Source organism: Microchirus variegatus (assembly GCF_963457635.1).
Source record: "Microchirus variegatus genome assembly, chromosome: 12".
In the NCBI taxonomy this organism is placed as follows: domain Eukaryota; kingdom Metazoa; phylum Chordata; class Actinopteri; order Pleuronectiformes; family Soleidae; genus Microchirus; species Microchirus variegatus.
Window position 1 is genome coordinate 20643977 of NC_139813.1, and position 125575 is coordinate 20769551.

Below are 125575 nucleotides of genomic sequence, written 5' to 3' on the forward strand. Positions count from 1 at the left end.
TTCATAGCTTCATTGTGACAGACCAAATATCTATCAGGATAACAACACGTCGTTTTAACATGTGTACTCTAAACAGTACTACTTGGACAGTGCAACCACAGCGGCGGCACATTCATTCACAGTGAAAAATTAATAAACACACATTTATATACACATATTGACACAGGCGTCGCTCAGTAAGGTTTCTATAGGTTAGAAAGTCCGCCTCGCTAACCTCGCTAATGTCCATGTGAAGTGGCCAGGACAGAATAAAAACACAGACGAAGGCAATCTGCAGGTTCGCTTGATTCTGTGATCTGTGGAAAAGATCCATATATTTGGAATCCTTTCCTTCGTGGTACCAAGCACATGCTGTGAGGAGCTAGAATTGTCGTTTACGTGGATCGTTTAGGGAGGCCGCCTCGAAAACAAAGCTCGTCTAAACAGCCGAAAGAAAGAAAGAAAGAAAGATCACAGAATACTGGATGTCCTCCAGTGTTGCCTTTTGTCTAACCCAATGCTACGCAATTTAAGTACCAACAAGGTGGAAGTACCGTTCCAAACCGCGCCACGGTGAGCTGAACTACCCTGGATACAGTTCTTCAAACATAAGACTCCTTAGCGTAAGAGAATTCCTCAAACACGGGCTGACTGCATCTCCGTGACAGGACCTCCTGACGACCTCTGCACACCGACTCAGACATGGCTCTCTGGCGGAAAGGAACGCTCTTGTTCTGAGGGAAACTGTCAATGCACTGAGTGACTGGACAGGTGGGATGCAGGTCGTAATTCACCGAGGACGGACGGGACCTCCTCACTATGGCGTCTTGGACAGTCATCGACCCGTACTGCGGGGGGAGTCCCGCGTTCTGCACCGCATGCTCATAAGAGGGAGGCCTGCAGGGCAGCCTGCTGTCCACCTGCTTGAACACCTCGATGGCCGACAGAGGTCTTGTCGTGGGCAGAAGCTCGGTGGGCGTGTCCGCTTCACTCTGAGAGTCCTCCTGGAGCGTTTCACAAGGGAAGGAGTTTTCCTTCTGCGAGTCTCTCTTCATGCTGCTCCTACTGAAGGCTCCTAAGCTCCTGGTCCTCATGCGAACTTTACTGGCCACTCTCATGGACTGTGAGTGTCTCTTCTCGTCCGTAACCGGTCTGGTAATGTCCTGTTGAGACTTTGCAGCCACTGAAGGCTGCTTTGTGTTGTTGGCTCTCCTGGGGCAGGCCGGTGACCCCAAAGGGGAGCTGGTGAACACTGAGCCCTCAGATTGGTTTGAGGCAGTGCTCTCCAGTGAAGAGCACGAGCAGTCTTTGATCCGATGACCTGTCGTGTAGGGCAGCGTCTCCATGGCCAAGCAGCTGCTCAGTTTTGGATAGGACAGGACAGACCTGGGTCGCGCTCGTCCTTGGAGCAGGAAGGAGTCATTAGAGATCTGCTTCTTCAGTGGCTGCTCCTCAAAGTACCTCCTCTCCATGGAGAAGTCCTCGTGGCTCCTGGCGTGGCCGCCGTGCAGACCCTCGAGATCAGGCGAGATTAGGATGATGGGCTCAGAGCAGCGGCGGCTGTACGGCAGCTTTGATCTGAAGGAGGGATCGGACGCCCATGAAGCGGTGGTGGCGGTGGTGCAGAGAGAAGACGCGGAGCCACATTCTCCACGGGTAGGAGTGGGACCTTCTCCTGCTTCTCCATCGCCATCGGGGTCAGTGCTGTCGTACGCAGAGTCATGATGCTGGGAGGACACAGAGTCTACAGGGGGAGGAGGAACAGATTAGAAGACCTATTCATGTATACGTCACACAGACTTCCTGTTGGTAGGTGGAACATGATATGAGGAAGGTCCTCAGAGGTTTAGGTAAAGGCAGGTGGAAAACAGTTTGGGGTCCCTTAGAAATGTCCTTATTTCCCAACGAATCCAACATTAAATGAATCAGAAATACACTCTTTACATTGTTAATGTGGTAAACGACTATTCTAGCTGCAAACGCCTGGTTTTTAATGGAATATGTACATAGGTGTATAGAGGCCCATTTCCAGTGTTCTAATGGTACATTGTGTTTGCTAATCGCGTTAGAAGGCTATCGGATGATTAGAAAACCCTTGAAAACCCTATGTGCAATCATTATTTCTAATCTTGTCAATGTCTTGACTATATTTTCTATTCATTTTGCAACTCTTTTGATGAATAAAAGTGTGACTTTTATATATGTGACCTCAAACTTTTGCACGGTGGTGTATGAGGAAGTTTCATGCCCTCTCCTCATGCCAATATTACAATACTGTGTAAATGTACCTTCATCAGTATCCAGCAGGTTGGGGATATTCTCTCCAAGTATCTCACAGTGCTCGATCAGGACCTGCGTCAGCTCTGTGACCTGCAGCGAAACCAGCAACAGAAAATGAGTTGATAAAATAAAATAAAATAAAATAAAATACAAGGACAAATTAACAACAATTAACAGTTGCCTCACTGTCTGACTGAACTAACACACACACTAGAATCATCTCACTTGTGAAACCGTTCTGAGGTTTTCCTGCACTGTGAACCGCAAAAGCTTCTAAGTGATCAAACAACACCTCCTCCTCCTCCTCCTCCTCACCTTCATCATCTTGTCCTTCTGCTCATCCAGCGGAGAGTCGTCCAGCTGCAGCAGCGTGGGGGCGATGCACACCGCCAGGTTGTAGGCGTCCATCTTGTTGACGTCGGCGCTCTCGAGGACGTGATGGAGGACGCAGGCGAGATGCTGGAGGAGGAGCTTGTTGTGCACCGGGAGCTTGTCTACCACCCTGGTTGGTAAGTAGGAAGAAAAAAAAAAGAGGAAGGAAGGAAGAAAAAAGAGAACAAGATGATTAGTTTGGCGCTCTTTTTTTCTTCCTTTTTTGAAACAGGAGACATTTTAAAAAGAGAAGTAGTTTATGCTCAGTCGCTGACTCCAAAATCTATTGAATTGTGACCACAGAACAGTCATGAATATACCAATGGATTGTGACAGATACAGGAAAATTGAATCTCTTTAGCAGCCATTGATGACTTACTTTTTGATTTCCAGAGCTCTCTGCTCTGTGTCCTCGTTGCCCAGAGCTGCGATCCACTTATCATAGAGCTCGGACACAAGCAGGCTGCCGGGAAGTTCCTTCAGGAAACTCTATAATGTGACAAGATAAGGACGACGGTGAGGCAGAGATACTTACATATATACGGCCATTATTAGGCATTATTAAAAAGAGGAATTAAACTTTTGTTTCTCCTTTAAAAACAGCTGATCAAGGCAACTCTTTACATGGACTGTTATAAGGGTTAGGGTTAGGGTTCATTTACATGTATCCTTCCCGTCATCCTCTCAGTCTGCACCGATATAACTTCATCTACAAATCCATCTTTGGACTTCTGCACATTTACCTCAGAGACATACAATTTCAGACAGTTAAATCCTCTCAGTCTGCACTGAAATAGGTTTAAAAAAGAAGAAGCAGTGACTCTCATTCTCTTTTATTCAGAGGCTATTTAAAGACCAAACGTGCAGATCTTTGAGATCACTTGTATAGATAAAGGTTAAATAAAACAAGTGATGGAATGAGATGGATGAGTAATATTCATACGCAAGTTAACCAAAACTTTAAAGATGCCTTTATGTTATAAATTTGACTTCATGTACAAGAAAATGAGCATAAATATAATTTCTCTTTGATTTTGGAGCATCACTAATGATAATCCATGCTATACAATGCATGAAGTAGAGTACTGTTGCTCACTTTTTGGTACTTGTAAGGATATTTCACTGTTAATGCACATTGTTTTTTAAAGTAAAATTGTGAATGGACAACCTCTATACCTTTTAAAAGGTATAGTGGTCATAAAACACACTGTGTAGTGACAGTATGCTGTACTCTAGTAGTGTGGATGTGGCACTTGTGGTGACCAAGGTCAGATGACACGTCACGCTCATTATCAGTGTCACTAATGTTGATATGAACCACAGTGTTCCAACGTGATCACACAGCACAGGTAAGAGAGAGAACGTACTTTGAGAAGCCCGATGAGCAGAACCACAGGCTGGCCCTCCAGGTCCACCTCGGCGCCGCTGTTCAGCTGCTCTCTGACGTCCTTCATGTTCTTGTTGTTGCACGGCTTTCGAAACACGCCCTCCATGGTCGGTGCCCTCTTCCTCAGCAACACCAGCATCTCCTGGTGAGAGGAGGTGAGAGGTTTTCATAGTTAAGACTAAAACAGGCCATGTGTGTGTGTGTGTGTGTGTGTTTCCTGTTTGAAGAGTTTCTTAGAACTCAGTGTCAAACGACAAATGTGAGCTACAAGCAGGTGTGTGTCTTCTCATTTATGCACATAAGAGTTGCAAAGTGCTGCCTAAACTGAGAAGAAAGTCAATTAAATTGGCTGAAAGGCAACTCACTGTGACTGGTTTGGGAAGTGAGCATTCGTCTGGGCAGATCTTGCAGAGGGGCTGACCAAACAACTGAGTCTTTGTGTCTGCTTCTGTTCGACTTGCTTTGCTCTTTCTGAAGCTCCTCAGCACTTGATTCCACCTTTTTCCTAATGCAGACAACAAAATAAAACATTCGTTATTACTTTATTTTGAAACCGTTTTTAAAACAACGTTGTTTCTTCTCTGAAACAACGCTTTCTTCACTTGCTCAGTCTTATCAGTAGTTAAGTTTCCTTTCTCTGTGCCTCTCTCGCTCATCTCTGCACATGGCACAGACATCTCGAACCTCCCAGTGACAGAGCTGTCGTTCAAATTGCTAATTGCCACTCACCAGTGGGATGTGTCAGCCTCTCCTCTTCATTATTCAACTCTTTCGAAAGAGCAGCTAACTTTGCGTCGCCCTGGAAACCAAAAAAAAAGGACATGGAGGTTATGAGTCTGCCAAGGAAACAAGGGTTACTTTGGTGACACACACACACACACACACACACACACACACACACACACACACACACACACACACACACACACACACACACACACACACACACACACACACACACACACACACACACACACACACACACACACACACACACACACACACACACACACACACACACACACACACACACACACACACTTCATGCCTACTGTCACAACATGGAAGAGCTTATATAACCAGACCTAACAGCAGCTGACAATCAACTACATGTGCGTGCGTGTGTGTGTATATATACATATATATATATATGTATATATACACATATATATACACATATATATATACACATATATATATACACATATACATATATATATATATACACATATACATATACACATATATATATATATACACACACATACATATATATATATATATACACATACATATACACACACACACACACACACACATATATATTATAAACACAGCTTATAGCTGCATAATCTTTATCAAAGTAACATCATTGATTATAATGCATTCACCTTTAAAAACCCTTACATTCAGCTCATACGATGAGAGGGTTTTTACTTACATCGAGTGGGAACTCAATGACTTGCTCCATGCCACCTCCTGTTAGAGTTTTAGTCTGGAACATAGTGAAAAAGAGGCAACCATGAGTGAGATCTCTTCACTTCTAATCAATAGTGTGGTTCTCTAAAGGTGGCTGAGAGGGACTTTAAGACACGTACTGCAATGCTGCCACTCAACACCTTCATGAGGACGTCTGGCGGTGAAAAGGCACAGCCAGCTCTCGCGTTTGCGTCTTTTATTTTTCTGTGACGAGAAAATAAGAATGTTTTTCAGCATACACATTTTTTTTTCATCGTCTTTGAGGATGCTATTGTTTTGTTATAAACCCCACAAAAATGTAACAAATGAAGTAATGAATGCAGATTCGTACCTGTGAAGAGTATCTAACCAGCGTTCTTTAACCTCAGGCGAGCTGTGGGCGAAATAACAGCATGGTGTGAGTTACTATTCCACACAGAGAATCAAACACGCCCGGCGATACAGTGGGAGGACTGAGACGAGTGTGAAGCCCAGGGCCTCTTTTAACAACTCTGGTGGAAACTGAAACTCAGTCATGGGAACAGGAAGCAGCGTCACGGCGGGCCCCCGACCAGTCACCTTCCACTTCCTCCTTTAACCCAGGTCTGCTGCGGCTTCGTGTGCATCAGTGGAAACATGAGGACGGAACAAACACATGTGCCTACACGTCGTTCACACACCTGTATGCAGAGTTTAACCTTTCTTTGCAACTTTTGACCTCATTAACAACACGCGCGGCACCGCACGGCTGCACAGGTGGCAGCGGCGTCAACATGTGAGCAGGCGGTCGGTGAAGACAGCTCGCGATCGACGCTTGCTCAGTGAAACTTTTACACGGTGAATCATTGCCAGAGTCTAACAATGAATCAGAAGATTCTGTCTCATTTCCAGACTAAACAAGTCAAAGCTAACCGTCGAGTTCCTCGTCTTCTTGGAATAAAAGAGCGGGATAGAAAGAGACACACAATTTGCCTTTGTGACAAGAAACGTGGGTTTCAATGAATGTGAAGATGAATAACTGACACTCACTGACAGTCATAAGTGAATGCCAATTAAGTGACTTAAATGCCATTTTTTTTACCTTTCCTAACAATTTATCTGTCTAGACAACGATGACACTACGTTTCTCCTGTGCTTGACTTTATTGTAAAAGCCATTATTTCTTGGAAAAGTCGACTGATGTCAGTCCTGTCACATGATGCCCAGTTCAGGCCAGAAACACTTCCTTTTTTTGCAACCTTGTGTCTTGTGATGCAGTAGATGGACAACTTTCTTTTTGCTGCTTCCCCCTTTTTTTCTCCATTGAGGCCATAGACCTCATGACCATTAACGACATTTGTGATTGCTCAGGTTTCACCGATGACGTAAACGACAACAACAACAGGCAGAAAGCCACGGCGTGTGCTCTCCTGTTACTTTAAGCGTTTTACGGGAAATGTCTTTAAGAAATACACCTGTTCCTTACAATCGCTTGTTTGAAAGTTTACAGAGTCCAGTTCAGCTTAGCTTAGCATAAACACAACGAGTTAAGGTTATTTCTGGTCAAAACCCATGGAAACCATGGTGTGAATAAACACAGACTGGGAACTGGTTACTATTTTTACTTCAATCATGTGGTAATGAGAGTCTCTAACATCCAGATACAGAAAATTTTAGAGTCGAGGCTGCACATGCTCTTACTCGTGTCCATTTATTTGCACACTGGAACAAAATTGTGTGTATAAAGTGGAACAAAGTGCGTTGCCATACATAATAATGACAACCTTCCGGGTGGTGCATTCATTTTTTTGTAGTAAACTTTACCCAAAAATCTAAATGATGAAATCTCATCTCATAAATACATACATATATATATGTATATGTGTGTGTATATATATATATATATATATATATATATATATATATATATATATATATATATGTACACATATAGACACATATACATACATATACATGTATATACATATACATATTTACACATGTATGTATGTATGTATGTATATGTATATAAACACATATACACATATATACATGTATATATATAAATATGAGAAAAAATATAAAGGTTGAATTTTGATTTTGAGATAAGAAAGATGTTTGTGCGTCAGCTCACCGAAAACACACGAAACAAAACGAGAGAGGCCAGACGAAAACAACGGTGACCCTCAGGTCAACGTCCCCGATTGTTCCCTCTTCTTCCTCTGCATCATCTTCAAACCCATAGAGCCAGATGTCCTCGAGGTTCACTCGGTGCTTCAAACGATAGCTGGCAGTCGATCTGCAGAAAAGAAACACAGACAAACGGCATTTGTCCTTTAAATAATCGGGTCTTATTCTGCCCTTTGTTGAGGATTAAAAACCAGGGTTCTTTGTCCGAGATCAATTTCTGCACATGACAATACCGACTTTTATTCTGAATACAGATGATTAAAACGTATATATGCAACGCAATTTCAATGCTCAACTCATTAAGGATTTGACAATAGTCAAATGCAACAAAATTCAGTATTTGTGTGCGTAACACAACACCATGAGCAACTCTAAACATAAACTTTCCCGCCCCACCGACACTGATGTATCTTTAGCCCTTATCGATTGGAAAGAACAAATAACAGTCATATAGTGTGAGGATGTGATTAAGAGGTGTTGTTGTTGTTGTTAGTCTTCTCCCTTGTCTTTAAACTTCTTAGCTTTAAATACAGAATGAGAGAGGTGGGTGTGTAGTTTGTTGTATGTCTTTTGTTACTTTTTTATTGTGGTTTTATTGGTTTAAAAAATTTTTTTTTGCCTTTTGGGGGTTGGACTGGTTGTTGAGCTGCTGAATTTTTGGGGGCAAACCCAGGGCGTTACAAACCGTTGAGATGCTCATGCACATCCTGATAGAGTCCATGCAGTGACAAGCATCACACTAACTGTTTCATAACAGAAAAAAAGCACCTAAAAGGACTACAGCAACAGAAGTCATTATAGAAATCCATACATGATGAGTAAACTGCACTTTAATGTATAAAGTATGACTCATTTTGACTCTTTGCAGCACCAGACATTAGAGACTCGTGTCTGGTGATGACAGAACTCGTATATAAGCTATAAAAAGAGTGATTTTACTGTATGGTATGGTAACTCTGGTTGTGTCGTCTACTGGAACAGTGGGCAGGTTGTGGTACACAGATGAGTGTGGCTCTACTCCCACTGAAAAGTCATATTTCAAACATCCACCGTCTTTGATAAACAGCTGCTGAAAACGTGTTTACAGTAATTGCATTTATGCAATTGTGTTGGGTAAAACCTAAAGAATGCGGTTTCCATCGCACAGAAACAACAGAATATGTTCATTTTAGAAACAGGTAAGTTGTCTGTTAGTATGACGATGATGATTTTAACATTGATTCAGAGATCTCACGCCCATGTCTGTTTCGACGGCAGCAAAACGACAGCTGAAGTGTCGAAATAGCGTCTTTTTCTTAGAGAAAACCGTTTGATTTTCCCCCTCATGTGACCCTACTCAAAGGGAAGCACCAGACTTTCGTCCTGTTATTTAAAGTCAGAGACTAAACAGGTACATACACATGTACAGTGAGAAGGGAGATTCCCTTGGAAAATTCCCATACACACAGGCTGCAGTTCAAAAATACACATTTTACTTCTACTTCCTCTTTCGCTCAACCGTGCCAATAATACAAATGTGTGTCATTTTCAGCAGACAGGTTTCAGTTAGTGTTGCCTGGTCTGGTTCAAGAGTTTCCCTGTGGCAACTGTTTGCCCCTTCATGGAAATAACTGATAATCTCCACTTATTCTCAGTATTCTGCAGATTAAAAATCCACGATACTTACTTAAGTTTGGCAAAAACGATGGCGTCGCTGAAGAGGAAGAGGTGTCTCTCGCGGGTCTTTGCGTGATCGGTGACCTGAACACACTCGTCCAGCAGCAGCTCGCCGTTTTCACCGGTGAGGCCGAAGACGAACGGACTCTGCTCCACGGACGGCCAGCAGGACGCCTCCTCCCTGAGCGAGAGGACACACAAAAGAAGGAGTGTGACGGGTGGGTGGTGGGGGGGGGGGACAGCGGTTGGACATCCTGCAGTCCATTTTGTGGTGATTATATTATTTGTCTGATACATGAAAGGGATCATTTTGATTTAATTTTAGCCAAACTGTTTTGTGGAAAATAGAACTTCCTATTATGATGTTACAATCTTGTATACAAGGTGCAAAAACAAAGCTGTTGTGGATGCAACTTATCATTTTACACTGTTTTTTACTCAATGCTTTTACTCCTTTTTAACAAAAACAGCTGCACTGTGTCCACTCATGAGTGCTGTGCTTTATCATCTATTCCCCTTTCAAGAGCTGAAACCATTAACTCCATAGGAAAGTTTTTTTTACTGTCATTATAATTCAAGTAGAAGAATTAGACTGCCATTCAAATTGACCTCTTTGCAACCAGGGAGTGGCTTTATTTTTACTTCCTGTGTGACTTTGTGGCAACGAACTGCAGCATCATAACAATAGCAATAGTTCCATAGCAAATTCCCCCAGCCGTTTCCCAGATGAATAGCTACTTCCTTTTTAATACCCTGCACACATTTTGCATTACGAAAGCATGATTAGCGCGATGTTAAAGATGTTTAAGAACTATATTGATATTCAGGGGACTGCTTTGTCGGTGACACATCGATAATTCCAAATTTCAAACTAACATTCAAAGACATTTGCTCGCAATTAACGTGTTACCGAAGACTTGAGAGAGCATAACTTACTCTTGGCTCAAAGCAATGGAAATTCAGATTATCGCTCACTGAACTGCCTGAGCCCAAACTAATCTAGTATATAATAAAAACATGAAATTCTAAACTATGCTGTTGTGTTACGTCAAGTTCATGCTTTAACTCGTCTTGGTGGGAATCACTGCTGCTCTAGATGAATCCACAGGGTTTCAAAATGGAAAATCTGAGGGGTCGCGAGATGACAGTAATCCACATCAAAAAGTTATGTAATTATGTCATGAGTTTTTTTTTTTAAGTAGATAACGAATCAAGGTTGGTAAACAACATCTGCAATGACACTGCAAACAGCCAACAGAGCTCCTGTCATAAGCCGCGACCGGTTCTGAAAATAGCCAATACGATCAGCTTTAATCAATAGCTTTCATTATGATCCTAAAATGATCATAACTAAAATCCAAATGAGCCTGACATGAAGCTTTAATCTGAAGGAAAAATGTCAGGTCTGTGTATAATATCAAGCTGGTATTAACTGACTTTTGTTTTATTAAATGTAGGTTTACGTGTCTTTCTTTAATCTCTGTGACTCTTTGTCCTTAATAATTCCACATTGATGGGTTTGTTTTCTCTCCCTTTGCTTTATTGGAGAAAAATCATCTCAGTGGATCTTCTACAGTCTCCTGCCTAAAATACTTTTGACGATAAAATGATCTGCGTATGACTATCTCTTTAAAAAGAGTGGTGTAATTATAGACTTGATATTTATCTTCATTTTATTTACTGTATTTATAGAATATCACAATTCATGTCAAAATCCATATTTCTACGGTTTTTCAAGATGTGTTGATGTTGTTTGTCTCTAATGTCAAGGTGTAAATGAGACAAATAGCAGGTGTTGTTGGTTCCAAATGATAATGAAACCAGTTTTGGTCAAATTATGTCTTCCCACTGCCTGTGGGCTCGGGGCTGAAATTCAAATGTGACAGCACAGGTACTTTCCCTGTGGCATGTATGACCTTTTCAAGATGACACAAAATTCACACAGTAAATAAAAAACAACTGGGAAAAAGTCAAGCTGCCATTTGTCAGTTTGTGTATGAAGGACAGGATGATGGACAGGAGATATAAGATGTAAGAGAGGCCCCACGATAAAGGAGTGGGTGGGTATAGTAAATGACATTTACCTCATGGAACAGATTACCTTCTCCCTTCGATTTAAGAAAAACATATTTATTAAGCTGTGGGCCAAATGGGTTAGATGTCTTGAACAGACAGAAGTACTGAATGGTTGACCCTGTAATGTTGTTTTTATGCTTTATTTCTGAATGTTTTATTTGGATTAATGACTAGTTTGTATTGTTTATTTTATTTCAAGGTACTCCCTGGTACACATTTTTATTTTATTTTTTGCTCTTTTTTGTACGTCTTATCTTTCCGGATTTGTTCAAAGTTCTCAAATGTGATCTAATCTGACTTTTATTTTGTTTCTTAAAAGGAAAAAAAAAATAAAAATAATAATTCAATTGTGAGCGGCGGAAATGCTATTGTACTTTTTCCTGAGTGAAAGTAAGCTCTGTATAATTATGCTCTCACAAAACAAAAATAAAATATGTAAAAAAAAAAAAAGGTTGAGATGGTGTGGTCATGTGCAGAGGAGGGATAGTGATTATACTGGACAAGGATGTTGAAGATGGAGCTGCCGAGGAAAGAGGAAGACCACGGAGAAGGTTCATGGGTGTTGTGATTCAAGGACTGGGACACAAAGTTAGGGAATGGCTAAGATTAGCTCCATGCTCTGTCTGAACTTGTAGAGAAGATAAAATGACTCTCACTCTCTGCACCTACAGTGGTCCCACTACATCGAAACTAACGCTCATGAGTCATACACCCACTCAAGGAAAAGCCCCGTAGGTGTTAAGTGTGACAGTGGGGTTTGTCTGACATTTCACATCGTTGCTTTGATGGACTTGCCCATTACGTACTCTGGTGGTCTCTACGCATGTAGCCACTACCACGCTAACAACTCTCAAAGGTTTAAAGGGTTAAACCTGAGAAAAGGGAGGCGGTGCAGAGGAGAATGTGATTATCTGTAGGCGTCTTTTACCGTTTATAACTATTGTTAAAGGCACTTTACATTGTGAGGGCAAGACCCTTGCAATTATTAGGCGGGACAGGAACACAATGAGCAAGTAATTGAACATTGAGTTAGTTTGGTCCCTTGCGGTGTTGAGCTCCGTCGCAACGGCTCTGACCAACCCTCCCTCTGACCTCGAAATTTCATTGGGAAATTTCGCTTCTATAATAACAATAAAGACGATTTCCTTTCCTTTCCTTGGCAACAGTGGAGAGAAAAAAAGATAAAAGCTGTGATTAGAATAGGAAATTATCATGATCATGATACAAATGTACAAATCAGCCAATACTGACAGTTACCATGAGAACTTCTGATAATTATAAGTATTATTATTTAATTAAAGAGGGTTATATCGCGAATCATGTTACAGTTTTGTAGCAGTGGCTCAGTCTCTCAACTGCACTGCCACAAAAACGCAGACCATTTTTTGTATTATTGCTGATCCTTCTATCCGACTGACATTTTGTTTGTCGAATAACGTTCTTGAGGAGACCACTGAATCCCTTCCACCCTGCCTAAGTGCCAACAACATGAATAACAGAGACCATATATAACACAATAGTTATTTGGACGTTGTACTGTTCAATAATGATCTAAATGCAGTTTGAATTATTTCTTATTGCTAGAACGGCTCTGACCAACCCTCCCTCTGACCTCGAAATTTCATTGGGAAATTTCGCTTCTATAATAACAATAAAGACGATTTCCTTTCCTTTCCTTGGCAACAGTGGAGAGAAAAAAAGATAAAAGCTGTGATTAGAATAGGAAATTATCATGATCATGATACAAATGTACAAATCAGCCAATACTGACAGTTACCATGAGAACTTCTGATAATTATAAGTATTATTATTTAATTAAAGAGGGTTATATCGCGAATCATGTTACAGTGTTGTAGCAGTGGCTCAGTCTCTCAACTGCACTGCCACAAAAACGCAGACCATTTTTTGTATTATTGCTGATCCTTCTATCCGACTGACATTTTGTTTGTCGAATAACGTTCTTGAGGAGACCACTGAATCCCTTCCACCCTGCCTAAGTGCCAACAACATGAATAACAGAGACCATATATAACACAATAGTTATTTGGACGTTGTACTGTTCAATAATGATCTAAATGCAGTTTGAATTATTTCTTATTGCTAGAAATGTAAAGTCTGAAATGATATATACAAGTCTAATCAGTAATTGTAAATAAACTTTCCTAATAAAAATGAAGAAGACATCGCACATCATAATATCACTGTTGCTATTTTTACGCCCTCTGCTGGACAACTTGGTAACAGTCTAACCTAACGCTGCTCGGCTGTATATGTTGAACCTGAGCAGGTTTCAATGAGTCAATGAATCGTTTCAGCAATTGACAAATTATCAAACTAGATGGTAGCTGCAGCCCGAGAGGACTGGGAAGCACATTTTACGCACATGTCCTGCATTTTTATGGACAACTAATCAAGTAGTTAATCAACAAATTAATCAGTAATGGGAAATTATTTGCATTCACTTCTCAGAGAAGAAGCCCAGTGAGCTGGCTCAAATATTTTTGAAAGATTCCTACAATATTTATGTGCTCATTTGTTAAGCACTGAATATTAAAAACATAACGTTACTCGAGGTGTACTTTAGATAAAATAAAACGTATAAACATATGAAGGACTCAACTTTATTTAACCTTTATATTTCCACTGAAAGGCATCCTGCGAATGACCATTTTTCTTGTATTTTTCCACAAAGCCTGATCATCATCGTAGAAGTAGAAGTAATTTTAGAGAAACTAGCATCCAATGCGTGGAGCTTTGTGTTCAGTCTTTGCCAATACCTTGTTTGTTACCCTTCGAGACAACCTCAGAGAGGAAATATAAGTGTGGTTGACCTCGTCACCCCGACTGCAAACAAAATGAGCCTGTAGTTATGAAAGGAAAGAGTTGTTTTGTTTGTTTGTTTTTTCCACTTTGCTTTACTGAAATGTTGTCTTCTTAAATCCTTCTTTTTCCACCTTCTATGACGTAAACGTTTGATGTGGAACTTGAAATAATTAAATTCTTCATATTGCGCTGATTGTAGGGATTCACTTTACAGAAATAACAAGTTATCTACAACTCAGCCCATGGGAAAAAAGGTCACATATAAAGGGAAATAATCAGTTTTTCCTGACATCTGGGACCCTTTCATGCTTTTCCTAGAAATAATTGATCTACTCCATGTGGGGGAGGCACCTGGAGATGACTTATAATGTGAACCTCGCTAGTTCATCTAGTTCATCTGGACAAGATGATTGGTAGAAGGTGTATAATGATCCGACATCACTCTAACAGAGTCCTCAAGCATAGACTGTATATAATATTATGCATCATTATTTTTGGATTTGGTATGTATCCATTTGTATTGCACATTTTTTTTATTTTACACATACTGTATGTATTTATGGGAATATGTTGCAGGCATTGTTAAAAATAAATAACGAATACGTTGCTAGGAAGCGGATTGATTTCGCAATAAGTAAACCAAAACCTTGCAAGCACCAGTTGCGTCACACTTTTTGGAATCTCGAGAACACTTGAGAAAATGTGAAGTGCTTCAGGGGAAAACACTTGACAACTCGTCAGTGGAAAATTGTAATATCACTTAATCTGCTGCAGGACACGAATAAAGCACAAGGCAGAAAACAGACACATGTTTGGTGGAGGGGAAAATAGTCAAAAATAACAATGTACACACACCTGATAGGAGACCATGGCATCCCCAGCGCTTTCCCAAAGACCAGCGATGGGGCAGAGCGTCGTCTCTGAGCCAAGTGCTTGAAGTGCTGCAAGACAACAAAGGACAGAATATATCTTCATACTGGATATAAAGGGCCTTTTTTTTAGGCATTTTCTAGTCATCTGTCACATGTGCTTAAACCAGTCCTCTTCTGAGCATTTGTCAAAGAAGGGAAACCGATGGTGCTGGGACTGGGTCCGCTAATAACAGACTCTTTCAAGTCTTTTGAGAACATTTGATGATATTGAAATGTTGTGTAATATTATTGTGTTACTCTGCTTGTCTCTACTGTGATAATAAAATGAGGTTACCCCTATACGTTGTTTTTTTTGTTGATAGTTTCTTAAATTAAATTTAATTAAAAAGAGCCAATATGAGACTTTTACCTTTAAATATCTCTAAAACTGTACAGTAACAATGTCTGATTTTCAATATGCAAGTAGTCATGGACATCCTGAACACAACCTAGCCAGTATTATCCAGAAATTATGAAAACCTTTGTTTTTATTACATCTCAAATTTGATAGTTTTTACGATTAAAATGTGCCAAAATGGGAATTTTAGCTTGACATTGCTCTAAAACTGTGCAGTAAAAATGTCTGGTATCCAGTACACTAGTAGATATCAATGTGCTGAACAAAACTTTTTTCCATTCTTATTCAGAACTTTTAGAGAACTTTCTGTAAACAGTTGCTTAAAGTTCAGTTATTAGGTCTGGGAAACATTGCTGTGAGGACTCGGAGTCAGATATTCAAATGTGACGAAGCAAACGCTTAAAGCTGCTAGCAAGCTAACGAACATTCATCCGAAGCTAGCTAAGCTAGCTAGCAGGACAAATAACAAACAAACCTCCTGAAAACTCGGTGTTAAGTTGCACCAAATTCAACAAAACCTAGTGGAAACATGTCTCCTCAGACTAAGACAAAGAAAAACTGACCTTGACCCAAACAGAAGTCAGTCATTTTGAATTTAGCTCGCATTGGCCATTCGCCACGAAACAGGAAGTGGCCTGTAACTTTGCCACACATTGACGATCCGCTCAAAAGGGCACAGCGCCGCCTGGTGGACCGGCAGCACAATGCTGCTTGCCGGTTTCTTTTTTTTTTTATTCCTATCCTACATGTCATTTTTTTCAGCATATATAATGTATTTAATAATCACATGAGACAGCTACAGGTAAAGACAGATCATTTTAATTCTCCTCAGATAATGCAGCTTTGGGGCCCCCTGGTGGCTGATGGAAGAGAAACGTAAACTTTAGACGCCATTGCATTCAATGTACAAGAAGCATTTTGATTGTGTGAATCGGTCTTCACCAATGAAAACACTGGCACTGAGGCCTTTTCCAAGAGCTCCATTTGTACAGTGTGCTATTAAGGCCTAGTCTGATTCATGATTGTGATGAATCTAACCTGCAAAGGATCCTTTCAGAGGTCAAATGTGCCCTTGAGCATTGCATGGAAGCGCTTCTTTCTAAAATCTCGATGAGAAAACTTTGGTGAATCTCAGAATCTGTGCAAAAGCCGCATCAGTAGATGAATGAGGGTCCTTTTAGTTTTCAATGACAAATAATAATTGGTAATAGAAAGGTTAAAAAGGTCTCTCCTTAGCTACCAAAGTAGAATTAGAATTAGAGAAATTGTGTTCACCCTGAAATGAGCACATATTAAACTCTCCCTTAACGATTATGCTGCTGCTAAGCAACAAGGCTGTGAGATATGACTAAAGCCATAGTATTGAATCAGAAAAGGGCTTAGGTCTAACAGCAGCTGCGCTAAATCCTGTGTGCACCGGGAGGTATTGATCCAACCCGTGTGTGTGTGTGTGTATGTACAGTCGCATTATTGTTCAATTATGAGATCATACAGAGTTTTCTGTGATGAAGAGGCCTTTGGGGATTTTAATTTGAACCTTGATGTTTCTGTGTGTGAACAAATCCACACAAAAACAACTACTATTCAAAGTGAAAAGAAATACTTGACAACAAAACAAACCTCCCGAAGCCTTCTTTATATTAAATCATGAGCCAATGCGATCCTTTTATCTCCCTGCTGGCGATATATTGCTGAAAGGAAGTGGTATTTCTCTGTAGGAGAAGCTTTCATAGTTTCATTAAACACATTCAGGCGGCTTTCGTGGAGTTTTTCCCTCGCTGCAGAAATTAAATTGACTCGACTCGACTCTTTGCTTAAACTCAAAAGCTTGCTGCAAAAAACACCGCATTACCTGCAGTCACCGTCACACTTTACAGTGTGAACACACCATCATTAGAGTGCCTGCAGGTCACTTTTATTAAGATTTTTTACACAATCTTAAGTGATTGTGTGTCTCCGTGTGTGTGTGTGTGTCAGATTCTTTTGCCTGCATCAATTAAAAAAACCTGTGATCTCACACTGACTCATACTCCTGTGCCATCGGATGTCCGATCAATACTTACAGGACGCAGAGAATCATCGTAGCTTCCTCTCCTCGTAATCCCACAATCTGCAGCGTCCATGCCGAGGTCTCCCCCTGGGTTGAGTCGGCCCTTGGCTTTGACCCCTGCCGCCCCCGCGCTGTGTGGTTTCGTGTCGTCGGGTTTGGGCGAAGTTTCACTCTGAGGGGATCAGTGGAGAAGAAAGTTTGCGTCCGACTTTGAGGGCTCGGCTGTGGAGAATGATGCCTCTTCTTCTTCCGAACGCTGCTAATGAGCTTTAGAACAATGGAGGCAAAGGCTGGCACACAAAAGAGGAAATGGGTTTTGTTTTTTTTATGTGCCTGACCTGGGCCTACAGTGTGTTGCTCTGATCACGTCCCCATTTCCAGGCTAACGAGGGTGAGATGCTGTGACAGCGTGACAAACAGGGTCATCAGGACACCCCCAACCCCTTTATGTTCATATGAGGTGAATAGTTGCACACACAGAAGCTCTATTTGTCTTTGTAGGGTTGAGCTTGAAAAATACATTAGATAGACGGATGGACGGACGAGAGAGACGGATGACCTTGCAAGACTGAAAGGGACAAATACATGATAATGTCCACATTGTATTTTGTATTAGTTCAAAAGCACAAAAGGAAACAGAAGGAAAAGTTTCTTCTAGTCTTCGAAAAAGTCGTTGCTGTCACACATCAGTCGAATCATGACAACAGGGACGAGAGAAAAAGCAATTTCACCGGGTAAATACGATCACATTTGACAAAGATGAATACAAAACTGTGACAAAGAGCGCAAAGAATGGAACTCGGTCGCAATCAGTCTTCTTAGATCTGAGCTCCTTCCCTGACTCTTACAGGTATTTTCAATTGGAAAAACATCTTTCATTCCTGTACAACTACAGTGTTTTGTTGTTCTTGTTGTTTCTGACTCTAAACTGTTAATACAAACTGTAAATAACTATCACAAGTGTTCAGAGTGGAAACATGGGCAAAATCACTTGATCACAGAACATTTTCTGGCCCTTTTATGGCAACAATAAGCAAAAAAGAGAGGACATTTTGAGGCTTAGGTGTTAAAGGGTTAAGGTAATAAATGTGTAAGTTAGTTATTTTAATATGGCAGAATTAGAAATAATAAAGCGATAGGGCAATACAACTGTGGAGCTATGTTGACACTGTTGAGACTCTGGAGAATTGAGAAAATTATCCATTTGCACTTTCACAGTGTGTTTGACTTAAAACAACAACAACAACAACAACAAAAAGAAGTATCTTGAAATGACTTGAAACTTTCTATAATTAGAGTCAGCATCACTCTGAACAAGGATCCATTGAAAACCTTAGCAAACCTCTTAAGGAATGATTATAATGAATTTTTGAAATTGAGGAAATTAACAATTTGACCCGATTTTGACAGTGAGCTGACTTTATTAAAATATATATTTTTTTTAAATAAAATATCTTGAAATGACTTAAAACTTTCTATAATAATAGTCAGCAACACCCTGAACAAGGATCCATTGAAAACATTAGCAAACCTTTTAAGGAATAATTTTAATTAATTTTTTAAATTGAGGAAGTGGACAAACAGTCTACAACACACTACAAACTCCAATTTGTCCTGGCAGGAAAAGTTAATGGCTTCGTTGCAGTTGACAAAACCTCAGCATGGAGCCAATTCAGGAGTTCTTCTTTTCCCCCCCACAGATATGTCCATTACCGTCACTACAAATACAATTTTCATCTCGCTTTTTCATTACCAAGACTGTGTTTTCCATTTTGTGAAAGATGTGTTCTGACAGCCACGGGGCTGACATGCTCCTTTGTAAAGCACTGCTTCTTTTTTTTTTCCTCGTCTGATCACTGTAGCAAATTGCTAATGGAACCCTATTTGTACAAGTAAATGAAAGCCATTTTAACAGCAGGAGCTTTGCTCATTGATGGCTGCTGCCTGTCGAGAGGTTACATAATCACCAGGCATGCACTGGAAAACAAAGCCACGCTGAGATTCTCACGGCTGCAGGTCTCTTAAATGTCATTTAATTAGAACGTTTAATGAATTGTTCTATTATTTAACTCCGTGGTATTTAATGTTGTACAAACCCACGCTGCTTTTTTAGTCCAGTCAAATTGCAAAAAAATCTAAATATAGGTATCGTTTTAATTATTAATTATTCTTGCAGTTGCAGGAAATTGTGACACACAAGGGAGGATGAAATTAAACCTTATATATTATACGGTAGGGTCATAATTAAAATAATGTCATATGAAGGCATGACTAGAGTGATTCTTCTTTTATCTTTTAATCCTCATTTCTATGACCAGCCTTTTACAGTAAGTGTGCATGTAACTGCCCCATTATGTCCACTAATGAGGGGTTTTTTTGTGAGCAAAAAGTCAAGTACATGTGTACACACATCTACATCCAGGAAATTATAATTATAATTATCATCATAATAACAACAATAATCTTCTTAAAATGTATGTATGTATGTATGTATGTGTGTGTGGGGGGGGGGTCTCTGAGTAGCATTGAGCTCCTTTGTTCCTTCACTGGTACTTTTTTCATGACTGCATTAGACAAACATGACTAACAGATGTGCACTTAATCATGTGGCGGCAGCCCCCCCCCCCCTCCCCCCTCTCCACGGCTGTTGCTCTCAAATTAGCTGCAAACTGTGGCCGTGCATCACCAAACAGTGCTCAGGGAACGTGATTCTTTGAGGTTGTGACTGATCTAATTCAGGTTTACGTTGACAATGTCCTCCTGAACGTTACCTTCCCCCCATTTGCAAGAGGATTCACCTATGACATGTGTCCTCTGCTTTTGATCCAATAAGGAGAGATGCAGTATAGCCTTTATTCATGACTGCATGGCTAATTTACAGAAATCTATCCCTGGAGACTCTGAGATCTGTCAGGGAGACGGATCTATGGGGGGGTTGTGTCACTAGAACAGTGGGGAACAGCCCATAATCTGCCTCAATATGTGCTTGGAGTAATTCAATCTCAAAGTCTCATAAGTCAAACTTTCTATAAAATATTTCCAGATTTAGACCCTATACCTGAAACCGTTAACCTAGCGTTCCCTAGCACACTCATTCTGGCATTGTCCCAGCTTGTCCACTATTGGCGTGTTGCCACTGGCTAGCCTCGCCTCGACTCGAATTGCCTTGCCCGGACTAGCCTTGCCTTGACATGACTAGCCTCAACTAGCCTCGCCTAGACTTGATTAGCCTCGCCTTGACTCGACTTGCCTTGCCCGGACTAGCCTCGCCTCGCCATGACTAGTCTCGCCTCGACTTGCCTCAACTAGCCTCGTCTAGACTTGACTAGCCTCGCCTCGCCATGAATAGTCTCACCTCAACTAGCCTCGTCTAGACTTGATTAGCCTAGAATTGCCTAGCCTCGCCTAGACTTGACTAGCCTCGCCATGACTAGCCTCGCCTCAACTTGCCTCAACTAGCCTCGTCTAGACTTTATTAGCCTCGCCATGACTAGCCTCGCCTCGACTTGCCTCAACTAGCCTCGTCTAGACTTGATTAGCCTAGAATTGACTAGCCTCGCCTCAACTAGCCTTGCCTGGACTTGATTAGCCTCGCCTCGCCTTGCCTGGACTGGACTAAGTTGATTTTACCAGGTACTATGCTACGCTACTTTTTTAGTACCTGCTTTTAGCCGTGCAGTGATGACTCCGCCCACGTTGAGTAGGTACTACTTTTGTAGTGGAAAACCAACCTAAGCTGTGCCAAACATGAACAACGAGATGTTAATCCCACCAACAACAATACATTTGACATGTATTGTTATTCATTTGCCGTGTTTTGTTGAAACTCGAGTGCGTCAACTTGAGTGCACAATTCAGTTGTGTAAGCTGCGGGAGCCACAGATAAATGGATCTGTTCTCTTTTGAACACGCATAAAGCAATTTATTCGCCGAAAGACCAGGAAATGAGTCATGAGCGCTGTGCTTGTTTCACAAGGTCGTGGCCTGCATAGAAATATCTGGATGTTTTATGGCTATTTTCAGAGCACAAAAACATGAACATGAAAGCGTAGCACGTCGTAGTAAAATATTTTTTTTTACATACATTTTCCAAACGTATTCACAGAAATGTTGAAATATTTGTCAGATATAGAAATGTGGGTACATTTGATCAGAATGTAAAATAAAATAGCATCAGAACACTTATTATGACATAGTATAAATAAGTAAAGGGACTGAAGAAACCACCTGTTTGCATGTTTCACACTGAATTTAACACATTCAAGACATCAGGCATTTAGACATCGTTATTATAGTTAACTAAAACTAACTGAAACTGAATTGCGTGCTAGCAAAAAAAATAATACTTTTTTTCCACTTTTTCCCTCTTTGGCGACAAAGACACCGATTCGCTGGCTTCCTACGGAAATTACCGTAATAGCCACACGACGGCTTTGACGTGCAACTTCTTTGTTACTCGTTACTACCAAATAAAATCAGAAGAAGAAGAGTTGGTATTATGGTCTGTATTTATATAGCACTTTTCTAGTCTTGATCAGCTTAACATGATAGTTTTCACCCATTCATACGCTGTAGTGTTAAGTGTCTTGCTCAAGGACACATACAGACTAGCAGAGCCAGGAATTGAACCCACAAAATACTTTTTTTAAAAGTACTTTTATATCAGAAAAGTACTTTTGATACTTAAAGGTGCATTATGTAATAAATCTAAAGCTGGCCATAAAATCCTCCTAATATGTCACAGAGACTCAGGAATAATGTTCATATAACAAACTGAACTCACCAACAACAACAGTACAGACAAAATATTTGCATTAAAAAAAATATTTTGCAGACTGCAAATCATGTTTATGTTTTGAAATCATGTTTTGGCATGTGGCGCCACCTACCGCCGTCTACCAATCATTGCAGTTAGTAGAGTCTCAGCTGCCGAGCAACCACGGGTTGCCAGTTACGTCAGAAAACAAAACCTAAAAGACCTCGGTATTTTGAATTTGAATGTAGTAACGTGTATGGCACCTTTAAGTACAGTAAATGTCATACTTTAAGACTTTCACTTATGTAATCTTATAAAAAGTGACTACCAAAGTCATGTTGATACTTACTCAAGTAACCCTTTAGGTACTTATACATCCATTTGTGATTCTTCAGCAGCATAAGAACAGGACCAGAGCGGATCATGAGCGTCGCCTTCAAACCAAAGATCCCTCTCCATGTAAATAAGCAGCAGCGTTCATATGGAGACAGGCAGACAGTGTTTGCCAGGTTTAGTGTTCATAACGTTGGACGAGCTCTTGGACGTGGAGCCCCAGCAGGTGTACACCGGCCTGCCCATGACCCCGTGGTCACTGGAGCGCTGACCTTTGCCCTTTCTCTTGGTCTTACTGTGAGTCCTGTCCTGGGTCAGGCTGAGCGCCTGCTTTTTTTTCTTCACGTGGCCCCTCTCATGGAGCTGAATGTGAATGGGGAACGTGGGATGAGGGACGACGGCGACGTGGATGCCCACGCGGTTTCCCCCCAGCTTGGAGCAGAGGGACAGGTGCAGGCAGCGCAGCTCCCGCTGGAACGTCTTGTTGAAGTAGAAGTAGATGAGCGGGTTGTAGATGTGGGAGCTTTTGGCGAAGAGGGCGGGGAACACGAAGCCCTCGGGGGCCATGTACCAGTCGCCCTTGTGGAAAATGAAGAGGAAGGAGACGATGGCGTACGGCGCCCAGGCGATCACAAAACCCAGGCTGATGCAGAAGAACATCTGGAAGAGGAAGTGACAGATGAAGATGTGATACAAAATGTCAAAGTACACTGCCGTTCAAAAGTTTGAGGTCACTTAGAAATGTCCTTATTTTTGAAGAAAAAGCACTTTTTTTCCAATGAATCTAACATTAAAGTTCCCGTAGAGTGGTCCTGTTGCACATATATGTTAGTTATGGAGGTCTACTTACATACATTAACTTGTTTTTATGGTCAAAAACCTCCTAGTTGCTGCAAACCAACCGATCAAAATCTCTCCTCACTGAAGCTCTCGTCAGCCACATCTCACCCCCAGAAGACAGAGCTGTGTTGTGATTGGTTAGCCAACGAGAGCTTTCCCAACTGTCTTGTGATTGGCCAATACCTGGAAGTGACGTAATCAGCACACCAGCTCTCAGAAGCGCAGCTCCCCCCTCTGGAACGGTGGATGCACTGCTACTCATTATCAAAACATTGTTTTAACAATGTTTAAAAGCTGCAGTCCATTTTACAACTTTGACCCAGAGTCAGAAGACACTATCGCTAGTGAAACAACTCCACAGCGGACATTCTTCTTCTTCTTCTGTGGTTCAATGTACGCAACCGGATGTGCCCGGACTAGTGCCTGGAGCAGGAGGATCTGCTGTTCAGGAGACCGGATCCTTACGTCACGATTGCAGGCTTTTTCAGACCGCTTGCAGAGCCCCGAGAATACAATACAACCCAGTGTTCTCAGCAATGGGAGCTTTAATGGCATATGTACATAGGTGTATAGAGGCCCATTTCCAGTGTTCTAATGGTACATTGTGTTTGCTAATCGCGTTAGAAGGCTATTGGATGATTAGAAAACCCTTGAAAACCCTTGTGCAAATATGTTAGCACAGCTGAAAACGTGTGACTTTCAATGGAAAACATAAAGAAATTGTATCGGTGACCCCAAACTTAGCAACGGTAACGTAAATCTGACAGAACACTAACACCGACTCCCACCACCTCACTGACCACAGAGAGACGCTTCTCGGTGTGCCGCAGGTTGTTGCTGATGCCTTTGGCGGACAGCGTGTCAGAGAAGCGGGACACCTTGTAGAGGATCTGACACTGGGACACCACGATGAGAAGGACGGGCACCAGCGTGAAGCAGGCGAAGGAGCAGATGACGTAGAAGGCGTCCTTTGCCGACGTATGATAACCCCTCCAGGCCACGGTGCAGGACAGACCGTAAGGCTCGGGCACGTAATCGCCCCATCCGAAGAGAGGGAAGCTGGACCACAAGGTGGCGACCAGCCAGATGACGCCGCACATGATGCGGAGGTTGACGCCGTCGAGCCAGGCTGTAAAAATGAACAAAAATGCAGTTATTTATAACAAAATAAACCCATTAAAGGCTTCACCAAAGTTGTCTAGGACTAAGGATAACTCAAACTCCACAGTGCTCACTGTAGAAAAAGCTGCTGCAGGTCTTCAGGTATCGCGTGACGCTGATGGCGGCGATGGTGAACATGCCGCACAGGCCGAAGATGTAGCAGCCCAGGCCGTAGTAGACGCACGTGACGTTAGCGCCCAGCCACGCGTGGTTGAAGGAGGACATGATGGAGAGCGGGTAGAAGCAGACGCAGCAGAAGAAGTCCACCACGGCCAGGTTGACGCACAGCAGCTCGGAGCCTGCCATCTTCTTCCTCCGGCGGTAACAGATCACCAGGACCAGCCCGTTGCCCGAGACGGAGAGCACAACTGAGGGAGGTAAGCCAAAAACAAGGTTTATTTTTCATTTTTCTTTCAAAATAAAAGCTGTGGAAAAAGAATATTTCATGGGTTTCACACACAGACGTGTTGAGATGCTCCTTTAAAGCTGTAGTATGTATCTCTGTTATTATTCTGCCTGTTTGGTTTCAATGGCAAATTCAGTTTCTCCGTCTCAGAGCTACAGCCGCTGATCACCCTTTTCCTAACACAGAATGTGTATTGTGTATTGTGTATTGTATATTGTATAATTAGGATGTCTAGACTGAACCTGCACCTTCCAACAACATCCGCAGGGAGTCAGCTCCCCGATAACTACAGAAGACAAAGAGGTGTGAAAACACCGCCTGGAAAGGCAGACTCTTTGTCTATTGCTCAGGTATAAATGTGAAGGGCCCACTTTGCTCTGGGTCTTTCTCTAGCGAGGATCACTCCTGTGAAGATTGAGCTTTTCCTTGCAAAGAAAATAAAACCTTGTTGGCCGGCAGAAGTTCTCTATGTTCCACAACAGTGAACAGCAACAATGTAACAGTGTTTGTGCGGGCTGTCAGGCAAAACTATCAGACGCGACTGAGGGAGCACAGGCGGGAGGGGTTTTTCTTCTGAAACTTTTTTGTGGGCAGCTCTTTTTTCGTTTTCTGTCATAATCCTGACGTAAAACAAATCCCTTCCTGTGAATGTCGCCCGGTGACACGAGCTGCAAACGCTGCTACGGCCGCAAAAGCCGACAGGAAATTTGCTGGGATGTCTTTCTTTTTAATTAACTCGCCTCATACATACATCTCATTCATGTCACTGGATAAAGACCCTCTATGGTGCTAATCTTGTTCTCCCTTCTCAAAGCCTGAAGTGTCGGCTGCATAGTTTGCGCCATAGAATAGCTCCTGTGTGCGGGTTATAAAGACAATGAAGGACATCACGGCATGGCATCTTCACCCCCACATACAGCCGACAACATTCATTAATTATCACCCCCCCACACACAGACCACCCCCCCCCCCCCCCATTTGAAATCGATCCAAACATCCTGCGCTGCTGCTTGGTCATAATTACTCAGGAAAGGTCGCCTGCCACTGCTGACCTTACTTTCTATGGACTAATATTAAATACTATACAAAATTATACTAGTATACTAAAATGATTTTTTCTTTCTAATTAATCAAACATCCAGAATGGAGAGAAGGGAAGAAGAAGAAAAGTCTACTTCTGTTGCAATACGATGACATTTGAATAAAAAATACATTAAAATGGAATTCATTTGCATACATTTTCCTTTTTTTTTTATTAAGCTTCCTCATGTCAGATCATGACAAATCAACTGCGTTACAGCAGAACCATAATACTCGTGGACATATGCGCGCACACGCAACACACACGTAACGTAACACACTTCAAGATAAGCCAGGCATTTCTGTGGAGCCGCATAACCGATTAGACCCACACAATGATAAGTATAAAAACACGTGTATGAAGGTTTTTATACAGAATAAATATATAAACATATAAGTAAAAGAAATACAAATTAATGAATTAACCCGCTTTGAAAATAAATGAAGCAATATTTGGATTGTACGTTGTTCATGCTTGAACATATACACATTTACCTATATACAAGCGTATATATGTGTGTATTTATACACATATGTATATATATAGTATAAACATTTATATGTAGTATAAACTTATATATATAAACATAATAAAGAACTACAAATATAAATAAATGAATTAACCCACTTGGAAATAAATTAACAATATTTGGATTGTACGTTGTTCATGCTTGAACATATACACATATACACACGTATATATATATATAGTATAAACATATATATATGTAGTATAAACATATACATATATATACGTGCATATATATATATATATGTATAATAAAAGAACAAAACCTGCCTGTGGACCCAAAGATGGAAAGGACTCCAAACGTGTACTTCTTCATGTACACATCATTTCACTGAAGTGTTGGTAATGGCTTCACATAATTATTTCAAATATTAAAACACTTTTCTTTATCTCCTTGATCTCTGAATAAGAGGTGTTTTGTTTTCCCCAAAGCTATAGGAGCCGCTGCAGAGGGGCTGAAGAGCCACACATGGCTCTCGAGCCGCAGGTTGCAGACCTCTGGTATAAGCTGACTGAGTCCTTTGTGTAAGCGGTCAATAAACCTTAATGTTGTACGAGGATTCTCCTACAAAAACACCCACAATTTGCAGACACTTTTTTGATTAAATGTTTGTAATGTGAATTTTGTCTGTTAATTAAAAGTGTTCCAAAGAAGAAAAAAGCTGATGCAGAGTGACATAAAGTAGCCCAATTATATTTAAATGTCACATTTTATGTTATAGCCACTGTAATCATCATGCACAGTGTGTGAAGTGAGCAGACAGAAAGAGAGCGAGCGCACATACCCACTGAGAGGATGGCCAGTCCCACACATATGTCAGCAGCTGGGGTCAGCTTAGAGGTGAAGGCAGACTCGGTCCGGTTGTCATCAGAGGATCCCAGAGACATTGGTTGCCGCCGCTCCTGGTTTCCGCTGCAGGCAAACTTGCATGTAGACTTGTCTGACACGGAGAGAGACGCGTGTGCATGCATGCAGGTTCACCCTCCCTTTTATGGAGGCTGGTTTGCGTCGCTATGACAACATAAAAGGACCAGCTGATGAGGTTAGGAGTGTTGGGATGAACGCGACTGAGGCCTCATCAGAGGAGACGCCTGCAGCCTGACCAGAAACAATATTCAAGTTTATTCATTTATTATATTTATTTTTTAGAAATTATAAATAATAGGGTATAATTTAGTATAATTGAATCAAATTAACCAGTGAGTGGTAAAAAAAATAAATAAAAACACACAGCCAGCAGCGATATATAATGGGCCTAATTTTTCAAGTCCACATGATTGTTAAATTATGGCCACTCGCCCATTATCTAACCTCTTATTAACACTGCTGGACTTGGAAATGATCCATAAAAACAACTAGAAAACTAGTGTGGATGTTTTTCCTCTTAAAACTACTAATCATTTCAGATTATTCCATTAATTCCTGGTCTTTTTTCAGTCTATGACTGAGATTAAATATTTCATAAACAGGTCATTTACATATTTAAGAGTAGTCATAGGGACATTAACTTAAACTTTTGATACTTATTTTTTGGATTATAAATGCAGGACTTATTCATGGTGTGATTTTCTACTCAAATAAGGTAAGAGTTTTAAAAAGCAGTAAATAGTATTCATGGTATGTATTCAGATAAGATAACAATTCATATTGCACCACCTACTGACATTAATGACGTACTGCGGCTGAAGGAGAAAGCAAAAAAACTAAAGAAAAAAGAACAGGCTGAAAAGGTATATTTTGAATACAAAGATAAAATAGACTTTATTAAATGGTGAAACCTAAATAAGTGATTAGAAGACTCCACACGCTTTTTTTTTTGTTTGTTTTTTTCTCAAAGTCACAGAGGCTGGAATGCTGTACAGACACAAAGGCATCAGAGGGAGCTAAAATATCAACTAAAAATATCAACAAGAGTCTAGACACCTGGATTCAAGGGGATCACCATCGTTCAATCGAAAAAGAAAACACAAGTCGTTCCTATGATCAGTTGCAGTCGGGTTGAAATCAAAAATCAAAAGTGATTGGAGTCTGGAGTGGAGAGGAGTGAAAAGGCATTGACGTTACCAATTCAATGGGATTTTCCTGTTAGGAATAGAAGATAAAGTTATGATTTTACAAATGCACAAGTTCAGGCGTGCTTATCGAAATCAGAGTGTTTGAAAGGTCATCTTCGCTTTAAGAGTCAAACAATGGTGTTTATATAGCACGGACTGCACTTTCCTAGATCAGGGAAATACTACAACGCTCCATATAAGTATTCAACTGAGTGGCGTTTCCCTTTGGATAGCCTCCAAACACATAATAGACGGGAGTCATCACATACACACCGAAGCACATTTATGCATCATTTTCCATCTGCAAAAACACATTCGCTTTATCAATAACCTAGAAAAATATAGCGCTGTGGGTTCTCAGGTGCACGTTTGTGTTTTTTAGAAACGGCCAAATCACTCAATTGTTTGGGGAAATATTTGCTTAGATAGATGAGGAGATGAAGCACTAGCCAACTCCTACGGGCTCTGGGTTAGCTTAGCATAGCATGAAGACTGGAGAGAGAAAAAAAAGTCTGGAGGGGAAAAATAACGCGTGTTTGTTTACTCTGTACAAAAAACATTAAGTAAATACTACAGTTAAGTTTTTTTTTAACAAGGGGTCAAAACCCAGAGTATTTCTTTGTGAGGACAAGCAGTTTTGCTAAGCTAGCAGTTGTCAGTCTTCGTGCTATGCTACGCTAACTGAACGTAGGCTGCAGTGTCATACTTCTTTAAAAAACGCCGCCAATCAATACTTTTGATAAAAAATAGTTTCTGAAAGCGGCAGTGACAAACAGCCAGACCTCTCTGCTCGTGAAGTCGGGCTATTCACGCTTGAATAAAGTTTCCCATCAAACACGGTCATTAGGGGTCGATGTAAAGATGAGGAGGAAGAATGCTAATGGCAGCAAACGGACAGGAAGTTAGCCAAAAGACGACGTCAATGACAGCAGCTTTAATTCATGTCAAGCTAAAAAAAAAAAAGTGAAAGAAACTAAAACAAAAAAAGAACAAAAATATAGCATCCTTTAGAAGCCCTCTCAATACTTTAGTGTAAATAATCTCATCAACTGAGGTGTTGTGTTCACAACAAAAAGCTTCCTGTTTTTCCCCCAGACAAAAAAAAATATTTACCAACACCTGAAACACAACAAATAATCTCAAAAATGTGACATTTACCATTAATAAATTTGAACCATTCCACTGCACATTCTCCGCTAACCATTCATTCATCTCTGTGATTAGTTTTCCTTTATTAGGTGACGTTTGTTTTGGCCGCGAACGTCTCGTTCATCAAGGACACCAGAGATCCGTCGTCTAGCTTCTTCTGATCCTAACAACAGCCCTTTTCTATACATTAATGACCACTAAATGTCTAATAACTATGGGTCTGGTCCCATTTTTTTTTTTTGCCCCCACATACTCCCAAAGTCTGCAAGTTCTCTTCTTCTTAAAGGTTTGTACACCCATGTGTTGGCAGCGAGTGGGGAGCGCACATTAAAAATAGACTTTAAATAGCTATACAGCTCGTCTAAGTGCAGCACGATTGGAAACATTTAATTCAAGTCATCATTATTTTCTCCCCGTTCCCCCGAATATCATACAACGAATATAACAAATCAGTTAAGAAACTAAATGTGAAAGGATAAATCTTTGATCAGACAGATAAACAATATACTATAGCCACACTGTAACATCCAAAAATAGTCTTAGGTTGAAATATATATATATATATATATATTTCTTTTCTGCCAAAGAAATGCTGGCGTTCTAAGAAGATGTAATACATACTGCTGAGGTGTACTTTGTTTTTTTTTTCCTGTCTCCATCAATCCTCTCCTGGCGGTCGTGAACATGGGGGTCAAACCGTTACAGAAGACAGAGCTGAGGTCCGCTGTCATTTGGCACATGTATTGCTCTCAGTGGCTGATACACTCACATCAGGCTCCTTGTTGTCTGTGGTGACGACGGCGGCGGCAACAGTGGGATCAACACTCTTGTTCTGGTTGTCATTATTACTACTGCTGCTGCTGTTGTTGTTGTTGTTGTTGTTGTTATTCTGGACACTCGTGAGCCCGTGGCTGTTGTTCTGGATCAGAGTGGCTTTGCTGAGCCTGAGCTCGTCGAGCTTCTTCCACAGATCATCCCTCTCCTGCTCCTTTTTCTTCTCCCTGGATCAACAGCAAAAAAAAAGGTGTTCTTTTCTTTTTTTAAAGGAACCCTGTTCAGGCGTTAACATGCTGCGGCACCAGAGTCCAGGCACCGTTTACCAGTTAGCTCCGTTAGCTTCTTTTGCGCTGTTAGCGGGGCTCTGTTTTTAGAGTTTACCGTTACTTTAGAGACTCATTTAACAAATCGGGAGTCACGTAAACATGACGTCACACTTGTCTTTTTCCAGTCAGTCGTCATGAAAATGCATCATGTGCGTTAACGTCGACGCCGTTAATGTGCGTTAACGTACCCAGCACTAGTTGTCTGACTTTTGCCCTTCTTGATATCAAAGTTTGAAATTCCACATCCATTATGTTATAAATCACATCAATATGATGAAAGATGTGGCTTTTATTGACCCGTTATCCTTCTTAAAATAAAAAAAAAGCCCCTTTGTTCAACTATACATATAATATTTTGGCCAAACAGGGACAATCCACTCTCTCTTATGAGAAAATTGAATTCAGTGATTTTTGTGAAGTGAATTTTATTGGCTTTTCTTGCTGTGACTCACCGTTGCCTGTCCACTTTATACGAGGACGTCAGCTCATCGAACAAGGTGCAGTTCATCTCCATCAGCGTCTTCAGCACATTGTAGACCAGAGCTACGATTGTCCTGGCGAACAGAAAGGAGACGCTTTAGAAAATATTCTGAGTAAATGGCAAGAAAGAGGTATAAAAAGGGTTTCATATTCATAAATTAGAAATGTAACCTATCATTGGACACTACATTTTGAAATTTACGTGGCAAGTGGAATTTTTCAAAAGAATTACTCAAGAGGTACAATCAGTCACATTCAGTTGGTGCTTCTTTCCACTTGTGAAAGATTTTCCTGGAAAAAAAAATGCAATAATCTGCTCTATTACAAGTGGCCAGGCGGTGTAAAGGGGACCAGAGAGAGCCATTAAAAGCACAGCGGATGGATAACAAAGAGTGGCCCTGCCTAGAGAGTCCTCTGGAGGGCCCATAATATCATCAAAGATCTCACACACCCCCAGCACCACCTGTTCACACTCCATACAACATACAGGAGTGTGAAATGTAAGACATCTTCTACCCCCACGCCATAAGCCTACTTCACAGCCATTAGACATGGCCCCTCCCAACATACACACAACATATAGACTAAATATAACTGAGGGAAACAAGTGAGATGAATTCATATTACATACTGATTCCAGTGCTCTTTGGAGATTCTGTACAGGTTACCGAACATGATGGGGAGGACTTTGTCGATGTTCTCCTCGATGAGGCTGAGGATGTATTCATTATTCCAGAAGTACAGTGCTCGCTCTGCTACCTGTGAGGTGAGAAGAAAGAAATGTGTGTAAATATAAATGACAAGAGAGGACAAAAAGTCTCTTTGGATGTTGACTGTTTAATGGCAGCAGTGCGCTCAGTAGTTACGCGTCATAAATGACTAATGGCGCTTTTCTAATACATGGTCTCAGTGCGACTGGCCTCGTCACAGTTATTTTGCTTTTCCATTAGCGGTAGTATCTGGTACTGTTTTTAGTACCTACTCTGGAGGTAATATAGAAATGGAAAACCAACCAAACCATGTAGAGCTGAGCTGTGCCATGCTGAGGCCGTACCACATAGTCAGGTAAAGCAGCAAGTATTAAAGTCAAAAACAAACAAATAAAGCTTCTATGAGTAGCTTTGGTTGCTGGTATGCTGCATATTGAAAGTCAAACAGGGGACACAGCATCCCTCTGGACCTGTGTGAGGTCAGGTTGTGTCCAATCATTATTTTAACTTTCAACGATCAGGCATTTACACCAACATCATGCTGCCATTGATCATCTATGAACAGGGTTTCCTTCCAGCTCTCTTTATTCTTGTGTTACACAATTGTTTTCGAAATTGACCCTGGAACAACTGAACATACTACAGCTCTGATTACAACAACATTTCTGATTGTTTTAGCTTCTTAAATGTCAATATGTTCTTCGTTTCTTTGCTCCACATAACAAAGAAATCATTAAAACTGAATTATTTCGGCTTGCGGACAAAACAAGAACATTGGAGAACATCGTCTTTTCCAGGTTTGACAGACACTGATTAACGTTTTTTTTTTAACATTTTCTGACATTTTATGGACCAAATGATTAATGGAGAAAATAATGGATTATGAAAATAATCGTTAGTTGCAGCTCGAGAATATACTACGAAACCCGTCCAGGAGTGACAGTCTGGAAAAGGCGCATTGTTGATTCATCATGTGGTCATTATATCAACACTTCTCCTTTCCTAAAGATGGAGGGATGATCTTTGTGTTTTCAGTCTCACCTGAAAGTGTGGATTGACCACGCATCGAGAGATCTGCTTGAACAACGGCTCCTGGATTTTGCTGAACTGCGTTGGCTCGATGACATCGAGAATCTCTTCAATTTCACCCAGAAACATCACCTAAATTTGAAACGACATGCGGAATATGAAGCGTTAAAGGTTTAAAATGACGTCTGTGGTGTAGAGTGTGGTGCGTGAGTGCAGGTTACCTCTTTCTGGCTGCAGGTTTTAGGCCAAAACTTCAGCAGCCCGCGGATCACCTGCACAGACAATAAGAGAATTTATCTCTAAAAAGCAACGCTAAATACTAAAATGAGTTTGAGTGGGTGGTTGACAACATGTAACAACACTTTTCTCTGTAGTGTGGACTAATTTAGTGCAGGAGGTGCTGTGTTTTGAGTGAGAAGAAAAAGTACCGGCTCAGTCAGCGTAGGATCCTTCTCCAGGAACTGCACCACACAGTAGGCCAGCTGAGTCATAAACAAAAGCACAAAAAACACATTCATATACCGTCTGTAAACAATAACCTCATCCTGATAACACTGCAGTACACCGAAGACACTGAAGACCAGTAGCTAAACTAATTTTGTGTAAAAAATTATGGAAATATTGCTTCTCTTGAAGGTTGTTGAATCGATTTCGTTTGATACTGGAACTGTTGTCTATGTGCGTGTGTTCTTGTATTTGTCTTAAAGGACCCTTGTCTGGCACAAACACTGACCTTTTAATGACCAGTAGTCCTCATTGGAGTAAAAACCTGGTCCATACAGCTCAAGTTTAGGGCTAATATTTGAAGGTTAGGGTAAGGTATAATTATAATAATAATAATAATAATGTGGTTGGGCTGTCCAAATGAATGGAAGTCCTTAAAAAGGTAGCTGCACAAATCTGTGTGTATGAGTGCGAGGCATCTTATTAAAATAATATGATATAAAATACTATTTAATATCTTTATGTTACATGCAGGACAGCCTTGAAAAAGAGAGCTTGTGTCCAGTGTCTCTGTTTAAAACAAAGGATGGTGACAATGAAGTAATAAAAATGTGTAACTGTTCAAATCCTAAATATTAGATATTTGTGTCATTTTAGAAATGTCCACTGTGGTTCTCAGTGAAAACACACTGAAGCAAAGAACCACCAATGAGTCTGCAGTTTCATTTCAACGCCACTAGATAGTGCTATAACACAGATATTACAGGACAACAGTCAATATAAAAATGCATAAAATCAACACCCGAGTTTTGTTCAAATCCACAGCTCAGGAAAACACACACATATACACAGAGTATATTCGTACCTGAGCATGGAAGAGGGCCAGTCCTTTAGCTGTGTGTAAAGGGATCAGCACTTTCATCAGGAACTGCTTGTGCTCTGCTTTCAGAGGTAACGCAAAACCATTGATGATACTGTAAACAGAGCAACAGCAGAGCAGAGATGTCAGTTTACTGTACAGAGCAATAATAAGAACACTAAATACTGCAGGATCAGAGCACAACAAGGCTGTAAAATATGCAGTAAAATAAGCTTAAACTTATTCAAAGTCTAAAAAAATTGACTCATTCCGTCTTTTAACACAATCAACAACCAAAGAGTCAAATATCATGAGTTAACTGTTTAAACACAGTATGACAAAAAAAAATATATTATTGCATTATATTATTATACTTGACGTGACCTGACCACACATCAGTACTGACCTGCCCAGGATTTCGAGCAGCTCAGCGACTCCGTTGAAGTGGTCGGTTTCATAGATAAACCTGGAGAGGCAACGGACACAGTGACGACATGAATTATGAAACGCAGCACAACAGCACACAGAAATAAGAACGGGCTGCTGCTGCCAATACTGTGCTCTGTTAAAACATTCAATTGGGAGGTGGATTGGGACATTTACCCTTTCCCCAACAACGTGCAGAACACTGAAAATCTAATCTTAGGATATTTTACTTGGTGTCGTCTGCTGATTTTTCTCCTCGGGGGGAAAGGTTCACTGAATCAGTGAGTGACCCTAAGGTCCCTTAGACCCATGACCCTTTATTTTGCTCAATTTTATGATTTAAAACCTTTATTCCCATTTACATTGCACTTTTATTCCTCGTTGATTTGTTCATTTTCTTTGTCCACATTTTTTAGCTTGCAGTCTTTTGGCTTCACAATTTCTTCAAAGCACTTTGCAACCTCTGTTTTTACAAAAGGTGCCGTATGAATAAAGATATTATTATAATCAGAATTATTATTATTATTGTTATTATGATTATTATTATTATTATTATTATTATTATTAATAATAATAAAAATGTGAGCTTGCATAGGCATATTTGTTTTTAAAGGTTGGTGTGTCCTGGTTTCTCAGTGAATCTCTGAACTCCCACCCCCCCATTTCCTGTTTTCAGATCCCAAGATCAGCTGATCCTGGCTTTCTCCCAGTCTAGACTTGAGAGTAAGGGTGAAAGTGCAGTGGAGTTTCTTTTCGGTTCTTTCCCTCTCAACACTTGAATGTGATCTATAAATCCACCTGGCATTATTGTGGTAGATGAACATATTCGGCTGAAGTCTAAGAGACATTAAAAGTACGGCTGCTATTACATAACTTAACGATCCATGCATCATTGACCTGCTTTGTTTAGTAACCCATTTCCATGTGTCTGTGCACTCATGGTATGTACCAACAGAGCCTGACAACTGTGGCACTATTTATATTGTCAGTGGCAGATGGTTAAAGTGGGTGCACCCATTTTACCACCTTGCCTGTTGGAAACGACATCAAGTGTCCCCTGTTTCATTCGTCTGAGGCTCGCCGTCACGCAGCAACAGGAGCAATAAAGATCTGACCAAAAAAAAAAGTCTCCAGTTTGTGTTTCCACTGCGTCGTAAAAGAGAAGGAGGAAAATGCACCAAACGACTATTTTCACCAAGAAGAACAAAAACACCAAGATAACACCACAATCAATAATCACACATATGAGAGAAAGAAGTAACTGAAGGAACAAGATACAACAAAAAACCCTCAGGGATAAAGCCTGTGGTTACATGAAAAGATGGGATTGTTACATTTCAATTTTACTCACCGCAAGAAAATATTGTTGATCTGCTTTCGGATGAAGGCTCGTAAGCCCAGGAACTTTCCGTAAATGCGATGCAGGATGGTCTTCAGGAAGTCCCGCTCCCTCGGGTCCTCGCTGTCAAACAGCTCCAGGAGCTAAAAGAAAAAAGAGCGAGACGGTGAAAAATGAAAGACAGACATCAACGAGTACGGCAAAGACAAAACAAACTGAATCACTAATTTACATAAGAATAAAGAATGGTTCTTTTCTGCATGAGTGAAGGACAATTGCCAATGACATTTTGGATATTATAGAAGTGTAAAAGCCTACGAACTGTGTTTGATTACATAATATCACAAACCCTTACTGATCCTGATAGGCAGTTATTTTTTGATGTCAGGCAAAAATCACTTCTATATAGAAAAAAACATCTTATTAGCAGATTAATCCATGACAAAAGCAACACTGAGTGATTTGGAGATACTGACGTGACAGAACAGATGAATTGCTACTGTTCAGAAGTTCAGACAACGGGGATAAAATGGAGTATAGAAATCGGACCTGGTGTTATTACGAAACACAAGGTGCCAGACAATAATTCATTGCCTGAGGTGATGTCAATACTTTAATCCTAGCGTGACCTACTGTGATTGGAGTTCCTGAACGCGACAAGCACGACTCGCATAACCCAATGCTAATGGTAGTTTTTTTTTTTTTAAACCTCAATTCAAACCAGACGACACATCCAAAGTTAATTTGTTCACACGCAGACCACAGACACATTGAGGGAAAGAGATGGAAAGTGAAATCTCTTAAAAAGACGATCCATTATGAGTCAATCAAGTCATTACTGAAATTAATTCAGTAATGCCTCGATTAAAAGCCGGGGGTGAAACTAATTTGATTGACTAAAGGGTGATGAGTGTAACTCTGTGACGTATAAAGCACACGTGAACAATGCCACAGGAAAGAAGTGAGGTCCATCTCCTGTGCCTAAAGCCTGATGCTAAAATTATGCCAAGACTTGTATAAGAAAGTGGCTTAAATTATTTCGTTTTGGTCATATCGACATACTACTTGCATTAATGTTAGAGCAGGGGTGTCAAACTAATTTTTACTGAGGGCCACATCAGCATAATGGTTAACTCTCAAAGGGCCAGATGTAACGGTCATACAGAATAAATGTAATAAATGTAAATCTAATGTAAAATAAAGGTAACTACACCATAACATATTGCTAAATAACTTTCTGTATTTATTACTAATTCAATTTCCCTTGTCGCATGATGCATATACAATGATACACTGCGACCCAGTGGCCGTGTCACATCTGGCCCCCAGGCCTCGAGTTTGACACGTGCTAGAGAGTAATCTATAATGGACATAAATACAGAGATGCATACACACTGGAGACTCGCTGGACTCAATTCCACAGATGTAGAGTAGATGAGAAGCAGTTTATGAACCTCAACCTGACTGGTTTTAAAGTTGCCTTGCCACAGTGAGGAGTCATTCATGGATTTAAATGATTTCTTTCCTTACTGGGGGGTGAAAAACAGTTGCTTCATACCAACACATTGACAAACACACTCCACATTATTCCACCAGTGCTCCCCTAGGGGGAAAAAAAACCCATGTGTTTGACCACATGTTCTGTGCTTTACTCCTCATCTGGTTGTTTTCCCATGTCAATGGCAGCAGGATCAGAAGCCATAATTATCAAAGAAACATGTTCCAAGGACCTAACTATGCCAACAATTATGACTTTGGTCCTACAGAACATGAAAAATATACAGCATATTGGGCTGTTGCTAATCCAATCACTGGTTCCTTGTGAGCAGTTAAGATTCCTTATCAGTCAACGTCTGCAAGCTTGCACTCAAAGAATGTGTCTGTTTAGTCTTTTTGGTGCAGAACAGGTTTACATCTGATTAAATCGACCACTGAAAGACTTGAAGACGGCTGCGCGTTTCACTTCACACCCAGAAGCAAATGATGCAACGACAGAGACTATTTAACACATACTTTGTACGCGCAGTGTAAATATTAGAGATGTGATAATGAACAAGGTCACCTGGGGGTTCTGCTAGGTAGGTGCCAAAAGTGGTGGAATCTAAAAATGGACAAAAACCCATACACCAACATGGAATCCCCACAGTAAAATGTGCCTATCCTTTTAAGGACCACCTTCAGAGAATTTCTCATCATCTAAACGACTAAGGCTGTTTCTGCCTGCTGTGCTTGGGGTGAAAATGCATCACAGGAACCATTCCCACGCCCGCTGTGCGCATTACTGTGACTTACGTGAACTAAAACGCGAGCCTTTACTGCCACCTAAACCTCCATCTCACTCCCGCTGTTCCAACCACAGTCCACTTCTCCTTCCTTGAGAGCGTAAACAACAGGCGGCTATTTAAAGCTTCGCCAAGACACACTTGCATCATGGAAAGTCAATGCAGGCACCTCGGATGTGGCTCCGCCAACATTCCTGGCTCTGTGGTCCATGTTCGCCGATGCTTCTCTCTCCCTCTCTCTCTTTCTGCTGCTTCGCACAAGAAGTGAAGCATTCCTGAGGTAGGTGGGTACTGAGCCGGGACAGATGTAGACGGGCTACAGCGTATTAATGGTTTGACTCATCCAAAAAACCAGAGTGAACGTTGGTGAACTCACAAGACAAGTACATGTATTTATCACTTGGAAAATCTGATCATTCGACCAACCAAGAGGAGCTGGCTGGAATGGCAACCTTTAAAAAAAAACCTATGACTATAAATGGAAGAATATATATTTTTTGTTTTGGTAAATGGATTATCGTGGGAATTTTGACAGCTAATGAAAACACACTATCATTCAAAAGTTTGTGGTCACTTAGAAATGTCCTTAATTTTGAAGGACAAGCACTTTTTCTTCAATGAATATAACATTAAATTAATCAGAAATGTACTCTATACATTGTTAATGTGGTAAAAGACTATTCTAGCTGCAAACGTCTGGTTTTTAATGGAATATTGTAAATACAGTATGTGTATAGAGGCCCATTTCCAGCAACCATCTCTCCAGTGTTCTAATGGTACATTGTGCTTTGCTAATCGCGTTAAACCCTTGTGCAATTATGTTAGCACAGCTGAAAACAGTATAGTCGAGTAACAGAATAGTCCATCTGTGGGTAAATCGGTGGATATCATGGCTTTGAATATGTGGCTAATAACTGAAAACCCAATAAAACATACAGTATGTGTAAAATGTGTTCCACAGAGCCAACCAGGCTTGGAAACGTCGTTAATTCTTGACTGAGGCCACGGCAACTGTTATAAATAAAAGACTCTCACCTGCAGGACAAATTTCTGATCAATGTATCGCTTCGCAATGCTGGGCTGAAAGTCTGGATTTTCTAGAAAACGCAGGAGAAATTCGTAGACCAGCTGGAAGACACAAGGAAAATTTAAAAAACAAAATATAAACATGCACTGTGTAAAGACTCCTAACACACAATAAAATGACATAAAGGCGTGTGACAGCGGAAAAGTATCCGATTCTTACTTGGATGTGAGGCCATGCAGCTTCTAGAGTGGGTTCGTCCTCCTCTGGGTCAAAATCCGGGTTTTCACTTGGCGGAAGGGTCCGGAAAATGTTGGTGCAGATCTGAAGAGGAAAAACGAGGCAGAAATAAACAGACGGGGGGGTTAACGTCACAAGAGAGGATGGGAGAATGTACTGCCAGCAAAAAGTTTTTCACATGAGAACCAGTGCTTTTTTTGTTAAATATGCAGACGTACATAAAAGATGACCACCGAATGCTGTTCAATTAGACTCAATTTAGTTTTTGAGCCTCCACACTCAGCAGCTTTATCTGGACTATCTCTGACCCACTTTAATTTAGCTGCAGAGCTGGACAAAAACATTACAGATTCTGCAGTGGCTGCAAACCTCTATTAGTGCTAACTACCAAAGACAATTGTTCTCGACAGATCACTGCCGCCCTCTGTCCCACCTTGTTATATTTAGCCACGGTAAATTTGAGTGTGACACACAGTGCCGTGGGGAGCTGGAAAAGCTGTCACTGTCATGCCGGAGCGATAAAGACTACATTAAATTACCCAGAGACGAATCCAAAATGACACAAATGGAAAAGGAGGTTAAGAAGTTTTGGGATTAATTGTTTGCACCCAAAAAATGTCTGAAAAAGGGGTTGTTTTCTTGACATAATTGCATGCATTAACTTCAGGACTAACAAACTATAAAAACATCTGTTACAGAGAGACAGATCGTAACAGGTGTGGCAGTGTAAAAAAAGAAGAAGCATGATGCCCTCTTTGAAGTGAACACTGGAAATAATTGACGGAAGCAGACGTCACGTGGAGAATTTGGGGCTGAAACCCCCCCTCCACTTCTTGAAACAAACACATTTCTAGTGACGCGCCTCTGTGTGGGTCATTAAAATATTATATAACAGTCCTCTGCTCCAAGTATTTGCTGAACAGGGCTAAATGTGCTTCAGCGCTGACACTGTGACGATCACATTTTTTACAGCACCATTACAGTCAGACCTCAGCATTAGTAAAAAGGGAATGAAACCCAGCTTTGTTTTGGTGTCACCTGTCCTCTTCACAGTTGGACAAGCTGGGCCAACAACTGTTACCCTGCGCTCTTATTTGCCTGCTCCTGCGCTTCCTGTTATTTCACAGCGGTGTGACGCTGGAGTTGCAGCTGTTTCTGAGCTGATGAAAATACCATCTGGCGAGAATATTTGTACAGTGTCCAAACTCGCTTAAATCGAGCATGTCATTCATTAGCCCAACAGTAACAGAACCCGTTGACAGGCTCTATGATTTATTATTTCACTGTTTACAGAGTGAACAGTAAAGGCTGGTGGGTGGGAGGCAGGCGCACGCCATGAAACCGTGGTGCCGACACGTTTGTCTGGCAAGGAAAGTCGAACCTGCTTCAATTTAAACACTGCTGCGTGAAAAAGTGCCTCACCACAGTGATGAGACATAACAGCAGCTGCAATTAAAATTGTCCACAGTTGTAAAATCCAGACGGCAAGAATTGCAATAGAGTGATGCTCTTTAGGCCACATATTTAGAATTCAAACCAGTTTTTAAGTATTGCCGAGTTACGTGCTGTAGAGTTTTATTGCTTGGTAATAATAAATACATTTAATTAACTAGACATAGACATATTATGCCCTTTTACTCCAAGTTAACCTTGTTTTCCTGGTGTCTTAATGAACCCGTCTGTGACATGCTTAGGTCAAAATACTGAACCACAGCAGTTCACCCTGCCAAAACAGCCCTGTTCAGAACGCTCGCTTTTGAGTGCCTGTCTGTTTAAATGCAAATGAGACACAGGAAACTACGTCAGCGTCACTGAGGCTCTGGCAGCTAACAGCAGTTAGCATTTGGAAAAGCGAGCATTTGCCGACTCTAGCAGGCACATTGCCTTATTGACTGTTTGTGTAGAACCCTGTGTTTTTTTAGGGACAAAGTGGAGATCCGTGAGGCAACAATTCCAGCAGCGAGTGCAGAAGTCAACATCGCATGTTTTGTCTCCTGTACTTAAGACTGAAGCGGACCACAAAAACAAGACCGAGTCATCTTTTTTCACACTTTCCCAACTCCAGAGTCCCAAATGTCAACATGGTTCATTTTAATTAGATACAAATGCTCAATTAGCAGCATTAGTTCTGTGAAGATCCAAGTAAAAAATCATCCATCTTCTACCGCTTTATCCTCACATGAGGGTCGCTGTGCCAATCTCAGCTGACATACACTGAATAAATGAATATCAAACTGAATCAGAAGCATGTGGATCAGAAACAAATCATTCAGGACATCTGTAGCAACACCCAGCCATACTGTGCAGTGTTTAATTATCCCACTACTGTATTCTCATTAATGCAGCCACATGACTGCATCCCAACAGAATTTATTTTCACAGTCTATTCACAATATTGAAAAAGAAGTTGTAACTACAGATGAACATGAGACAATATTGTGGGTGGATGACAAACATAGGAGGCGTGCGATAAAAAATGTTTCACGGGTGGGGAAGGAAACAGTGATTAGTGTGTATGAGTGAAGATGATGTAGGAGGATTGAAAGATGGGCTGTTCCCAAGTGACAGAGCTGTGAGTAAAACCAGTGTAGGCACACTGATGACACAGGAGGCTGCAGCTCTGTGTGGGGTCAGTTTCAAAGAGCCTGCAGTTAACTACTAACACAGGAGGAAAGAGAAAGGGAAGAGGGAAGCTTAGAGTGTGGCACTGGCACAAAGGATGAAAAAGATGTGGCTTTAAGCAAATCAAAGGGTAATTATAGCTTTTTGATGCCCTTTTTTTTTTTTAGCAAACAGTAATGTCATCGGTCTGACTACAGACAAAGAGAGAAAAGACAAGGAGTCAATCTAAATTGTATGAAAGAAGCAGTTTTTCCACAATACGCTCGTGACACTAATTACAGAGTTGGCAAAACCTCGTTTTACAAAGATGAGGAAACCTCGCTGTTTGTAATCTCGACGATCTCAGTGATCAAAGCTGGCGTCAGTGCAGCAGAATAATGGGCTGCACTTGAAACACTCACCTCTTCATTATCATGTGATGCCAAGCATGGAGTACCAAGGAGAGCCATTATCAGGCCGGCTCGCTAAAAGTGCAGCTGCTATTTATCTAACCTCTTTCAGTGGCCTCAACGAGACTTTCTTTTGAGCATGACTTGCATCCTTCTATCATACACAACATAGACCAGTGACATTGTGAAGAAAAGCCACTGAAAAATACCGGGGCATCAACAAGAGATGTGCATTTACACAGGTAACAAAACTGTTAAACCTTCTGATAAGGTATTTAAAGACATTACACAGGGTTATTATGTAGTGTATAAATAGGCAACAGGATATTATTCAGCTCTTGATTGTGTGAAACAAAACAAAAATATTTGACTCTAAAGAACAGGGAGATTTGATTCCATAGTCATGTGAAAGGATGGACATGACTGCTAAATATCTACAGCCGCCCTAAATCTCCTGTGCCGACTTCAAAAGGCCTGGCTTCTGTGTTTACTGCCTGTGTTGGCACACTGCAAAGTTTATCATGCCATGTTGCAGACTGAGCACAACATCCCACATATCCAATTTTTAGTTACCACAACCTTCAATGTTTATATTTAGGAAAAATCCACTCGGTTGCTCAGCAGACATTTGAAATGAGGACAGGAAGAACAGACCGGTGCATCAGCATGGTGGTTCAAATTCAGGAAAATAAGACTTTAGTTTGAATTTCTTTTACTGACGCAGTGTATTTTTTAATGTATTTTTTTTAGAAAAATCAATTGGCACAGACAAGGGATGTCAATCTTAATTTGAAAGATCTGATTAATAGATGCCATTTCCTGTATCTTTTGCACAAATCTCATGATTTTTGGTCGCAATAGTCTCATTTGTGTCTGTAGAGTTGTTCCATCTGTGGCGTAGAACCAGAAATACTTCTTACATATTTCAAAACAGACATTGCATTGTTTAAACAATGACAGCAAATGTTGTCTGTGTTGGTCAAAAACGTCTGTAATTTAGCCCATGTCAGCAACATTTAAGTGCCGTTTGGTAAATATAACACCATATAATGGTGTCACAAGGAACTTAAATGTGTCTGAATGGTGCTTTTTATACGAGAATATACAATCATATGACTCCACTCCTAACTACGTTAAGGCAATGTCAGGAAGTTTCCATTTTCGTTCATGACAAAGTCATGCCAAGAGGCACTTAAACAACATGTGCAGTCTCCACAGTTATGAGGGGGAAAAAACCCATAACGGCTGTAATGAGAGAAACCGGGATCATGGTTTTTGTGGTTATAGCCAAGCGGAATTAGGATATCTTCAGCGTTTTTTTGTAATATCAAATAGATCACAAAAGGTTTTTAAGAACTTGCAAATACACCGTTAATGCTGTCGTGAATCAGTATTTGTTCAGTTTAACACGGGTGAATTTGAAGACTCCTCGTCTCAGGTGTGGACACGCTCCTGTTAATCTTCAGCGTGGAGCGACTCGCTGCAGCACGGACTACATTTTCTGACTTGCTGTGTTGCAAAGGCTGCATATGAGTCACGGTAACACCGTAGGAGGAAACCAGGCTGTTTGAGGCACCGACTACATGAACTCAAATCTATAGCATTCTTTGAAGGGCACTGGGTTGACCGATTTCAGAGAATACCAAAGCTTTTGTTGAGTTTGCAGGTCACAGTGCATTTTGTGACTAAATGCTAATAATTTAACAAGTCACGTCTCATGCCGGGGACACAGTGGTGCAGTGGCTAGTATTGTTGCATCACAGCAAGAGGGGTCAAAGGTTCAGATCCTGTTTGGACTGAGGGACTTTCTCTCTATCATGCCTATGTACAGGTCTTGAGGTAACTGTTTTGTCATAAATACATAAAATGACAATAAGAGTCTTGATAATCAAACTGCACAAGAATCACTCAATCACAAACACTCCTTCTTACTCACAATAATGTACAGTGTGTTGCCATGGAAACAATCACTGCCACAAACATTATGTGAAAAGACTTCATTTGGCCATGGGAATAGCAGAATTATCTCAAAATTAGCTTCACGAAAACACGTAAGATTATAAATGTTGTATAATAAAATGCCAGAGAGAATGATTCATTGGAGTTCTGATCTATTAAATTAAGTGGAAAGTTAAGTATAAATACAGAAGTGTGCCACATCCAACCTAGAATGACGTCTAATTATCCATCCATTTGTTTTAATCCAGACAAATGCACATGAAGTGACACTGAGCAGAGTGGTTGTGCAGAATGTACGTCTCTCACCATATTAGTGATCTCCGGGTATGTGGACTCCACCAGCACCCCTCTGTTGGTCGACACATAGTCCACAAGCTCGTTGAGCGTCGCCCTCTTGATCTCCTTGCTCTTCAGGTCCGTCACGGAGTCGAAGAAGTCGAAGAGGACACAGCACTGCTGGAGTTTCTGGGAGAACAGTTCCTGCTGCTCTGTGGAGGGGGCATCTGGAATCACACACAAGGGGAAAATACGCTGCATTAATGCTTGTATATAAATATTAAAATGCTCCATAGCAGACATTACAACTGCGAGTGTAACCATGCGTGCAAGATTTAAGCTGTATATTGTCTTTGACATCACCAACTGATTCAAATCCTGGTTGAGGAAGTCATCACAGACAGAAATAATATATCTAAATATTTTTTTAAAGATATATAACACAACTGCAAATCACCACACAATACACCAAAATATTTAGCCCCAGACAAGCAGAGCCGAGTCATTCTAGGCTTTCATTGTAAAGCCTTTTATGGATTAGACGGTGGGAGCTTTCAGGTTGTATTAAAGCCGTCAAACTTGACCCCAGCTAAGCTATGTACAGCATTTGGCAGCCATCCCAGAACTCCATTGACACACTGTACAGTGATGTCCTGTTTCAACTCAGCAGAGGCTCACTGGAGGCTCATCGAGGTCTTTCTGCAACAGGACTAGGAAGACTTGGCTAATGTGAACTAACTCTCACAGCTCTGATTTACAACACCCTCCCAAACGGGACGCCCCAAAGGTTGGGAGGTTACGAAAATACACAAAGCATTCATTACAAATGTTGACATTCGGGCACAGTGGAATTCCTCATTAAAATTGATGAATAAAGTGCACAGCTTGAGGTGGAAACATAATATGGGCTGATAAAACCTGTTAATTACACTGTTAACGGATTGTTACCATTTCCAATCTCTACCAGGAGTTGACTCAAATGCACATGACATAACGCAGCTTATCCTTTCAATAGCTTCAGCCATATTCACTGATTTCTCCAAAAGTGATATATACACTACTGTTCAAAAGTTTGGGGTCACTTAGAAATGCCCTAATTTTGGAAGCACTTTTTCTTCAATGAAAATAACATTAAATGAATCAGAAATACACTCTATACATTGTTAATGTGGTATAGAGTTATACGACTATTCTAGCTGCAAACGTCTGCTTTTTAATGGAATATGTACATAGGTGTATAGAGGCCCATTTCCAGTGCTATTGGATGATTAGAAAACACTAGAAAAAACTTGAAAACAGCTTTGCTGGTTCTTTTACGAAAGGGTAAAATTATTATTCTGAATAAAAAAATCATGAAATGGAAAACAAAAAAACTTGTATCGGTGACACCAAACTTTTGAACGGTAGTGTACATTGACAAAAATAATTAGTTGCTTTGATGTCATGATGAACATGCAGGTAAACTGATAATCATCTTTTAGACAGAACTCTCAAATTGAATTGAGATCGCCGTGACGTGAATGAGTAAGTAATGTTTGGCTTGCAAAGTGCAAAACTTGTGTTTTGACAGTTAGGAGGAGTGGAGTGAGAGCGAGAGAAGTACCGTGGTGCGGTTTCTTAGTAAGCAGCGTTATGTAAGTGATCAGGCATTAGATCATGGAATAGCGTGGCATGGGGACATTGCACAGTCAGGGACAGACGGACGAAAAAAACTTTTCACAGCTAGAGGAAAATATTCCAGTGGTGCTGACAGCTTATGCAGTACTTACGCAACAGAAATCTATAGTTCAGACAGACAACCTGCTGATGCCGACTGAATGTAACATCTGAGTGCAACTACCCCGAGCTGACTTGTTCACACAGGACTTTGTCTTAAAGCCAATTCTCCCATAGTATCGAATACTAAGATGATTCCATGCTGAAAGGGCAGACTGCATACCGAACTGGAATAAGAATGGAGGAGGCCATGACGCCTGCAGCATTAATGTTGCTGTCAAGCGGGCAGCTCAATATTTGTTCCCCTGCGGAGTGGTATGTGGTGGATTTTTGTGGGGCTAGGTGTCATCTCTTAGGGCAGACATGAATAATTCAAACGCTCTGCGGTTTACAGGCAAAAGGAAACCGCATATGTAAGCCCATTTTCAGGGAGCAAATGTGAACAATAAATCCATTTGCTTGAATGCAACTCTAAGCAAGAAAAAAGGAAATTACATAATCCCATAAAGGTCAAACTATACTGTGAATGTATTTACTCTTGTTGGATTATCAATACAGCATTTGTTTATGGCAGGTAAAGCATAACAGCAGGCTGGTATATCATGATGGGGATTTATCTTTACCCTCCAGACAAGAACTAGGCGCTTTTAAATACAGTCTGACATGCGGAAGATTTTCTCAATGCGTGGCTATTTTTGGATTTTTTTTTAGATACAGATGCATTAGTGCACAAACTCCTCGGGGTGCTTAGCGAGGGAGGGAGGAAAATATTTCCATTGGGACTGTGATGCTATGAAAAAAGAACAAGGGGAGAAGAAAACATCTGCGAGTAATTCCAATTAATCAGGCTGACAACACTCTGCATGGATTCGGCTACACAGCAAAATATGGCCGCGCTACTGAGAATGAGAAAATAGCATCTCACTCCCACCTGAGGTGTTTCATCTTAAAATCACAAAGAACATTTGCAGAGATGAGACGAGAGGTGGGCAATCGGATATTATTGGGATTGTTGTTTTAGAGATATGCAAATTGAGATTGTGGAGTATTTAAATGCATCCTCCTTGCTGCAGCAGTGAGCACTCGTGGGCCAGTCTTTGAATTTGCACAATTTCCTTCAGCAACTGAATGTATTACAAAATTCCCAAAAAGATTGAGATATTTCTTATCCATATCACACGGCCCTAGATCAGACAACAAATCTGATCTCTCAGTATTGTATATTCTGACCACGGTGCTTTACAACAGGCCTTAGGAATCACTTAGGACAATTATCTGGATACAATAACATGCAATTTCATAACCACAGACTGCCATGACTAAGAAAGTGGTAGCATTAAAAGCAGGGAGACGGATACAGTACAAGATGTATAATTATTCCTTTTAGACCTTTAAATTACACAGTAAACAATCACTAATTATCTGAACTGTTGCTATTGTTGTTGTTGTTGTTACAAATCGTCTTGTTTTTCCAGGTAACCTTTTGAACATCTTGGAAATTACATGGCCTAAACTGACAAACAGAGGACACCTGGTGTCTTACAAACACAGCAAATACGCATTGATTTTGGGTGGCAGCAACAGACAGACAACAACAGCTATTCTCTTCTGTATTTGAAGAAGACTGTAGGTCTGTTGCCAGCTGTTATCATGCAGAAACCAAATGTTTCCCATTCAATGCTGGTCTCTAAATTGGCTGTTCGTCTGTTGGCCCTTCTTGTGTACCCCACTTTTCAACCTATGTCAGCTGGGATTGGCACCAGCCACACTGTGACACATATGGAGGATAGAGCAGTAGATATTTAATGCTGGTTATATTTTATTTCTATTGTAAACAGGGTGAAAACCACATGGGTTTGTCACTGGGAAAGAAATACTATGTTGGGATCGGTTAAGTGCAGTGTTCGCAGAGCCAGCCGTGTTTGGCAGGATGTCACCATACAATGCTGCCGTTTTTTTCCCCAACATCCGATAATTGCGTGTTCATTTTGATGAAATGCAACAATTTCTGTTCATGTGCTGACATTCAACTAAAGTATAAAATTTGAGTTTTATGATGCAAAAACCCTGAAACTGTCCAGATATGCGCTTGTCAAACACAGCTTTTTGTTCAATTAACAAAAGAGGAAAAGAGATTAGATTATTTTAAATAGAGTCTTAAATACAGAGCAGCCGTTGTTTAAAAGAGTATAAAAATAGATATTAAACATATTGCTTTGGCCCATGTCTTCACCAGAACTCAGTCCAATAAAAAACAGGAGATTTACAGTACGTTAGAAAGAACTTCCACTACCACCATTAACAAAACATAAATGACAGGAAAATCAATTGGGGGGGAAAAAGGTGAAAAGAACATGGAACACACGGTGCAAAAAGCTTACGGTCAGGGCTATAACTTATTCCAAAAATCAAGTTTGAACTAATTTATGTATATACATTAAGTGTCACCTGTGACTGGTATAGAAAGAAGATAAAGTATGAAAAAGTTAACAATGCACTCGAGTTTAAAAAACAACTGATGGACTTGGACTCCTAGGTCTAACAGATAACTCAAATTTCTGCACCATCCTGCATTTTTAACAGAATGCAACACTGCACAAGGGTGTGTGAAGATAATGGCCGTTATGCAACCGTTTTCCATTTTAAAATGGCATGTTTCATTTCTACATTGATTGATGGATGTGCTGTGCCCTGGAAATACTGCGTTTTTGCTGATGCTTGCGACTGCGACCGTGAAGGTGACTGATGCCTTCATGGGAAAAAATTTGGAGGAAAAAACAATACAAGTTTGACGGTCATTATTTTTAAACATTAAATCTACAAAAACATATAATTCAGAGCTGGGACAGGTTGATAATGTGCATTACATTATGACTGCCACTGCTCTGCAGCAACAGAATTTTGCAGGATTTTTCAAAATACTGAAATGCATTTTCTCTGATCTGTAGCGTCCACATGGATCAATGACTGACATGGTGGTAGAAACACTGGTTGTCCAGACTTAGGGACAATCAAATATATACCACAAACGTATCATATGATATGATATGATATCCCACAAAATACCTCGAAAAACCACTTCCCACTGCCCTTTTCATGCTGTCAACATTTCATAGAAGTATAGCCAAGCAGAAAGACACCAAAACAAACTGAGGGAAACTATGCAGGTCAGGTGACCTCTAAATAATGAGAAAGTTAGTCCTGCAGGCATCACATGGTACACAGACCTGAGGAGTTTAGGCAGACTTCCTCACATTAGGATATTATAAATGTGCTTGTGTAGCCTGTCCAATACAACAGATATCCTTACAGGAAAAGTAATTACATTCGGAGCTCAGTGTCTCCGGCTAAAATAAATATTCAAATATTGTGACTGGTTCAGAAGCAGCACTAATAGATTTTTCCAAGGACACAACCAGCTCTGTAACTCAATACTGACACCATGGTTATGGTTTAATTAAGGACTGGGGTTTAGATTTGCAGCCTGCACATTATGCAAAGGAGACATTTGGGTTGAATGCAGCCTTAATGCGAGTTCTGTCTAGAAGGGTGAACACGGGGGGAAATGTATTACACTCATATCACCAATCATATTGATGAAGCACTTTCAAAAACAATACAGCTGGCAAAAGTGATGTGTGGAAACATTAAAATGCCTCGATATTGTGTAGAATATGGCCAAGGGCTTGGAAATAAATAAAAGTGGCAGTGGCAGTGGCAGTGCTTTACAGCAGAGATGCCACAGAGGTCATACTGTAGCTGCTGAACTGGATGGGTGAGGTAGAACCACATGTGGTGTCCATCTTTGTTTAGAGTTTAGAGAAATGTTTTAATTTCACTGCTGATGTCACTCCACTATCTACATTTCTGTGTTGAAAGGTAGTGGGGGGGTGTTGTGGAAATTCTCTGCTGCTGGTGAAGAATGAAATAGAGAACTTCTGCCAGCCGACAAGTTTTATTTTCGTTGCAAGGAAAAGATCAATCTTCACAGGAGTGATCCTAGCTGGAGAAAGACCCTGAGCAAAGTGAGCCCTCCACATTTATACCCGAGCAACTCCCATTTTGCATTCCTCCAATAGACAAAGAGTCTGCCATTGAAGGCAGTGTTTTCATACCTCTTTGTCTACTTGGGGTATCAAGGAGCTGACTCCCTGCGGATGTTGTAGAAAGTTCAGGCTAGACACAATACACAATATAAAATACACTATACACAAAGGACCTGGTATTCTGTACTGGGCAGGTAAAGGGTGATGGGCAGTTTTAGCTCCGAGTCAGAAATTGAATTTACCTTTACGGGGGTACATGGCAGGATGTTTGACACCTGTGTTTGCTTTCTTTGTGCCCCTTCTCATCTGCAATTATCAGGCCCGCCTATTAAGGGCAATCCCAAGAATGATAACCTTCAAACAAGTGCAATCAATTAGCTGACTGGTTGAAAATAATCTGCTATTTTGATTATCACTTGATAATGTCAAACATTAGTGCAGAAATGGTCTGGTCTCAGCCTCTACAATAGTTCTTTTGTGTGTTTGAATGGTTTAAAGATGGAAACCAGACTTGGTTGAGCCAAACATGAAAGGGAGTACGTCCTAAGAAGTTTTGCTATTTTAATCTTTATATGTTTGTTCTATGAATGGTAATCCATGCCTTTGAGAAACCACTAACGCTGGTTCACTTGCATTACTCTGGGAATTACTTTCAAACTTGATCATGTGCTACAGTTGTGGAGAAAGATGAACATCAGATGATGTGGCCAAAGAAGGTCAGGGCCGTACAGTGAAGACAGTGTGAGCAAATCTTGGGTGTTAGATGCCTCAGAAAATTCCTTTATCCATCTTGGCTAGTAGATTTCAACAAGTCCAGCTCTATATTCACGTTACCAGCTCATTAATCCCCAACAGTCTAGCAAGGGCACATTGATACTATTCCTCGTTTTACACCGTCAGCAGTTACCGGGATATTTAAAAGAAGCGGCACTAATGTCAAATAACTTTTTGGTTTCAGGTTCTCTAAGGTGACATTGATCCATTCCATCAGTCAATTAAGACACACAATAACACCATAAATAAGATTTGAATTACAATAGTGATCCTCCAAGTTAATGATATATTGATGACACATAACGTAAGGCACGTGTTTCGTCACACTCATTGCACTTACGAACACTGAACTTTCATAAGTAAGGACATTTATAAACACACAATGACTGTGAAGCAAAGTAATGACCAAAATACCTTGCAGAGAATAATATAACAATCCCATCTTTCTGTAATCTATTAAAAATTATATATTCCGTTTATGAAAAAGAAAATTACACATTCTTCCAACACCCAGCCCTGGTTTAAGTCGGTCATTATAGCAGCAGGGAAACACGACTAAGTCTTTACTATAAATAGGTAAACGCAAATACTAACCTGTCGGAAGCCACACATTTATGGCCATGATAATGACAAAAACAAACACAAAACACCATCTCAGTCCAATACAAAAGGTTTATCCCTTTGATCACGCAATTGCTGTATTGATTTGCCCTCATCTGACAGACTGCATCGAAACACTGTGAAACTCTTGTCGATCAATAGGCAAATACCGTAGACATGATCGCTAAAGGATGCTGGGTAAAACAAAAAAGTTAATACTGAATTTCATATCTGTTAAATTAATAAATTCAACAAGTGATCAGTTTTCTTTACTGATGAGAGAAAGAAGGATAAAAATCAGAGTGAGCCGTTATCTTTTATACGATTTCTGTGTGGGAACTGATCATAGAATTTCAAAGCAATGCACCTCATTGACTGATACCGTGAACGCATGAACTATATTTAGACTATTGACAAAAATACACCGCTGGCCAAACATGCGCTTAGATCTGGTTAGAAATCACGACTCGGCTCAAAATATCGCTCCTGTGACAGAAATATCCAAATAAAAGAAGCAGGCTGCATTTGGAAAGTAAAATGTTTCCCTGGCTTGCTCTCAAGGCTTATGGCTGCCATGGCAACAATGTTGGGTCTCTGAGTGACTCATCTTTTCAGTGTCTATCACACAACAGGAGCTATAAGCACTCGAACCTCTCCACTGCAGGAGGGATGAAGCATCTCTGCAGTGCATCTTTGAGGACCTGAAACATGCCGGCTGTACAGATTTCCTTTCTTAGTCATGTTACTCGAGGAACAAACCCATGTTAGGATACTTGATTTACACCAATATAAAAGGGGCTATGGTCAATTAGCTCTTATTTCCTGGCTTTTAGACAACTGTGTAAATAAAGTCCAACACTGTGAGCTGATGAGAAACAATACCAGTACCACCATTTTGTTTCCTACACTTACACATACGGGCAAGCGATGCCAGAGCATGCAACCTGTTTGTTAGCACATATTTGTGTGAACTGTGATTATACTACAGACATGACAGATGGTGAGTGAATTTAAACAAGTTGGAATTATTGAGGATGGTCCTGCAAACATCCTACGGGTTCAAATACAGGCTGTAACAGGATTTTTACTATTTAAGGACTCGCGCTTAATAAATAAATGACTGATCCTAAATATATAGAAAGTTTGGCAATTCCATGACAATGGAGTGCTACATGCTAAACGCACATAAGTGGACTTTAAATCAAGACTGCGTTATCAACAAACATTACCTTAGCTCTATGGTTATATAACTGGCTAACCAGATAACATGATAATACAGAATCACGACATTCAATGCACTATGTCAAGGCGTGACAAGGTATGCCTGATAGCCAGCCTAATCACTGGTTAATAACGTTCTGTGAGTGTGATAGAAACAGTGGGGTTAGAAGGGGTTCAACATCACAGATATTTCATATAATTACTAGAAAAACATAATTATAGTTTTCACAGTCTAGCTTATTAGTAGGAAAATTGATGGTATGGCTCATATCCTTCCTGCTCACAGAATATATGAACATGAAATGCAAAAGCTCTAAAAAGGTCAGCAATCCCGTCCTTTAAAATTCAACGACAGCAGTGACACAACTTGTTTGTGTCAGGTTTTGTTTTTAGCATTCGAGAAGTTGCATCATGCTGAAAAGCTCCAACTACTTGACCAGGCAGGTTTCTGCCATTTCCCCAAATAACATCACCACTGCTGACAAGCTGTTGAGACTTGTCTACAGTATATGGGTAAGCAAATTTAAGTCCAGTCAACATAAGTGTTGAGCACCACATTCATAGTCATGAAATGAAACAGTTGTGACTCTATATAGCAATATATGATTGTTTTATACACTGTAATACTGCAGATTAGTTGACCAAAACTACAATACAATCCATTCCATTCACCTGCATTATTATAGCTTATGGCACAATCCAAGATGGCTGCTGCGCTTGAGAAATTGCTTGCGAAAACATTCTAAAGTAAACACTGGAAATACTCACACTGTTGTGCGTGGAACTTAAATAAACGCAGTTGTATGCAGGCTCAGGAGTGTCCCATTTAACCGCAGGCTACAGGAACACAAAGCAACAGGTATCTAGTCGGGTGCGTGCTTAGATAGTCACGTCACCGGTTTTTGAAAATGTTTAATTCATTATTAATTCAATTGTTTTTTTGTATGACAGGGCCTTCATATTGATCCCTGTATATTTCAGGGGTTAGAGACAAAATGTGTCCATGTCCAGAAACATCAACACCTGCCAAATTACTCAAAAACCATGTCTGCGTTAGTTCCGGCTTCAGTGGGAGTCTCCAGGACACGCAAGGTGAAAACAATAACAATACCGCTGCAGCCAGGGCCAGTAATAACTGAGGTATTTCTCCTTTTATACAAAAGCAGCGCTACACTTGACAGGTAAGGAACAGAATCCTTGATAAAAGGTCACATGCCATACTTAACCTGACCTCCACCCCACCCCACGTCTACTTCCACCTACAACAGAGTTCTGCATCAACTCACAACAGACTCTCAAAAATGAATACAGGCTGCCCATATTGTGCATTGCTGTCTCTTATACAATGTCCCCAAAACAAACACAGACCACCAGTAATTTATCAAAAGACAACATTTTCTCAGGTGATTCTAATGTTTTCGTTTTGTGAAATACAACTTAAGTTTATAACTTAAACTAGCAGTTTGCTAGTCAAACGGCTTGAAACAGCCGTTTGACTAGCAAACTGCTAGTCAATTATGGCCCTTAACTGATTAAAAATGTCCCTGCCCTGTTTGTTCTTTGGACCCTAACATACAGTGTAGTTACAACGTATACCAGCACAGTACTGACCAAAGCATTATGTAATTAGCAGGAGAATAAGTAAGGGAAGCTAGATGAAGCAGCTCATGAGCTGCCCCTTCACCAGGACGTACCGTCACAACTCAGGCAGATCTGAAACGGACACAACTGTGACAAATTGTTAAATTATGTAAAAAAAAAAAAAGGAAAAAAATGCATGGCATGTGCAACCTCAATTGTGACTAAACTTTAGTAAATTGCTTTGAATCAAGCAGCTTGTTACCATCAGGTTCCTAACCAGCACACATTCATGCAGAAATTATTTGGCTGGTGCATGGGAATACATTGTCCTGAGTCAAGCCAGTTTCATGCTTCTTCAATGAGATGTCTCAGCCATTCTGCCACTGGCACAGGATTTGAGTGATACTTCAGCATGTCTGCACTGGAAAGGGTTGGCAACATTAAACCATATAAACTTGTCAAGCAGCAGAGAAAGGGACTGCTCAGCATTTTCTAAACTTGCTCAACATTATTGTCAGTTTAGTGACTTATTGTCAGTCAGGTGTCCCGTTGATAGTCCTTGTCCTGTCTTCTTTAACACAATTACACAGTGAGCAATAAACAAACAAACAGTCCAATTCCCCTGTATGTGGAACTCCTTGGCCAATAAAGCAGATTCTGATTGTATTTATTATTTTCAGCAGTCTACATCACCATTATCCTAAAACAGGAAAAACACAAGCAGTCCTAAATACTTTTCCCAATCACCTGAATACGAACAAGATCTCTCTCTCTGATTGGGTGAAATTATGAGTAGTTTGTTTGTTTTTTTTATGCAAAAGCCGTGGATCAAGATTATTCTGGTTGTGCTGCTACATGTCCTTTCAGCTCCAGGCTGCTCGTGAAGCTAATTTGCATCTAAACACAAATCCACTCTTGTAGACAGCCATGCAACTTTTTTTATTATTATTATTATTATTCCCTGTGTAACACCTAGCAGAGTGAAATGTTGGAAGATGTGTTCACAACTGTAGAGTCAGTTTGAATGTTTGATTTGTGCACAGATGTGTGCGACCTAGGATGGGATAATATATGGTTTTATTGCACATCATAACAAATAGCTCCCACAATCATTTGATTGTGATAAATTACAAACATGTTGATCACCTGTATGTGAAAAAAGTGTTATTATTTCCCATAAGTGACTTCGTGTACATATACTATATAAAGCTGATGTCCATTTATCAAGCTGAATCTAACGAGGAAATTATAGTTCACAGAACAGCCACTAGGGGGCGGTAACAATGTGTGCAAAAAGAATTACGTTTGAGGGAAAAATCTCTCAATTTAATTATATATGGGAATATTTTCCTGAGCAGTTTGTCTCAAATGCTAGCTCCAGGTGTTCCCCAATAGCACATAATGTCCATTTGTAAATGGTGGTCACGTTTAGAGGAAAATGGACGACACGTTACAGTACATATGAATGGACTGAGTCGGTTTCCTGCCTCGTGTGACCTGCATACAGTATAATTCTGAAAGCGCTTTCACGTGTTGACCGCACTTGTTGCTGATCCAGCGGAACACACCGCACACAGGTAATAATGACAGACTCGCCTATTTTAAGCGGCAGACCCCTTCATCCTCTTACCGTACCTTTGAGCTGTGGCAACGGTGAAAGCTCCACCGGAACGCTGTGGGTGCGGTACTGAGAAGAGCCTTGGGATCGCCTCTGTCTCTGGGCCTTCCTCATGGACTTTCGCGTGAACCCGTCCACTTTCTCGGATGCAGAGATGGCCGACATTTTGACGCATGAACTGACGGGCGGACTTCGCACAGGCAATGGTGTTATTCCTCTCGGCAAACTGCAGGGTTTCCTCTTCACCTCGGCAAAAAAAAGTGGGAGAATCAAACGGCACGGCTTGAGGCGTATCCAGCTGTAGTGTTAATTCGTATTAGCCGACATGTCATTCGGGGTTACACTGCTGCATCATGACGGGAAAATATCCTTAAAACACGAACTAAAAAGCCTAACAACTCATGGCATTTCCTGTGGCAGCAAACGGCAGACTGAAACGACCCGAGTTTCTAAATTTACGACGTTTCCTGGTGCTTCATTGTGTTCGCAAATGGTCCACCTGTTGTAAAACGCACGAAAGACATTGTCATCAAAAGTTACCTCAAGCACTCGCAGCAGCAAACTGCTAAGATGCTAGCTGCTGCACCTAGCTAGCTTGCTGGAATTAGCTAACGCTAATGTACGTCACAGGAACAGTTTGCACCGCTTTTCAGAGAGGAAAAAAGTTACGGGGTAAAAAAATGCCCCGTCGTATTAAGGTATTTCTTCGTAGAAACGTCTCGTCCGAGTCCTCAAGTTTCGTATGTTTTTTTTTAATCCCAGCAAGACTTCCGGTGAGTGTGTTTTCACAAGAACTATCCGCGATCGATGGAGTTCAAAAATGGCTCGACGGCTGAATCGCATTTATAGCACCAAAAAGTTAGCCCGGTGACCCGGTTTTCAACTGGAAATCCTTACTGGCTTTAATGCGCAGCCTCGGGCAACACCAGCCGTCCTCGAACACAACAAACTGGCGGACGTCGCGCTGAAAAGGCAGACATGTAAACTCCCTGCGCCGCCGATCTGTGTCGCTTCTCTTCGGTTGTTGGTGGTGGACCACAGAGCCTGACAGGCAGACGTCACTGACTGACAGCTGCGCCGGCCAATGGCGGAGCGAGAATCAAACGCTGGAAACTTCTCAGCCAATCGTGGGCCAGAGAAAGAGAGGGGCGGGTGAACACGTGACGTGGGAAAACAAATAGGTGACTTGGAGCAGTTGAATGAGGAGTGGCAGCTGTGGTTTCTTTTATCTGCGCCAATATTAAAACAACGTACGTTCAATTTTAGTCTCGTTGCGGAAGAACTACAGTACAATCAAATTTTTTAAACCAATCCAGCAATTTTGTATTATATCCACCCTCATGTCATTTTATACTGGCATGTCTCAAACTCATGGCCCGCGGGCCACATGCGGCCCTCTAAAGAATATCAAGCTAACCCTTCTATTACCTACATTTTGTGCACAAGCAGAACGCCAAGTCCGACTAAAGTCCAACTAAACATATACATGCAGGAGTAATCGGACTATGAATCACATTAATCAGAAGAAGCTCGATTTTAGTTGGACTAAATAAAAGAATAACACATTTTAATGCAGACACAGAGATAGGTACATATATGAATTGATAATAGCAATAAATAATTAGTTATAATATTATGTCTGATTATTGTGTTACTAGAGAAAGTTGTTGAAAAGAAATAGAAATAGAAAGAACATACAACCAAGATCATGAAAACTGATTTTCATTTAATAAGGTGAGGCCACAGCGAGCCTCGGTTAATTAAATACAAACAAACCAATCGATAATCACTGGTTATTTTGTACATATAAACAACTTGAGTGTTTGCTCAAGTAAAAAAAAATGACAATCAGTTGATTTTTCTATACATGCAACACTGGGAGTAAAACAACAAAACCAATGCAAGGTAGAGGGACAAAAGAAAAAAAAGAAAATATAAATGGCATGTGTACAAAGTGCTGCTGAGCTTATCTGTCACCAGCTTACACTTGAAATCTTAGTGAAGTTGATAAAAGGGCAGCAGAGCAAATAAACTGTGCTTTCTTTCTTCTAAAACAGCCACACCTCTGGACAAATATATATATTTTTCTATGACTCTGATGAGTAATGCCATGTTATTCTCCTTAACTTAATTATTGCACAGTATGCAGGGTCTCTTTTGTACATGTAACGTATATTATAAAGTCACCAGGTTTGCTAGAGTAATTGCAGAGCACCAGAAAATGGTGTAGGAGGGGAATGCAAATACCCATGACCCAATTAAATAATAATAAATGTAAAAAAAAAATAAAAAAACATAAGCAGACTCTCCTGTATAAAATATTTAGCATGACTTTTTTTTTATCTTCATGCAGCTCAGGTTTTTTATACTTATGTAACCTGGACCTTAACCAGCGTTCTTATCATCTGTCATAAAAATACCCAAACTAAAAACACAGCGTTTTTATACAAAAGCACAGAACATCTGTTTGGCTCCAGCAGGTTCAGTCCAGCGTCTGCCTCGTGAAATATGTGGAGATTTTCTTCATCGTCTGTGGCGAGCGGATCGTCTGTAAAACAAAGAAATATGGAGAGAGAAAAAAACGTCAAACCGCTGCTGCAGTCGTCATCCTTTATAGATAATGGACAAATATGAACATATGCGCACATGTGTAAACATCGACACGGATAAGGAAGGAAGGAGGGACGGGCATCAGTCGTCAGACGCACAATCACTCTTCAAGTATGCGTTTCTTTTGAACTGCAGTTATTCGAGACTGGCAACATTCCAAGTAAATGAAACTGAAGGAAGGCATTAATAACAAGGCGCAGGCAGAGGAAATAACACATTTTTGTCTTCACTGCGAGTTTCTCTGCTGTTAAACAAACGCTTAAAGGCCGTCGGGGGGATAAGATTAGAGATGGGACGACACCGATATCACATAGTAATAGATAGTCATTTTAGACCATTTCTGAACTATGAAGCCGTTTGTGCCGAGTCATTTTAAAGACCTAATTCTCCAGCTGTGTAACAAAATATTGTTCTCCAAAAAAGAATGATGATGATTTTAATTGACATTTTCACAGACTGTGCATAGTGAAACATGCAATATATATATATATATATATATATATATATATATATATATATATATAACATATAACATATATATAACATATAACATATATATAATATATATAACATATACATATATATATATATATATATATAAAATATATATATATATAATATATATATAATATATATAACATATATATATAGGATTTTTTTTTTCTTACAAAATAATAATAAGATTGTATTTTATAACTGTAGTGCATTATATTTTAAATATAAGCTAGTGCTAGGTTAACGCACAATGTGTTTCCATGGCGACTGATCGGAAAAAGTGTGGCGTCATGTTTACGTGCCGCGACACCGGAGTCCAGGCACCGTTTACCAGTTAGCTGCATTAGCTCCTTTAGCACCGTTAGCTCCATTAGCTCCTTTAGTGCCAGTTAGCGCGCCTATAGTCGAACTGGAACTGGTCTGTTCATCAAACGAAAAGAGCAGCGCTACAAATAACACGTTTAGCGTTACTTTAAAGACACATTTTAACAAATCAGGAGTCACGTAAACATTAACATGCGTTAGCGTTGACGCCGTTAACCGCTGTTATCGCGCCCAGCACTAATATAAGCACATGTTCATTAGATCCAAACCATCGTCGATGGTTTGGATCTAATCTCTGTATTAATCTCTGTATTAATCTCTAATCTCTGTATTAATCAGTAAAGCGGTGTTTAGATGTCGCGTCCCGAGCTGCACGCAGGAAGTGATTTGATATGACAAAACAAAAAAATAAACACTTTTTGTCCCCGCCCACCCCTGCACTGCTGCTGTATACACAGAAACGCACCCTCAGTCAGGTCTTGATTGAGTATTAGGGGTGTCACAATTCTCCAAATCCTTGACTCGATTCATGCTAGTAATGCTACAATGGCTACAACCACAACACTGTGTTTTTTTTCCCTCCTTTAGCATACAAATAATAACAATGCTTCTGTCCATGAAGACTAGTGCTGTGCAATAGGTTAACGCGTTTCCATGATGACTGAGTGGAAAAAGACTCGCATGACGCCATGTTTACGTGCCGCGACACCGGAGTCCAGGCACTGTTTACCAGTTAGCTACGTTAGCTGCATTAGCTCCTTTTATTGCCGTTAGCGTGCCTACAGTGGAACTGGAGCGGTCTGTTTATTAAACAAAAAGAGCAGCGTACCTGTGTACTGCGTATGTGTGCCTCTGTTTTTTAAAGTTTAGCGTTACTTTAGAGACTAATTTTAACAATCAGGAGTCACGTAAACATGACGTCACACGCGTCTTTTTCCATCAGTCGATTGACAGCACTAATGAAGACCAAACAAAAAGTTACGCACCGCAGCTTTAAGACAACATGGTATTACAGAACACACACAGGTTGTTTCACAAAACCTCCGAGTTTGGTACTTACAGGTGAAGCTGGTGCTTTGCCCTCGTGTTTCTTCGAGGCGCTGGGACTTCTGGAAATACCGGGGCTTCCGTGACCTTTCCTCATCTTCTGTCCCATAACGGAGAGCCAGTCCTTTCCTCCGGAGGAGCAGTTCTCCTTGCCAATCTGCGTGGACGAGGCTTGCTTGTCCTCCGTGTGACAGTCAGACGTTTTATTATGTACCGCGCTCTCCCGAGCCGGGCAGCAGATACCGGACAGGGCCCGGCTCCTCTTGGCTTCGGGGTAAAGTTCAGCAACGCAGTCGCACTGCGCCGCGTCCTCGCAGCCCGCAGACGCCGCACCGGTCTCCAGCCTGCGTTTGGCCCGTCGCTCGGCGGGAGAAGCGCTGACCATCGGACTCAGGACCCTGCGCAGAGGAGGGCTGGCCTGACCGAGCGAGCCCTGGCTCGGCGATAACCACTGCTTGATGGACGACGGCGTTCTCTGGCGAACAGCAGCAGCAGCAACAGCAGTCTTTGTGTCCTGAGACTGTGCAGGTGACATGGTGCTGGAGGGCGACGGGAGGGCGGCTCCACTGGGAGCACAGGAAGCTTGCTGAGGTGAGGCCAGTCCTCCAAGGCTCTGCAGCTTCTGCGTTTTGGCAGGAGTCGTCTCAGCTACGATTAAAGGCCCTTAAAAAACAAAACGGACATCCTTATTAGTCCAGTGCGACACTACGACTATTTTCAAATGTTGTATTCAAAAGGCAGGAAAGCAGAGATCTAAGGAATCAATAATACCAGTAAAACTGGAGTGAAATTAAAGACAACATACACATACTGTGTGATTAAGCGGTAGCTAAAAGAGACACGTTATGTCAGTGATTGAAATACTGACTTGTGGGAGATTTAGGACGCGCCCAGCCCACAAGGTTGGCTTCTCCCACCACACGCTCGGCTCCGTCCATTTCCCGCTGAAGCCTCCAGATCCGAATTGTGTGGTCATCGGAGCAGGAAGCAATCTGCCAACAGAGCAGCGGCAGCAGCAGCAGGAGATTACACACAGCTCTTTTTATGCTTTACAGCAGGAAAACAATCATCAGATCTCGGGGAAGAAGGAAACGGGAGACAGAGTCACTGAGGTCGGTCCCGTCTTACCTTGGTGAAATCTGTCGGGCACCACGCCACAGATGTCACTTCCTCGTTATGGCCTTGAAGCGTCATGGGAGGATACTGAGGGTCAGAGATCTAAGATAGAGAGAATAGATAGAGTCATTGTAAACTCAAGGAACAAGGATTCACGTTTTATCCGAGTAACTGAAAGTGAATACAGTACCTTCCAAATGTACGTGTTATTGTCACTCGAGCCACTGGCCAAGAACTGATCGTCTGGGCTAATGGTGGACTTGACGTAAAATGAGGAGTTCTGGTGGCCACTGAATACGGTCACTGTGGAAGGAAGAAAAACAGGAAGTATTAGTGGGGAAGAAAAGAAAAGAGTAAATAAACACAATAACTAAGTCCAAAATCCACAACTTTCCTCTCTTCCATTAACTGAGAGCTGCACTGGTTTGTGATGCATTTCAAAATGGCTGCCTGGCCTACACGGTGGATTATTGTCCAGCTGATTCAGTCGTGATCAGCTGCTCAGTTCTAAAATAACCAGACTTTAACCGCCATTTAAAACTCTGATGATTAAAGCTGCACAAATAAGTCCCTGCATCCCTTAGTTTTATGTGCATTAATCAGACACAGCTCCTGCTCCTCAAAAAAGGGGTGTTATGTCTCGCAGCCCCATCTAGTGACTAACAACGGTATTGTATTGAGTCATAAACAGGAAACACCCCTCAGGCCTCTGCTCTCGTTTACCTGGAGCCGTCTTTGTGCCGCTGACGTTGAACGTGTAGATGTTGTCGTCGGTGCAGTTGCACATGACGTTAGATCGCGTGGAGTCCAGGACGAGGCCAGAATAACCTGCAACACACACACACACATACACGCAAAGCAATGTTTAGCTTAGCATTAATAGTATTTATTTATTTACAACTCCGTTTCCAGTACAGCACAGCACAGTGAAACTCACCCAGCCTCATGCGCATGCAAGAACCCGGGTACGGGTACGTCTGCAGTGGAACAGGATCCTGGCGGTGTGTGGTGTAGTTCTTTCTCAAGTCCCACAGCTTGATTACTCTGGATTTGAGGAATTAAATGGAAAAGAAATTAGATTTGGGTCAACAAATATTTCCAACATGAACCAATCTGTCGATTAATCACATGGTTGTGATTATACATATACGTACATATATACATACACATACAATATATACATAAATATATACACACACATACATACACACACATATACAGTATACAAAGATATATACACATACATATACCGTATATACATACAAACATATATATATATGTACATATACATGCTTATAAACACATATACATACACACACACACATATACATACATATATACATATGTATATATAAATACACATATATACACTATATATATACACATATATATACATACAAATGTATATATATATATATATATATACACACATATATACACATACATATGTATATATATATATACATATATACGCATACATATGTATACATATATACACATACAGATGTATACATACATACATATGTTTACACATATATATATATATATATATATATATATATATATATATATATATATATATATACACATATACACATATACACATATACACATACATACACATATACACATACATACATATGTATTCATATATATATATATACACACACATATACATATATATACACATATACATACATATACACACACATATATATATATATATATACATACATACATACATATACATATTTATATACATACATATATATACACATATACATACATACTCACACATCCATTTATAGATACAGTATACACACACACACACACACACATATATATATGAATAATATTATATTAAATGATAATAATAATGATTTCCTAACATGCTGAATCACCGATAATGACTTGGTTTCTTACCCGTCAACGGCCCCAGAGGAGATGAGCGTGTGCTGATCCCGAAACAAAACCACCGTTACACTCTGCTGAGTGTCCTGTAAATAAGGCAGAAGGAGAAGAAGATCATTTTTCACCCGTCGACTCTCTTCTAAGTCTCTTCTCTGTTTCACTGCAGTAAAGTAAACGGTGTCAGGTGTTTTTTAAGGAAACTCACCACACTTGGAGCCATGCCACGCGTGCTGCCCCGTCTCTTCTTCGCCTTGGAGAGAGGGTTCGTCTCGGCTTTGTTGTGAGCACCGCTGATCTGTTTCACTTGTCTGTAGAAACCGTCTTGTGGAGGAAGACATGGATATGATCATGAACTTTATGGTTTTACCCTGTATAACTATTTTTGTGTGAATTCTAACTTGATCTGTACCTTTTTTGCTGCACCTGGTGTCCCAGACCATGATATTTCCATCTCTGGCTCCAGTGCAGAACACAGCTGTTGAATCGAAAAACAGTGTTTTCCTATGAATTGTCACTGAGAATAGGAAGCATTAATTCCCCCCTTGCACTGTATTTGCGTCACATACCTTTTTCTTGAGGTGTGAATGCAACCGACTTGAGGCTGCAGAGGTGACCTTTGAAGCTTCCTAACATGTCTCCTGACTTCACATCCCACAGTCTGGCCATCTGGTCACCTGCGGCCGTCACCTGAGGACGACGCACCAAGAAGAAAAACATGAATATATAATATAAACTCAAGCAAAGACAAATTATAACTTGAAATCATGGGGTCTAAACAGTGCACTCACCAGCTGAGGTTCTCCTGGTACCCATGCAATGTCAAACACTGCATTCTCATGAGCCAGCCATTCTGAAAAGTTCACACACCATTAGTTTCTACTGTATTCCAGTGGTAGACCGGACCAAAATGAAACCTCACAAACCTTTAAGAAGCGTTTTCTCTCTGCTCTCCGTGTTGTAGATCCGAACAATGCCTTCTTCGTTCGCCGCTGCGAGGATATTCTGCAGATCGCCGGCTAAAAACAAAACCAGAAGAGAGAGCGTGTGATAAGTAAATGACAACAAAACACCAGCTGCTGGGGTGTTTCCTGTGACGGTAAAAAAATGCAGGGTTAGGGTTTTACCAGAGGAGAACGCTAATCCAAACGGAGGCACGGAGTCACCGAGGTTCCCGTAGGAGATGTGCTCGTCGTGTCGCACGCACTGGAAGCCGTGAAGCAGAGAACTCAGAGGGAACCTGGGCCGAGGGTCTGCAGGGAGGGCTGCACACAGAACAGGGTTTAGTAAGACGCTGCAGTAATACTTTAATATGTTTTTTTGTCTTATTGTTGGCTTTTCATGGTGCATGTACAGTAATTTATGATGAATGAGAGGAATTTACTCGATCAAGACACACGTGAGGAAAGTTACATTTACTAAAGTGAGAATTATTTGAATTATTGTTTTGAGAAACAAACCTCTGGCTGTAGATGTTTGTAACTGATTTTAACTGTCACTTATTTTTAAATCTATTTACCGTCTTATTTCTTATGTGAATGATGATTAAGATACTGCTGTTTTAATGTTGTTAATGTCTGTAACTGTCTAAAACTGTGCTGCTGCCTGTCTTGGTCAATAATAAAAGTGTAGCATTGTGACATAATTGCTATAATAATATCATTTCATAATTTCCCTCATTAGTTTAATGCAGATACTGCAAAAAATAATAAACTAATTCACATGTAAATTGACACTAAATTCAGACTCACATTTAAATAAAAATCACAAACAATAGCCCTGTATTTCTTTGATTTGACATTTGATTAGCCTGATTTGACATTATACTATACATTTACACAGGTTTGAGTGTCTGACACACCCCAATCTACTTTAGTTTACTTTCCCTGTATAACCACTGACCTAATACGCAGTTATTTTAGCCTGAAATTGCATGACAAGATAAAAACTGACAACATGAACATATATTTTGTGTGGTATAAAGTCATAGGAGTCCTGTCCATAAGCTACTGTACAATAGCTGCCATTTGCATTGACAGCACAGATGATTTATTTAGGAGGGAAATCTCTGTTTTTCAAAACTTTTACGCACAATTCATGACACAAATATATCATTCTTTGATTCAAATACACGCAAACACTAAATCTACACATATCAACACGTGAATGTAGCTTGGAGTCGCCTTTAGCTGCGTCCGCGGCACAATAAACCCACGCGCGGATTATAATCTCACCATTCTGCCTTCGTCTGCCCACTCCTCGGTCAACAATCGAGCGGAAAAGCATCACTGCACTCCGGCACCGCACGATCTGGAGTTATTATTCTTTAAATCGGTACAGAAAAGTTATCCAGTGTTGCTTCTTTTCCGCGTTGAAGTCGCTGCTGCTTCGGCTTCTTCTCCTGCTTCTGTTTCCCGCGAACACACAGCGACTGAATCCCCCGCTAAACTCGCGTCTCCCGCTGTCATTGGTGGAAACAGCAGCCACTTCCGCCCAAGCAGCGTTTCCACATCCGCTTTCTTTGTGTTGGCTGTGTATTTTCGTCAAGTTTGCCATAATTAACTATTAACCACACCAAATTCCTTCAAAATAAAGTAGCCTCTACAGACATGGTAAACACAAATTAATGAATGTTTATTTCAAAATGCAACATAGAACCTCATGACCACACTGGATACGCATTGGCCTCCAGGTCATTTGAGTTTGAGACCCCTTAAAATATGATTCTTTTATATACAATATTAAAAACAATTGTTTTTGATACATGTAAATTACAGAAAAAGGCAGTAATGCAACATTGTAAATGAAAATTGAAGTTAAACACCACAATTAATCAACCTAATTCTAAACATATTCTTTATTGCTGTGAAAAATAAATTAACATATGCGTAGTATATTGAATAAACTCTTAATTTACGAGATTAATTAATTAAGAGATACGATATATTTTGGCACATAAGCATCACATTGTCATAAGTATCAAGACGAATATGGAAGAAAATGCATATTTCCGCGGAAAGAACCAGGCGGACTTGGAGGAAGTCGCAGCTTTTGTGGAGGATGAAATAGCTAATAGCTAAAAGCTAATAGCTAATAATAGAACTGTTCGACTGCAGGGTTATCGGTGGATGCAGCAGCGGGACATTCAGAGCGGCTTTGTGGCTTCTCAAGAAACAATCCAACCGACTGATAATTATTTTTGCCCATCACTGTGTCTTTATTCAAATAGTATATGAACACAACTGTATAGCGTCAACTCTCGGACTCTCCGACTTTCACTTCCGGTCCGTCACTCTAAGAAGTCCGTGCACCATGACAACAAATGCCATTGTTACACACGCCGGCAGTACAGCACGACTAGTAAATGTACGACTTTAATCTCGTAGATTAAGATTTTATTCTCGAAAATTAAGACTTTAATCTCGTAAATTCAGACTTTATTCTCGAAGAGTGGAGTCGAGCAGTGCAGAGCCAAACGCCAAAACTTTGATTTTGTGATAAAAACTACTTAAAGACATTTTTTTAAAGAATACAACTTTTCCTTTGTAGATATTTTTTTTTTTGTAAAGAAATAACCTATTACATAAGGTGGTTGACAGTATTTAGTAGTATATTTATTGATTGATTGATGAATAAATGTTTTAATCAATTTGTTATTGGATATGTTCCTGTCAGTGATTAATCAAATTCATTTAGCAAAATTCATCTGTTTTAATGATTTCTTGGTTCTACGGCGCAAAGAAACCAGAAAATATGCATTAAATAAAATGAAATATCAATATTAGAAAGCTGGTTTTAATTCAATGAAAATAGAAACACACAAACATCAAAATAGTTGACCATTCAGTTAGCTCAAACATTGTTCATGAATAAAGCCAGTGTAAAAAAAAAAGAAGAAATATAACTTCAAGTTCACTTTTCAGCAACAGATTATTTATTAATAAATTGTGCGTCGATAAATATGAGCATACATAACAAAGCACAGTAAAACATAGAAATAAATAAACATCACATTTTCATAATTTATTCAGTCATTACTTTGTGTGAATATTTTATAGGGACGAGCAGTTGTCATATACAGTGCCTACATCACTTCTACATACACTTACATATATATCAGCTGACAAATAACTTATAGTGTAATATACATTTTCTTCTCTGCTCTGCAAATGTGAAATAGATGATTTACCAGACATATTTTGGTTATTTAAGGGTGAGAACATTTCAAATCTCTGGTGCTACCAGGGTGGATTTCAGGGTCTCGGTCCCACAGGTCCAGGTTCACATCGCCTGGTCTCACCTCCACTAATGGGCTTCATATGAGTCATAATCAGACACCTAAAACACACAGAGAGAGGGACTTTTTTTTATAAACACACACACAAACCTGTTAAAGACTCTTTGATGCATTCTCAAACACACACCGGATTACACACAACAAACCGTGAGACACACAATGAGGCATGTTTACTCTGACACAGGGACAACATGACTGTCACAGAGAGTTTCCGTAAGAGGAGCTCTCCTGACCTCTAGTGCTGTAACTAGAGAATTGACAGCGAGATGCCTATAAAGTGTAATGGTTTATTTTTTTGACTATTTGGCTGTATTTAACACATGATGGTGCTTTATAATTCTAGAATTTTTTACTAACATGGTCTTTACTAACACTGTGAGGGACTTTAAGAGAGAAAGTAAAGGAAGAGGGAAAATATTTAAGTATTTCACTAACGGAACATTAGTCAAATATTATGAAGTGCACGTCATTATTTTGTGTCCAACTGCGAAATGTAACAAAAAAATGCCAGTTAATTGCAAAAAAAACAACAACAACAGTTTCCCATAAGAAGTTACAGAGAAATTCACCCATGCACTGCAGTCTATACAATTACAGTACCAACATTTCAAAATATAAACTGTCAAAAATTTATTAATGTAGTTTTTCTTCAAAAAATTTCAAAATATAATCTGTCAAAAATGTATTAATATAGTTTTTCTTCAAAAAATGTCAAAATATAATCTGTCAAAAATGTCCTAGTATTGTATGTCTTCAAAAGATCTCAAAATATAATCTGTCAAAAATGTCTTAGTATAGTATGTCTTAAAAAATGTCAAAATATAATCTGTCAAAAATGTCTTAATATAGTTTTTCTTCAAAAAATGTCAAAATATAATCTGTCAAAAATGTCCTAGTATAGTCTGGGGGCAGGGGCAGATTTTTTACCCTCAACCCTCCCATTTATCCAGCCTTGGAACCATTTGAATATATTACATTAATGTTATGCAATAATGCAACACAAACACTGTGATGTGTCATTTAAAGGAGCTCACCATGGATGTTGGAGCTGAGTTTGCCTCTGACCAGGAGTTCATGTCCGTCCTGCTCCATAGCGCCTCCGTCTGTACTCGAACCCTGGGGAGCGATAACAGTGTGACGTTCATGAAAAGATCCTGTGTTATTGCCATAGTGATGCTGCTATGGTTAGTATCTATTCAAGTGAATATTTATCATAGTTTTAGATGATAATCTGTGTTTACCTTTTGACACAGCGGGTACCAGTTGAAGTCTTGAGACACCTTGTCCTCAGTTCTCCAGCCGTCCAGCGGAATAAGGACCTCACCTAAGAACACCTTTCTTCTCAGCGTTCCCTTGTGCCACACGGAGGCCTGCAGTCTCTTTCCAAACAGCAGGTGGCGCTCAATTTGACACTGTCAAAACAAAAAGAGAAACATGATTGATTTAGAAAGATGACTCAACAACAAAGTGACAATCACCACAGTGGATGTGCAGATTTTTACCTTCACCGTCTCGTTATAAACGGGCTCTGTCGTGTATTTCATTACTTTCGTTTTCATTTTGCTGCTTTTGTCCGGTAGAACAATGAGTTTGACGTATCTATAGACACAGAAAAAAAGGGTTTTAATCATTTAATTTTGACATATATCTTGACAGATGTTCAGCCCTACATAATACTGTATTTAATGTCCTTACGGGTGACATCTCCTCTTTTTGGCGTCTCCGTAAGCGAGATTTCTGCAGCCGCCGACCGTGATCTCCAGACAGGAGGTGCTGGTGTTGTAGGTTAGCGCCAGCTCCAGCTCTCCTGTCACGCTGATGCCATCAAAGAGGCTGCTGATGCTGCCCTGAGGGGAGAAAAAGACACAAGATAGAAGATAAGAAAGGAAGGAAACACACACCGACCTCAATTCGATTAAAGTCGCACACAATACGCAGAAGGAATGGGTTTTTCTAAGTAAGCCGAAATGATCACAATCTACAATTTGACGTTTTCAACCACAGGATGTTGCTCACTCTCGTTCCTCCAGAATAGTCAGAGCTGCAGAAGGAAGTTTCTTCTTCTGCCCCAGTTGAGGAGCTTTCCTGGTCGCTGTCTTTTTTCTTGAACAGGTTTGGAAGACTTGGGCCTTTATAGAGCTGCAAAAACAACAACAAAAAAAAAAAAACAACAATGCATTACAGTGGACAATGGAGGTTATGTTATATTTTAATGGCCTTTTTAGTAACGTCAAACAGGCAACCTGGGTGTTGGACTGTTCTGTCTGTCTTTATTTGAGGGGAAACTTAAAAAAAAACAAAAAAGATTTATCATAAATGTAGCTGTAAAAAATAGCTGTTTTCTGCCTTTAGTCCTTTTTATGTACATTTATCTTATTTAATTTATACTGTCTGTACTTTTTGTGCATGTGAGGGTTTCTACCTCAATTCCGTTGCACTTTGCAATGACAATTAAAGATATTCTATTCTATTCTATAGACTATTACCTTGGTGATGGAAGCTACACTCTTAGAAATAAGGGTTCCAAAAGGGTCCTTCTACAAGGGCTGAGGTTCTACCTGGAACCATTTGCTTCTGAAAAACCCTTTGACCCAAAGAACTTTTTTTTCAAGGGTTCTTGGTAACACTAATGGTTCCAGTAAGAACCATTTTGATCCAGAGAACCCTTTAAAACCCCTTTCCTGAATAAAGGGTTTTAAAAGGGTTCTTGGTGGAACCTTTATAAAAAGGTTCTACATGGAGTCAAAAAGGGTTCTTCTATGAGGACAGGCCAAAGAACCTTATATGGTTCTACTTAGCACTTTTATTTCTAAGAGTCTTTATGACCAAGTCCACCCATCACACTAATTCTCATATGTGAGTTCTGCCTCTGCCTTCATTTGAACCGACATGGACACACCCTGCATCTTCACAGCATTAAGTGAGGTGTTGTGCATGCGACTTACATATGCAGGTTTGTCGATGTCAGTCTCAGACAGGCTCTTCTGCGTGCTGTACTTGCACTGCGGCCCTTTGCGGGTGTCGTTGACGTGCAGGAGGTCGTTTTGAGACGATGAAATCCCTGCGTTGAGGGGAAAAAAGAGAAACACACTAAAAATCACAGAGGAAAAAAGTAAAGAGGAACCAACTCAGTGTTTACTCACACTATTTAGAGCAAGAAAGTTTGTCCATTTCCTGGACAAAATGTTCCAATATCTCAACATATCCCCCCCCCCCCAACAAATTTCATCACACTGCATTTTTGCATCAAATTATTCAGGCTTCCTTTGTGGGTTTGATGTGCATGTATTCACCTCACTGAGGCATAGATTAGATTATGTGGTGGTAACATCAAGAGGAAGCGATGCTTATAACTCTGAGAATCATTTTTTGCTGCGTGCGGAACTGCTTTGATGTTGTGTCAGCATTTTCTGATAAATATCGACCGCATAAGTGATGCGATAAAAGTGTTTACTCACTCTTGATATGACTTGTGAACGAAACCATCAGATCCTCCACAGATTTGGTGAAAGGTTTCAGGTTCTTCAAGCTCTGCAGAGCAACAACAACAAAAAACAACAACATTCACTCACATTGTATTTCACATTTCAAGTGTAAAATACTTTTATATATGTAATGTTTACTCTACCCCTGATCTGCTCATAAAATGCTGATCCATATGAGGCGGAGGAGTGGGTGGCACAACTGATATATGACTGTGAAAATACGAGAAATATGTGGTTAATTTTCAGGGGCTTTTAATTAAACGAATACACTGATAATCAACCACGTAAAGATTCACCGTACCTCAGCACGTTGTAGGTCTGTAATAGGTTCTCTCCAACTGTTTCATATTTGTCTGTGAAGAACATGAAGAAAATAGAAATAAATGATATGCGGTGATGCACGTACACCAACATCTATATTTTATAAATCTGTTGTTTTTAACAGGAGTAACGACAATATTAATAATACATAATGAAGTGGGGGAAAGACAAGTAACGTTTTTGTGAAAAGATGCAGTTGAAGAGTGGTAAACACACACCTGTGGTGACTGGAAATTTCTTCAGCTTCTCCTCTAAGAACCACTCTCCAGACCTGATCTTCACCTCCCTGTGAAGAGACAGACATTTAACACATTTAAAACAACACAGCACATCATACGTTCTAAGTAAAAGGCAAAAACATCACAACATACACAGCACAAAGTCACTCTGAGTCGAACGTCAATGAAAACATAAGACTATTCACAAGCTGAAAACTATTCCAGTTACTTGAACTTATTTATAGGTTCTGCTGTCCTTGTTGAGTTGACCGCTAGCTTCCACACATGCTAACAGCCTTTTGTCTTGTTTTTTTTGTATCCGTTTTGGTCTCCACCAACATTTTTTGCTCCAAAATTCTGTGTAGTGTTAGCAGCTACATGCTACGTGGGCCTGTTTGATGTTGAGAAACATTAAACCCTTCTGGAAGCTTCTATTGTTTATATGCTAGTCAATGCTGGTTTGTGCTGGTTTGGTACAGGCTTAGATGCTGGTGGACTAGAATAGACCAGCATTTGTTGTGTTTTTGGTGCTAGTCCAACACATCTTTCTAGCAGGGAGGTTAGCTACTATAGCACAAGAGGCTAGGCTAGTTGACAGACAATTGCCTCCCCCCTTTTAAATAGAGAGCCTGCTTGATGCTGACAAATATTAAAGTCTGTTTGAAGTTTCTATGGTTTCTATGCTAGTCAATGGTTTATGGTGGTTTATGCTAGTTTGGTACTGGTTAAGATGCTAGTGGAACAGAATAGACCAGCATTTGTTGTGTTTTTGGTGCTACTCCACCACCTTTTTCTAGCAGGGAGGTTAGCTATGAGTAGGGAAGTTGCATTATGTCCTATCTCTGGTTACCATAGCACAAAGAGGCTAGTAGGACTATTCCTATTCCCACCTGAATGGGACGCTAGTTCACAGAAAATTGTCTCCCCCTACACGGCCGTTAAAGTAGAGAGCCTGCAGACATCTCTTCTTAAGTGTATGATGTGGCTGTGGCTTCTACCAACCGTGCACCACTTGTAAAACCACTACGTGGGCGAAATGTATTTTTGCTGCGATTTAGTCTCTTTTGATTGTTTTTGGTGATGAATTACTCGGTCCCAAAAAAAGTGGAAATGGAAAATGCTAATGCCAAGTTGATGTCCTCAAATCTGAAATTAAAACTAATGAATGCAGATGACAAGGGGACCAGGAGATACCATCTGGTCTATCATCCGTCTTACAGCTGGAACTAAATATGTGTTTATTGCAGTTCAAGGTGAAAATGAAGCTAAATACGAAGCTGAACAAGGAGTTGAAACGGACTAATCAGTGATAATTCTTCCCTTTTAACATTATTTTTTACATCGTTGTCTAATTCCTACTTGTAATATGAATATTTTGAAAAAAAAAAAAAGTTTAAAGGGGCAAAACAAAAGTTGCCAGAAGTCGCAGAATGCAACGGCAACACACCTGGTTCAAACGTCTGCTCGTCACCCATTCATTTGAATCAGGTGTGTTGTAACAGGGCAACATCTAAAACATGGAGGGCAGTGAGTCCCTGAGGACCAGGATTGAGAGACACTGGACACGCTACAAGCTTCATTCCCCACCTTCAACAGTCACATAAACCTCACAGTCATACAGTGCAGTGGTCTGACCACCACCACTCACTGAGTCACACGCTTCCCTTTCCATTCAAATTAAAATGGAGGCTGAGGTGTCACTGCACCTGTAGGCGTGACAGACGGTGCACTTCCAGTCCACCATTCCCACGCCCACGCGGCACCTGCCGCAGATGCGGTGGCTGCAGCCGCGGCAGACGTCGCCCGAGTTCCAGAAGCGTCCCAGGGGCCTCTGGCAGCGGGCGCAGGTCCTCTCGCCGTACTGCCGGGCGAAACTCTTCGCTCCCCTCCTGCGCAGCTCCTGGAGCTCGTATTTCATCCTCCTGAGGCGAGAGAAGACACATTAGCTTAGCTTAGCATAAAGCAGGTGGACACTTATAGCCCGTTTCTGTCCGGAAGAAGAATTATTTTCAAATTTAAGTGAAGCAAATTTGTCAAAAAACAAACATTTTACTAGTCTTGATGACAATTACAAAGACTTGACATTGACCCATTCATTCTCAGGCATTTGGGATATTTACTAAATTTAAGATTAAGATTCTGCAGGAACAAATCTGCATGTTGACAAGAGTAAAAATAGATCTATCACTGACACACGGCAGCATTATAACTTTATACTTATATTTATATACATACATACATATATATATATATACACATACATATATATATATTCACATACATATATATATATTATTATTATTATTATTATTACTATTATAATATATATGTATACTTCTTCTATTTTGTACACACTTTGACATACAATAAATAAATAATTTCATTATCTGTTATGTATTTCTCACTTGAGGAAAAGTGGCTTTTTCAACTTTTCAAAGTCAAACATACATTATCTGACATTTATCACAGTAATTATATATTATATATAATATTCATTTTATTGTTACAACATTTTTGGCCAATTGACCAAGCCCTACATGAATAAAAAGTATATTTTTGTGACTTTATGTTAACAAGCTATATTTCAGTATCATCGCATCATCATCATCATCATCATCATCATCAGTATTAAAGTGAAGGATAATCTGAAAGTGATTGAATTATCCTCACCTGATCCTGTCGTCTTCTATGATGCGCAGCTGTTTGTCTCTCCGTAAAACCTCCAGGACGATCTCCTTTTCCAGAGATTGAAGAAAATTCAAATCCATCTTTGAGTTTAAAAAAAATAAAAGTAAAAATCTGTGAGCATCTATGTCACTGCTGGTCTTCTTTGTGTCTGTCCTCCTCTCTGCTCCTCTGTCTTATTTTTTTGTTCCTGGCTCCTCCCCTTTTCTCCTCCTCTTTAGCCCCTCCCCTTTCACTGGAACCAGAGAGGAGTATGATAAGACAGAAAAGGTTACAGCCGACGACGTTTCCTTATTATGATGCAGTCTGGGAGTCTCCACCAACGTCAGACACAGGATGTCCACCTGCTGAGCAGATACGCTGAATGACTGCTGTGCTGCTGTGTTTCCGCTCGGATGGTGAAACACCAGCGTGCCACAGCAGCTCCACAGAAACACCAAATCTGTGAGACACGCTTTACTCCCAGGGTTCTGATGACATTTGAAAAAACAGAGACCGAAACCTTTCAGCACAGGTTTCTTCACACATTATGTCCTCATCTTCTCCCCTCCCCGTCACTGTCACTGTCACCCTGTCACACTTTTTGTTTCTCTTTAAATTCCCCATTGTTCAGCTTCTTCTTTTAAAAGAAAACAAACTCTTCTCTCCTCAGAAGAGCAGCGACTGACGCTTCACTGATTACACGACTGCACGACAAACCAAAGGCCAATCCTTGCATTATTGATGACTGGCGTGCATCCTTGTCCTTAAGAAGAACAGAGTTTCTAGTTGATTTCTTAAAGAGATTATGTTTGTTTCATAAAATATAAATACTAATACACTGAGGATATTTATTTTCAAAGGAATAGTTTGACATTTTAAGGAGCTTTTTCCCCATTTTTTGGAGATTGATGGGAACACGAAGAAGCAAACTGTGGACAAAATGTTAAAAAAATGAACAAAAAAAACATCACAATTAAAGCTTTAGTTAGTTTAGTTTGTTTTTCTTCGGGCCATTTTGTCCCTTTTTTTAGGTCCTGTTGTCGAAATTCTCTGCTGCTGGTGAAATAGAGAAACTTCTGCCGGCAGACAAGGTTTTTTCTATTTTCGTTGCAAGGAAAAGGTCAATCCTCACAGGTGAGATCCTAGCTGGAAAAAGACCCAGAGCAAAGTGAGCCCTCCACATTTATACCTGAGAAACTCCCATTTTGGATTCCTCCAATAGACAAATCGTCTGCCTTTCCAGGCGGTGTTTTCACACCTCTTTGTCCACTGTAGGCATCGAGGGAGCCGACTCCCTGCGGATGCTGCAGAAAGGTGCCAGTTCAGGCTAAACACAATACACAACATACGACCTGGTATTGTGTGTTCGGCAGGTATAGGGTGATGGGCAGTTGAAATAACCATTACAGTCCCTACAGCTGCTTCATACAGTATAAAAGGTAAATGCTCTGTATTTATATAGCACTTTTCTAGTCTTGATGACCATTCAAAGCTGCTTTATACTACAGTTTGTGCCAGTCACCCATTCATACCCATTCACTCACACATTAAGGAATCAAACACTTGCTCTAAAAACGACTCTTTCACCTCTAACAATGATCTTTTATGTGGGGTCTCATTTCATGAACAGGGCGCACATTTTAAATTCCCCTCTTTCACTTGCAGACTAATTGAATACGGGGAGTAGACGGATGACATATGACCTGCTGAATGGCCAAATGCCAGCCTGTGTCAGGAGATAAGAACCCTGTCATTGTTGCTGTCCAGAGCTGGCAGCTGCAGCACAGCTAAAACAATCAGTGTCGACTGTAATTACACACGAGTGCTCAGCTGTTATCTGTCCAGCGCTGACGTGTGCCCCCGCGCCTCAGAGGGATTCTCGCTCAAGTTGTAAAATATCAGTGAGGCAAGATGTGAAGAATGCAACCAGCGGTGTGGTGTCGAGAGGGCATTCATTCATGTGTGATACCAGTTGGATCACAGGTTTAAGTTTAGGCCAGTTGAGTCATTTCACTCTCACCTTTACTATGCAAAAGGAGCATCATCATGATTCAGACCGTCTGTGGTTAACTGGGCGACTGTGAGCTCACATCCGAGAACAGAGGGTGGGGAACTCATGTGAACCCCACCACAGCAGTGTCGGTAAAGGAAACCTGACTGATCGCACACCGACGACGACGGCGTCGTCTGAACGGCATGTGGGACGACGACCAAACAGAGTCATGACCGAGACGGGAGCTGCTTGGAAGACCGTGTGCAAAACTCATCACCACAAGCTGAACATTCTAAACACTGACTCTCTCTTTCTCACACATACACGCCACACGACCTCTGAAACAGAAACTGTGGGTTCTTCATTATAAGAAAAAACGGTGAGGTCACAGGAAGCAGAAATATAGACATAAAAAGCAATGTTTATATACTATATATACACTACCGTTCAAAAGTTTGGGGTCACTTATACAACTTTTTTGTGTTTTCCATTAAAACTCACACTTTTATTCATCAAAAGAGTTGCAAAATGAATAGAAAATAGTATATAGTCTTCTAACGCGATTAGCAAACACAATGTACCATTAGAACACTGGAAATGGGCCTCTACACACATATAATGTACATATTCCATTAAAAACCAGAAGTTTGCAGCTAGAATAGTCTTTTACCACATTAACAATGTATAGAGTGTATTTCTGATTCATTTAAAGCTGCCATATGTAAGAATGTGGCCAAAAACGGTTACTACATGCAAATTCAAAACACCGAGGTCTTTTAGGTTTCGTTTTCTGACGTAACTGGCAACCCGTGGTTGCTCGGCAGCTGAGACTCTACTGACTGCAATGATTGGTAGACGGCGGTAGGTGGCGCCACATGCCAAAACATGATTTGCAGTCTGCAAAATATATTTTTTAATACAAATATTTTGTCTGTACTGTTGTTGTTGGTGAGTTCAGTTTGTTATATGAACATTATTCCGGAGTCTCTGTGACATATTAGATTTATTACATAATGCACGTTTAATGTTAGATTCATCAAAGAAAGTGCTTTTCCTTCAAAAATAAGCACATTTCTAAGTGACCCCAAACTTTTGAACAGTAGTGATGTATATATAGACAAATGTAGTAAAATATCCTGTTATTTTAGCAGCATAAAAATCATTTTTTTTATATATATAGTAAGTGTACAACATCATTTTAAGCTCAGCAGAAATATGAAGTGTCTATATTCCACTGCACTGCTCAGATGAACACGTCTGCACCTGCCGAACAAAACGAAAGTTCCGAGCCTCACGTCATGTGACATTTGAATGCAGTATGTCAAATACACTTCGTGTAATGTAAAACTGCATAAGAATAAGTTGAAATTTCCTCTCATTTAATGAATTCAATCCTAAAAAACCCCAGCAACATGGGGTTTTTCCCTCAACTTGACGATGAATAATAAGTCGTTACACAACTTTCGCTTTACTCAACGCCTCGCTTCGTTACTTCATCTCAAACGGACAACTTTCCAAGGGACAACGTGAGAACGAAACGGCAACAGCATCGCAGGGAAAACGCGAGCTCACATGTGTAAGAGATGAGAATTAGGTCACAGAGCATAAAACTGCAAGATCTTACCTTCAGTCTCAGTGCACTACTTTGGTCAGACTGAGGAAGTGGCAGATTGTATAGACTGAAGAGAGAGAGTCTGTAGTTTCCTTTTGTGTTGTGTTCACACACTGCTGCAATCTGCAGTTGGTGGTTTGTGAGAATACGCTCTGAAAGATACAGAACATGAAATCCTGTGTGAAGAAGAGCTGTGCACGAGAGGATAGAAGCCAAGGGTTTGTTTGTTTTTTATTACGAAATTGTGTTTTTCTGACAATACAGAAAACACAATGGAAAATGGCTGTTTCTTTCTGCACTTTTCATGACGCACACATTACAATTTCAACTACAATGGACAAACAAAAACACATTTGCACACATCATCATAGACAGATTACTGTACATGCTTAGTGGGCACACACATCCTCTCAGTCCTTCTTCTGCAACTAGAACACACGAGTTCACCTTCACCATGAGACTGAAAGAGAAAACAAAACAAAACGCTCCACACAACCACTGCATTAGATGCAGAATTCAAACAAATGGACCTTAAAACGATGCAAAAAAAACGACCTCTCGGTCAAAACTAGGAAAAGATAACACAACAAGGTGCACAATAACCAAGAAGAAATGCTTTTTAAAGGGTGTATTTGTGTAGGTGGGACATATAACACCTCTGTGCCCAAAGATGAATGTGTGATGTAATCTGTCCATAAATAAAGTGCAGACACACACACACACTCTCACACACGTTTGTGCATGATTCGTAGTGAGGACATAATGCATTCCGATCCTTACCCTAACCTTAACAATCACATCTAAATGCTGAACCCTAAACTAAACCCAATCCTTAAAAAGACAGCTAAAGACAGTTAAAATGTCCTTTTGGGAAGGTGTTTTGGTCCTCACAAAGATACCCATACAAGTACACATAGACTTTGTTTGTGCGTCATTCAAGTGGGGACCCTAATGCATTCCCTAGCCCCTTAACCTAAGCCCAAAAATCTTTTTAAACTTACAATTTTTGCTCCTCACAAAGCCACAAATAAGAGAACACACACACATTTGCAGCTCATTCATAGTGGGGCCACAAATAAAAGCCTAACCCTAAAACCAGGTTTTAAAGCCCTCCAAAAAAAGCCCTTTAAAGAAGTGAGGAACAACCATAATGTCCTCACTCTGTATGGTTTATACAATTTTTGCTCCACACAAAGCCACACATACAAGAACACACACTCACACAAAATCATTACTTCATAAACGTCTATGACCGTACAAAACATTTACATCACGAAACACAACCTCTGGTGCAGTTTAGCGAGGACACAGTAACAACCATGGAAACACAATAACATCTCTGGTGTTTTTCCACGTCTCCAGATGTGCGTCCAGGATTCCCCTCCAACAAACAGCAGACACACACACACACACACACACACACACACACACACACACACACACACACACACACACACACACACACACACACACACACACACACACACCACACACACACACACACACACACACACACACACACACACACACACACACACACACACGGTTTTCCATGTCGTCACCGTGTTTCCTCTCCATAAACCGGTCGGGCCAATCAAAGCATCTGTGAAGTAAACACTTCACTAAATGAAGAAATTGTTTTTTTTGATTCAGTCCAAATCTGAGACAGACAGCAGACGTGACGGCGTCTTTGGTTCAAAGCAGAGGAAAAAGTAAAAAAAAAAAAATTGGATGGCAGTCGGGATTAATGTGGTCTTTCATAAGTGAGACACGTGTTAATCTCACTGAGGGGAGGTCAAACGTGTGTCCACGTGGACAGAGACCGGTTGTGCAGACCAATGTGGTTTCCCTTTGATATTAAAACTTGTTTATATATATATATACATATACATATATATATATATAAACGTCTCTCTAACGTTAACCTATATGCAGAAAAGTCTTGCGTTGTAGAGTCTCCTCCACTGATATCCGGCCGTGATAGAAGCTCAGTCCGGTCAGCAGCTCGATGTCTCGGACGCGAGCCGCGTGCAAGTGTAACCAGTCCTCCACCCACGTCAAGTCCGTCCCATTCTGACGAAGAGACAAAGACACAGAGACGAGAAAAAGAGTAGGAGACATTAAAGACAATCTATTCATAGATGAGGTATTTGTCAGCAGGTTTCCGCAGAGGTGGACCGACAACAGTCTCGGTGTTACTCACAGCACAGCTCTCCGTGTGGTCAGGTCTGTGGGGCAGGACGAAGGACTTGGATCGTAGCGGGCAGTGGGCGGGGTCGGCGCTCCAGTTCCCGCAGCTGCTCAGAATCAGGAAGAAATGTGTCGGGATGGGAGCCTCGTTCCTGGACGGAGGAGAGACACGAAAACTGCTCAATTTCTTCGAGATAAAGAGTCATGAAATGAAGTTCATGCAGGTGACCACAATTTAAAGGTCACAGCCGCTCAAACGGATCCATTTAACCTTTAGAACGCAGAGCATTTCACCTGCTTTTTTCCCATTACTATGTTAAAACGTACAGTATAAACAAAGGCTATAAAACTGATTATTATCAGGTTTTTGTAGTTATCTGGTTATTCGAGTGCTCATGTAAACGGAATAAACCGATGTCATTATCAGTTTATCGCCGTTATCGGTTTTTGAAAAACCTGTTTAACACACCTAGGTTTCTGTCAATAATCTGATTTCTTAGAGACATGTATACACCTTAAAGCATTGGTTCTCAAAGTGCGGCCCGTGGGCCAACGGCGGCCCACAGAAACATTTCTGGCGGCCCGCAATGAATTAGAGTTAGAGAGTTTTAATCCAGGAGCTACTAAGATTGTTAAATGTTTATTGGACATTAGTGGATACAGACCAATAAGTGTAAACTGCAGAACTGCAATCTGGTCATTAAAATTATTACAAATGGGATTTCTTTCTGTTTTTTTCCCCTTTTTTTTTCCTTTGGCAGCCCTCAGTCCAATGTTGGGTTCCTAAATTGTCCCTCAGGTATCAAAACTGAGAAGCCCTGCCTTAACCGGTTTATTCCAGTTACCCGATTATTGCCAGTAATCGTTTTTTTTAGTGTGCATGTAAACGCACTCATAGATTGTCTTATATCCTTTTTTTCCAGTCAATTTTTCAGTCTAATTTTGTTACTTCTGCACAATTTTTGCTACTTCATATCACATAAGAAGCATTTTTTAAAGCCTGAATATGTGACCTATAAGCACACAACCACAGGATGTCCATATAAGGAGTTGTGTCTCATTCCCGCATCAAATGACCATGGCTGAACCTGTGCCGCGTGAGCACTAAGGGTTAAAACGTCTCCTCCCTCACTCAAAGCATCAGAATGAGGAAGAAAGAAACGATTAAACTGACGATGCATGTGGTGCAGACTCAGTGTTTCACATCATTGCTGATGTACAGGGATTTTTTTTTTCAGCCTTGAAATGATCACATGACACACTGAAGCTCGTAGACGCTCCTCACACCGACTAGCTTCTTACCCTATGACTGTTTTGAAAGCGTCGGCGATTCCGTCAAAGTTCTCGTCGAACACGGGCCCGCTCATGACGTTGACACCGTTCAGGTGCTGTGAATACTGCGGAAGCAGCACGTTGTGGAAGTGGCTCCAAACGTCTGTGGTTTGAAAGAAAACACATTAAAAAACAGTCAAAAAGGTCACTTTTTATAATATTACTTAAGATTGAGCCAAGGTGGCTTAGTGGTAGGGCGAGTTGTCTTTCAACTGTAAGGTTGTGGGTTAAATTCTTGGCTCTGCTAGTCTATATGTGTCCTTGAGCAAAGACACTTAACCCCATGTATGAACGCTGTGTGAATAAGTGAAAACCATCAAGACTTGAAAAGCTCCATATAAATACAGACCACTACCAACTCTTCTTCTTCTACTGATTTTCTTTGGCAGTAACGAGTAACAAAGATAGTGAGAGGAAATGTAGTAGAATAACAGAGTAAAGATACATAAATGTTGTACTGCCCCACAACAAACACGATAATGTCTGTGTACAACACATGGGGTCATGCACAGTGTATAAATAGAGAAAAGGCCACCAGGGGGCAGCATTGGCTGGTTCATTGAAGCCGACACAGCTGGAGGACGTTTAACTTCCAATCTGCCTCATGGACATGAGAGTTTCCATGTGTGGCACTGAAAGGAAATGTGAGCAGAGCTGTGCCGGTGGAAACTTAATCACTCGAAAAGCGGAAAAACACACACACGTATGACACAGGTGAGAGAGAGAGAGGGTGTGCAGCTACAGATGTAATCTCGCAATCCTCGCGGCATGTACAAGGAAACGAGTAATTCCACGAGAAAGGAATTACTCAGTTCCAATCGAGTGTTACTCAACATAAGGAGGATGGCAGTAGAATTAACTCTGAAAAACTCTGACTAAACCTTTAATTGTACTTTACAGAGCAAACCAAATGAAAGTACAGTTGTCCCATACTGTATAATCACAATGCTTAGATCTTTGAACTCCTGTTATGTATATTTAGCAACCAATTGGGCTAAAATATACCCAGAAAGAAAACGTGGCTTTGAAAAGTCTTATATTGAGAAATAAACAGTGAAAACCTCTGGAAAAGTTGAGGTCTCTCCTCCGTTCACCGGTTAATTAAAATTGTTCAGCTCAAAAGCTCTTTCATTCACTTGGTAAATCCTTCTGACAACACTGGGATTAACATTTTTAACTCACTCCTCACCATGATTGACCATTCTATTTCCTCCAGCTTTGGGAGCAGCTACAGAAAACCAGGACACGGACTCACCTTTAAACGCAGGGAACATCGGCGCCATGTTGCTCGTGATCAGAGAGTCCGACCCGGGTCCATTTACACTCAGGTCTGAAGAGAGACGAGAGAGTGAAAGAGGTCAATTCTATGCAAATTCTACATAAAAATATAAAATAAAGATCTTTTTTTTTTTACTTCTGAAAATCTTCAATGATTGACTTAAAATAGGAAAAGATCGATGTTTTTAGTGTTGTTTTAATGACTTTATATTATTTCTATATATATACATATATATTATATATACAGCAGACTAAGGTCATAGTCAGACTAAGGTCATAGTGAGCACAGATTTGAGTCCAGGAAAGACAATTTTTTCAGTGGCTGGTGTTATGAAAAGCTCAGATGCTCATTGTTTTTGTTTAGGACAGTGTAATGTGGTGCGTTCTCCTGGAAATGTCATTTTGATGACATTAGCAGGACGTGATCTTGTGATATCTGGCGTCTTTTTAGGCTGACTTTAGATCTTTTTCACTGACAGTTATTGGCAAAAATGTGTCAAACAATTTTTGCTCAAGAGAGAGAGAGAGAGGTGGGAATATGACATCATTGATGTCTAAGTCTAGACTTAGGGACCTGTTGTTGAAGTCCAGAGAGACAACAGAAAAGGTCAACATCATTCTCACAACAGGACAATGTCTCATAATCAGACTCCGCCTCATATTTCTCCTCTATGTCACTTTCACTGTCAAGGATCTGTGACAAAACCTCACTGACAGAAAACCTTTGTTTTCAGGGTCTTTCAGGGTTTCCTCCCACAGTCCCAAAACATGCAGATTTGTGGATTAGGAGAATTGGACACTCTTGATTGATGTAGGTGTGAGAGTGAATGATTGCTCGTCTCTATACGTGTGCCTTGTGTCAGCTCAGATTGGCATCAGCGACCCCCTGAAACCCTCATGTGGAGGATAAAGTGGTAGAAGATGAGTGAGTGAGTGAGTGACCCCAAGTCCAGGAGGGTTAATTTGTTGGATTAAATTTCTGATTTTTTTATTCCTAAAATGTTAAGAACCATCATAGATTGCCAGCTTATGTTTTTAAATATCTCATTTTGTCAACCAACAGTCCAAAACCTTCAGGTTATAATGGAAAATAAAGTGGAAAATCCTCAAAAATAGATGCATATTTGAACATTTTAGCTATTTTAGCATTTAACTCCACAGGTGCCCGACATGGTGGAGTTCCACTTTCTTCCAGCTGCACTGGAGCTTTTTACTCCTCCTCTCCTCTGTCTGTCACTTCCTTTTGCCGAGCTGCCTTAAAAAGTTAAAAGCAGCATTTCATTCTAAACAGTGAATGTAGAGTGTTTTTTATCAGGAGTGGACAGGGGTTTCAGACACCGACAGCGTCCTTTGTCGCCTCTTTACATGAGAATGTGGCCGTGAAAACACGGCAACTTAGAAATTCAAGAGCGCCGGCGACTCCCACATCGCGTCCACCACACACACGTACACACACAGCATTACACACACACTCACTGGGGGGATGCAGCAGGCCATAGGACAGATCAGCGTTGTCTCTGTAGCGCACACACATCTGGCTGGCGGACGGTGGGACTCGAACATCGGCACGAACGCACGCCTCCGTCTCCGGGCTCCGCGCTGGGACTCTGGCCTGAGACAAGAGGACGGGTCAGCGGTGGACAGTGTGGAGAGGGACAGAGTCAGGTCAGCTCTCTGGGTTTTGTGTTACATCACTTCGCCTGTATGTGCATGTGGGTCAACGGGGACTTTGTAGTGTGTTTTTGTGTTTCCACAGCTTTGGTAAACAAAATAAAAGCATCTCTGACTTCCAACAACAGTTAACATTAGCTCCATTACTGCACTTGGCTGCAGTTGTCTGTTGTGTGCCAAGGGACTATTGACTCAAATGAGCAACTTCTGCTAAATGAGTCATATATACACTACCGTTCAAAGGTTCGGGCTCACTTAGAAATGTCCTTATTTTTGAAGGAAAATCAGAAATACACTCTTTACATTGTTAATGTGGTAAACGACTATTCTAGCTGAAAACGTCTGGTTTTTAATGGAATATGTACATAGCTGTATAGAGGCACATTTCCAGTGTTCTAATGGTACATTGTGTTTGCTAATCGTGTTAGAAGGCTATTGGATGATTAGAAAACCCTTGAAAACCCTGCTGAAAACAGTTTTGCTGGTTCTGAAATCATTATTTCTGCTCTTGTCAATGTCTTGACTATATTTTCTATTCATTTTGCAACTCTTTTGATGAATAAAAGTGTGAGTTTTAATGGAAAACTTGGAAAAATTGTATTGGTGACCCAAAACCTTTGAACTGTAGCGTATATGTGTGTGTTCATTGTATACGTTTATTAAAATTCTGTGTTTCCTTTTACAAATGTGGCTTTCAGATGGTCCAGAGCAGGGGTTTCTAAATCAAATGACCTGTGATGACAGATATTTCACAGAATTTCAAAATAAAAGTGTCTGTGTTGACAAGGAATGATACATACTTCAAAAAAATTTAATTATAATGCAGAATTAGTCTATTACTTCACAAAAACATACAGAAATAACTCCATTATAACTTGATATTAAGTATTATTACAATCACTATTTTTGATGTTTTTTGAATGAAAAAAAAGCTTTGATTTCTGCTTCTCAAATATGAATATATATGATCTTTTTACTCCATGACAGTACACTAACTTTGTTATGTGGACAAAGAGACATTTCAGTTTGCTAAATTTAAGCCTCACTTTTTTTCTGACATTTTATCATCAAAAACAAATATTTGAGCAAATAATTAACAGATTAAGAAGAGATTACGGGTAAAACTAATTCTGGAAAACTCACTTTCATGACACAATTCAAGGCATTATCTGAACTTATTTGCTGAGCGAAATAACTACTTATTTACTTACTTATTTAAACCCTGAGGATTTCAGTTTCTCAAAGCAAGTCAAACTGTAGCGAATGTTTTTTCCCATGAAGGCAGAAAGACAGAAAAGATGAATAAAAAAATGAAAAGAGAGTTCTACAGTATTTACCCTATAATTACAACTTAAATTATACAGCTCTTTTTAGGAAAACATGTTGAAAAATATTGAGAAATCACTTTATTATTTTGTGCTCGACTACAGGCAGGAGAACGTCTCTGCAACTGGAGTTTAGTTGCGACTAAAAAGATGATCTTACAGAAAAGATGCAAATTTCAAGCCACTTTTCATTAATTCATTGATTTTGCACCTTTGATATGAGATGAAATTGAACTAGGTGATAAAATGTTTTATTTATTCTACCAGACACAGAATAAAAATGAGCAAGACGAAGCTTGTGCACGTCATCCTCACCCGCTCTGTCAGTGTTAACTCTCCTGGGAACGTATCAATCAGCCTGAGGTCATAATTTACACTAAAATTCAACCGCGTGATGAGACGAGACGAGCACTTTAGAGCCGCTATGAGTACCGAGGAGAAGTCACAGCTGCTTACAGCTAAACAACCTCCTTCCGTCCGCTGCCAAACCCTGACCACAGAAGACACAAGAGCTGGGACAAAGTCAGAGCCCAAGAGGCTATGTTTAGAGATAAAAAAGACAAGTGTAGAGTGTGTAGACACAGTGTGGGTCGACTCACCAGGGGCTGCAGGGTGTACGACACCCACAGGGGCATGAGGCGGTCTCTGCTGTAGCCGTTGAGGTAGTCGGAGTGGTGCAGGAGGCAGAAGCTGACGTCAGGCTGCACGACCTGCGGCGACCCAAACGGATGGTGGAGGCGACGCAAGGAGACTTTGGCGCCTGGATGTACAGAACGCAGCCCGTGTGATTTCACAGTTCCATTAAAAATAAGAAATTCAAAGAAAGATAGAGATGACGCTCACTGGCATTTGTTGTCATGAGGTGTCTGTTCATGTCCGTCTCCTGAAAAGGAAACAACTGGGTCAGTATCTTTGATGGTTTCAGACGACTTCACGTTTGGGGGATATTTGTGGGCTATTTTTACATGAAATGATTCGACCCACAGATTCTTCAATAATGTCAGAGCCAGGGGATTGTGAGGGTTCCCACAGCTCCACTCTGTGTGTCTTTGAAGCAGCTCATGGTGGATTCTGAGGTCTGCTTGTTCCATTCTACATGCCATACAGTCAGTCAGTCAGTCTCTGCACTTTCACAGATTAACTCTCTGGACTTTGGAGGGCTTTGAGTTTTATCCACTAACTTTTCATGATCCCCAAGATTTTGCTCACCTTTATGATATTTCAGAGTGTGAAAATGTTTTTTTTAAATAATCACATGACTAAAAACTCTGTTCTCGTGAGACAAACCTGTAATTTAAAGTCAGATTCTGCCCTTTTCTCAGAATTCTAACGGTAATCTCTGAATTCCAACTTTAATCTCAGAATTTTCTGAATGTAACTCAAGACTTTTCTGACTGTAATCTCAGAATTCTGAATTTTTTCTCAGATTTTTCTGACTGTAATCTCTGAATTCTGACTTTTTTCCTCAGAATTGTCTGACTGTAATCTCTGAATTCTGACTTTTTTCTCAGACTTTTCTGACTGTAATCTCTGAATTCTGACTTTTTTCTCAGACTTTTCTGACTGTAATCTCTGAATTCTCACTTTTTTTCTCAGACTTTTCTGACTTTAATCTCAGAATTGTCTGACTATAATCTCAGAATTCTGACCCTAATCTCGTTCATGCCGTTTTATTTTATTTTATTTACTTATATGTGGCCTTTATACTCTTCTGTAATTATGCTTTAGTGCAAGGGTTTACAAGGATTTGTATCGTGCAGTTCAGTATCGCAGCACACCGGCACACAACCGATTTAAATATTTAATGTTTCAATTCATATTCTAATCGTTTATCTCCTATTAGCCCAATCACAATCGTTTTATCAACATCTGTGACTTAGATAAAGAACAGATCGCTTGTTTTAAATCACAAATTCATGCAGAAAACCAAATAACATACCATAGCTTTAGTTTGTGATGCACATGAACACTGCAGGTCCTCCTTGGGCTCAGGATCTGTGGCTTCACAGGGAGTGTGAAGAGAGAGCGGCGCGGGGTGAACCGGTGAGTGGACCGGATGCTCCAGGAGGTGGTTCAGGCTGCCGTAAGTGCCGTTGTTTGGAGCGGGACGGATCCTGAGTAGATCTGAAGACAGAAAGAGACATCATAATATTATATTACTATAATATTATAAACATTATATACACAGTGCTTAACAGTCCTACTGTAAGTTTTACTCATAAAACGTGTTATAATTGGACAGAAACACAGTGAGAAGCAGTGCAGGGCTTTTATTTTCTTTGAAGGAGGTGACTATTATGTAGGCTTTTTGTAAATTTCATTTATTTTTTTCCAATCCCAATCCCAACACAACCACTTACCACACATGAGGTTATACAGTTCGATGTTTTCAAACGGTGGAACGATGACGTTGTTTTTAAACCCTGGACCGTAGCCAACGAAGATTGCCTGTGAACATGAAATACAGATTAACACGGTGACATGAATCCAGATTACTCAATGACAAAGTCTGACACTCGACAGGATGGTTTGACTTTGTGTAAATATTTAAAATGACCTGACATCTTGTGAGTTCAGGAGAGAAATTGTTTGGTGAGCTGCTCATGACACAAAGGTGAGTAAATATTTGCAGATCTATTTCAAGCATTTCCTTTTTCCCCCCTTCTTCTTCTTCCTCAGACTAACTTTTGGCGTTTGTTTTTGGAGATGCCAGCAGGTTTGTGTGTTATAATTATAGCACACAGACGGACTCCAGGGAACCACATCCGCACACACACAGATTTACTGTGGGGATTAACATGGACGTGGCAGAGAGAGACACTTTTCCAAATGTGTGGGTGCAAAGTACAACTTTTAGACAACAAGAAGTATTTACTCTTCCAGAACAACTAACACAATATTTGTGTTTCTCGTGGTCTGATGTGCAGCAAACGAAAAATCTATAAACAACAAACAAGACTTATTTTGACACTAAATTAACAGCATTGGTAATTATTAAAAATCATATTTTATGTTTCTGTAATGGTTAATACACTAGGATGTATAAGCTCTTTAACCAAAATGATAGTTTTAATGATTAAAATATAATTATTATTGTTATTCATGACTTTTCAAATAGTAAAGCACATTATTATTTCTTCAATAAGATTGGAATTACAGTGACTTACTAGCATTTCCTGAGCAGAACAATTAGTTTTGGTGGTTGAATGTTAAGCTTGATTAATTTCTGACTTAAATTGGCTCAAATTTGGGTATAAAAGGGTGAATTTAATTTGTTATTTGATTTAATTTAAAACGCATTTTTAACCATTTTTACTATTTGGCTATCTTTTTTATGACTTTATTTATTTGTGTTTTCATACTTCCTACTATATTTTATTGTGTGTTTTGTTGTTTGTTCTTAGATCTTATATTTTTATATTTTATCTGATGTACAGCTTTGTTTCAGCTGTTGTTGTTTTTTTAAGTGCTTTATAAAGAAAGTTGGATTGGAAATAATTAACAATAACACTTTACAGTTTTAAACAAATACTTTATAAGCTTTTTTCAAAAAAAATAAATATCTATATGATTATTTTTTATGCAGAGAAGCTATAAATATCCAGAAAGGATGGAATATGTCTTTATAGGAAGTTTATAAGCTGTAACTATTGACGTTATTAGCAGTAAATAAATCACTTTATAATACGTTATACATCATTTGCAAACCCACAACCCTATTATTATTTTATCTGGAGTCAAATGGTGAAAGTACAGGAAGTGGCTGGATGTGTGGAGCTAAATGGATTCTGGATAAACATCTGATTTTACTTTGGCACAAGTACAGAAAATGATTTCAGATAAAGAGCTTATATTCTTCTACTGTCAGCGACAGGAAGAATTCATGTTTATGTCTCAGCAGCGAGATAAGCGCCCGTCATGTATTGCATAGATACTTTACGTCACATACAGTGAGTTGAGCTTAAAATTGAGTTAGTCTCCATTACAATACAATAACCTTCCTTCCTAATGTGATTTAAGGCTTTATCTGAGCTGTGGGAAACTCCTAGATGGGTTTTGTTCAGCCCCTCAATTAGTTATTAATCTTCAAACATCTGCAAACAGGATATGGTGAAAGACATTTAATCGGGAACACCTATCCTTCCTCGCACCGACCTGCATGTTGGTGAAGACATTATCTGAGCCGTGGAAACCGCCCTTGCAGTATTTGATGTCCTTTAGGTTACTGAGAAGACAGAAAAAAAAAGACAGTTTAGAGCTCTAATTCAATGGATAGTAGAGACTTTTCGAGCACAACAGGCGCTGATACATCACAGCACTTATAAATAATGAGGGAAATCACTAATACACACATAAGAATGGATCAAGATAATGATTATCAGTTCATAACCTCAATTTGAGGGTCAGCCACGTCATTTCTGTATAAACAGAGTCACATTAGAGGGTAACTAACTACCACTGGTGTTTACTGCATCTCTGAAGTTGATAGATTAAGTTCTTCCTGAGACCCAAAAGCTATTTTCCACTGCGAGTAGCGTCTCACTAACTTCTGGGTGGTAGCAGAAGAAGTTACGTTGTCTCCTGACCAAACAGCTCTTGTTTATAAACACGACATGTGAGCAAACTGAGAAAGTACAGTCAAAATGTGAAGAATTGAGCGTTTGTTTTGGGGGTATTTTAGGGGCCAAACTCATTTTGACACATACTCGGGGCGGGAATCACATCATACATCACCAAATCTATATTTTGACCCACCACTAACACATACAGACAATATACAGCAGTATCACTGTAAAATGTCCACTTAATGTACTGATACAGGACTTTTTTAAGAGCTGAGATAAGCCCAATGTGTAATTATTACCTCTACAATTCAAATATAGGCCAGCATTTACTTATAACAGGTTTACAGTATGAAATATCCTTTAGAAGGTCTACTCTTCTTGCGTTTGAAGAATGAGATTTTAGTATTTTCAGGAATAATAATGATAATAGATTTCATTTATAAGGCACTTTACATGACAAAACGATCTCAAAGTGCGCACAGTAACAATAAAAACCAGCAGTAAGATCAAACCCTAATGACAACGTTCAAAGAAAGGTTCTCCTAAGGTTAGTTCCAACCAAACCAAAAACTAACGTTTAGAGAACGTTCCAGGAGGGTTAGATAGGAGCCTCTAAACGTTGAGAGAACCAGAAACTGGATTGTAAACTGGGTTGTATGAAGGTTGTGACAAGTAACGCTACAGGAACGTTAGGAGAACCTATGGGGGAAAACCTTCAGGAAACGTTGCCTCAAACAAAAGGTAACTTTCCCAGAATGTTCTGGGGAAACAAAAAATGTATGCTTGGAAACAATAAAAGCAAGTAATAGACAATAAAAGCACAATGGAGTTAAAACGTTTCTTAAAAAGGGAAGTTTTCAGTCCTTTTAACAGTCTGTGGAGCCCTAACATGGTCTGGGAGGACGTTCCACAGGCCCGGTCCCCCATTGTGTGTGGGTCTTAGTCCTTCATGAAGGTCACACTCAGGAATTCATTTGGTGAAACTGATATTATACAATAACACAGTGTTAAATCTCCCCGCTGTAATAAAGCAGTAGAAAGTGGTGTTTCACTCACAGCGCTGCCTGCCAGCCCTCCTTCATGTAAAGATGTCCTCTCTCTATGCGTTTGTTGTTGGCAAAGTGAAACCTTTTCGGCAGGTTTTCTTTAAGGTACGGCCTCATGGTCTGGTCCGGGGCCCTGCACTTCAGACCAGACACAGAGAAGGAGAATCAACATGCTGCGCGGGGGGCGGCGTTTGTTTAACGAGAAGCTAAGCAAGCAGATGATTTTTCTATTCTTCTTATCAATACAAGAATGACATTGGAAATACTTTGCATACCGACAGATTCTTCACCAGGCCTTCATAGTCGACTGAGGGAAGGAAGGAGGAAAGGAGGGAGGGAGGGGGACAGAGGACAAGGTTAGCCACAGTCACGATAAACAACGTGACACTGAGTGATGCTGCTGTGCTGCCAGAGGAGAAAGGGGAAGTTGAGGTTTATCAACTGTTAACTCACAGGAAAAGTATTCCTCTGGGAGGCGAGAGGGTCTGATACGAGCCGCCGGGCCCTGGATGACATTGAAGGCCTCAGTGTCCTTCTGGTACGTCGACACGAACGCTGCTCTGTCACAGGACGCCTCCTCCATGCCTGTTACAACAAACACGTGTTCAAATCTGTCCTTTACATCATTTATTCACATTTGTATGTAAAACTCTATTTTGGTCGCACACTGAGGGAGGTCTGTCCTCTCAGAAATGTAAACATGTAAGCACTTATGCGCCGTGTGCCGTTCACCGCAGATGTAAGGCATCATTTGCAGCTTTATTTTTGGATAACATATGTTGTTTGTCGTTTGGGGTGTGACATGACGCCTGATGAATCCTGCTTTCATGCTGAAGATGACTGGCGGCAGACCAAACATCAGAGCACGTTTAAAAACAACCAGGGTGGACCACAAAAAATCAAGATAGAAAGAGTCCTTGTTGACTATTCTCATCCTGAAGTGAAAAAAAGTGATTTAAAATGTTCAATAATGGAGGCAGATTTAATTTAATTGGGTAAATTGTTCCATAGTTTTGGGGTTTTATCTAAAAACAACTTGTTATTAGACCTCAGAGGTCAGGCCTGGGGTGTGATGAAGGAGTTCAGAGAGGTCAGATGGTGCCAAACCATTAAGAGCTTCAAAAACCAACAATAAAATGCTGAAATACATCCTAAAACAACACAGGTGTGATGAGGTCTCTCACATACAGAGCATTACAATATTCCAGCACGGATCAGTCATATCTCCTCCTGGAAATGAAGTCTTTGATGAGGACAAATGGGGCCCCTCCCATTCACTGCATTTTTATTATCGCAAATTACAAGCTTTAGCATGTGGTCTCCAGATGTTCCTCACAAAAAAAGAAAGTCCTCCTAACACACCAACGAGAACAGAGAGATTGGTTCCTGGCATGGTTTGTGCCTGCAGCAGGTGCAGTGACTCAACCAAGTCAAACATTTGAATATGACAGTGGAGTGCTAAAGTCTGGCTCAGTGGTACATAAGCTCCAGAAGGATGCTAATCCAAAGACATCTCTCTGTCTATGACTTTTCATTAAATAAAAAAAAGACGTATGGTTTATCTCACCGTGGTCGGATACGATCATCAAGTTGACGCAGTGGTGCAGACTTTTCATCGTCAGTCCGTCCATCAGCATCCCCATAATCCAGTCCACGTTTTCCAAGGCGGATATAACCTGAAGATATAAGAGAAGCTTATGTTTATGTGTCATTGAATCAGTTCAATATGCAATGTCAACAAAAACTGCATAATAAAATTAAGTAACATTAAGTATTAGGAAGAAAAGAGTGCTTCAATCTGATCCTATTACATCTGATCTGATTATTATGAACTCTAATGGCTCTAATCAGCATTACTCATATTATTGCACTTTTCAAATTGAGTTTGGTATTTTGTATTTTGGAATAAAGTGGAAAAACATAATGTGTCTGTAACAGCTTCATAGAAAAGTACAGAAGAGGATTAGGGCCAAATGTAAAAAACAATTTGGAAAACAGCCTCAATCCTGAGATTAGTCTGAGGGAGAGGAGAGGATTGTAACTTTTTTTTTATTAGAATTCGGACTTTTTTATTGCCCAGATGGAATTATGTCTTTGAAATGACTCGGCACAAATGTGTTGTTAACAGCTTCATAGAAAGGTATGGAAGAGGATTAGGGCCAAATTGGAAAACAGTCTGACATCTGAGATTAACCTCAGGATTCTGTTTTTTTTTCACTGAATTCTGACTTTTTTTTCCTCACTATTCAGACTTTTTTTTATTACCCATATGGATTAAATCTTTGAAATGACTCGGCACAAATGTGTTGTTAACAGATTCATAGCCCATAAATGTTCCAAAATAACTGTATCAGACTAATATCATCACATACTTACTGTGATGTCAGTATTGAACACAAAAAAGTGGCAAAAATCGTGCCATCCCTAAAAGTCAGTTAAAAGTGAGACAATTCTCTCTCATATCTGTGCAGAATCAGCTCATGGTTGCAGGTTATAATCCCCTTGTGAATGACTAACCTCATCACTTCCTGGCCCGTACCGATGTCCCGACGAGTCCGGTTCCTCCAGGTATAAAGTGTAGAAGTCTGGTCTGAAATCACAAAGCAAGTCATCAGTGAACTTTTCATATTGTCTCACAGTGTGATCGATTTGTAGTGATAAATAAAACATAAATATACCTCTCCGACTGAGGCAGACTCAGCCATTCAAAGAGCTTCGTCAGTCTGTCCGTGAATGCAATGTCCCTGAACACAAACACAGTGATTTATAGTCACGTCAGTGCACCACTGTGGAGGGTAATTACATTAAATTAAATCAAATTAAATCAAATGTCGTCGTGCTTACCTGTCATAGGTTTGGTAGAAAGTTGGGAAGGTGCCATTTACTGCTACGTCTGAGCCCGGCCAGAAGAAGGTCGCCGTTTTTACTTTGTGACGCATGGCGGTGAGCCAAACCTGAGGAGAGAGGAGAGGAGAAGATGAGAGGAGATAGGAGAAGATTATGTGAGAGAAGATGAGGGAAGATAGGAGAAGATTATGTGAGAGGAGAAAGGAGAAGATGAGAGGAGATAGGAGAAGATTAGATGAGAGGAGATGAGGGAAGATAGGAGAAGATTATGTGAGAGGAGAAAGGAGAAGATGAGAGGAGATAGGAGAATATTAGATGAGAGGAGATAGGAGGAGGGGAGAGGAGATAGGAGAAGATTAGATGAGAGGAGATAGGAGAAGATGAAATAGGAGATGAGGTAGGAGAAGATGAGGTGAGACGAGATAGGAGGAGATGAGAGAAGATAGGAGAAGATTAGGTAAGAGGAGTTAGGAGAAGATGAGGTGAGATGAGATAGGAGAAGATGAGTTAAGAGGAGATAGGAGAAGATGAGGTGAGAGGAGATAGGAGAAGATGAGATAGGAGGAGATGAGGGAGATAGGAGGAGATGAGATGAGGAGATAGGAGAAGATGAGATGAGGAGATAGAAGAAGGTGAGGTGAGGAGATAGGAGAAGGTGAGGTGAGAGGAGATAGGAGAAGATGAGATGAGATATTAGGAGATGAGATGAGGAGATAGGAGAAGATGAGATGAGGAGATATGAGAAGGTGAGATGAGATAGGAGACAGGATAGGCGATGAGAGGAGATTGGAGAGGAGAAAGGGTATAATTTACAGTCTCATGATTAATTCAGACTAACCAGCATCAGACTAATAGCCAAGTCATTTATCTCAGTCCATGAGGATGAAAGTGTAATCCCTCACAGAGAAAGTTAACAGCACATTTTAATGATTAATTTATTTATGCAGCAGGTCCATAAGCCGACTCACTCTGCTGCGTTGGCTCAAATGTCATTATGAAAGAATGCTTCGCTGTTGAATAAATCACTCTGTCCTCCTGGAGAGTTAGGAGCAGCCTGTCACTCAGCTGAAGAATGAGATTTAAGAGGCCGCCCATTGAAAATGAAAAAAACCCACAAAGTGTCTAAACAAGCACAACTCAAGAGTCGCAGAGCTCTCACAAGCTGTCATTTGGCACGACCAGAATCCACAAGTATATCGAGAAGCTCATTACGGGCAGAGCCTGATTCTGAGTCATGACATTCTGACCGCGGTCGAAAAACAAAACAAGTGTCTCGTGCCGTTCGTAGAAGAATGACAGCTCAGCGCTTCATATTCACTGATCTGAGTGCAGATCCACTCACCGGCTCTCCCTGGTACCACTTGGCGTTGAACTTCTCTGCAGATTTCAAGGTGAAGAAAGTGTTCTGCGTCACGTCGTACATCTTGTTGTCCACGATCCCATGAGACTCGGGATAAAGACCCTGAAGGAATTCAAAGGAAAAATGAACACGCAGTGGAGGTCTACAATCTCCTTCATCTAAATTATTCCCGGGAACCACATCAGATTATTTTAATTGCACAAACTGTTTTCAACACAAATGCCCAAGGTTTTTAGCTTTGGCTCATTTCACGAGCACATGAGAGTGATTAGACCTCAACTGATACTGTGAAGGTTTTAAGTTCACATGGACGAGTACGGAAGAGGATTAGGGACAGATGTAAAAACTATTTGGACAGAATTGTAAAATTTTTCTCAGAATTCTGGTACTTTTTCCCTCAAAATTCTGACTTTAATCTCAGAGTTCTGACTTTAATCTCAGAAATCTGACTTTTTTCCCCTAAAATTTCTGACTTTAATCTCAGTTCTGACTTTTTATCTAATAAATTTGCCTTCAATCTCAGAGTTCTGACTTTTTTCCCACCAGAATTTCTGACTTTAATCTCAGAGTTCTGACTTTTTTTTCACCAGAATTCTGACTTTAATCTCAGATTTATGACTTTATTTCTCCAGAATACTGACTCTAAGATCAGGGTTTGGACTTTTTCCACCAGAGTACTAACTTTTTTCACCAGAATTCTGACTTTAATCCCAGAGTTCAGACTTTTTTCATCAGAATACTGACTTTAGTAGTAATAGTTATTTGATTTTTATTAAGATACTCTTCAAAACTTAATCAATTCGTCTTTTTCTTACCTCTTAATCACCTCATGACCCCTCAGAACTATTTTTAAGGTTTTCTGGAAGCAGCTCAGGCCTGAGGCTGCTCCAATATTCCAGATTACTTCCATTTAAAGTGCATTTTTTTTCTATTCAGGGGCCTTTTCAAGGAAACATTGGGAGCCTCTGGGCAGAAAGGAAACTTTGGGGTGGGGTTGACAGTGAACATACTTTTCCCCCCCGCCCTTCACCAGGAAACACATGATACCAAACCCAAAAACCACAAAATGATAGCGATAGTCCATAATATCAGCCGTTTGTGCAACAGACACACACAAACACTGACTGTTGATTGCATTTAGTGACAACCAAGTATTAGTTTTCTGCAGCTATAAATTAAACCCTCTGCATAATAGGTGACTCCTTCACTTTTTTTAAATTTACTTCCAGATGTGTTACACAGCAGGCGAGTGGAACTGAGGAATTGGGGAGTTTCCTAACCGTACTGTTGCTGCCATTTCCTGTGCATATTTGATCACAGAGTTAAACGAGTCTCTTAGTCCACAATAATCTGTGGACTAACATAATCAGCTGTTAAAGTGTCTCTGGCTGTATCTATTTAATGCTTTTTTTCCAGGAATTCCAGGTTTTACGCTCATTGTTGTGGTACCCACTAAAATTACTTTCCGTTTCCTTCCACGACAGACAAAACAAATTAAAAACAGTCTGGCAAATTTCAGATCCAATAAATCAACATCTGGCACGGCGAGTGGACCGGAATAAAACTTACAGTCACAATGGTGTAGTGGTTTGGAAAGGTCTTTGTGGGATAAACAGGCCTCATGTACGGCGTTGTTGTTCCAACACTTCCTGCAACACAAAGCCACGTCACTACCAGGGATGGATGTCTGCAGAGGTGAAACGTTAAGGAACCTTTAAGTGGGAGTCTGCGTCTTACGTAGCTTGTTGATGACGGGAAGGTGGCTGGCGTGATCTTTCAAATACTCCGCCCTGAAACCGTCCAAGGACACCAGGATGAGAGGAGGCCTGGAAAAGCTGGGAAGGGAAGACAGACAGAGAGAGAGAGAGGAAGAGTGATGCTGTGGCCTTGAGCACTGCAGTGGGTTCATGAATTTCTCGACAGGAAACGTGACTATCTCTGTGGCCCCGGTGGTGAACTGTGCATGGTAGGTTTTTGTACACTAAGTCTTTGTGTAATTGGAAACAGAGCAGCTCTTTAAGAGGAGACATGATGTCAAACGCTCAGACCACACAGACTCACACAGAGGAGGAGAAGTGTGATTCTGCAGAGGATGAATAAGACTTAGTCAGAGTCCTTTTTAATCCTTTTGTTCTATTGACTCTATAACACCAGTATGTTTTAGAACATTCTTACTCTGACTACTTTTTTCTTTCTGCAATAATCCTGTGACACTGCACTTTTTTGTGGTATTTAAAAGGTGTAAAAAGTAACATCTTATCTGATTTTTTTAATGTTCTGTCCCTCATATTTTTCATATATATATCTTGCATTTAATAGGCCTATTTTGCATTTGTTCATTGTCGTATATCCTTTTTTTATGACCACAACCTAGACAATAATTTTCACTAACTACATGAACACAGCTGCGCAAAAAGTAGTCCAAATTAAAAAAAAAATAATTATGAAATATGGAAATATGTCACAGTTCTATGTTCGCTTGGCTCGTTTTTTTAACTATGCGATATAAAATGAATCATAACTTTAACACATAAAACGAAAATTCAAATTTTGTAAAGCCTGAAAATGTAATGTAAACACACACACCACCAGGATGTCCATATAAGGAGTTGCGTATTATTCAATTTACCAAGGGAGCGCAAAGGGTTAGACCCATTTTATTGCTTATTCTATTCTTGTTATATACTGATGCTGTAACAATCAATTTCCCCAGTTTGGAATGAATAATCTAAACCAATCTCTGAACATTGTTATTATTTATATGCAGAACTTTGGTAGCATTAACCTTTACAAACACTATGTTTTAGACAGTTTTTCAGGCTCTTCATTTTCTGTCCTGGGATCATTTTCTTCATGGAAAGTCCGTGTTTAGAAGGAGGAAGTAACTGCCGCCACTTTAGTGTGTATGTGTGAGAGTAATGACGTGGGAAGGTGGTTTGTTTGCTAGATATTAATAAACTTCATAACACATAATGCACCAGTGATGATGCTACACACACAGGGACAGAGTGTTATTGTATATTGTGGCTATAACTCAGAACATATCAATAGTATGAGTGTTTATTTTTCCACCACAGAAGTTATTTTCTGAGCACTGACCAGAAAATGAAGTCTGTTAACATGAATGTACAATTTGAATGTTTGGTACTGGAATATATAACACAACACAGAGAAACATTTGTTGTTTTGATATCAGGGGGGTTGGAAATAAATCTGTGCATGTGTGGCTTTTGAAAAAAAAAAAAACCAAAAAAACCAAGACAATGAGTTATGTTGATCTATAAAACAACAGACAACATTCATTTGTTAAAAGATATTTACAAACCCAAAATAGCTTCATTTGGAGCCGCGGGTCTGGTGTATGTGTGTGTGTGTGTGTCTGGGGTAACTCCCATACCAAGAAAGCAGAAACACACACACACACATAATATGTGACCACACTTACCAACACATGCCTGATTACTCAGCGTCATTAACCCAGTTTCCATAGAGACAGTCACTTTTTTTTCCCACTAAACCATTGGAACAGCACAAAGAGTCATGTGTTTGGGGTTATTTATGCACTATTTTCACTGTTGTCACACTTTAATTTCCATGAAGAGCTGCTGACTCGCAACAATGGCTCAACTCAGCATAACTGTGGGCGATACAGTGGCATAGTTTCGCGTACGAGCGAAAACAATGCTGAGTGATCGTCACACAAAAGACGGGAGAGGTGCCAGCCTTAAACCGTTTTAAATCAGATTTTAAATGACGACAAGAAAGAAAAAACAAGGAGTGGAGTATTACCCAGGCGGACACTGTAGCTGTGGAGTTTCGTCAGAGACAACATTCAGCCAGAAAACCCCATCTGCAGAGAAAGAGGAGTCAGTGGTGTTTTTTTTTTTTTGATTTAAACAACACAAACATGACATACTAACCTATTTGGATGATACATTCTAAACAAATCTGTGCTAGGAAGCCTTTAAAGTGGCCATAATTGGTGTTTTTCCTACTGTGGTAATGTGAAAACAATATGGAGAGAAAAAACAAAGAATCCCAGGACCGACATTGGTTTGTAAAAGTGCCGTTTTTGAAGCCTCCAGATTTGCAGTTTGGTCAGCGACAACTTTGTTTTTGTCAAATCCAGAGGAGAAAATATACGGATGAGAGGGAGAAGCTGTCTTACTGAGCGTGTAAGTGCTGACTGGGTGAAGGTGCCTTAAAGTATAACCCAACAATAAAACCTATTTTTCTTCATGGTGAATAATTGAAAAAATAAGGATTTAATGTCATTAGTTGGTAAGAATGAAACCCCTTCATAATATAGCTTAGAACTTAGAGCAGAGGTCTCAAAAATATGGCCCTCAAACCAGCCAAGCCATCAAGTAATAATGCATTATTTCTGTAGGTTTTTTGCAGAAAATAGATTCATTTTGCATCATAAATGCTTTTTTTAACTATATATTGTTCCATATCAATACAGACACTTTTATTTTGAAATTCAATGACAAATATTGTTATTGTAATATCATTTTGAGCCAATGTTGTTTTCATTTTTTTTAGTGCTGGCCGCGTTAATGGCGGTTATATATATATATATAGTATACTGACTAGCCACCAGGGGGCAACTCCGCTGTAGCAAAAATAAGCCAATTCCTATGGAAGTATTTGGGAAAATTAGCTTCTACTTCTCACTTGATTTATAGTGGTCAATTAATATTTTTCACTAGCTTCTAGTCTTATATTTTTTGATAATTCTGTAATAACTTGAGTCAGAAAAGAATACAGGTTTTAGGCATTTCCACATTGGTTTCACTTCACAAAGAAAGAAAGAAAACTCTGTGTCCTATTATCTACACTCCTTATTAAAATTGACCACAGGGGCTGGTTTGCATCATAACCTAACCCCTCTCCAGCTGATCGTTTGACGTCAGATTAAACGGAATCATACTATTATTTCCCCATAACAGAAGAGGATGTGAAAGTAGAAACGTACACATCTTAACATTCATGAGATGACTGTAGACAGACAGAAAGAAAGAGAGAACATTTCCCTTGTTTCTGCAGCTCTCATAATGTGTTACATAGTCATAAATGGTTTACATCAAACACACGTTTTCACTTCCACATCCAACAGAAACAATCTGCACTTTGTTCTCAGTGAAAAGTGGGGGGAAACACTGACAAGTGAACTGTGTTTCTGAACACCTAGCAAATAAAATCTAATATTTACTCTGCATTTGTCTCCGGGAACCTCCAGAGGAACAACTTTATGATATTATCCAACTGCAAAATGCTCCACTGTGTCCACAAGCATCAGCGTGTGTGCACACGGATTATCCGACATCCAACACTGGAAAAAGTAACGTAGCATTTGACAACTATGCTGTACACAGTACTGTACAGAACAGACTCAAACCAACGACCTTGGTGAACACCGGGCCAAAGGAAACATAAATGTGTTGCCAAAATGTTGCTATCGAGGTTGGTGTGTGGCAGATGGCAACACAGTAGGTTTATCTGAGCTGTGACCTTGAAAACCACTGCTGTTATGACAGATTGTTGCTTTTGTACGAGTCACTAAGGAAACGGAGAATAAAATTATGCAATGCTGCGTTTCCCTGGTGCTTCTTATACAAGTATCCATGAGGTCGCCACAATGGCATGTCCAATAATTTGCTACTGTCAAAACAGTTTTTGGACATTAAGCTGCAGACACCAGGATTAAAATGCTGTGAAATCATTTAACAACTCTCCGGTTTGGAGATTTCTTTCTTTCTTGACTTGAAATTCAGTTCTGACACACTATTGAATGGCATTTTTATTGCTCAAATGTGTTAACATGACATTGCATGCTTGTTTATGGTGCAAAAAAAGTTTGTTTTATGACCCTGGCTCTATCCCTAAACTATTTTTCTCTCATCTCCCAACCAGAGACTCGTTAAATGATCCTGGTGTCAATGTTGTCAAACTTAATGTCCAAAATATGCCTTTAAATGGCCTAACCATCGTTGTAAACTGACAATTTTAATATTTTTGGTGCTCACTTGTGCAACAAGATTTCTATTCTCCTTTTTTGTGTTTTATATTGGTGTTGCAATGACACGTGACTAATAAAGTGAAGAAGTATTCTTCACACTCGCTGCTTCAGGGCAATGTAGACATGAAAATCTATCCTCTATTGAAAACTCTGCTCCATTGTACCGCGAGCCAACTGTGTCACGGACTTTCCCACAGACAAAGTGATTCCAACCTCTTTCACCTTTCGAGCAACTGCCTCCCCAAGCACATCTGTCAAGTCTGCTGCTCGCTGGACTCATGACAGAAGGAGTCTTAGCACGTCGCTGAGAAAACCCCTCCTCGCAGCCTCGTGAGACCTGCAGTGTGGTTTGGACCAGAGACGGGGATGCTCCGTCTCAGGAGACACGTTGCTGTGGTCTTTAACACGACTCACCGTCAGCCTCCAGGAAGAAGGCTGAGCTATTTTTGTTTCTTTTAATCTGCCTCCAAAGGCCGTAAAAACCATGAAAAGCAGCATTATGAAACATGTGGAAGTTCCTACAGGGCTGCGCAAGATGTGAATTATGACGAGCCCGAGTGAGTGGATTCTCTCCATATGGCTTAGAAGTATAAGTTAAACGCTGCAGCAGAGAGAACCGCACACTCCACCCAGGCTGGGGGCAGATGCCCACAGTCACCACGGAAGCTCAAGACGGGGCTGTTTTGGCACGGCAGTCTGCAACAAAGAGCACACTGATGCCACTGCCCACGGATAACTAGAGGGGGAATCTATAGCAGCAGAAAATATGCCAACCCCAACATTCCTGCCTCACTGTCGAACCACAGTGTGTAACTTTTAAACATAAACAACCGTCTGTTAGATTATGTCGAGACAGAAGGAGGAGTAAGGCGAGGTGGCTGCAACCGCGTTTGAGTGTGACTGAATTCTACTGCTCAAAAAACCTGGTGCTGCTGCGTATACACACAAACGCTCCCTCTGAATCTGAACTGATGATGTATTTTAAAGCAGTGGACAAAACAAAAAAACAAAACAAAAGGCATATTGGAATAAATCACACAGACATCTCATTTTTGACTCACTTCTTTCTCCAGAGGCCGCTTTATGACCTGAGCCTCCTTCACCGCTGCTCTAAATCCTCCCACGCTGGACTTTTTGAAGGCTCAGTAATGTGAAATTAACCGCCTCTACCACTGGCTTCATGCATATAGAAGTGCTGGGAGCATAAACAGCAGTTTCGACGTGGCTGGACGCAGACTGTTTGCTCCTTGGCCTGCTCACAACTTTGCAGTATGTATTTTCTTGAGTGAATATGTCCCTCTAAAAAGTGTAATAAGAGATGGTTATTTTTGTCTCCGACTGCTGCCAGAGTGTCTTTATTCTCTGCGGAGAGTGAAAACACTGCCTAACAATCATTGGAAAAGCATTACCGCGTTTCCCACAGGTTGAGACATTACTTGTGGTGGTAGGCGGCGTTGGCATGAGACCAATGCGCGAGAAGTGACTCGTGCTGTTTGGATGGTGGGGGAGAGAATGTGACCCTGACGAACTGCATGAGTAATTTAAGGCTTTATAGAACCCCTCCAGGGAGCTTTTGACAACTAGTAATGCAATGGAGCTGCATTTTTTGAAGACTGGGTCACTGAGTATTGTGAGGACACGTGTGAAAGCTGCTGACCTGACGCAAATGATGTAAACTTTTCTTTACAAAAAACTCTTGCATAGAGCTCAACACCGTGATTCTGGAACTAAACGCTGTAAAATATATCATGACAATAATCTATGGGATGTTGTTGTTCATTTGCATTTTAATAACGCACAGTATTCCAGCTTCAATTTAAATATCTGCTCTCATACACCTGGAAAACGTGGTGATTATAAAATGTAAGAAAGACAAAAAAACAAACATATATAACTAAGTATAAATAATAGTGAATTGAATAATTGTGTAACAGTGTAAAAAACCCACCTTGTTCACGACGGGCGGTTCCCAGAGAAAACACCAAAGCCAGAATGATCAACAGTAGACAGAGCAGCACAACCTGAAGCAGCAGACAACAAACATCAGTGATATTATAAGATATACTTATTTTTAAAAGGTTACTTCAAATAAATCACACACAAATGTCAAACAATGTGATTTAAAATGTTTCGACTGACCAGCTCTGGTGGCTATAAAAGGTAAAAAGCAACAGGTGATAATAATAATAATGAACTCCTCAAAGTCAAACACTTCTATGAACAATGATCAACAAAGCTCTAGTCTGGTATTCAATTCAAATAAGGCGCCAACGCTCCTCAATGACACATTTGTTTGATATAATCTTTACATTTAAATGTAGGTGAAAGTGAAGCAGACGGGACAACAAGGTTTAAATTTACAACATGATTATATTGCGGTGAAAACAGCCCATAGTTTGAAGCTCCCAAATCAGACACATGAAGTGTCAGCTACATGCCTGTGTGACCATAATATAAACATACTGAGGGAGACGTTTGGCTCCCTGAGAGAAGCAATAAATCAGGACATTTCTGCATAAAATGTGAAGAGCTGCTTCATTCAAAAACAACAAAAAGGCCCTGTCATTGAACTCTGAAGATAATTCAAGCTCCATTTACTTCAGTGATTTCCTCTCTTAACACGTTGAGGACGCTATTTTGCCACAAACTTTGGTATAGATATTATTTTCTGTGTGCAGAGGAGAAATCACGACACTGTCAGTACTTCTATTATAATGTAAGTTTAGGTGACTTTCCAACATTTATACCATCAAACTGCTAAATCTACAGCCACATAATTCACTTCTGAAACTTTTCGTAAGTACTTATTTTTTATTAGCAACGCCAAGCTGGAGGACCTCCGCACCGTGGAAAGGAGACCCCCAAAGACCGCTAGCTCCTTTAGCTTGCATTAGCTCGTTCGGCAACCACACATTAACTACGGCACGTTTATTTACAGCACTTCAGGGTGACGTACAGCCTATCTTGTTATTATGCGACTCTCCCACAAAAGGGGAAAATAACTTAAACACATGTGGGGTGACAGATATTCACCTGCGGCTCGCCAAATCTAAACACACACATTACTTCCTGCTTCACTACGCACCTTTCTCTGACGTCAGGCGCGCGACCGACGTAGTATACGCGAAGACGTTTATAACGTCACAACATATAATGTTGTTGTTCGTTTTCGCCTCAACGGCAGGGTCCTCTCTGACAAAAGAGTCATACAAATACTTGTACAAGCGGACATGCTCGGCCAGTCTTCCCTCGAAGGCGTCTTTGTTGAAAATTAAGAGTTTTCCACATGATTTTGGATGTACGACCGAGCGCCGCGACAGAGCTGACGCTGCGGGCCCGACACAGGATATGACGTCATTTTTGTCGCGCGCCCGGTACACATGACAGCGACCGTGAACCTAGCTTGACGGCTAGCTTAGCCTATAGCATTTTATATACAGATGTTGATGAACAAAATTCATAATTGCACTAAATTGTTCTTCTTAAGCCTTGCTCTGGTTTGCTCTGACACGTTTTTCCGACAGGTTTTTATTGAATTAAAGAGCATGAAAAGAGATTGCGTGCTTGTGGTGTCCTCTTTTTCAAATAAAGATTCATAATGCTGATTTAGGCATATAATTTTACAGTGTTAATAGGCAATTAAGGTATGGTACATCTCAGGTGATGTCATGGAGTAATCCAAAAGTAATGCAACTAGTAGTGTAATTAATTACTTTAAGTCTTTTACTTATATCTGTGAAAGGTGCTAAAGGCGTACTTTTTAGGCTTCATTCGGTGAAAACTGCCTTTCAATCGGTATATTTTTCCACGTTCCTTGAAACGGATACATTTCAACACAAGGACAGATGCTGAGTCACAAGTGAGATTGAAGATTATAATCCAGTCACGTGGTGTAGACGTAGGAGGCTACAACAGAGAAGCAAGTGAACGCTATTTCCGCTTTCAAATTGTTGGGGAATGCATTCGTTGTTCCCAATGTAGCAACATAAGAAATAAAGCTAATAATAATCATAATAATAATAATAATATGATAAACTGTGATGAGATGTCACAAGCTACAGCTGCTACTGGACCGACTGGACTGAAGAATGTTTAAAATTGGCAGCACACTATCAATCAGGGATTCAACAAACCAACTCTTAAACTGCAGGATAATTACAGATCCATTATATCCACCACAGGCTGGCGTGGGCTTAGGGCTTCAAAATAAAGCGCAGCAATGATAGGACTGTGTTAGACCCCCCTGACTACAAATGGTCCACCTTGACTCAGCCGCAGATGTCTCTTTCCATATAAGAAGCTGGGCATCTGTCCTTGTTTAACTTTTCCCTTATTTGGACTCAGGATTCAAGAATAATCTTGGATGAAGGTTATAATCTCACTGAAGAGAAACAAACGGACCTGGACGAACAAAATAACGGCGACGACAGGATATTTGTGTCCTGTTAGGAGCTCTGCGATGCTTCACTGGCACAGTGATCTCATCTTAACACTGCACGGTGTGACATTTGAATATAAATGAATGTCCATTTCATTCAAAGCCAAATGAGTTTACACAATGCTGATTAATGAGCCGCGTTCTTGCATTCTTTTTTTTTTGAATGGAGATTCACGTCAGACACAAACGAGAGAGGCGAGATGTGCATTCCGTAGTGACGGGCCTGGAAATCTGGTCATCAAACTGGCCTTTTTTTACTTCGATAATGTGGATACATGATGATGTGCTACTTTTAAAAAAGTAATGCCTTATTTTACTGTGTTAGTCACCGAACTGAATATAAAGAAACTGCGACAACAGTGTCGTGGCATGGAGCGTTCCACAGTCTAGGTCACATGAGTCAAACTCAAGGCCCGGGGGCCAGATGTGGCCCGCCACGTCATTTTATGTGGCCCGCGAGTGATTAATTGGTCTTTAAAATCTGTGTTAAAACCAGTCTATGCTGCTTTAAGGTGTGCGTTGACCATAAACTACATTTCCCACAATGATATGGCGATTGCGTTACCTGCAAAGTGACGGCACCGCCACTGGATCGCAGTGTATCATTGTATATGCATCATGTGACGAGTGAAATAAGTAATAAATACAGAAAGTTATTTATCAATATGTTACGTAGTAGTTACCTTTATTTTACATTATATTTGGTGACATTTATTTATATTTATTCTGTATGACAGTTGCATCTGGCCCTTTGAGGGTAACCAATTATGCTGATGTGGCCCTCAGTGAAAATGAGTTTGACACCCCTGGTCTAGGTGATACTGCTTCAAAAGGAGCGATCACCTCGCGTCTTAAAAAAGGGTCTTTGTCACCACAGGTGACATCTGACCTCTTGACCTCTTGACCTCAGACTGCAGGTCAGGGTCTAAGGTGATGAAAGGAGGAGTTTGACCAAGGTTCGACATTCTCCGTCCTCGTAACTAAAACGGGAAACACGTACACTAGAAGCCACTTTCTCATCGTACATTTTAAAGAGAAATAAGTAAATATCACTAGATTAGATATTTGTCACACTGTGGTCAAACATGACCTCTAATTTGAAACACTACAGCGTGGTGGTAGTAGAGTGCAGCTAAGTCTCAAAACAAAAATGTGGGAATGATCCACCACCACGAGTAATCCATTTACTATGATTCAACACACACACACACACACACACACACACACACACACACACACACACACACAGGACTTTGGATGACATTCCTAGACAGGTATGAAAATATGCTGCTGCTGCTGTGTGTGTGTGTGCACGGGCGTCTGTCTGGGTATGAGCGCTTATTTTCTCTGCCTATAGGTGAAGGGAGGCAGAAAAAGGTCGTCGTCGTAGGCTGTGAAAGTAAACAGTGCGTCTGACGCACAAAAACACACTATAACCATAATGATTAGACTGCTGGGGATAAAGCAGAACAGATTATATTGCTCCTCCCACGGTGATGACTAAACCACACGTTGTTGACAGTTCTTTTTAACTTTTATGCTTTTGTCAACATCACACAGCTGCAGGCAGATGTGACAGAAAGAGAACGTATTGTCGTCTAGACGTCGCCACATGTGTGTTTGATCAGCGCCAAGCAGATGGCAGCTAAAAAATCCAACTTCCTGTCGTTTTACGTAGAGGAGCGTGTACGGATTTTATTCCACTTCATAACTTTGGCAAAAACACAGGAATTAGCTTGAGTGAAAGCGACACTGGAAAACATGTAATCACGTTTTTTTGTTTTTCACCTTCTTTCCAAATCTTTCAATTATGGTTTCAGTCTTCATGTAAATGCCCAGATTTATCCTGCATGCAGAGTATGTGTACGCTTTTGAGTGTATGAACCCTCAAGCTCACAAATGCATCATTTTGTTGCTTTTACAGTCGAGAAAGTAAACTATTTGTGGGGTTTTTGAGTGTCAGTTGGATTAGAAATGATGTGCACGTGCATTTTGGTCACTATGGTGATGGGGGGGGCTCCGCTGTACTGTAGATCATGTCCACCTGTAGACACTCTCCTGGCCCCTGTGTGTGTTTTTGCACGGGATGAAAACATGGACTTTCCAAATTCGCACCACCAGTCAGACAGTGTGGGCTGTGTGACAGCGTGTACAGAGATTCACAACTGTTGTTTTTTTTTTTTTCAATTTCTTGGAGACTATTCCATATCCTCTATAAGTACTAAAGAGGAATCATTCCATTTATTTATAAAGGGAAAATCAACAAATTGTGATACTCTGATCATTACAACCTTGTTTTGAATAGTTTCTGGTGCTATTTGATAATGAAAAACAGCACATAATCTGACTTGGCAAGTAGGAATAAGTTTAAAAAAGTGACATTTGCATTGAAAAGTGATGATCAAAATAGTAGCTGAGACACAATTGAAGTGTATGAGGTCCTATGGGGACATTATACTGTAGACTAGAGCCTTGCAATACTACTTTTATGATTATTTTTGGGTTTAAACTGCAGTAAATTCCAATTTCTTTCTGTTCAAAGACACAGAGCAGCTGTTTTGATGATTCCCAAAGAAAACACCTATGAACAGAGAGTGATGGGTGACTTAACTTACCCCAATGATGATTTTCTTCCTGCTGCTGCTCTTCTTCTTCTTCCCTCGCTCAGTGTCTCTTCTCTGACTCTCCAGCTCTGCAGTCCCAAATGAAGACAGAACCTGGTCCTGGGACCTCTCGTCCCCCTTTGTTATGTCCATGCTGCTAATGCTGCAGATGATGATGATGATGATGATGATTCCACACACACACAGAACAACACTCCTCACACAGGAGCTGAGTGCAGGAGCTTCCTTCCACAGTGAGGAGTTAATGCAGAATGAGTGGGTTTTCTTTGACCCTCTGCTGCAGGACTGAAGCACCGCCTCGTTTTCTTTGACGTCCCTGAAAACTTTCAGAGCAGCAGCGTTTGATTGATCTGTGCGCAAAAAGGAGGCGGAGAAGACCAAGAAAAACACACACACACACACACCAGAGCAGACCCCCAAAATCTGTGCTGTTTGAGCCTCAAATTATCACTTTACAGCAAAGTGAGTTACAGCCACTTTAGGTTTGTTTGAGAAATAAATAAATAAACAAACACACACACACACACACTCACTGTGGATATTTACTTCACAAACCTGCCTTTGAAAGTGTCTTTGAACTCTCAGCTGAGAGACAGACAGACACACAAAACCCCGCAGCTGTTCAGGAACTTCTGGTGACACGGGGTGATGCTGCCCCCCTGTGGTGCGGCTGTGATAATGCAGGAGCAAATGAGTTTATGGAAGAGGATTAGGGACAAAATAAGGGAAAGACAAAAAATGTAGAAAACAGCCAAATTTTGGGATTTAAGTCAACATTTTGAATATTGTTTAAATGCTGATTAATATTGTGTTTAAAAAAATAAAAATAATAAAAAAAATAAAAATAATAATAATATTAAAAAAAATAATATGTGACCATAAATCCCTTCTGTAGGATTTATCATTTTTAGTGTTCATTGTCTTAAGTGTCTTATTTCAATATAAAAACCACATTCTGATCAAACCTGAAATGAAACTATGAATTGTGAATATACTTACTTAATTATATAAGTATGTATAATTATAATATAATAAAATGTACTTAATTTATTTCCTATGGCAGTCATTGTTGGACCAGGAACACAAAAGATCTGACTTTACATTTTGATAAAGTGGAAATCATTGTCCAGTTTTCTAAATGAGACCAACCTGAAGAAGAATATACTGATTTTGAATCAGTTTCAATGACAGTCTCTAGAAAATTAGCCTATTTCTCACTTGATTTGCATTATCAGTAAAGAGTTTATGTTCTGAATCACTAGTTTTTTAACAGACTATGTTGACAATTTGTTAAATTGTGTTCTAACTTAGATGATAAAGCCCAGGACAGATTATTGGACAACAGTATTACAGTGTGGGATTCAGAGAACCTGTGTAATACTTATAAGATCACTACTGACACTATCTAATATTTTACAATTATTCTGTTGTCAAATTCACTCTGAGTCTTTTCCCCCATGAAGCCCTTTGAAATGCGCTATTGCTTCAGACACGCAACCATTTATAACTTTAAAATAACACCTTCAACATCGGTTTGATGGGTCACTGAGTTGGAATAGAGAGAATGGAGCCTCTTTCATTCCGATTCGGCGTCCTGAACCTGTGACCTCTGACCTCGGTGGCTCAAGAGAGGTTTCTTTATTATTATTATTATTATTATTATCTGCAGATGTTGAATTATCAGTGTCATTAAAACTGTTTTAATAAAATGTTTTTTTTACTATAATTGTTTCTTTAAAGCGACATCAATGAAAAAACCCCAGCTTAAACCACATGAAAGACATAATGATAGAGTGTTTCCAGAGCCTGTAATTCTCCATCCAAACAGCTGCAGCTGTGTGTTCCTGCCCATTTTCCGTCACCAGACGACCATTCAAGAACACAATTAACCATTCTTTTCATTCAACGTTATTCATCATCACCGACTCTTCTTCTTCTTCTGATTTTATTTGGTCATAACGACTGACAAAGTAGTCGTAGTGGAGTAAAAAGTTGTATGATTCCAGTTTTGTTAGCGAGGTATTGTCACAAATCACCCACAAGGTGGTGATGTTGCAGCACCTTTGCAGTGACAGTGAAAGAATAGAGATATTTTTTCTTCTTCGTGGCACTGAAAGATAAGATAATGTAATAATAATAATAATAATAAGTATAACTCTTCTTTGGCATGTGTCAGCTCTGTGAGGTCCAGGATTCCTCCACATGTGGCGTCGTGGCACAGTGTGATAATGGAGCGATCACATGTGTCCTTTGACCTCTGCCTTTGCACAAATAAACAGCCCAGGGTCGACTGTTCTCACTGTTTGTTTAAACTAAGTTTCCAAGTGTAGTGTGTGTGTGTGTGTGTGTGTGTACTGCTCAGTCAATTACATGTGTGTGTCTCTCTGCAGAGTTCCCCACACACACACACACACACACACACACACACACACACACACACACACACACACACACACACACACACACACACACACACACACACACACACACACACACAGCTGTCCTCAACCCTGTTGGACACATGTCGCACTTACTGTCCTCATGTCCCTGCCTGTATTCTGTCCATTATCGGTATATTCTATGTAGATAATACATCATGTTATCATAACAGTTTTTATTTTGTATATTTAAAAGTTATTTTAAAGTTGTCATGTGGAACCTTTGTGATTTTCTTTTCCCCCACATTAACTTTTGGGGTGCCCACCTGGTATTTAAAGGTGTGTCCCGCCTTTACCTGTCCCCCTGTGCTACGTGACACTACGTGTATTTCTGTGTTGTTTACGCTCTTAGAAATAAAAGTGCTAAGTAGAACCATATAAGGTTCTTCGGGCTTGTCCTCATAGGAGAACCCTTTTTGGCTCCAGGTAGAACTTTTTTATAAAGGTTGGCCAAGAACCCTTTAAAAACCCTATATTACGGAAAGGGGTTTTAAAGGGTTCTCTGGATCAAAATGGTTCTTACTGGAACCATTAGTGTTACCAAGAACCCTTGAAGGACTCTTGTTTTTCAGAAGCAAATGGTTCCAGGTAGAACCTCAGCCCTTGTAGAAGGACACTTTTGGAACCCTTATTTCTAAGAGTGTAGGTTTTCTTGCTAAATTTGACACAAATATTTCTGCGTTTTTCATGCTGATGGGAGTTTCCTATATTTTTCTCTCTCTTTTAATAAAGATATTCATCATATGGCGAATTTGGTTACACTATGATTATGTGAAAATATGAAAAAAATATGCTAAATGTTGGGGTTGAAAAGCTCAAAGAAACTAACTAAATTAACCCTTTAACACTGAGTGTATCGCTGACAACACGTTCACACAAGTGCACTTTGCATAACTGTAGTTACGCAACATTTTGCACTATAGGGAAAAATTCCAACTTTCTTAAAGCTGAGAAGTTGCACGTCAAAGCCCGACTTGTGGTTATTACGGTAATTTTACTCACGCTGTTGCAGGAAGCCGAGGAATCAGCGTTTTTGTCACCAGGGAGGAAAGAGTTGTAAAAATCACCTATACATTTTTTGGTCAAATCAAAAAATAACATCAAAAATGTTATTGTAAATATGTTTTATACTGTTCAAATATCACATTTGGTGTTTTTCTTCATTTTAAATTATCAAAATATTATTTTAACATGCGGTAAATTGTAAATAACTGCCAGATATTGGAAGTTATTCAGGAAAAATGTCCAAAAGCACTTAGTTACAATAAAATATTGTATAAAAGCATGTTTTACAGAGTGGTTTTTAATGTTGATTCACTAATAATATTTTGTCCGCATTTTCTGCAACAAGTGCTGTTGTTTTTATTTTTTTTTGTCCCTTTCATGTAAATCTGTTGCTTTAAAATCAATTAGACTCAGCTGCCGGGAACATTTTCAAAGCCCCCCCCCCCCCCCGAGCAGCACTTGAAGTGAAGTGCAGTGTCTTGAACCCCCAGACTGAGCCCACGACTCATGTATAATGCAGAAGAAAAGAAGAAGAGCAGCAGTAAGACGTGTTTGAAGAATCCATCAGCTGACAGTGGTGACGGTGCATGGGCAACATCTAACCCCCCCCCCCCCATCCCCCCCCCCCCCCCCCCCCCCCGTGGGACTCAGTGCAGCCGCCGGTAAATCTGCGATGAATTATTCCTCCGACATGCGCTTTATTGTGAAAGCATCACACACACACGGCTTCTGTCAATGTCTGCCTGGATTTACAGTCGAGCTTTTGCTGTGCAGTTTGCTTTTGTTGTTTTCCTCGTATTAATGAGCACCTTTCAGAAGATTTTGATATACACTCACCCACAAGTGGGCAAATATAACAGTGGTGTCAGCCCACTCACATTCACTTTCTCCTTTGTTTTTGACAGAGCTCATCATAAAAGGATGCAACCGGATGAAGGAAACACTTTATATATATATATTTATACACTTACTGTATAATGTATAATAGGCAAATTCATCTTAATCTCGTTCCGGCCTGTATCAACCTGTTGCAGAGCACAAGTGGGCAGTGGAAGCTTTCTTGCTAATGACATTCCAAATATGCTGAGGCGACAGAAAAGACAAAGCCGGTGTGCTGCTGACAAAGATACTCTTTTCTTTTTTCTTTCTTTTTTTTGTGTGACAGTGGAAGCTGAACTCTCCTCCACAGTGAAACGATGCCCCGCAGGTGAACGAGACGTCTCTCTAGAGTTTTCTTTCAGATAAGATTTTTGTCAATGCAGCAGAAGTGGGCACGACGACATCGCATCACCAACGTGACACAGTGTGAGACACCTGCAGGAGGACAGCGGTGGGCCCACATCTCTGCATGCATAAGTGTGGAGAGTGGAGGAGTTTACAGTGTGATCGGTGTCAGCAGCTGTGAAGCATTTTTGGTCCCATCATGGCTGGTTTGTTTTGTTCCTCCTCCCCAGTCATCCTCCATGTTCTCTCTCTCTGTGTGAAGAACACAGGTGGAAAGAGGGAAATATCGTTTTCACCACTGTTTGGATCACATTTGACTGAAATAGTAAGTAAAAGTACTGGTCTAAAAATGTACTCAAGTTAAAGTCAAAAAGTAGTTTGTTGAAAATTTACTCAGCGTAAAAGTTACTTGGTCCTCATCATTCACCTGTCCTCATTGTTCACGTCTTCATCGTTCCATCTGTCCTCATCATTCACCTGTCCTCAACATTCATTCACCTGTCCTCAACATTCATTCACCTGTCTTCAACATTCATTTACCTGTACTCAACATTCATTCACCTGTCCTCATAATTCACCTGTCCTCATCGTTCACTCATCGTTCACTCTTCATCATTCACCTGTCCTCATCGCTCACTCATCATTCACCTAGCCTCATAATTCATTCACCTGTCCTCATCATTCACCTGTCCTAGTAATTTTCTCATCTTTTACCTGTCCTCATCATTCACCTGTCATCAATCATTCACATGTCCTCATCGTTCACATGTCTTCATCGTTCACATGTCTTCATCGTTCACCTGTCCTCATTATTCACCTGTCCTCATTGTTCACCTGTCCTCATAATTCACCTGTCCTCATCATTCACCTGTCCTCATTGTTCACCTGTCCTCATAATTCACCTGTCCTCATCGTTCATATGTCTTCATCATTCATATGTCTTCATCCTTCATCTGTCCTCATCATTCACCTGTCTTCATCATTCACATGTCCTCATCATTCATTCATTCACCTGGCCTCATCATTCACCTGACCTCATCATTCATTCACCTGTCCCTATCATCATTCACCTGTCCTCATCATTCACCTGTCCTCATCATCATTCATCCATCCTCATTGTTCACCTGTCTTCGTCATTCACCTGTCCTCATCATTTACCCGTCCTCTGTCCTCATCAATCATTCACGTCCTCATCGTTCACATGTCTTCATTATTCACCTGTCCTCATTATTCACCTGTCCTTATCATTCACCTGTTAAAACCAGTGGAGTCTCTTTTGTCACTTCCTGAATGACTTCATCCTATAAGACTCCTTGTCATTTTTATATAAATAGTGTGTGATTGAAACACAGTGTTATATGAGGACAGGAGCTGAAGTGTAATGTCACCGCTGAACATATAGAAATGAGGTGAATTTGTGAGATATGAGGGGGTGAAACAGGACAGCGGCGGCGGCAATCAGCTCCAGACGGCAATCAAAGTAACAAGTGTGGCTCATTCACACAGACCCTATGTCTCTGTCTATATATATATATATATATATATATGTCATAGATGTGTATATATACTTTATAAGACACAGAAAATGCATTACACTCGAGCAGTGACTTGAGGTCAGAGCAATATAAGGTGCAATAAAAATTCAATAACATTGGATTTCCATTATTCATTTGATGCTTTGATACTCTTTGGATTTTGTACTGTTTTGGACAGTGACCCAGACATGACATGGAGGGGAAATAACAACTCTATTTCATGGCCACAAATTACTTTTTAGGGTGCGTGTTATAGCTATTTTGTGGCCATGAAATAGGTACAACTGTGGGTTCATCATTCCCAACAACAACATGGACTCCTGGGTGAGCAAATATATGAGGTTTTCATCCCTCGATGTCATGTCTGGGCCTCCGTAGTTCTCCAACTTACAGATAAATGCACATTTTGTTTTATTCTTATTTCTAATAATGTTTATGCCGTTTTCCCCCCTTTAAGTTTTGCTAAACATTGTAATAAGAGTGTACGTTTTTAGGATTAAAGCTTTGTTTTATTTAATATTTCCTCACGTGACATTGCACATACAGTAGTTTGCAGACCTCATTAATCTACCTTTTTCAAACACTGTGGTCACGGTCTCGGTCGCACTGTTCTCCTAATTTTTCTGCTTCCAGTGGAAAAAGATGAACAAATTTCTCTGAGTCACAGACTCAGTGGTCAAGTCAGACGTTAGTAAAATGGGGAAATGATAACGGTTACGCACAGAGCTGACTTAACGGTTTTTCTGTCATTCAGCAACAAAAAATACCCATTGTTTTAGTATTAAAACATATAGTGAGACAAATAATTAAGGAAAGTTAAGTAAAGGCACATTAAATACATTTAAAAGTGGCATAAAACAAAATAATCCAAGTAAATAAAATAAGTAAATGAAGAATTAAACAATAATGTAGTAAGTTAGCTCTGTTTTTCTTCGATTGCTTCCGTCTGGACAGAGGGTTGGTGTATTTCTAAGAGTAGAGGGGGGTAAAAATACTTCAGGACAGAGAGACATTTTTGCAGACATTCAAAGAAAAACAACGCTTGTTATTTGAGTCAGCAGCTGCTGGACTGAACACAAAATCCCTAAGTGCAGTCATTCATCAAGGATGATGTTTTTCTATCACCTAATTAGTCTGAAATGTCTGAACAAGCACAGAGAAGACAAACTTTTTTTTCCCCCCTTTCCACGTTGAATACAGACTAAAGACCTGAGGGACAGAGACAGACGGACGGTCTCATGTCCACTCCGAAACCAGGCCGAGCTGGAAACCTAAGGAGCTGTTAAGTGTCTCATTAGCATGTGTCAGATATGGAACAGTGTTGTTAAGAACCACGTTCACTCATCAGCATTAGCATCAGCGGCGCGCATGGACTTTTTTTTAGGTGCAGGGGCTACAGTGACATAATATTGTACTTGTTTCTTGTAAATACTGAATAAAGTAACACAAAAAAGGGCACTTTAACTCCAAAAGTGTCAAATTTAACTCTCTTACTGAAACTTTCACCCAAAATGAGTAGTGCTGGGCACGTTAGCGACGGCTATCGGCATATAACGTTAACGCTGGCTAACACACAACGCCTTTCCATGAAGAGTGACCAGGAAAAGACGTTGTTTATGTGACTTCCGATTGTTAAAATGAGTCTCTAAAGTAACCCTAAACTTTAAAAACAGAGGCACACATACGCAGTACACATGTACGATGGTTATTTGTAACACTGCTCTTTTCGTTTAAAGGCGCCATATGTAAGAATGTGGCCAAAAACGGTTACTACACTCAAATTCAAAATACAGAGGTCTTTTAGGTTTCGTTTTCTGACGTAACTGGCAACCCGTGGTTGCTCGGCAGCTGAGACTCTACTGACTGCAATGATTGGTAGACGGCGGTAGGTGGCGCCACATGCAAAAACATGATTTTGTGACTTTTACCTGAGATTTATTTGTACTCTTTTATTTAATTTTAGGGTCTGACACAAATTATTTTATGCAACCCTTTAATGTCCTTTAACATGTTCACCTCCTTTATTTATTGAATTTACTTATTTAATTACATTTGATCTGTTGCTACTAATGTTTTTAGTCTCCAGTGTTTTGTTTGTGAGTTCCTTGATGAGTGATTCCTCATGTCCTCACTTCCTTTCTTCTCCTCTTTTTTTTTTTTTTACATTTGTTGGTTAAAACGGTCGTTGAATGGGAGGTATACGGAGGGTTTGCTTTCTTGTATTGTATTGAGTGTTATATAAATAAAATTCTATTCTATTCTATTGCTTATGTGGAGGATACATCTGTAGACAAAGAGTCTAAGTTTTACTGGTTTTACTGTGACACTGCCACAGTTCAGGGGTGAATTTTAGTCATTACTGGACACTTAATTGATAATTGATGCCATGGGCAACATCAACAAATAGAATTAGATCAAGAAATCAATAACCAAAATGTCTTTCAAAAGGAAGGCCTTAGTCAAAGGTCAAAGGTCAGCACCTGCAGCCTGTTTGTGCGAGTGCATTTATTAACACACGGGGAGAGAACAAGCTAATCAAATGCTCCATCCCTCTGAGACGCTTTTAGGCCTTTATTGCCTCCTCTGATTCAATTAAACTTTATTAAAGTCGCATTCGGAGCGAAGCGAATATTCAGAGCGACATTTTTTTTTTCCACAAGGGGACAGTTTAATGAGATAATATTATGAAAAGATTATATAAGTGCTTGTAAAATGTAGTTTTTATGTGACATAAAATCACCTCCGTCTTTTCTATTGTCGTCATACTTTTTTTTAAATCCATAAATATCCTGATGTAGTGATGATTGACAGTGTAAAGGTTGATGAAGTCCATACATTAATCTGGATTACATCTGTATTTCTAAATAAAGGTGTCTTGTAACGTCATAATAAAAGAAATAACTCAAAAATGAATTAAAATCTATTTACCTGCATGATAAGCAACAGTTCATAGTGTTTTCTGCTCACGTATGAATCATTGTTGTTCTGATTATTGCTCGAGAGCTGCCTCCCTGTGACTTCACTCGCCTCATTATTTATAATCCCTGCTATTTTGCGAGCCATCGATCGGCTTCGGGATGATGGATCGATAATCTCAGAGTCAACCCACGTGACCTTTCTCACTTCAGGTTTAATGAGGGTCCTGCCGTCAGTGTTTATTGTGGATCTACGGTAAAAGGGGGGCGGGAAAAAAGCCGGAGAGTTATCGACGCTGCTGTCCTGTCCACACATGAACACCAGAGACACACAAGAGTTATGTAACGAGACGACAACAGACATGTGACAGAGTTCATCAGAGCTGCTGCTGCTAACGCAGACCGCGGCGACGTTTGTGACATAGACAGAGGATGAGGGTGAGTGACAGCTCAGTGTATTTATTATTTATTTAATTAATAGAAAGCTGTTTCAGTGCTGAAAATATAGATAGATTAACTTATTAAAATTATGAGAAAGGAGAGGTTTTATTTTCACAGTTTTATGACATATATAAGAAAACAACCCCCAGATTAAACTGCAATTTATATACTTGTTTTGCTTATGTAAAAGCACCAGTTTAATAAAACTGTTGGTCAATTCAGATGTTTTTTTTAATCCAAAATAAGCACAATGATTAATGAAGATTGCTGACTGAACATTAACAGTAAATTGCTGGCTTGATATTTATAGAGAATTACTGTCCGTGTCCTGGATTATGTTCTTTCTTTCAGTAGGTTGCCAAATAATTTGACAGCTGTTAACTGGAACGTCGCAGTTTTGCCATAATATTACTGATATATGATTTGACAGTATTTTCCTGTACAAATACTATTATTGTCCTACTATAAGACAGCAAATTCATGTTTAACTGCAGTACTTTGTACAATAAAAGAGCAAACATCTGGTTTTATTTTGTAAATGACCACAGTTTCACAATCTGTGAAATGATAATGACGTCATTTATTGTGAAATTTGTGTGAAATGATGTCCAATTTAGGCAACACTGATCTATATTTGAAGTGTGTGACAGAAAAAAATAGATGACATTTTTTTTTCAAAAAAAGCAAAACATTTTTTTTCTAAAAAGCAATTTTTATTTCTAAAAAGCAATTTTTTTTTCAAATTTTTTTTTTTTTTTCAAAAAAGCAATTTTCTTTTTTCAGAAAAAGCAATTTTTATTTAAAAAAAACCATATTTTTTTCAAAAATATTTAAAAATATTTTTTTTGAAACTCGAGATCTCGGGAAAAAATATGAAAAAAATTTTGTAAATTTTTTATTCTGTCATTATTTTGAAAGTGGAGATTCCAAGTTTTTTTTCTGTAATTTTTTTCTCATGTCACTACAGGGGCTCCGTAGAATTGCATAGTCTAGACATGCAAATCAACCAAAAAAGAAGCAAAGGTCAGGGGTCACGCAACAAATAATATAAACTGATAAATTCTCCTCCCTGTTCAGATACAAATAATCTCAAGTGTCCACGTTATTTGCGTCCTGCAGGGCCACAGGTGTGTGGCTCACGCTAATGAACAGGTTCACCTCTAAACGGACGGATGTTTGGAACAATTATCAAACGACAGCAGGGGCGGCGGCCGCAGAGTCGCAGAGGCGGAGCAAGCCGCGGCAAAATGAAAGACTTTAATTGAATGTCAGCGTGAACCTTCAGGCCAAGTTGAACCTCGTGTAATGAGATTGCAGGCAGCTGAAGGGGCTGAAGGGCACCCCTCCCAGGATGCTTTGCATGATAGGGGGTGGGGCCGGGGGGTTCAGAGGGGGTCGCTCCCCGGTCTCCCTGGCTTCGCCTTAATGATGTGCTGTTATGTAACGCTCTCTCCAGTAAATGTTTAGTCAGCCTTACTCTCTCTCTCTCTGAGAGCTCGTACAGCGAGTTCAACATCGAGCTGTAAAACGACGACGCGTCAGTGAAGATGTGAACATAGAATTATTTTTGCCTGGATGTGCCTCGAAAATCAATGTGAGGTATGGATCGTTCTTTTTGAGATTAGCACTTAAAAAAGTAAACTGGGATTAAATATGTCTACGGGACAAAACATGCTGACGGAAAGAATCTGATAAAAGTGAAGCACATGGTGCTGCAGTCAGATTATGATCAGGTTTCCTGCACTGACTGTACACAAATACAAAAATGTGACGCACAAGTGACTGTGTGGGTTTTTAGTGTACTTGTAGGACAGGTGAATGATGAGGAGAGGTGAATGATGATGACAGTCGAATGATGAGGACAGGTGAATGATGATGAGGACAGGTGAATGATGATGAGGACAGGTGAATGATGATGAGGACAGGTGAATGAAGAGAACAAAATGATGAGGAGATGTGAATGATGAGGACAGTCGAATGATGAGGACAGGTGAATGATGATGAGGACAGGTGAATGATGATGAGGACAGGTGAATGATGAGAACTGGTGAATGATGAGGACAGGTGAGTGATGAGGACAGGTGAGTGATGAGGACAGGTGAATGATGAGGACAGGTGAGTGATGAGGACAGGTGAATGATGAGGACAGGTAAATGAAGAGGACAGGTGAATGATGAGGACAGGTGAATGATAATGAGGACAGCTGAATGATGATGAGGACAGGTGAATGATGAGGACAGGTGAATGATGATGAGGACAGGTGAATGATGATGAGGACAGGTGAATGATGAGGACAGGTGAATTAAGAGAACAACATGATGAGGAGAGGTGTAAGATGATGACAGGTGAATGATGATGAGGACAGGTGAGTGATGATAAGGACAGGTGAATGATGAGGACAGGTGAATGATGAGGACAGGTGAATGAAGATGAGGACAGGTGAATGATGATTAGGACAGGTGAATGATGAGGACAGGTGAATGATGATGAGGACAGGTGAATGATGAGGACAGGTGAATGATGATGAGGAGAAGTGAATGATGAGGACAGGTGAGTGATGAGGACAAGTGACTGATGATGAGGACAGGTGAATGATGAGGACAGGTGAATGATGATGACAGGTGAATAAAGAGAACAAAATGATGAGGACAGGTGAATGATAAGGACAGGTGAATGATGATGAGGACAGGTGAATGATGAGGACAGGTGAATGATGAGGACAGGTGAATGATGATGAGGACAAAAAACATTGCAATATAAAGCTGCCACAGAAGCAACTACATTTTCTAAAAACCTCTCTTTTACTCTCTCATAAGGTGTTTTTTTTCCAGACATGTCGATATAAAAGTTTGTCTCTAAAGCGTAATAAAAACATAACTACAGAGACAAACTTTCACTGAGTCTCTTTTCCTCTAAAAGTTCTCGCACAAATGAAATAATAATCATTTAATTTGCTGGGTTTCCCTGTTGAGTCCATAGAATATAATGTAATGTATAATGTAAACAACACTTTACTAATACAAATAATAAATGGCGCCCTGCAGCTTTACAACACTATTATGGTCTGGAGATGCCCTTCTACAGCTGAGTCATAAAAAATGTATGTTTGTTTTTCAGATACTTATTTTTAAAGTTGCAGAACATGAATAAAACAATAACAAAATCAATATCACATTTAATTATTTATGGCTTTCTGCGTGGATGCTTGCCTTTGGGAATCTAAGTTCTACAGCAGTGAAACTTTATTATTTTTTTGGAGCGGTCTCTGTTCTCGCACATCAAGGCTTTGAAGTAAAGACATTGCAGCCTTTACAAAATTGCAGTAATGAGAGTTTGACGTGGAGCTCAAACAGCCTTGGGTCAGAACCTCTCACCAGAACATTTGGACTGATGGGTGGAGGAAGTGGTCAGACTGGTGATTATGGAGCAGAGGAAACAGTGGACGCTGAGCGACAGAACAAAGGTGAGATGAGCGTAAACAGGTTAGAGTTTGACGACTCAAAAGAAAGAAAGTTTCAGAATATTTCTGCTCAGAAAAGCAGTCGCTCAGGAGTCTGATGGGATAAATCAGGCAGCTTCGGGTTTTATGATGTCTTATTTATGGCCAAGTGGGACAGAAAATCGGCCCGGGTCACAAGTCATCTCCATTAGCTCAGCTGGTAAACTCAGGTCAGCAGAAAGTATAGTAGCACCTAGACTTTAGAATACTTTGTGTCCATTCTTTTAAAAAGCAGCTGAAAACATGGCTTTTTAAATATACTTTTAAATGAACGAGGGTTTTAAACTTTGGTTGTTCTTATTATATTATTATATATTTTTATTTTGAAGTATCGAGTTCACACACACAGATCCATGCATTCACTTCCTGTTATGCTAGCATGTTATCTGACATTTTTTCCACTCCTGTGTGGCTCAGATTAGCTTACATTGCCATTTAAAAATGATAATTACCCATCCATCCATCTAACTAACTTAAACTGTTTTTTTTTTTTTAAAAAAAAGGTCTACAGGGATCACTGGCCTGCCGCAGTGCTGCTACTGTATACACACAAACGTGCCCTCACTCAGGTCTGATAGTATTGCTTGACAGAGTATGTTACATCAATTCTGAGGCGGAATAATAACCTAAATAAGTTACATCCTTCCTTTAACATAACTACTTATTTTATTTAAAGGTGCATTATGTAATAAATCTAAAGCAACTGGCCATAAAATCCTCCTAATATGTCACAGACTCAGGAATAATGTTCATATAACATACCCAAAAATATTTTGCAGACTGCAAATTATGTTTGTTTTGAAATCATGTTTTGGCATGTGGCGCCACCCACCGCTGTCTACCAATCATTGCAGTCAGTAGAGTCTCAGCTGCAGAGCAACCACGGGTTGCCAGTTACGTCAGAAAACTAAAACCTAAAACACCTCTGTATTTTGAATTTGAACGTAGTAACCGTTTTTGGCCACATTCTTACATATGGCACCTTTAATGCTGATGATTGACACTTCCTGTATTGTAATATTTATCAGAACTAGATTCTTTGAAAAGGGGTTTGAATGTTCTTGTTGTCAACCTTTACCTTTAAAAGGGCATTTTCTACCTTTGAAAAAGGGGGGTCTATTGTTTTTAAATCAAAGCGATTCATTGACGTATTGATCTGACGAAGGCCGGCAGCACTTCAGTCTGTGATGGTAGGATTTACGCCGGCTCAGTCACGGCTGACTTGCCTGACCTGGTTACTGAAGCCACAGCTATTTTCATCACGGTGCACTCGGCGTGTGCAACTTAAGATTGGGCAGAGTCAGTGGAAGAGGCGGCAGAGGTGCAGTTTGGACGCCTGTCACAGGTTGTCTGCTTATAGAAATCCATTTGAGTCAATCCAGATTAAAAAATCTGACAATAATTAAGACATCTTCACAGCAGGAAACCACATCCTGGAAACCAGTGACACTCAAGGTCATGAAATTTGGCCCCAGCAAGACTTTCACTTGACATTTTGTCTCTTTACAAACATTAATGTAAGAAGCTCTTACGTGACGCTTATTTACTGTCATGTTTGGACAAAAAAAAACATGACAGATGCACGGCTTTTGCGGGGGAAAGGGCTGAAGGGTCGTCATCTGGGGTTTTCCCTGGAGTCACATTAACAGCTGAACGCTCTGGTTAGTCACGTCGAGAGCTCTTGGAATCGTACATCGTGTTGTGTGAAGGGAACGACACAAATATATTATACTATTTCTGAAGTTTAATTGTCTTGGAAAAAAAAAAGTTTACTGCAGAACTGCTCAAAGAATGTACAAAACTAAGAAAACTGTACTTCCTGGTAACATTTAAAATGTAGTAATTGTAATTGTAGAATGAATAGTACATAGTATAGTATACTGTCTAGTTTTAATCCTATTAAGACCTGATTTAAGTTAAATTTACCTTTGAAAAAGAAGAGAATATGTGTCTGACTGGATAAGCATGTGCCTCATCTACTGTTTAAATAAAAAACAAACATATATATATAGATTTTCATTATTGTTATCATAAGTAAATAAAATAAATCAAAATAAATAATTTTTCCTTTGCTTTTTTAATTCATTTCATTCATTTGCTCAAAGATGGAGAAATGTCCTTTCATATAAATAAGAAGAGAAAAAGCATAATAGAGCATAATCTAAGGTCACTATGATATAAACATTTTAATATGTCTACAGAACAGTGACATCACATCATTTAGAAAAAAAAAAAAAAAGCCACCTTCAGATTTTATTAGAAATGTCCACCTCAATGTCGACTGTAAGAAGTCTAAAAAAATAAAAACCTTAACTCAAGGTGACAAAGTGAAAACGTCTGCTTTGGAAAAATCAGCACTGCACTCGGTGAACTCATCTGAGTGTAACAGACGTGTGTTGATTATTTTCTCGATGAATCGTCCACAAACCAAAATGTTTCAGTTTGAATGATTTCTTTGTTATGTGGAGCAAAGAAACAAAGAAAACATTCACATTTAAGAAGCTGAAACGATCAGAAATCTTAATTTAATCGTGAAAAAAAGCTTCAAATCCAAATAGTTGATGATTAAAGGCGCCATATGTAAGAACTACACTAAAATTAGAATACAGAGGACTTTTAGGTTTCGTTTTCTCCGCCATTGTAGCTCAGACGTAACAGCTGAGACTCTACTGACCGCCATGATTGGTAGACGGCTGAAGTTGGCGCCACATGCCAAAACATGATTTGCAGTCTGCAAAATATTTTTTTTAATGCAAATATTTTGTCTGTACTGTTGTTGTTGTGTTGCAGTTTGAGACCCCTGCTTCAGATTTATTACGTAATGCACCTTTGATTTAGTAACCAATTCATCGTTTCAGCTCTATAGTTTAATATTTAGAATGTTCCAGACTACAGTCTTTGAAACGAGAAGAGAAAAACAACAATAATATCTATTAAAAAATAAGTACAAAAAAATTGTACAAACTTAAAAAAAAAAAAAAAAGTTTTTAGCACTGGTTTCTATAAGAAAATAACACATGCGACATGAAATAATCCAATGACCAACAGTGAATCATGTTGGATTAGATGGATGAAAGGATGGATGGATGGATGCCTGTTGAGTGAGGGGGAGGTGGAGGGAGAGAGAGAGGGAGGGAGGGATGGAGGTGGAGGTGGGAGGG

General features: G+C 40.1%; 6 protein-coding genes across 6 annotated transcripts; all 6 read right to left on the bottom strand.

The window, feature by feature from the left end:
• Positions 1–366: 366 nt before the first annotated feature.
• Positions 367–17592, bottom strand: tagapb (T cell activation RhoGTPase activating protein b; the record flags this gene model as incomplete). Its single annotated transcript, XM_083898591.1, has 14 exons — positions 367–1723; positions 2268–2349; positions 2575–2761; positions 3011–3120; positions 3999–4160; positions 4384–4523; positions 4748–4817; positions 5460–5513; positions 5617–5701; positions 5829–5870; positions 7590–7754; positions 9312–9482; positions 15056–15141; positions 17533–17592. The coding sequence occupies 14 exons, from the start codon at positions 17590–17592 to the stop codon at positions 582–584; spliced, it is 2556 nt and encodes an 851-aa protein (XP_083754717.1). The 3' UTR covers positions 367–581.
• A 5160-nt stretch (positions 17593–22752) lies between these two features.
• Positions 22753–27512, bottom strand: opn8c (opsin 8, group member c; the record flags this gene model as incomplete). Its single annotated transcript, XM_083898592.1, has 4 exons — positions 22753–23268; positions 24249–24577; positions 24684–24977; positions 27410–27512. The coding sequence occupies 4 exons, from the start codon at positions 27510–27512 to the stop codon at positions 22753–22755; spliced, it is 1242 nt and encodes a 413-aa protein (XP_083754718.1).
• A 917-nt stretch (positions 27513–28429) lies between these two features.
• On the bottom strand, positions 28430–57514 carry ppp2r5a (protein phosphatase 2, regulatory subunit B', alpha isoform). The gene is made up of 13 exons (XM_083898995.1): positions 56584–57514; positions 45041–45237; positions 39747–39848; positions 39536–39628; positions 36231–36361; positions 34860–34919; positions 34460–34568; positions 33579–33632; positions 33372–33422; positions 33163–33282; positions 32043–32170; positions 31384–31485; positions 28430–30829 (listed from the first exon to the last, which is right to left on the bottom strand). The coding sequence occupies exons 1-13, from the start codon at positions 56729–56731 to the stop codon at positions 30556–30558; spliced, it is 1569 nt and encodes a 522-aa protein (XP_083755121.1). The 5' UTR covers positions 56732–57514; the 3' UTR covers positions 28430–30555.
• Positions 57515–59048: 1534 nt separating this feature from the next.
• Positions 59049–66352, bottom strand: dtl (denticleless E3 ubiquitin protein ligase homolog; the record flags this gene model as incomplete). Its single annotated transcript, XM_083898593.1, has 15 exons — positions 59049–59114; positions 61056–61705; positions 61911–62034; positions 62171–62260; positions 62349–62461; positions 62882–62986; positions 63096–63202; positions 64082–64155; positions 64275–64390; positions 64479–64544; positions 64636–64756; positions 64858–64919; positions 64993–65085; positions 65194–65331; positions 66301–66352. The coding sequence occupies 15 exons, from the start codon at positions 66350–66352 to the stop codon at positions 59049–59051; spliced, it is 1977 nt and encodes a 658-aa protein (XP_083754719.1).
• A 3010-nt stretch (positions 66353–69362) lies between these two features.
• On the bottom strand, positions 69363–75155 carry sytl3 (synaptotagmin-like 3; the record flags this gene model as incomplete). The annotated part of the gene is made up of 12 exons (XM_083898594.1): positions 69363–69479; positions 69605–69775; positions 69866–69962; positions 70059–70205; positions 70366–70502; positions 71309–71424; positions 71822–71894; positions 71992–72058; positions 72150–72201; positions 72388–72455; positions 74094–74309; positions 75058–75155. 12 exons carry the CDS (start codon positions 75153–75155, stop codon positions 69384–69386), a joined length of 1338 nt encoding a protein of 445 aa, XP_083754720.1. The 3' UTR covers positions 69363–69383.
• A 5259-nt stretch (positions 75156–80414) lies between these two features.
• enpp1 (ectonucleotide pyrophosphatase/phosphodiesterase 1) lies at positions 80415–109489 on the bottom strand (the record flags this gene model as incomplete). The annotated part of the gene is made up of 23 exons (XM_083898595.1): positions 80415–80732; positions 80863–81001; positions 82152–82284; positions 83437–83511; positions 84936–85071; positions 87055–87215; positions 87299–87338; positions 88395–88579; positions 88816–88903; positions 90611–90680; positions 92077–92204; positions 92342–92373; positions 92520–92651; positions 93634–93742; positions 94584–94656; positions 94745–94810; positions 94911–95020; positions 96256–96375; positions 97843–97922; positions 98011–98108; positions 100063–100123; positions 104244–104316; positions 109349–109489. 23 exons carry the CDS (start codon positions 109487–109489, stop codon positions 80580–80582), a joined length of 2403 nt encoding a protein of 800 aa, XP_083754721.1. The 3' UTR covers positions 80415–80579.
• Between the last annotated feature and the right edge of the window lie 16086 nt (positions 109490–125575).

What these genes read in the sequence shown, in the direction of transcription:
- ppp2r5a (XM_083898995.1), bottom strand. Translation starts at nt 56,731, where the DNA reads ATGTCGGCCATCTCTGCATCCGAGAAAGTGGACGGGTTCACGCGAAAG. An exon ending in ACCGTTGCCACAGCTCAAAG is followed by an intron (nt 45,238 to 56,583) that starts GTACGGTAAGAG and finishes GTGTGATTCCAG; the next exon opens with ATGCCCCCTCCACAGAGCAG. An exon ending in ATCCTACGCTGACTGAGCCG is followed by an intron (nt 33,423 to 33,578) that starts GTACTTTTTCTT and finishes TTGTCTGTGCAG; the next exon opens with GTGATCCGCGGGCTGCTGAA.